The sequence below is a fragment of the Pantherophis guttatus genome, chromosome 1 (genome assembly GCF_059756535.1).
Source record: "Pantherophis guttatus breed Tessera chromosome 1, ASM5975653v1, whole genome shotgun sequence".
NCBI classification, from domain to species: Eukaryota; Metazoa; Chordata; class Lepidosauria; order Squamata; family Colubridae; genus Pantherophis; species Pantherophis guttatus.
This window is the reverse complement of record NC_142063.1, coordinates 266223806-266367984: the sequence shown is the minus strand read 5'-3', so window position 1 is coordinate 266367984 and position 144179 is coordinate 266223806. Positions and strand designations below refer to the sequence as shown.

General features: G+C 39.2%; 1 protein-coding gene and 1 long non-coding RNA gene across 6 annotated transcripts; one reads left to right on the top strand and one right to left on the bottom strand.

Annotated features, from left to right (window-relative positions):
• Positions 1-55277: 55277 nt before the first annotated feature.
• Positions 55278-70688, bottom strand: LOC117672121 (uncharacterized). The gene is made up of 3 exons (XR_004593126.3): positions 70375-70688; positions 64641-64814; positions 55278-60597 (listed from the first exon to the last, which is right to left on the bottom strand). It is a non-coding gene; the product is annotated as an uncharacterized LOC117672121 (long non-coding RNA).
• On the top strand, positions 70670-139224 carry RGS17 (regulator of G protein signaling 17). Of its 5 annotated transcripts, none has more exons than XM_034428604.3 (5): positions 70670-70971; positions 107887-108024; positions 129663-129752; positions 136036-136270; positions 137725-139224. In XM_034428604.3, the coding sequence occupies exons 2-5, from the start codon at positions 107906-107908 to the stop codon at positions 137911-137913; spliced, it is 633 nt and encodes a 210-aa protein (XP_034284495.1). In that variant the 5' UTR covers positions 70670-70971; positions 107887-107905; the 3' UTR covers positions 137914-139224. The 5 variants fall into 5 exon arrangements, with proteins under 5 accessions (XP_034284495.1, XP_034284496.1, XP_034284493.1 ...); XM_034428605.3 differs by having other exon boundaries at positions 107881-108024; positions 129675-129752; XM_034428602.3 differs by having other exon boundaries at positions 107881-108024.
• The last annotated feature ends 4955 nt before the right edge of the window (positions 139225-144179 follow it).

The following is a 144179-nucleotide window of genomic DNA, read 5'->3' as shown; positions in this document are numbered from 1 at the left end:
TGTGTTTTATGTACATGATACAATAACTCCACATGCCAAAGGACAGAAAGGTTTGATTTACACAGCAACATCCAGAAGACAGGTTTCTATGAACTCTGTTATCTATCTGCCATATGTTACTCTTGGAATCCTCCAGATATTTCTAACAATTTCTGGGAAATTGTGTAGCAGAAACCAGTAGAAGGAAAGCTGTTCTTTCAAGGCTTCAGTATTTCAGAAGAACATGTTTTCTTTTTATTGGAGGAAAAAAATGTGAGCTGCCTAGATTATTACAATAGCAAGCAAACTTTGATCTGAAAGTGCTATTCTAACCTGAATAGCTAGAGGTGGGTTGAACTGATTAAGTAGTTAGGCAGATACAAAAACCACTGAACATCAACATTTATAGTATGATTCAATTAACTAGCTCAGTCTTGCAGCGATGTAATTCTTCTGCTGTCTTTTTCTCTCCCTCATAACTAAAGAATCCAAAGTATACCTATTAAGGTTAGATTTGTATTCCAGGATAGCATCCCATGCGCTATTAGTTTATTGTTCTACATACATTATGATGCCTTAATATTCTGGGGAATTCCAGTACTGTATCTATTTCAGAGTTAGATGGATTGAATTTCTTTTGGGATGGATCAGCTGCACAGAATAAGTTACTGGGTTTTTGGGTTTTTTTAGCCACAATGATTTGCAAAAGCTTGTCCCAGAGACTAAGCATATCATACCCAAAGTCCTGAAGCATCATTCAAATAAAAGACACTTAAAGGAGACAAATACCTTCTCTGTAGAGCAGACTTCAGGACTAAAAACTACAAAGTCCCAATTATTCTCCCTCATAAATATAACAATGCCTTTTAAAATGTCTAACGTGATGGACTGTTGGTATTTACAATTTCTATGAATCAAAGCTAAAATCTGTACGTTTGTCAGTTTCTGTGAGTTTGCAGGCTTATAGCATTCAAGAAAAATAATATTGAAAGAGGGGAAAGAACCCAGAAACCATACTAACCAATCAAATCGATAGAAATCATAAAACTGAAAGATAATGATACAATGGGCTAAAATGTTTGATAAATAAACAACTTTAGCCAACAGGAGAAAGATATCAGTGCTCATTTTAATAAATTATCCCTGGGAATGGATTCCATTTATCATCTATCATCTGTCTATTCTTGATGTTGATCTTGAAGAAGCAGTTCTAAACATATTCAGAATTGTTGCTGCTGCTGTCACTATCCTTACAATTCAGTAAATATCTATCCTACCCTTTCACTCCACCAAGATGAAATACAAGCCAGTAAGTATAAACAAAATATATAATATTAAACTCAAATAACAATAACAAACACCCAAAATGACAGCAACATGTAAATCTATTTTTACTGCAGTACAATGATTCAATGGCAGTCTGGAATTAGAGAAAAAGAGAGAGAGAGGGAAAACTTGATATTGTTCAGTCATTCAGCTGCTTCCAGTGCTTTGTAACCTGATGGATACCATTGTCTTTCATTCTGTTGAGGTTTGTTTTTAAATGCTACTTTTAGAATTGAGATATATTTGCTGTTTACTAATTTATTATATTAATGAATTTTCATTATTTCCATAAGTTGCTTATTGTGGGTTGTGTCCACTTTTTGAGCAGATTCATCAAGCCAGAAATTGCATTGACTTCTGTAAGTGAGTATTCCCTTAGAGCAGGGTTGGGTAACTATGGCCCTTTTATGACCTGTGGACTTCAACTCCCAGAATTCTTGAGCCAGCCCAGCATGGCTGGCTCAAGAATTCTGGGAGTTGAAGTCTACAAGTCATAAATGGACGGTAGTTCCCCACCTCTACCTTAGAGGCAAAGTGAGAAGGGGAAGGGGAAGCAAAATTTTAGTCCAATCAGCATTTAGCATTTTCCCTGAGATGCTTCTAGGTAGAAAGTTTCTCATATTTACCAAAGATAGTGTGCAATTATTCCACTTTTCTTCCACCCTATTTCTTCTTTCTTGGAAATTGGAAAGAAAAAAGTAAACGAGGATGTGAAACCATACAGTGCCATCTGGACCCTGAAAGCAATTGCTTTAATAAGCCACTTGAACAATAATGGGATGATGGCCCATTTCCCAAGACAAAATGACTCAGCTTCATCATTATCCTTTCCCAATAAATGCCGTACTACTGTACATCAGCAATATCTATTGCAGTTGCTTTTTGTAGATTTCCAAGAAACTGCAGTTTGAGGACCTGTTATTTGCTGTCCAGCTTCTTTTCTTTTCCCTAAGATACTTTAAAATAAATAAATAAATAAATATCTGGGGTGTATTTTTGGAGATATGCTATCCAGATCAAATCCAGGGAGTTCTTGTTACTTCTTTTTGCTTATTCTTGTATTTTATATACTACTTAAAGCAGAAAAAGGGTATTGTAAGAGGCCTTTTTATGGCCTCTTGAAGGTCTCTTAATGTTAGGAGAGGTAAAGTGTTAGATAATCCCAGTGGAAAAAATCTGTGACATTATGAAAGATTAAGCATGGTTAGGGCTAATCTAACTTCCTCAGATTAGTTGACTGTGTCAATTATCCCTTCTTTGGAAAATCCAATAACATGTCTTATTGATTCATTGAAGTTTATTTATTTAGCATATGGCACGTGTTGGCCAGGGATCACCAAAGTGGCTGGCTGCCTCTGTGAAAGGAAATTTTTTGGGCGGTGTTATCTTACCCATGGGACACCTGAATGCCAGTAGGCAATTGGGGGAGGCTCCTTTTCTGTCTCTACATGGTTTATTCGCTCATGGGAATCGAGCTGCCGAGCTGCTGACCTCAGTGGAGAGCTGGCTCAGCATCTTACCATGTGAGCCACCGCAGCCCCTATTCATTGAAGTATGTCACAAGAAAAGGCTAATAAAAAGTCTGGAAGCTTTCCATGTTTTTTCAGTCTACCTCTGTCTCTAAAGCAATTTTTGATATATATATATTTTCTGTAGATGCATTACACATAGTACTAAAGTGCAACTTTCTTCCAAAAGAGTTCAACATTTCTGGTGCAGATAAAATTCACTCTACTGTAGAACATCTAAAATGTGAAGGGTATTTCATACACTTTTCAGTTTTTGGTTTACTAGAGCAAGAGTCTGAGATTGGACCTGTTTTGTTATGTGGTTAGAAGAATCACTGTGAAATTCCTCATAATTCTTTGAAAGGTCAAAGCTAGCAACTGATACTAAATATAAGAAAATATAGCCCAAATCATAGTTTCATTTTTTTAAAAAATTAATAGCCATTGGGAAAGAATTCTTGGAAAATCATTGGTATTCATCCTGCAGGCTGCCTGACTTACTACTCTTTTCCAAGGTTTACTTTCTTATAGATTACAATTCTCTTCTATAGGGTGCCATTGTATTTCACCGAGTTCAGGGGTGCTATACTGGTAGTGGAAATTTTGAGCAGTTCAGAGAACCGGTAGCGGAAATTTTCAGTAGTTTGGAGAACCGGCAAATACCACCTCTGCAATGGAAATTTTGCAGTATCCTTCCCCTGGAGTGGGGTGGGAATGGAGATTTTGCAGTATCCTTCCCCTGGAGTGGGTGGGAATGGAGTTTTTGCAGTATCCTTGCCCCAGGAGTGGGATGGGAATGGAGATTTTGCAGTATCCTTTCTCTGCCATGCCCACCAAGCCACGCCCACAGAACCGGTAGTAAAAAAAATTGAGTGCCAGAGTTCTATACGTATGTATCTGTGTGCATCTCACAAAAGCATTATAACAATTTTTGCTTTAAATACTGCAATACCTATTTACAAAAATGGGAATCCAATAATTATTCACAGCTTGTTCTTCCCAGCATATTTTGGACGATCTCCTGGGATAATCCAACAACACTGTATCTGATTAAATATCCAATGTGCATATCTGGAAATTTGCATTATTCTCTAAGTATATAACCTGCTACAGACATAGGTCAGCCAACACACAATTATCTTTCTCTTTTTAAAATGAATTTACATATATGTTCAAACAGCTCACACGTTTGGTGACTCTTTCCTCAATCACCCTCCCATCCATTTTAAAAATCAACAACTCCTAATCATTCTATGCAATCTGGAAATGTGAAAATCTGCGCCTAGTTTGTTAACCTTGAGCTGGACAAATACTGATGTTGCCTCTATTAATTTTAGATTGCTCTCCTCCCCTCCTTCAATCAATATGACCCCAATTTGCTTTTATTGCTTTAAATTGTTACTCAAAATTCAACATCCAGAAGGATGACAGAAAATGAAATATTGGAATAAATTTACATTAGCCAGATAGAAATGCTGTTAGAAATTAGCATTAAATAGAAATGTCATTCAGACTCTGGACAAAAGTATAGCATCAACTGACTGTATCAGACACAGTATAGAAGAGAACCCCTATTTTACTTGTCTAATTAATTGATGGCATTTAATCCCTATAAGATTAAACAAGATTTTTCAGATGAATGCTTTCAAATGATGACCATGCATATTGATGTCATAATTAACTAGAACAACTTTATATCCAAGAAAATTGATTTCCTAATTACAAGTGTAAATTGTCTTAAATGTGAGTTTATATAACGAGTAGATTTTTTACATAAAATCTTTTTGCCACCAGAGGAAAAAAAACGGCATCATTTATTTAGAAGCAAGTCCTATCAAGCCAAGTAGGATTTATATTTTAATATGGTGGCCAAGGCTAAATGAGATGTTATAGAATTAAGAGCAAAATATCTTTGAAACAAGGAAGTTTCAGTCTGCTTTGAGCAGAACCATGACTTCTTTTCCTTATATCAGGAATAGCCTGCCGTCGCCCAATGATGCTCCTGGATAATTTCAAATTCTGAATTGAATCATCTTAAATCTACTCATTACTCAGCTAACTGCAAAATATTAGTCTACTGCATTTGATAATACTCATATTTTGCCAAAGATCTGAAGGAAACGGTAGGGCATGTCAAATTTTTCAACTTTCAATTTCCAAACATTAGAGGTGCTCAAAAGTTGTGACACTCCTTGGAGATTGTATAGATATTTTGGTTACTTTAATATAATTTTAGATGTGCTTGGTAAGTAACTACATAAATATAACTTTTTAACATTTTGTTTGTTTCCTTTGGTGCAAGACAGAGGGGCATGGACAGTGATGATGCATAGAATGTCTGAATGTCAGAGATGACAATGAATAGCTGACAACGATGCCTAGTTACATAAATAATATGTAAATAAACATGCAGCAGTAGAAAATATTTCAGAAGCATGGATCCAAATGTTACCATAAAGAATAAGCATTCTTAGGCATTCCAATTAAGGACCTGCAGGAATTGATGCAGGAATTGATGCAAGAATTGATGCATAGAGTATTTTTGTCATGTCCTGTGGTTCCAGCAGAATAAGACAGCCTGTGAGGACATATGGAATGTCCACTGTCATATTCCCTGTCTTCTTCCTCAAGGCAGGTTTGTAAAAAAGTGTTATATGTGGATGTTCCATATCATCATTCCGGTCTGGAAAACCCAACCAACTCTAAAAGTTTCAGTGCTGAAGATATTTATTAATCCCTATCCTGTTTCTCCCAAATAAGACCCAACCGGAAAATAAGTGCTAGCATGATTTTTCAGGATGCTCGTAATATAAGCCCTATCCCCCAAATAAGCCCCAGTTAAGATTGTCAGCCAGATGGGTGCATTTAATACCGTATTTTCCCCAAAATAAGACCTAACTAGAAAATAAGCTCTAATGCGTCTTTTAGAGAAAAAATTAATATAAGACCCGGTCTTATTTTCAGGGAAACACGGTAATAGATGTCATTCCATCTCTCTAAAAATTCTACAAAAGTATTTGAGTTCTGGATACACAAAAGTGGTTAATTTAGTCTTGTGCCCCTTCCTCCATCACTCCAGCTTGTCAAGGTTGTCTACTGGCCTTGGTAGATAAAGTCTAAGTAAATTGGTTCTTAAAGGGGAGAATAATTTTGGAGAGGGGACAGTTATTGTTAAGGAATATGCACAGAGTAACCCTTGAGTAGCAAGTTTGTGCACATGAGAAACGGCTGAGGGTGATTACGAATAAGCACTGTCAATACACAGACATACAGAGTTGTGATATTTTTTACTTTTAGGAAAAAGCAAAGCAAAGTCCAATAAACAATCCAGGTCATACACAGATAAAGATAGTTAAATTGTCAATCCAGGGATATTCCAAGAACAAAGTCTTCTTACCAGTTGTTGTAGTCATATGCAATAAAACAGTTCTTTTTGGAGTTGCAAACAGGAACAAGTACAGCAGTAAAACAATCAGTAAAACAATAGAAAACAACAAGTAGCAATGATCAATCAGTGATCATGCAGAGAGAACAGGCAGAGAGGAGCAGAGGTAGCAATAATAATGTAATAAGAAAAATAAGCCATGATTCAAGCTTCCTCTTAAGTACATTGGCTACAGAGCTAGCCAATCAGAATACAGTATGATGCAATACAGCATTACAGTCTTAAAGCTATACATTACATTTTGACTGCAAACATGCATTGATGGTATATATATATATATTGCCAACCCAACCAGTTAGGCAATAGCCATTCCCTAACAGTTATCATTAGGGAAATTTTGTAGAGGAAAGGATTTAAGTATTGCCCTGCTATCCATGCTCAGTCCAAATCTGATTTATAGATGCTGTTCTTGCGGGGTTATAGATGAGAATCGTGTCTATTCTGTCTGCATCTCCCTGGGTAGAACAGAAATTTTCTGCTCAAAGATAATCTCTGTTTTCAACTCTGCAGACAACCTTTAGCAAGCTTTATCTTAACCTTAATCATTTGTTGAATCAATTACTATGGGCGTTCCTTAGAATTTTACAGCTTTAAGGCTGCAGAATATTTTGAGTTCTTTGATGTAGAAAAGTGAACCTGTAAAATTCTTATAAAACTCCTTTCTCCTATTTCTATCAACTGCTTGCTGGTTTATACTAATACGAAAGATAGGGAGACTTGAGAAATGATGGAGGAATATGTGAAGCCAATTGACACAAGACAATAATTACCTATCTTAATTGGTAGTATTAGTATAATACCAACTGACAATGAATGTTTGCTAAGCAACAGCCCAAAGCCAAAGCCAACATTACAGTAGTCATTACAGAAGTTCCAAAGAGATTACTGAGTGATTATCTTGACTAAAGCATTCATTTATTGAGCAGATATGACCAACAAATGTATTACTCTTGCTTTATTAGGATAATTAAGAGGTGGGATTTTGTCCTCCTGGGCTCCAATCATCAATGATGAAGAAAAAGTCAGGATAGAAGAAATTTGGCATGAAAGCACAGACAGCTCTGCCTACAGGAGGGAATTCATGTACTCCCCCTACCCCACTTCCTCATATTTATTTAAACATAAATATGAAACTGCTTGTGATCACTGACTGATTACTGCCTAATCCCTAATGCTCAGAAAGAATTACCATGATTCAAAACAATCCAGAACCAGATATAATCTTTACTATTGTATTCATGTATACATGCAATGAGTCAAGACAGCAAATATTGGTTCCTCAAAACACAAACATCTGAGTATATCAGTAGACTGTCTGTCTGTACCATCTGCCTTAAATTGGTATCCTCCAGTATTTTGGGATCACAACTCCAGAATCCCTGCCATGTCTAGAAGACACTGGATAAGGCCTAAGCTACAAAGCATCGATTTCAATGCTTGGAAGATATGCATAATCTATACATATCCCATTAAAATGAATTCAGTGTAGAGAAACTGTTCCTACATTCACACATTCAGAGTTGAATTCTTTATGAAAAGATCGTCTCCTTTGTAAGCAGATAATTCTCTCCCCTTCTGCTCCAGCATTTCGATATAGCCAAAGATACTTTCTTGTCTTGCACCCCAGTAAGAGATATTCAGCAGAGATAAGAAACTGAAATGAAATTCAGATGAGAAAGGTGTGAGAAATTATTCTTTTCAACATGCAAATGGGAAAGATGGAAGGAAGAAGAAAAGGGTGACCAGCAACAAATTCAATTACAATGAATGAATCATTGGAAAAATCTGAAAAGCAGGGTAGGGACAGATTGTCATTGAGAAAATATATCTATTGGTCACTAAGAGTTGATAATCACATCAATCAATCAAACACATAATAAAACAGTAGCAATTGATAGCATCAGTAACAAATTGCAATGGTGTCAAAATAACGACACTTATGTGATAAGATTAACATGCCACAATTATGCATTTGCAATACATCTGATGCAAACAAGTCATTTGTGTGATGATGTCACTCCTGTATCCTCTATTTGCTGACACCCCTGATATTTGTGATAGTAGTTCTTTAAATGGTAGCTTTCCTTATGTGGTTCCAGTGTCAGAAAATGGTTACATTCTGGTTACATCTTCTCTGCCCATTATTGTTCATGGATTAAAAGGCTGAACATCTGAAGTGATTTTTTCTTGTGAAAAAATCCACAAGAATCCTTGTGTTGCCTTAATGTTCTTAAAGGTCTGCCTGAAAGTTGCAGAAAGCAATGACCAGATATGACTTAGAATTCTGTTAAGAGAACTCTGTTTTAAGGTTTTTCAGCCTAAACTCAAAACTTCCAGGCATCTCAACATAAATTCTTAAGAGCAGAAAAAGTACATCGCCATTTATTACGAACAGCAGACTGAGTAAGTACACAACTCACTTAGATAGTCTTCCATTCTTGGGATCATGTCATATTTTATACTGGAGAACACATTTCCTGCAAAGCCTTATTTTTTAAAAAATGAACCAAACGTAGTATGATGTGCAAATGTAGCTTTTTGAATTTGCTGAAAATGTTTTGTGGAAATAACTATTAAGCCCCCCAATGATAAAATCCACTAAAATTGCACTAGTCTAGTATCGATGCATCAACACTTTAATCCCATTGACAGAATGATATAGTTCTACCCTTCTAGAACTTCGCCCAACCACCCATTTGATTGGATGATGCCATCTGTTTGCAATTCTTCACTCAGGATTTCAATCTGGTGTCTCTGCAAGGCGAGACAATTTTCTTGCTTTTCCTTAGGTTGATCATTCCCTTTAACAACTTTTGAAAAATGAAACCATTTTTGCTGCAATGCACCAAATTCAAACCTAAAAAAGTAGAAGTGATGTATTTGTCTTGGTATTTGTTTATGATGCTGTAACTGTGCGGTTAATGAGGTAATGGATTGACATTTACCTGTGTTAGTCTAAAAAGTAAAAAAAAAAAACCTTCAATATTTATGATCCATAGAGAAGCTGGCGTATCCTTCTTTGCTGCCTGAAGCTGCGTTAGAATGTAAGCAGAATGCATTTCAAGGACTACTGCAATTTCATCTGACTCAAACGTGGCTCTTCTCTCAACTTTGAGGTGGGAAAAACATTAAGGTCATATGATAATCTTTAGAAGCACATTCCATATCTCTGATGAACTCAGAACCTTGATCCATTTCATACAGTCATTAGCTGGCAATCCTGTGTGGGTGGACTTTCAGTGCAGATAAAAAATGATGGACTATCACTTTATATGCATAGATATAGCCAGGGATGGGTTCTACTTACCTTTACTACCAGTTCACAGCGGGGCCGCACTTTTCCATTGTTGGAAAAAAGATTTTTTTAAAAAAAAAATTCTCTCTCATTTCACTTTCCCAAGTCTTACTAAGCTCTCCTACAGCTGCCATCTGCATTTATTAAAATGTTTTCCAAAATTAAGAGACATATTAAGCATGCGGTGTGGTTTGGTGCAAATAGGAATAGCAACATTTTCTGCTTATTTCAACACTGCAGTTTAATCTTCCGGATTTTTGTTGCAAGGTTCACATGATTTAATCATTTCTCTTTTAGCTATAATAGATCTAACCTGTAGCATATGGTGCAATGATTTGTCTCTCGTTTACCATGCGACATAGCCTCCAAAACCAATGAGCCTTTCACCGTCATGTAGAGACTTAGATCCCAGCTCTCAAGGGCAATTCCACAGTCAAAAAGAGAGAAAGAGATACATTTATTGCATTTGGATGAAAAAAGCATTCTAACTTTTAATATCTCTTTTTTCCTAGAAACAATAACTTGAAAGTAGCTGACTATTGTATGAAAATGTTGTCTTGTTGGTTAAATGGTTCTTCTGTGCTGTATTAACCCTAAAACTTTCAGATTATGCTATGTTTTATAAGAATATAGACAAAACTATTAATCTTAAGTAGGTTTGGTTCTACTCTTTCTTCATTCAAATATAAAAAAAATAGGCTGTGTTTTCAGAAAAGTATTTTTCTATATGGAAATCTGAGCTATAGAACTGGTGTGTAAACAATTTCAGTGAACAATATAAACACCCTACAGATAATAATTTATACAGTCCTTCCTACCCTTTAATATCAAAATGCTCATTCGATTCTAGGAACCATCCTATCCAGAGGTGGGTTTCAGCAGGTTCTGACCAATTCTGGAGAACCGGTAGCAGAAATTTTGAGTAGTTCAGAGAACTGGTAGTAAAAATTCTGACTGGCCCCACCCCCATCTATTCTCTGCCTCCCAAGTCCCAGCTGAGGAAATGTGGATTTTGCAGCAACCTTCCCCTGGATTGGGGATGGAATGGAGATTTTACAGTATTCTTCCCCTGGAGTGGGGTGGGAATGGAGATTTTACAGTATCCTTCCCCTGCCACGCCCACCAAGCCACACCCACAGAACCGGTAGTAAAACAATTTGAAACCCACCACTGATCCTATCTGAAAAAAAACAGATTTTTTTTAAAAAAATACGATATATTTATTTTTTTGCCAGGTGTACTCTAAACTCCCTTGAGGAGCACCCGGAGGCTCCAGCTGGTCCAGAATGCGGCCGCGCGGGTGGTTATGGGAGCGACGTGGCGCTCCCATGTGACCCCCCTCCTGCGCGAGCTGCACTGGCTCCCGGTGGTCTTCCGGGTGCGCTTCAAGGTTTTGGTTACCACCTTTAGAGCGCTCCATGGCATCGGACCGGGGTATCTACGAGACCGCCTTCTGCTACCAATAGCCTCTCACCGACCAGTACGCTCCCATAGAGAGGGGCTCCTCAGGGTGCCGTCGGCCAAACAGTGTCGACTGGCGGCCCCCAGGGGGAGAGCCTTCTCTGTGGGGGCACCTACCATCTGGAACGAGCTCCCCCCAGAGATACGGAAGATCCCGGACCTGCGCACGTTTCGCCGTGCTCTCAAAACTTTTCTATTTCAACAAGCTGACCTGGCCTAACTCCCCTCTTTTAAATTCTTAAATTTTAAATTTTTTAATTCGTGATTTTATAAATTGGGTGTTTTAATCTGTGTTTCGGCCGAAATATTTAATAATTTTAAGGGATTTTTAATATTTGTATTGTCTGTATTTTATCTTGGCTGTTCACCGCCCTGAGTCCTTCGGGAGTAGGGCGGTATAGAAATTTGATTAATAAATAAATAAATAAATAAATAAAGAAGTAAATTTTTCCATGACTTGACTTATGATAATTATGTGACTATGCCATGCTGTTTTCTTGGTAATAATGTCAAAATAATTTGCCACTGCTATCTTCTATAATACTTGCTTTTACTTTCCTGCTTATTAGAATTGTTGTGATGGTTTCGTAACCAGGAGGTAAGCAAGTCATAGTCGGCTTATTATTTTCAAGGTCAGGTACGTGCTGTTATCTCTGTGTATTTCCCATCAGCTCATCAGTTTATTGGTTTCCTTTCTTCAAAATTTCCTTTATAAATAATCAAAATTGGATCACCATGGACTTTTGCAAACCAACTATATATAAACAGCACACTCAGCGACCATATTAACAGAGAGAAATAGTTTAGCTGATGGAGATAATATTGCTGTATTTTATTTCATTAGAATTTGGCATCCACAGAATCAGCAGATCTTCTCAAGTTTGATAACAAGGCAGAAGGGTTCCTTGGTTAGCCAGATAAACATAAAGCAAATCCTTTACTTTCTCTCTTATCTAGCCTTGGTTTAATTTTATGAATATTTGCTCAAATTTCTCCTCTAAAGTACATTTTCAAAATACTCAACGATAATTTAAAATAGATTGAAATAATTTTAAATCTTTCATGGTTCCGGATTTTCTTCTTTTCAAGGACTCCAGTCACAGAGAGGTCTGATAAGGATCAGAGAACTGCCTTGTATGCATTTAGATTATTATTGTATTTTTTCTCATAGTTGCATCTGAAGTTGATGGTTTTGCAGTTTCATCCTGGACCAACTGAGTAGCAGTGGGGAGGCTACTCATTTTCAACAGGTTAATGGAGGGAAATAATCAATTTACCCCTTTCCTCGGGAACCATGTAATGATACTTGATCAAGCTCGCTATGGCTGCCAGTTTTAAAAAGATAAACAATACAGTATCTGAAATGAAATCCTGCATTTCAAGTACTTTGTTGTTTCTCCATAAGGCCAGAGAAATAATGATGCATGCTCATTCAACCTTCCTCCAGTCATGCGGTGACCACAGTTCCCAGAATTCTCACCAAACTTTGGTCTTGCTGGTTGAGGAACTGAAGGCTCACATTCCCAAAACTTTAATCAATATCAGGGCAAAAAAGGCTGCCTTAATCATGTTAAGCAATACAAGTCGAGTAAGAGATCTCATAGCCTGAGCTCAGAATAGAGCTGGTTGATTCCGTCCATGCATACTGTTCTATATACATCCAGTACCACTACTCGTTCTCAAGTTGGTCAACTGAATGACATCATTTTAAGCAGTGGTGGGATTCAAATAATTTAACAACCGGTTCTCTGCCCTAATATCTGACTGGGTAGGCGTGGCCATGGTAGGCATGGCCAGGGAGTGTGACAGGCAGCACTCGGCCTCCTGCACCCCCTGGGAGCAAAAATGAGATGCGAGGGGATGCGGCCCCCCCCACACCCCATTTTGGGCCTAGGGGGACTCCTTGCAGCCTCCTGGAGCAAAAATGGGGCCAGGGTGGGTGCCTCTCTGCAGCCTCCCGGGAGCAAAAACAGGCCACGGAGGGGGCACGCTGCACCCCTTCGCAGCCCATTTTGGGCCTAGGAGGCCTCCCTGCAGCCTCCTGGGAGTGAAAACGGGCTGCAGAGGGGTGCACCGCACCCCCTGCACTCCATTTTGGGCCTAGTAGGCCTCCCTTCACTTATCTGTGAGCCAAATTGGGGCATGTGGGGACTCCTGGAAGAGGCGGGGTGGGGAGGGGAGGGGCCATCCAGCAATTTAACTACTGGTTCACCTGAACCGGCCCAAACCAGCTGAATCCCACCACTGATTTTAAGAGATCCTCAAAGCAAAGCTGCATTCCAGTAACTTCATTTGTAGACAAATGTCACACAGCCACATCATCAAGTGTCCTTCTCATTCATACAGAATAAGCAGCCAGAGTGCTATTCACTTCAGATGCAAACTGTGCCACCAGCAAGTATGGTCACAGTGTACCACCCAAAATCGTTGTTGCACTGTGCCTAATGGTGTGACCAATATTACCAAACAAAAATTGACATTGCACCAAATTTCATTTGGGCTAGTAGTTTTTTTTTTTTTTCCCCAAATGAAGAAGTTTCTTGTCATTATTAAGAGAAAATGGAAATTAATTCAGCATAACTAGTTTCCTAACTACTAGAATGTTTGCTTTCTGCTAAGAAATTGTTGACAAAGCAAAAACTATGCGTTCTTATGTATCTAGGACGTGGCAATGATAAAAGACGGAGCATAGCAGCATTTTTATGTACTCATTGCTACCTGCAGTCTCTCTTTCTCTCTTTGAGAAGATTGATATGGTGCTATAGTGAATTAAGAGATTAGCTTTTGTCTTTTAACTCTTATCTAAATTCATGAGGTGAAGTTTTATTGGTATCTAATGCAATGATTTTTAAAAGGAATGTTACCATTTCAGTACAAAATGCTAAAAAAAAGTTCTAGGATTTAAGCCAGTTGGAATTGATGTGCTTAGTATAATGCACTAATAAATAAGGTTAAAATCTATCATTCTACCTATCAGTGTGGAACATCACATTTCGCAGGATATTAGCTTATAGAAAACGAATTCTCTGATTGCTGAATAGAATTAGGCACTTTTAATTCTACAGCATTATTTATAGCAACTATTTCATGCACCGAAACAGCCTTTTATTCCTTGGGGAATCTTTTCAGTTTATTATTTTATTACTTTATTTTCATTTTGGATAATTTTAGCTTGTCAACTCAAATGTGTATTTAAAACAAACAAAATAAAATTAATTACATGTGGCATAAAATGACAGCTTAAAGTGAAAACTCTGAAAACCGGAAGTTCTAAACAGCTTGGACTATTAAAATATTCAACTCGTGACCAAAGGCATCATGTTTAGTATCTGAGAAGAATATTCAGATGTTGCACTGCCACTACCTGAAAGTTTCTCATCTGAACCTCCACAGACTGACTCCCTACAAACTCCTATTTTTTCAAAGTAGCCATGACTGCAGTAGCCATTATGAAGGTATCTGACTCTGATGCCCTCTGGTCAGATTGATTTATCTTCGAAGGAAGGAAGGAAAGACTTTTTCTACTAACCTCTATGCCAGAACTCTCCAACCTTGGCAACTTTAAGACTTGCGGACTTCAATTGAACTCTGGGAGTTGAAGTCCACAAGTCTTAAAGTTGCCAAGGTTGGAGACCTCTGCTCTACACTATGTGAACAGGAGGGAACTTTATTGAAATTGCTTCCATGTTTTTAGTTTTTGACATTTTAATTGCCCGATAGATGGCACAGGTTGTAGGAGCCCTATTTCTCTCTCATATCAAGTTACGGGGTTGAAATGTTTTAGAGTTGGTTGGGTTTTCCAGACCGGAATGATGATATGGAATATCAAGTTCAAGTGTGGTACTCTCTAAAACAGGGGTCTCCAACCCCCGTTCCATGACACAGTGCCGGACTGCAGCTTGTTTGGAACCCGCCACAGAAGTGGCAGGTGAGCGAGCGCAATGCTGTATCTCAGTGGTGGAATGCTGCCGGTTTAACAACCAATTCGGTGAGCATGCACTTCGCACTGAAAATAAAGCTGAACATAGAGCATTTAGAAGCTCAGCTGCTTACCTTCCAAGTCAGCAACAGTGAATAGAACAGCAGGGGGAGGGGAATCAGCTGTACAGTGTGATTGATATGAGCTAGAAAGCAGGAAATAAAGGACAGGATAGGGCGGGGGCAGGTGGGTGGGACCAGCCGGTCATCGGAGCTACCAGTTCACCTGAACCGATCTGAACCGGCTGAATTCCACCTCTGCTGTATTTGTGAAAACGGTGCCCACCTGAAATCATCCCCTCTCCCTCTCGCTGCCACTTCTGCCACCTCCACCGGTCTGCTGAGCTGTAGATGTTGGAGACCACTGCTCTAAAAAAAAAAAGTGGGGGCAACTGAAACTACTATATAGTTTCATATAGACAGGGCCAAGATGTGAAGATCAAAAGGGCTTCTAAGAGAAGAGTTCTGAGATTTAGCTGTTCTTCTACATATACTGGTCCATTTTTTAATTTTTTTCCTGTCAACTCCAATTCTCAGAAACTATCTGGACAAGTCTCTGCGGTTTTCTTGGCAAGGTTTCTCAGAAGTGGCTTGCCATTGTCTCCTTCCTAGGGTTGAGAGAAAGTGAAAGGCCCAAGGTCACCTATGCCTAAGGCGAGACTAGAACTCACAGTCTCCTGATTCCTTACTAATAGTTGTTCTCAGAGCACATTTTCAAAGTCCAAGGGTGGCTGCTAGTGTTTTCTTTTACACATGGATTTTTGCATATAAAGTTTATATTCAGATGTATGTGATATCCTATTCTCTCTCTTCCTCCATCAGACAGTTCTGATAGGGACTATCCCTTCTTACACTCAGAAGCATTATGACATTACTACTTTATATTATAAAGCGTTATGACATTAGAACATTACTTTCTAGAAGGGATAAATATATACCTTTTCTTTTGATTTATGCATTGCATTATTCAGACCTATACAGTATATTGGCATTTAATGAGTAGAACAGAGTCAAAATGGACATGCAAATATTTTTCTCTTTCATCCATACGTTCCTTCTCTCTCTTCCTTACAACCACTAATAGTAACCCATACATACCAATTGTGATACAATGTTCCCAACTACCCTGTGTTGATCCTGTAATGAACCCATTGTATTAATGGAAACCCTGACAAAATAAGTTTAATGGCCACATGTCTCTGAATCATTTGCTGGCTCCTTGTTCCTTCATGGTCATCAGCTCTATAAAAAGCTGATTTTAGGTCCACCATTGCTCCCCCAGAAGTCCTCCAAAGAGAATAAATTCTTGATGAATGGTTCTGGGTGATCTTTAAGAGGAAATTTGGAACATTATGAACTATGAACAGACATGGCGGTCTGCTGCAACAAAACCCACACAGTCTAGTGGTTCAAGATCTGGAAGAACAAGAGCTAAAGAAGCTTCTTGGATGAGAAGTGAAACATTTTCAAAGAAAAACCAGAAAGTCCAGTTGCCTCTTGAAAAAGCACCATTGGGACAACCATGACCTGGATGACTGAGAATCTCCATAGATAGTTAGCCATGCCCTGAGTCCTATCAACAAACAATACCATCTTGGGGAAAACATGGGAGACATGTCCCTGCTTCTGCATTAGGGAATAGTTTTCCCTTCCCTCCCAGCCCATATGATGCCAACCCAGCTGACTCTTAAGAAGGCATTACAAACCTGGCTTTTCTGGGGGATCTATAAGGCAGGAGAATTTGTGAATGGATTGGTATGGAAGATTAGTTACCTTTTTCTTATATTCCTCAATGCACAGCTATTATTTCCGATTTCTACACTGCCCTGAATTACTTCTGTGAGATGGGCAGCTTTATAAATTGTTTAAATGAATAAATATTGTACCTGTTTCTGTATTGTTTTACTATTATGTTTTTTACCCGATGCATGCCACCTTTAATCAATTCGATTAGGGGGTCTTGTTAAATAAATTCAATAGTAGCAGTTGTATTTTAAAAATTAATAGACTTTTTGTGAACTTAATTTGTATTGATTATACTTCCAAAAAAGGCATTCCATTACTTTGTGTCTCCCCAAGGTAAAATATGTCTCTGTATTGTTTTAACCCATCATAATGAGGTATTCAGAAAAGGATGTGCTGGTCACCATAAGCAACTCATTATTTATAAAATGGAGAGAGAGAGAGAGGGGGGGGAGGGAGAGGGAGGGAGGGAGGGAGAGAGAGAGAGAGACGGAAAGAGAGAGACCATTCTAAAGTAAAAACATGAATTTAGAATCAAACATTTGAAAAACATGAACCATTTATTACTTAAACTTGTCTTAAAAACTTGAAATTAGCCTGAATGTTTGCCTGTCCGATTTTGCATTTCCTTACTTTCTCTCTAATTCCTGATATTCTTATTCTATTAGTTGAGGGACAATTGTTTACTTTGAGCTACCTTCTTTCATTGACCAAGTTTTTCTTCTATTCAAGAGTTGTATTGATATAATATTTATCTCCCTTTCCATTTAAGGAATGATAAAGGGGAATATTTACTAACTAATTATGAAAAATTGCCTTTTTATTATTCACAGAGCTTTATTAGGAAAGCCTTTTTCTTTTGTTTATAGCAAAACCAGGGGGGAAAAAGAAACACAGCACAAAAACTGTGACTCTCTCATCTGTAGGTTGCTCAAAGATGTCTCTGTTTTCTAATGGCAGGTGAGTAATTACAGTGCTTTAGCGCCTTCTTGTGTTGAGCTCTAGAAATGCAAAGTAAAAAAGAACTCGTTACCTGTGCTTGGCCAGATGAAAAGACAGCATGCTTCAAGGTCTTTGTTATTCTTATTAATGCTGAAGTTCAGAGAAGAGGGTTTTTTTTCCCCTCCTATATCAGAAATATAGAAGTTTTTGGAAATAAAGTTGCCTAATTTTATGTATATTGACTATATATGTGCTTATATTTTCCAATGCTGAATGGCAAAAGCTTCCCAGGATTTTAGATCAATATGCATCACCCTAGTCAGACCTGATCACATTGGGAGTGGGTGATTCAATTTTAGCCATATAAATCACCGCAAAGCCCTATTGCTGAACCGAGAAAGAAAATAATAAAACTTCCACCTGCCAGGAGCAGTCAAGGCATTAAATGCCACTCAGCATTCACTACGTTTTCAGCAAGCAAACAGACAACAGTTCTGCTACACAAAGGAGATAGAGAATAGAAAAAAATACTTCATGGAGAAATGTTTAGAGAAAGACTCATATTGTTTATAATGTATGAGAACATAGGAACTTTGTTCTCATATAAACATATGAGAACAAAGCCATAGTTACACATACAATGCATCTACTCCTTCAAAATATACAGAATTGATATTGTATATCTGTTGCAAGGATTTTATGTGTCTTTTATATAAAAAAATCTTGATCCACTCTTTGAATGAATGACTAACCAAACTCTGAGGCAATGCTTCAATTTCTAGGATAACTTCATATTTAAAAAGTAAATCTAATGTAGAATTCAATTATATTTGGAAACAATTTCAGACTATAATTTTATACGTAGAGTTGTGCCACATTCAAAATTCAGATGTTAAAGTTTAAATCTTGACATATAATTGATACATAATTTACAATATTGTCTTAATGTTTATTATCTATAGTTTCATTTCATTTTTTTAAACATGATTTGAATTGTGTCTGGCAAGTGCCTTTAAAATTTAATAGATATTGTATGAACTTTCCAATTTGTTGATTATCCATCCATGTTTTACTGTTTATAATTTTTATCTTTATTATCTATTTTTAAATTCTTTTACACTTTGACTTATATTTATATTACCTAATTTCTTTAAAATATTTAATAATAAATACAATGTGAAGACTCCTTTCTCTTATATAGGAAGATGTACAATCAGCCCTATACTTACAATTTTGCACAAAAATAATATGAATTCAGTGGATTTTACTCCTAAATTATTTAACATAGAATTGTCCTTGTCAAGAAATAAATTTGGTTTTCAAGAATTTATCACCTTTTTCTAATGCCTCATACATTATAAATTATAATGTTCTCATACATTATAAACAATGTGAGTCTTTCTCTAAACATTTCATAAAGTTATTTTGAAATAACTTTATGAAAATAACAAAATTTCATAAAGCAGCCACAACAATAAATGCCATTAAAACTCAGAGTCATGGAGTCAGTAAGCAATGACACAGCCAATATTAAGACCAGAGGTGGGTTTCAGCAGGTTCTGACCAGTTCTGGAGAACCGGTAGTGGAAATTTTGAGTAGTTCAGAGAACCGGTAAATACCACCTCTGACTGCCCTGCCCCCATCAATTCTCTGCCTCCCAAGTCCCAGCTGATCGGGAGGAAATGTGCATTTTTCAGAAACCTTCCCCTGGAATGGGGAGGGTATGGAGATTTTACAATATCCTTCCCCTGCCACGCCCACCAAGCCACACCCACAGAACCAGTAGTAAAAAAATTTGAAACCCACCACTGATTAAAACCAATTTAAATGATACATCACCACCAAGTTTATCTAAAGGTACCCACCACCAGAACCTTGGATATCAAGTCCATAGACCAGAACCTACTGCTGTGTGGCTCTAAGTTAATGGAAAGTACTCTCAATCCATTTGGTTTCCCATTCTGTATTTAGGTAAATTGTCACAACACATCTGTTTTGTCGAGCTTTTATTTTAAGGCCTATTTTGACTTTTTAGCTTTAATGTAATTGTTTCAATTTTTCTAATGCTTTCTAATCTGTATTGTTTTAATTGTCACAAACTGGATTGTAGAGATCAATAAACAGATAAGTGGAATATTAATTTATAAGTTATGAATTAAATACTTAAAGAAAGTCAGCTTAAGATGATGGGAGAGCTTCTTTCTAAATATTATGTGAAGATGGCAAAGGAAAATCAGCTTTTTACATGAGATGAATTTTCATCCAATTGAGCTAATAGCCTAGTTGAATATGTTATTTTATCTGCTTCTTTGTTCTCACTTTCTCTTAACTATCCAAGCCAATATCTGTGGGATTCATTTCAAATTTAAACTCAAGCCCACATTTCCCCAAGACTTATTTATTTAATTTATATACCTCCCATCTTACTATTGAGAAACTCTGGACAACTAGAAGACCAAGCGCAGGGATTTCTGAAAATTGATAACAGAATGGGAAGCAATTGTTAAACAAAAATGACTTCTTTCCAATAGGGATGGATAAATATTTCCTTTCCTTACAAGAAATCACACATGAGAGAATAATAAGACCGATTACTCCATTGAAGTATATGGCTTTGAATGTGTAATTATTAGAAGTTTGGCTTTGAATTCTTGCATTACATTTGCATTTCTTTTCCCGAAATAATTCCTCTTTTCCAACAGCCAAATAGCAGCCAGGTATGACAAACAGCCCTTTGCTTTAGATGATTTGGCTACAGCTGATTGGAAACATTTCCTTCAGCTCAATGGTGGAGTTGATGATTGAAAATAGAAGTTTAGTTTGCTGGTGTGTGTTAAGGAATTCACAGAGCAACCCTTGAGTAGCAAGGGTATGTACATGAAAAGCGATTGAGAGTAGTTACAAAATAACACAACCAACACAGAGATACACTGAGTTGTGTTTACTTTCAGGAAATAGTAAGGCACAGTCCAATACACAGTCCAGGTCATATACAGATAAAGCAGTAGATAGTAAAACAATACTCCAGGGATAATCCAATAACAAAGTCTTCTTACCAGTCGTTGTAGTCATACACAATAAACAGTTGCAAACAGTAGCAAACACAGCAAAGAGCAGTAAAGAGCACACAGCAAACACCAAAGATATCAGCAAAGAGAGACAAACCATGTTTCTAGCTCCCTCTTAAGGACATTGGCTACAGAGCTAACCAATCAGGACACAGTATGATGCAATACAGCAGTCTTAAAGCTATATTGATGATTTATATATTGCCAACCCAACAAGTTAGGGTAATAATAATTTCCTAACAGTGTGAACTCATCAGGCATAGTTCATGGACACGTTTATTTGGAAATTCTTCTTGTAGCTCATATGTTTGGGTGTTTGATTCAATCATCTCTCCGGGGTCAGGTGATACTTTCTAGTATTAAAATAACCAGAACCTTTACCCATCAAGCTCCAGTCTTCTGGAATCATGTTCCATTCAGCTGGAATATGAATAAATCAAAATTGACATTTATGACAAGAACATGTTTTCTTTTCTTGAGGTCTTGGTGAAGGCGGCTGGAGTAGTAATTCTTTATTCAGAAAGATATTGTTTAAATATAGGTGCTGATTATTGTTCTCAGTGTTAAATATTTAGGTTATCAAAGCTTTCTATTTTAGTTGTGATCTTAAATGGGACAGTGCTAATGTATTGCATTAATCTATTTGTTATATTTTATTATTTTGTAATGTGCCTAATTGCAGCGCTGGGCATGAAATATAAGCTACTGGTAGATTATCAGTATTAGCCTTACATGTATAAGAAACTAAGAATCTGAAGTTTTGAAAACTGCTGGAAAAAAAATGAAACTGGCAACAATAATTTAATCCCTAGAATAAAAGAATACCCTGGATCTTTATTTTGGGAAAATTGCTGGGAATTAACCCAGAGGTAGCACATCCAAGATAGTCTTTCAACTTTCAATTCCCAGGCCTGGGGTTAACGTATTTGTGGGCCTCCTGTTGTGTTTTATTGTTATTATTGTGACTGTTTATAGTCTGAACTGTCCATTTTGTTTTATACTTTTTAACTGTTTTAACTGCTTATTTAGATTTTATAAACTGCCCAGAGACTACTGGAGTGGGCGGTCATAATAAAATTTAAATAATAAATACATGTCCTTCAGAATCTAAATTAGATTTGGCCAGTTAAAACATAGTGCTAAGGGAATAATCATAGCTGACTGACAGCCTACAGAAAGTTGCCATTTTAATTTGAATAGAGTTACTGCCGTTTAGAGAAATGAGTTAATTTTGTTTAGTTTATTATACTGTCCAAACCACTAGAATTCTGGGTGGAACAGTCCGCACAAGACGGCTTTGTAGGTTTCTGTGCAACACAGCATACAAATGGAGCATTTCTATCAATGTGTAGGTTCTTAAGAACCTCTTGTTGGTGGGACTCCCCACTGCAGCCCTTCACTAAGCTGAGGTGGGATAGTTGCTTGTCATGCACCCTTTAAAATACAAAACAACTATGTCCTCTAGAAGGAGATACTTTTCCAAGACAGTAAAATGAGGCCTACTCTTACCTTTTGCAGAAGGTAATTTACAATACAAAGCATGAAGTTATTGTGGAGATCTCCTTCACCTTAATTAAAAACAAATTAAATCATGAGACAGGTTAACTCTACTTCCTTCACATTCTGAGCACCTCTTTAAACTATGACCAACCATGTTTCAATAATCACATATTCTATGACTCAGTGCTCAATCAGAAAGCTGGAATATAGCTATTTCAGCAATACTGGAGTATTATGTTCACCAGTCTGCCAACATGGCATACTCAAAGTATTACAGGTAGTAGCTATGCAACCAAGCCTTGCATTTATGATTGTTGCAGCATCCCATCAAATAATTACCACTTGTGTACTTTGCAACTGGCAGAGTTAATGTGTTCACATGATGTTTTGCATAGGACTTGGTGATGGAGTTGCTGGCCCCAATTGTGGTTGCTAAGCATGGACTACCTGTATTTGTTGAGGATGGTTCGTTATTTCTATGCTTGCTCTTAAATTTAACCAATGAGTGTATCAGCCAATAGTGAACTTCAAACAAAGCAGAATAATCAGACAGAGATGTAACAATGGCCCACAGATTTATTTTATTTATTTATTTATTTTGTCATGCATGTATTTGATAACAGATACAAGTGTAAACATAATTATGAATACATGAAATGGGTATGAATAAAGGAAACATTAGGACAAGGATGGTAGGCACGCTCGTGTGCTTAAGCACGCCCCTTAAAGACCTATTCTTCAACGCACCAGAGGGCAGGACAAGAAATAATGGATGGAAACTAATCAAGGAGAGAAATAACCTGGAATTAAGGGGAAACTTCGTAAGGAGAAACAATGTGGACAAATAACCAGTGGAACTCCAGAAGTTGTGATTGCTCTAACACTGCAAGTTCTTAAGAAGGACAACCCTTTGTCTGGAATAGCATAGGCTTTCCTGCCTGATAGATGGTTGGACTAGAAAACTTCCAAGGTCCCTTCCAACTCTGTTCTGTTAAGAAATGTCAGGTTTTGCCCCAAAAAGGCTTTTTTTTTTTGTTTCATTCTTATTTACCTATTTCTGCAAATATTTATGGAAAACAATTTGGAAAAAAAAAACAATTTTTGGATGAGATGTGATATCAGGCTCCAACTTTACAAATAGAAAATTCTGAGTGGATGAGTAGGGAACCACTGAAAAATGAAGCTGTTTTATATTGGTCAAGCTCACTCAAGATCCTCTGTGTTGTTTTTCCTAGCTAACTTAAATTGTCTATTAATCTCAGTAAAGCCCTACAACCTATTTGTCGCTCCATGAAACTAAGTTGATAAAAACTAAACTAAATCGACATGCAGATTACTATCATCTTCCCCAGGATACATAAAACAAATTAGAACAAATGCTGAAGTTCCATAGGGAACTGCCATTATATTCGTCAGTTCATTCAATATATTTTAAAAGCAACTATTTTCCTATAATTATCTCTGTTTCTCCCTTACTCCTACAGATCCATCTCTCAAGAGCTTCTCAAGAGTCAGCAAAACAACCACTCAATCAAATGGTCAAGGGAATACTTAATTAGAGAGAATCACAGCCAGTTCTAGGATCATTAAGGAGCTAAACCTTAGTGTGGGTGTCATCAGTTTTCAATGCTAGCTGGGTGAGTTTCACAAAGTACATTCATACTGTTCTATTTTTTGCATCAATCTCTCTTTAATGCTCTGCATGAAAATTCACATATCAATGGGCATTTACACACACACACATTTAATGCACATTTCCCCTAAAATTTATCTGATTTTTTTTTCCAATAAAAACATTGCTATCTTATGTCCCTTTCTAAAACAGAGATGGTCAAATAGGTTTTTGAAATTTATAAAAACAGTAAAGATCAATAACTATGCGTTAATCAGTCTAATATTTAAAAGACAACAACCACAGTAAGAAAATTTGAAAAAAAAAATTATCCTCAGATAAATATAGGTAGTCCTCAACTACGATTGAGCCCACAATTTTTGGTGCTAAGCAAGGCAGTTGTGCCCATTTTATGACCTTTTTTGCTACAGTTGTTAAACGAATCACAATTATTGCAGTTGTTAAGTGAACTATGCAGTCATTAAGCGAACCTGGCTTCCCCCTTTGACTTTGCTTGCTGAAAGCCAGTTGGGAAGGTTATAAAATGGTGATCGCATGATCCTGGGGACACTGCAAATGGCATAAACACATGGCAGCCATCAAATGGTCAGATTTTGATCATGGGGATTATGCAACAATTGTAAGCATTGAAAACCCATCATAAGTCACTTTTTTCAGCGCCATTGTAATTTTGAATGGTCACTAAATGAATGGTTGTAAATTGAGGGCTACCAATATATATATAGAAATCATACTGTCAGAGTTCCAAGTAATACACCCATAGCAAACAAAACTCCGAGGCAGGTAGATTCCTCGAAGAATAGTTTTATTGGTTATATCATATTGGCACAGTTCTGGTGAAAACCGACTCTGAAGGGTTCCAGCGGTTTTCACCTAATTAAAAGTAAACATTTTTCACCTTCCCCAAACAATCAGTCACATGGTCCAATCAAGGTTCCATCCGGTTGCCTGGTAACATCACTCCTCCTCTCCCTCCCTCCCTCTCTCTCTCTCAGACCAGGTGTGGGAATGTCCTTGGTTCCCAGGAGAAAGTATTTTGTTTTGGCTACAAAACCCCAGCTATCTCTATTCCCCCCCTCTCTATCCCTCAGCTCCAGTGTAGTAACTCTGAAGCTTCAAAATGGCTTCGGTCAGATCAGCTTGAGGGTTGACACATACATTCCAATCTAAAGATATTTCCCTTCAATCAATAATACATCATTAAATTCAGAATAATATAAACTCTGGTAAATGTAATCTGATTGTTACATTAATTCACAAACAGGATATTTTACGTAGACATGAAAAAATGACATTTTCAAGCACAACATTGTTAGCATTGACATTGCCAGCTGATGTTTTCATATGCCTTCCAGTCTGATCTTTTCTGATTGATATAACTAAACCAGAAATGATTGGACAGGTAAAATGAAAGTCCTGGCTTCCATTATTCCAGTGTACAGCATCAGCATCTTAAATTATTATTATTATTATTATTATTATTATTATTATTATTATTATTATTATTATTATTATTATTGATGTTTGTGGGATTCCTTTCATCTCAAAAATGCAAATTTACTGGTTTCCATAGCATTTCATCTTGTTCACAGGATCTGTGATGCTTAATATTTTCAAGGGAGTCCAGTTTATTTGGTTTGCATAGTTTTAGAAAGAAATAAGTTGTAGGAATTGTTAAAGAAAATTGTTTGTGTGCCCCTCACACTTGTGTGCTCTGTTAGATAATTAAACAAGCAATGGAAGTTCCTTGCATTTACTCGTACATAAATGCATAGTAACTAATGGCAAGTACAAGGAAATTTTTCTCTTTCCCCATATTTTAGGCAATATATTCTTGTGAAGTGCATAATTTGTGTTTTTGAATGTTTTGTTGTATTCGTGTCTTATTTTTACAAAGTTTCCAAAAAAAAGTAAGTGGACTTTTTTTTTTTTTTTTTTAAAGTGAAATATACACTCATTCCTTAGACTGGGAACTCTCTGGAGACAATGATCTTTGAAAGCCTTTGTAGACAAGATGGGACAACTGCTAGCACCACATGAAGACCTTCCATTTTTTCCCCCCTATGGTCTTTAGCCTGATTTCAAGAGACTTTTGTGGGCAAGTAATGGTTGACTAATTCTTTTCACTTTGTGAGCAAAGGGCAAGAAGGAGGAGGATAGCAAAAATGAAATTCTAGGAAAGAGAGAGAGAGAGAGAGAGAGAGAGAGAGAGAGAGAGAGAGAGAGAGAGAGAGGGAATAGAGATTTTGCAGTATCCTTCCCCTGCCACACCCACCAAGCCACACCATGCCCATCAAGCCACGCCCACAGAACCAGTAGTAAAAAAAATTGAATTCCATCACTGTCAACTTTGCTTTTTTTCCCTCTGTTAAGGACCATATAATGTTAAAAACCATGAAGTTAGGGTTACAGTTAGGTTCAGGTTTTAATATTACTTTTATTTTTTTTAAAAAAAATGTGTATGTATTTCAACCCAAATGAGCTCAGAACAAAAAGAACAGTGACAGGACCTTTGTTCTGGTTATCCACAACTTTGGAGCTCCCAAGAATTCTGCATAAGATTCCTTTTTTATTATCTTCAAAATAATTGCTTTTATATATATATATATCAATCTACTTTTAATTAAAATGCTCTATTTTCTATACATTTTAATTTAAATTCTGTTGTATTAAAGCACTGCCTAATTACAGTTTCACCATAGCTTACAATTAGTGCTGTGTAGTTACAAATTTTGCATTTATTACCCAACTGCATCTATAAAATGGTTTAGATTATTATCACAATGTGTTAATTGCATTTATACCATTCTCTTTTTCTGTCTATAATTTTATCCCCACAACAATCATGTAAGATAGATTGGACTGTGATAATATGACTGACCTAAAGTTACCCAGTATCAAAAGAGAACAAATTAGTGTTTTCGAGTATTTGAACCAAATCAAATCATTATGTTTGTTTGTTTATGTTTATGTTTTATTAGATTTATATACCGCCTTACTCCCGAAGGACTCAGGGCGATGAACAGGCACAAAATAAAATACATAGATACAAAAGTTAAGAACATAATTAAAATCAGATTAAATAATTTAGCCCGAGACAATTAAAAATCCCAATAATTTAAAACAGATTAAAATTTCGATTTAAAAGAATTTTAAAACAGGGGTGAAGATTAGGCCAGGCTTGCTTGCTGGAATGGGAGAGTCTTAAGAGCACGGCGGAAAGTGCGCAGATCTGGGATCTTCCGTATCTCTGGGGGGAGCTCGTTCCAGATAGTGGGTGTCCCCACAGAGAAGGCCGGTGGGAGGCTGCTTGTGGTAGTAGGCGGTCCCGTAAATAACCAGGTCCTAAGCCATGGAGCGCTCTAAAGATGGTAACCAAAACCTTGAAGCATACCCGGAAGACCACCGGGAGCTACTCTTTGTCCCTAAATAAAATAATTGCATTATTATCAAGAGTTGAATAAAAAAAAGAGAGATTTCAGCTGCCATTATACCCAACTATCGTGCATGAGTTTGATGATGATGGTTTGAGACATCTAGAACACAATTGGGTTAGGGAAAAATCTGTTGGAAACTTACCTAAATAAATTAAATTTATTGGCATGCTGATGCCTCAACAAAACTTCAGATCATATATACAAATCATTTTCACAAAATTCAAAATAACATTTTAAAAACTGATTAAAATTGATCATTGGTGCCCCAAAAAATAAAGGTATGAATAAAATAGTAGGGGATTCTGTTGTAATAGTATCATTAGATGAATAGCATTTTATGACACATTACTTGAGTTAAGTTGATATTTGGTGAATGGCCATTAATATGTTATTAGTTGAAGAATATTAAGAACATTGGACCCTGGCTTCACTGCTGGGTCTTTATAAATTAATACCTAATGGACCCACAGTGCTCTGGTAAACAATCTCTAATTGAAAACCTAGCAAATTCTGGTAATTGTATATAAAACAAAATGACTGCTCTTGGGCACACTGAAAGTTTGACATTTGTCAGTTTTTTTCCTGGGACTTATATGCAGAAAGGCTTTTCTAAAACAAATTTAAACATTCTTATAATGTTTCTTATATTCTTATAATTGAGAATTAATGTCTGAGGGGTGCACAGCATCACAACTGGCCAGTTAAAAGAAGCAAATAATATATTTTCAAAAGCATTGCCAATAGTTCATAGGGACTCCATATTTTTTCAGCATTGTGGCATATTATGATGATGTCCTGGTTATGAGATCAACAGAGGAGAAACTTGCTGTTATAATTCAGGAAATTCTGTACCGTGCTGACAAATCAGATATTCAGTTTAAAAAAGAAATGTATCCGACCCAAGATAAAGAACAGGAAGTCCATGATGGACCTACTCCAAAAACAAAACAGAAATTCTAGAGTTCCTCAGTTTTTAGCACATCTTCTTTCCTCAAAAAGTTGATCAAATGGTTGAGCCATTGTATGGTTTACTGGGCAAAGGATGTTTTCCAGAAAATTACATTGACTTCTGATGCAATGTGTGTACGTTACGATGAAAAATAATGCTGCAGGTCACTGATATTTTTCTTTATACTGTGGAGCTTTCTCTAATTATAGATTGGCCGATGGCAAAGAGGTATCAATTACTTACTATTCTAGGACCATATCTTCTACTGAATGGAACAGGCTGACAAATAGGCCCTTGATATTATCCCAGGAGTCAAGAAGTTCCACAACTATCTCTATTGACTAAAAAAAATATTTTGGGAATCTTTCCAAATACCAAGCTCATCTTGTATGCAGCGCTGGATCCTTGTGCTTATGGTTACACATTTGTGTATAAGCCAGGATAAATAATGGTCACTGCAGATGTTTTCTACTGTATCAAATGCCAGATTTTGTAATGCCACCATCGTTGGAAGTCTTGATCTGGAAGTCCTCCCAGACCTACCACTTCAGGCTGATTAAACTGCAAGATTTACTCTTTAGGATCCAAATTAGCTGAAATGGCTATAGAAGATTGGCCAGCTTACAAAGAATTTAACCATCCCAAAACCACCAGCATGAGATGTCTGCCATAAAGGATGTTTCCTGTGAGAGAACCATGTTGCCATTCTGGAAGGAAAGACAGTCATAAACCATTCTAACCAGATAGCATGTAGCACATCCTTGAATAATTCACACAAAAGCTTCAACTAGAAGTTGTCTGGTGGCCAGGATTTGACTCAGACACTGAAAATATTGTACATATATGCAGCATATGCCAGTCTGTTCAACATATACCCCAGCAGGCATTTTTTTTTCCTTGGGATTTAACCAAGGCATCTTAGTCAAAACTTAATATAGCTTGCAGAATCATATCAGGGAAAGAAATTCCTAATTGTATTGCACTCTAAAACAAAATGATTGGAATTGATTTTAGTGTTATCACAAACACTGAGTACAATAGTACTCAGCACTGCACTTTTTATTTGCAACCTATGGATTGTCTGACAGTGTCATCTCAGCAATCAGTCTGCATTTATTTCAAAGTTGAAGGATTCTGTGGGTGGTAACTTTATCTGAGTCATCATTATTGTCCTTCATCAACTGCAAGGGCATAGTAAGGCTTAAGCAAATGGTGAAACAACAAGGACTTTGTTGGAGAGTGGCCAATATAGTTGGCCAGATTCCTGCTTGTATGATATTGCTTCTTCCTGACTCTGAGCAAGAGTCAGTTCTGGTGGCTTACTTATAAACTTGCCTTGACCATTTCTATTCGCATCTGACCAGGGGTGAAATCCAGCAGGTTCTGACAGGTTCTGGAGAACTGGTAGCAGAAATTTTGTGTAGTTTGGAGAACCAGCTAATACCACCTCTGGCTGGCCCCAGAGTGGGGTGGGAATGGAGATTTTGCAGTATCCTTCCACTGCCATGCCCACCAAGCCACGCCCACAGAACCGGTAGTAAAAAAAAATGGATTTCACCACTGCATCTGACTAAGCAAAATCTGACTATTTACGAAACAAAAAGGAACTTATTTTGGATGCTACTTTGTCAGGTACAACTCTTCATTTGTTTATGATAAGTGGACAGATTTTTGTGAGGAGCTACTGTATGGAGCCAGGCCCAAAGAGTTCCTTCCATGCTTCTTGAGATCATAAACTCATTATCCTACAAAGTTTAATCTGGGTTAGTATGACCCAGGGGTGAAATGCTACTAGTTCGGGTGAACTGGTAGTTTAAAAAGTACCAGTTCAGGTGAACTGGTAGTTTAAGAAAGCTACTGGTCGTCCGAACTGGTATTTCCGACGGTCAGCTGTGCCACACGGTTTATGTTTGCTAGAAAGCAGGAAATCCTGCTTTCTAGCAAATCTAAATCGTGCGGCACAGCTGTTCCCCCACCTCACTGTTCTACTTATCTTCTTAAGCCTCCTTTTTCCGCGTGCAGCATGTGTTTGGTGCGTATTGTGCATGCACGTGCATGCTTTTGGCCCACACCGCGCATGTGAGGACAGTGAATTGATGGCAAACCACGGAGGATTTCACCACTGGTATGACCTCATTGCATTGATAAACTGAATGATTTCCCATAATGATTTCATAGCAATACTAGAAGCACTCTTTCCAAAACATTTGGGAACTGGTGTGTCAGATGCCATTCCTGAAGAATCACAGGCCCAGTTCAGGGTAACAGTGATTTTTACATTTTGTCTTCAAAAGTTGCTGAAGAAAATTTCAGTAAATGTTTTACATACATCAATCAAATCCGGAGACCAGTCTATGAAAATGTTTCCCTTACTGGATGCTATATGTTTATTAATAATATCTTGTGGCCTACTTCAGCTCACAGTATTGTCAAGCAGAGGTTTTCAGCATTCTTTTGAATGGATTGATTAAAAAATATATGCAGTACTGTGTAACATTATAGTAGAAATAAGAGATTATAGTAAGGTCTCAATTTAACAAACAAATAGAAGGGAAGGGGTTTGTGTTAAAACAAAATGCCCATTAAATATGAATGAGACTTTAGGCATGTGTAAAATGGCAAATGGGATTTTATGCATGCATATTTCATGTATTTTATGAACGTACAACATGGAGAATGGGATTTTCTGGGATTTGCAAAAATATACATTGTGCTCACTGCATCCAAAGTCTGCTACACCTAGATCTATCAAATTGGGGGATTACTGGCCTGCTCATTCACTTCCCTGGCCAACACTTATCAGTTAGCAAGTTAACTTGACAGTGGTGGCTGATCAGCATGAACTTCTAACTATCAGGTTCTTTCAGAATCCTGACATAGCCTCAACCTAGGTCCTAGGATCATAGATCTTATGCTTCATGACTTAGCTCAACCAGTCAGTTTGATTTAGCTAAAAACTCTCAGATGTGGTACAGGTAGATTAGAATCTTTACTGCACACAAGAATGAAATTATATAGAGGAGATGATTACAGAGACATAAAAGTGTTTGAAGCCATCTCAAGTGTTTAAATTGAAACCTTCTCCCTATTATCCTTCTAAGTAAAGAGATGCTTGCATGGCTTTGAAGTCAAGTAGTTGTACATTTACATAACAACATGTCTGATCTGAGAACCACTAGTTCCTATATGACCTGTTTCAACCTGTTTATAGTTCCTAGCTATCAATGTCTCACACATGCAATACAGCAATCCCAGCTTTGTGGACATTGTGGGGAATTAAAATAGATGTTTAAAACATTTATATCCCACCAATCCTCAGCATAGTTTAAACTGGCTCATTGCATCAATAAAAACAGAGAGCAGTACAACAATCACATAGCAGAGAACCATACAGTGGTACCAAATAACTCAGTTGTAAGATCCGGTGGGCAGACAGACACTGAGGCTAGGCTGCAAGTAACATCAACTTTATTAAGAACAACTCAAGCCACACAAACCACATAGCGGCAACCGGCACAACTTCGTCTGACAGCTGCTTAAATACCAAGTTGTCAGACAGCGCGAACCAATAAGCGAGCAGCGATTTCCCGCTAACTAAGCTGCTCGCGTCGGAACCAATAGGAGGCGGCTAGTAACAAGGGCCGGGCGAGTGGAGTCACAGCTGCGAGGACTCAACACCAGTAAAACAAGAGTTTCATCAGAACGACAGTTGACTTATGTACAGTATGATAGGCCATCTAAATTTGGAAGAAATATGGACTAAACCAGGCAGGGTATGTCTTTCAATTCCCAGAAGAAAATATGAATGAAAACTAAATATATCCAGTTTAGTCTAGTGCAGTGATGGTTAACCTTTTTGGCACCAAGTGCTGAAACTGGACCATATGCATGCACCGGAGCACTGGAACCGATCAGCTGGCTGGTGCCCATGTGGGTGGAAGCCCGCTGTTCTTCCAGGTTCTCTCACGCACACATGTGACGGACAGCTGGTCCAGCGCACTTGCATACCAACCAGCTGCTTTCTTCTGTGTTCCGGCTTTTGCATGCACCCTGACCACCTGGTCTTCCTGTTTCTGGCATGCATGCATGCACAAAGACCAGCTGGCCAGTGCACATGTGTATGCCGGAAACCGGAAGCGTGTCAATGAAGCAACCCCCCCAGCCCACCACCGAGAACAAGCCAGCACAGCCCCCCACCACTTCTACCAAGGGATCATGACAACTTCCTGGCTGGCGCACCTCTTACCCCGGCACTGGACCGATGTTCCTCCTGTCTGGACTCAGCTCCTGCGCAGCCCCGCCACCCCAAAAGAGCTGCAGCAGCAGCTTCAGCCACCGGGCAAAGGGCAAGAGTGACCAGACAGCTCCCATAGCCATTCCCCTGCCAGCAAGCCAGGTCCTCAGCGGTGTCTCCATGCGTGAGGAACTGCGCTCTCTGGCCCTCCTGGGACAGCTCGCCTCCCTGACAGCGGCTCTTCCTCTTCCAGCATCCCAGCCAGAAGCAACAGCATGAGAACCACCGCTTCCCCTTCGCCCCTTGCTCCCGGCAACAGCAGGAGCAGTGTATGAAATTGTTGTGGGCAAAATTAGAGGAGGAAGGTGTGTAGGATATGTTTGCCAACTTGAGTTATTTGTAAAAATAATAAAAGCGGGATACAAGTAAGTAAGTAAGCAAGCAAGTAAAAGATCGTACCTTTGACATTTGCTCAACTATGCAAGGTTGTAGTGCTGGAATTACCCTCCCAGTTCCCCACTGAAAGAGGTCTTGTTACCTGACATGATCAGTGGTACAGAAGATTTAATCCAATACTTTTACCCTCTTGCATTACAGCAAGATAGACGTTGATCTATCTGCTATATTTGGAGCAAGAACAAAAGCAATAAAGACTTGGTCTTGACCATTGAAATGAGTTATTTGCATTTATAAACAGCAGAGGTGAATGAAAGACAAGATAAAGAAAGAGTAATAATCAGAATCACTTCAATGAGGTTAGGATTAGCAGAGCACTTTGAGGATAAATTGGCCCTTCATTCCTATCACTCAACTGAAGCTGTTGACATCAAATGGTGTGTGCCTGAATGAGAACTGATGAAGGATCAAACCAGGGCTTTCAAACTGAGCTTTTGAATTCTGATTTAATAGGCACTTACCATGCACAGACTCTGAAGAATACTTAGCTTTTTCTCTACAAAATGGAATTAGAGACCTGGAATGAGATTTGGTCATATTTTGAAAAATTAATGAACATTAAGGATGCCAGGCATATGATGAGACACAGACAAGGCCACTATTTCAAGTGTTAGTATTAAGCTGGATGGATCTTCTGTTTTATTAAAGTTGTACATATTAATGTGAGGCCCAGGCTCTTGAATTCTGCATTGGTCTATGGATATTGTCAGTTATATAATACAGTTAACATCAAAGTCTGTCTTTGAGGAAGAACTGTGGATAACTAACTGATGAAATACATTTTCAGCATGCAGAGAGATTGTATTCTGGGATATTATGATGGGGAAATCCTCAATATGGAACCCTGGGGAGCTGAGGCAATTTGATGTAGACAAGACTAAGCTATGTGAACCATTGCTCTGCTTTCCTCTCTTGGCAACAGGTGGTATATTTGTAACAAACAAATACATGAGGAAAAACAATTGTTTAGATCTTGATGGTCTGCATCAATCTGGATGACCAATACATGGCAGGATAGAGATATAGAACTATGATTTTGCTGCCATGTGACCAGGGTTTTTTCAACTTGGCAACTTTAAGATGTATGAACTCCCAGAATTCCCCAGTCAGCCATGCCAGCTAGGGAATTCTGGGAAATAAAATCTACTCATGTAGTGAAGTAGTGAACTCACTCATGTAGTGTTGATGCAGTGAATGTCTGGAATTTTACAGTTTACAGACATTTTACAGACATTTATTTTTCTGAAGGAGAGAACTGTCTTAAGGGATAAAATTGAAATACTGTACCGATTATCTTCTATTCTTTGCATAAGATTCAAAAAATCTTTAGTTTGACTCTAGAGGTTGGAGAGAGAGACACACAGAGAGAGACAGAGAGAGCGACAGAGGCAGAGACAGAGACAGAGAGACAGAGACAGAGACAGAGACAGAGAGACAGAGACAGAGACAGAGACAGTGACAGAGACAGAGAGACAGAGACAGAGACAGAGACAGTGACAGAGACAAAGACAGACAGACAGCCATGGCATGCCATGCTATGCCATGCCATGCCATGCCATGCCATGCCATGCCATATCTTCTACATCTCTGCATGGACCAAGGATCACTGAAATATGTGTGCTTTTCCCAGGAGTGCACCTGAGAAGGACATTTCTATTGGGTCTATGACAATTTGCGACAGCCAACTCCCCATGGCCAACTCCCCATGGCCAACTTGCCACTACCAACTCACTGCAGGACAACTCACTAAGGTCAACTTGCCACAGGACAACTCCCTGCAAGACAAGAGTTACACTAATATCAAAGAAATGTTGAAATAGAATCATTAATGAAAGGATGCAAAAGGAGGGACAAAATGAAATGTGAATGGCACAAATTATTTTTCTATATCTATTTTAAATAATTAAATATAACTGTTAAAATTGTCCTGCAGTTGAGTTGTCACATGGCGAGTTGGCCGGTGGCGAGTTGGCCATGATGTGTTGGCTCTGGCAAATTGGCAAGTTGTCCCTTTCCGATTTCAATCCCCACTTAATCATCTCCAACTCGGAGATCTGCAAAGTAGGATTCCATCCAAAATATAAAATCAGTACACAGGTTTTAATAATCCTAAAATATACCAAGTGCTATAATCCTAACAATCAGGAAATATGTAGTTTTGCTATTTATTCATTGGAAAAATAATGGTAAGTATGCAAAAGATAGTTTAGAATGTCAAACATTGAAATGCAATACAGATATTATAGGTGGCTATAAGGCAGCAACATAAAAGCTTCTATCTGAAATTAATTTCAAAATACGTATCAATGACAACTCCCTCCACAGAAAATTCCTACTTGATCTGTAGCTTAAATAGGAATTACTGTACATATAATAAACAAGTTGTATTACGATAAAAGATGAGAAATATAAATCAGATCCCCTTTTGTGTTTCATTTTTATGAGTTTATACTGCACCTAAGCAAATATTATTCTTTTGCTTCGAGAGATCTGCTACGATTCGGTCTGAAACAGTAAAATCTGGTGATGGAACAATAGCAAGAAAGCTATGGTAAGAGATGCTTTTAAATATGCCATTTGGCTCCCATGCTTAAATTGGGGTCTTGGGCTGCCAAACTTTGTTGCAATTAAAAAAAAAAAGCACAAGCATTTTGCACATCTACAGAGCTGCAAATTAAAAGCAAAATTTACAGGAGAAAGTTAGACAGGCTTTGGCTTGCTAATAATTTACAGGTCATGTTAGCTATGTAACACAATGAAAAAGATGCATATAAATATGGAATGTATGTTTCTGGTATTTGCATGTACTCTTTCCATTTCTCTCAAATTTTCTATCACATTATAATTTTGCAAGAATGTAATAGTTCATGGACTATTTTTAGCAATCAAGTACCTCAGAATTTGTATGGGTCGGCAATTTCTCATGTAAGTAATTGGATTTTTAATTAGTTCTTTCAAGTTTCTTATTCTGGAATTTCCAGCAAATAAGCCCCTTGTAATGCAGGCATTGTGATTGAAGAAAGCAAGTGATAATTATGAACATTTCTGACCCTCCTCGCTAGGATCATGGTTCACTTCCTAGCCTCTTTATTCACCTTTGGAGAGGACATAAATAATGCAGGTCATAATGTTCAACCAGTATAAAGACTTTGTTAATTAAATATTCAAAGCCTTCTGTTTGAAAAGAGAGGAGCCACTATTTAGGGCCATCTTCATTGCGCCATTTCTTTTGGTTATGTATGAGGGACACACATCCCCAAATAATGATGGGTGAACATGCATTGTATGTATGTAGTAAACTAACGAACAGAAACAACACAAACTGAGAAGATAATTATGGGCCTGCTTTCTCCACTGCCCAGCTTTTCATACCTGATGGACAATCTCAAAGCCCTGACTTTTTTTAGGATTCTCCAGGTTTAGCATTGTTAGACATGACTACTCTTCAAGATGAGATCTTTCCTCTTTAAAGTTCAGCATATGGATCCCCAAACGCAGACACAAAGGTCTGTGAAACAATACTGCAGTATATTCTGACCTCTACTTAATTAGCATCTGATTAGTGATAATTAAATTACATTTAATTTTTTAAAATGTCATTATACTATGGAAGAATACAAGAATATTAGTGTACACTGTAAGAATGTTCAAGTAACACACCAATCTTTAATCTCTTTGAAGGATGATAGTGTTTCAAGCTTGTCTCTTTTTTCTCCCTTTCTTCTAGAGTTCTAGATGAACCAATCTAAAGGTTTCTTCATAATTTTACTAGATGGTACTGTGGAAATCAGACAGGCATTGCCACTTTCTGGCTTCTGAGGTTTATCTAGCAGCAACTTCATCTCTATCCAATTAATGAAGAAATCAAATTTCGCTTCTTAATGCAATCACAGTAGGGAATGCTCAAACAATACAGTTCTTGTTCTATAGCTTTCCTCCAATGCATTGTTGCTAGTTGTCCCTCACCTTTGGCTGTTCCTTCCTGAATTAAGGTCTGGAGCCAGAGTCCATTGATCATTTAAGGCAAAAATTCTCATAGAATATAGGACAAGGGAATTCCTCTGTTATATAATACCTGCCAATGCGGCTTGCAAGCCCCATACTTTTTAGACACCACAATTCTCCATGCTCCAAATGGAAAGAAGGAAACACTTGTGCTGATAATTTATCTGAATATTAAATGTTTTCTAATATTAATTGTAGTTATAGCTTCACTTAATTGAGAAGAAACACAGATGATTACTTATTAAAAAGTCACAATCTGCCATAATTAAGCTCTTTTGCAAAGGGGTCTCAATATCATCAAACAATATATACACTGCATATTTTAACTCATCCGATTCAATCTATTTTACAGCTTACCCAATCAATATGCCAATTACGCGGTTCCTTCCATAGAAAGGTAAAACTAATTTGTTATTGTGGATTTGTTTAACTTGCCTTCCCATAATGTAAAGAATAAGGGTGCTGAGCTGTTCTACCCAGAAAAAGCTAAAGAATGTAATCTAAAATTGGTTCCCCCCCCCCCTTGATAACCCATAGGGAGGCCAGCAAAGTTTACCAGGAAATAAATAGCTCCATACTGCATAAACCAGAAATCAGACTAGGCAGCAGGTCAGCATTTCAAAAAAGTTTAATCGCAGAAACTGATTAAGATGGCCTTGTTCTATCATAAAAGATTATATTAACCCAGCCTTATTTGAGTTTTCAGAAATTAGGATTACAATCCTTTCTTTAACCTCAGGCAGGAATTATCTGAACATTTATAAAAAGGGGGAAATGCTATGGAATATGGAATTCTATTAAGCGCCATTTAAAAAGAGTTAATTGTGTTCATATTTTTTTAACATATAACAAAATAATTTGAAATAGTTTAATAAGGAACATCAGTGTGGCTATCTTCCCACAACTGACCAAAACAATTGTTTTATTGTTATCGCCGACCCACAAGCTTTATGCTCTGCAAGAAAACAAAAAACAAACAAGTACAATGCAATGTTATTTCAGGAGGAAGAAACTCGGAAACCACAGCAAAAAGGAAAATAAACACTGAAAGCCTCTGAGTAACTGAACAAAAATGCTAAACATGGAAACAGAAAAAAGATGTGCCAGAAGAAGCTGAAAGGTTTTTTTTAAAAAATGTGGTTATTATATTCTGACAAACTTGATCATCCACAATGGGACACTTGAAGGGCCTGTGCTTACACAGTTGTTATTTTATTATCATTCATATATTGTCCATCACTGCATGTTACTTTTGCAACTCAGTGTATGTTATATGGCAAGAATGAGCAGCCTAAGGCAGTGATGGGTAACCTTTTCCGGACAGAATTCCCAAAGTGTGTCTGAATCCCTAAAATGCAATGTGCTTGCACTCCCACCACATGCACCCTGCCCCCCACCACATACACATGTGGGCCCCCCCACATGCCCCCTGCTGCATGCACATGAACCCCCTGCATGTGCCCTGCCCCCCTGCGCATGTGCACGCAGCCCTCCCACACACCACGCCCCCCACACATGTGTGGCAGAGGCCCAACGACCAGCTGGCTGGTGAGAGGTGCACACACATGCACGGCGGAGCTGAACTGGGGCGATAGCTCACATGCTCACAGAGAGGGCACTGCATGCCACTTGTGCCATAGGTTCGCCATCACGGGCCTAAGGCCCCAGGGTGAATCGTAGCCTCTGAAGGTGCTTCTTGCAATCCTTGATGCCCCCTGATCAAAACTGATAGAAATTGGTAGTCTGATTAGGGCAACGCAGGATACCCCAAAGTGATCATTATCAACTCTCAAGAGTCAATGGGACTATGTAAGAGGTTTTGTTAAATGGTTGAGGGATGAAAAGAGATCAGTAGGTGGTTGATAACTGATGGAAGGTTGATGGGAATTAATTTATCTTTTGAAGTTTGCGTGGAGCTCCATGGCAGTTCCTAGTTCTGAAGATGAGGTGGTTAACAGAAAGACAAGTGTTACCCAAGGTTGGATGGTTAGACACAAGTGAGAGCAGCCATGACTCACCTCTATTTTTATGGTTGGTTGCACAGTCAGCCAGATGCTTAGGCTGGATTCTGTGTTTTGGACCACCGATCAAGTAGTATTTATTAAATTATGTTCATATAATAAATGTTTGGGAGGGTCACTGAACATCCACAGCTTCATGAAGGCATAAATGAGTTTGGGGACCCTTGGTTTAAGATCTAAAATTGATTTAACATGATTTATTAAAGAAAAATAAAATTTTAGACCTGCCCCCAGAGGTGGGTTTCAGCAGGTTCTGACCAGTTCTGGAGAACTGGTAGTGGAAATTTTGAGTAGTTCGGAGAACCGGTAAATGCCACCTCTGATTGGCCCCAACCCCATTTATTCTCTGCCTCCAGAGTCCCAGCTAATTGGGAGGGAATGGGGATTTTGCAGTAACCTTCCCCTGCCACGCCCACCAAGCCACGCCCACCAAGCCATACCCACAGAACCAGTAGTAAAAATTTTTGAAACCCACCACTGCCTGCCCCTAAAACTGCAGATGGGGAAAAAATGGAAATAGTGACTCCACCTATTAATATTGTTTTACAAAATCCCTTTTACTACACCAATACTGAGCCGTGGTGGTGCAAGTGGTTAGAATGCAATATTGCAGGCTAATTTTGCTGACTGCCAGCAGTTCGATCCTGACTGGCTCAAGGTTGACTCAGCCTTCTATCTTTCTGAGTTCAGTAAAATGAGGACCTAGATGGGGAAAATATGCTAATTCTGTAAGCCACCTAGAGACGGCTGTAAAGTACTATGAAGCAGTATATAACTCTAAGTGCTATTGCTGCATTCCTCCTCCTCCTCAAAAAATATTCAGGATTCATATCTGGGAATCAAAAGGCTGCTTACTTCTTCTAGTAATATATTAACATGGGAGAAAAGGGAACACAATCTGTAATTTGCTCTTTTATCCCAGTGCTGGACAACCTGGAAGAAATCGAGGAATACATTCATTTATTTGTTTCATAGTAATGGTTGGTAAACCCAAAAGTGAGAAAAATTCTGATGCAATAACCTTGGCATGGCCAGGAAAACATGATAAAATCTTTAAACACCTGCTTCAAAATTCTGAACAGGTAAAACTTCTAAAAAAAAACTTTCAACAAAAAGAAGCCATTAAAATATTACTACAGATATTTAAAAAGCCACTCTGTCTTTTAATTCTAGCAGTACAAAGGATGAGCTGGAGGAGAAGGAAGGGATTTGGGGGGCTACCCTCAAGACTTCATGAGATCCAGGAGCTACATATAATCTAAGAACCACAGATCACCGAACGTCTCTCTTGTTCCCTTCTGCTCTCATAATCCCATCTATTAATAAAAATAACATGGAAAATTAGGAGGCAACGTTATTTTTAGAATTCAAGATTTACTTACCATACTCAGTTCTTAATCAAGAACTTGTAGTCTGTAATGTCTGGGTGCGATTTCATTACCTAAACAAACTTCAACAGCTGAAGCCATGTACCATGAATTCCTTCATCAAAACAAAAAAATTGGCAAGTGCTATGTACGCAAATAGACAAAATGCTAACTGTACAATAAACAGAAAATCTAGATGGATATACAGGAGTATGGGAAACAGATCATTGGTTTTAAAAAAAAACCCACAGAGATTTTAAGCAGCAGTGAAACATGTGGAATAAAGAACAATTAAAATTTAAACTGGTCAAAATAAGAGAAAATAAAAAATAATGCTCGAGTAGTAAGTACTGTACCTCTCTCCTTTAGACATCAATCACATCTACAATAACTCTGGTGTGCTGCCAAGAAGGAGGATGGTAGGGAAAGTGGACCCTTATAAAATGACACAGAAATGGGAGATTATTAAAGTACTAAAATGGATTAGAGAATAGCAAGGTAATGGTATCCCCAAAATTGCACTCTTGAGTTTGATTAGCAAAACAAATGCACTCCTGTTAAAAAAAAATGGGCACAAAAGATCTGACTTTTACAGAACACCAGAACAGGCACTTCTGGAACATTTCGCAAGAGAAAATAAATGACTGGTAAATTTTGTAAGATAAATTGCAGCCTTATTACACGTAGAAATGAAGATAACGTAGAACAACAAGTAAAGAACATTAGGACAAAGAATCAGGTACCTAGTCTCCAGGGCAATCATGCATGAGCATCACATGATTCCAATCACATCATAGAATTAAAACTCTCGCATGCGAAACTGATTTCTGACAACTGCTTACATGCTGTACAGGCAGTCCTCGACTTACAACAGTTCACTTAGTGACCATTCAAAGTTACAACATCAAAAGTGACTTATGACTGTTTTTCACACTTACGACCATTGCAAGCATCCCTATGGTCATGCAATCAAAATCTGGACACTTGGCAACTGGTTCCTATTTATGACGGTTCCCAGAATCAAGTGATCCCCTTTTGCAACCTTCAGACAAGCAAAGCCAATGGGGGAAGCCAGATTTACTTAACAACTGGGTTACTAACTTAACAACTGCAGTGATTCACTTAACAACTGTGGCAAGGAAGGTGGTAAAATGGAGCAAAACTCACTTAACAAATGTCTCATTCAGCAACATAAATTTTGGGCTCAACTGTGGCCATAAATTGAGGACTACCTGTATTATAGATTGCTACCGTACTTTCATTGAGTGTTTCAAGGGTTCAAAATACATATTATAGATTATACTAAGATTTGGATGACATCCAATGAAACATCAGCAGACTTCTGCTCACATCATGGGGCTTTCCCCTGCTCCCCTCCTGCTTGCCCACCACCACATGGGTAATGATGCCGTTTCATCAGCAGTCGGTGCTAGATAAAACACGCAGGGTTAGCTCATGCCTAGACAAACATCCCTTGTTGTTTCATCATGGCTTTGAAAGACAATGTGTTCCAGATGACTTTAAGAGATACAGGCAGTTTATCTGTGGAAAAGAATCAGGAGTGGTTTGCTACCCAGATAGGAATTGTTCCTTGATTCTGCCACCCATTCTGAGGAAGATGCTTACAAACTGAGCCCAGTCTAGCTGAACAGATTCAAAACCGGTTCAAAGACTAGATCTCTCTAGGCATTTTTTTCTTCAACTGTAATAATTTGGGCAGTGCATCAGAGGCAGGTTTCAAAACGCATTGCTACCGGTTCGCTCATGGGTGCATGCGCTTGCATGCACGTGCAACGCTTCTGCACATGCGCAGAAGCATCCGGGTGGGTGGGCAGAGCCTCCCGCCGCTACCGCTACCGGTTCGCCCGATCTGGGGCAAACCAGTAGCAACCCATCACTGCAGTGCATCAGAGGTTGGCAAATTGAAGCCACTTTTGAAATTCAAAAATATTGATAGCAAGAAAAGCAACTGATTGTTGGATCTCTTTTAATTCTTAGAGAGGAGAAGCAACTGAAAATAGCAATAGTGGCAATAGCACTTAGACTTATATATCGCTTCACGATGCTTTACAGCCCTCTCTAAGCGGTTTACAGAGTCAGCATGTTGCCCCCAACAATCTGGGTCCTCATTTTATCCACCTCGGAAGGATGGAAGGCTGAGTCAACCTGGTGATATTCGAGCTGCCAAACTGCTGGCAGCCAGTGATCAGCAGAAGTAGCCTGTAGTACTGCACTCTAACCACTGCGGCTCTAATTAAAACTAATTAATAAATGTAATTATCTAGATTCCAAAAGGGGAAAGTGTTGTTATTTGGTGCAAGAAAAAGAACTGTATCTTAAAGTATGCATTTAATTCTACTCCCTGTAGGTTAAAGTGAATAATCCATGGTATTTTTACTGTGGAGGTCTGGCTATTATCATGGCTAATTCCTTTAAATATTCTAGCTTTCATTAGTTTTTCCAAAGTAATTTTGACCAAAGGAATAGACCGTTGTTGCTTTGCCCTTGACATATTGTCTGAAATAAAAACAAAACAAAATTGCTTACCATCTGCAAAAAGAAAAAGCAGGTTGAGGTTTCCTTTGCTTTTGTTTAAATAAAACTGTTCCCATTTTAAGCGAATAAAGTATAAAACCAGACTTCATTCCTAGGGTTAAAATTAATGAACCACAGAATGTGGTGATAGGGAATAAATTTACCAAGACTTGACCTAGAGTACTAGCAATCTCTGATTATTAAAGGTTCTCATTAGCTTCCTGGACAGAATGCCTGAAGCAAAACTATCTCTAACATTTGCCCTAGGAGCACAATTACTCCATGCTGCTCCATTGAGCACTGTTTGCTCTGGGGCTGAAATCCATTAAGCCTAAACCCTTTCTATTATTGTGATTACTTTTTATGCAAAAGACTCTTAAGCCCTCCCGAGAACATTTGTTTGTGCTTTTAAATAGCAGGAAAAAATGAGTACAAGTATTTAAAATATATAGATAGAAAGATAGCGTGTTTCCCCGAAAATAAGACCCAACCGGAAAATAAGCCATAGCATGATTTTTTTACAGGATGCTCGTAATATAAACCCTCCCCCCCAAAAAATAAGCCCCAGTTAAGCTTGTCAGCCAGAAAGATGCATTTAGTACCATATTTCCCCCAAAATAAGGCCTAGCATGATTCTTTTCAGGATGCTTGTAATATAAGCCCTACCCCAAATATAAGCCCCAGTTAAGATCATCAGCCAGATGGACGCATTTAGTACCCTATTTCCCCAAAAATAATCTCTAATGCATCTTTTAGAGCAAAAATTAATATAAGTCCTGGTCTTATTTTCAGGGAAACACAGTATGACAACCATTCGTGTTTGTTGATGAGGAGGCTCTACACCTTGGCCAGACTAGAGCTTCAGGGTTTTGGAGGACAGGTCCCCACTCCCCTAGGTCCTGCTTTTAGCACTCCACAAGGTTGCATCCTCTCATCTTTATGTTCAGTGTGTGTATGCAGCTACTAAGGGATCTTTCTAAATATAGTGGGTTGAAAAATATGTATGCTGATGAGACCCAGCTATATATTATGTGATGTAGTAGTCAGTGTTGTTTACAGAAATTAAAGAAGACAACCTAATTGAATCTGATTGATTTAGAAGTGGCAAAATATGCCAATTGAGATTTTTTTTCGTGGTAGTTTTTGATGTCTTAGATTTCCTAGACAAGTGGGATTGGTGCCAGCTTGGGTCATGGCAAGTCCTTTTCTGGACTTAGAGATTTGAATAAATTCCTGAACATCCCACTAAAAAATATATATAAAGTCCAAATCATACGGCCAGGTCTTAAAACTCTCAACACTCTTTTGGAAGACCAGAAGAACGGGGCTCCATCTCATTTTAGGGGGGAAGGGGTAAGATGCTCCAGATGGCAGAGAAGGCTCTCTTCCTGGATCCTGCCACTCGAAATTCTTTAAATTCTTCCTGGATCCTGCCACTCGAAATTCTTTAACTGATGGGGTCTGCAACACACCCTCCCTTCCTGACCATGTGGGATGGGCAGATCTGATTAAATTTAGACAGTTCTTCAGGTAATCTGGTCCCATGCCATGAAGGTCTTTAAAGGTGATAACCAACACCTCTTACTTCATACATACTGTAAATTGGCACTTTAGGTCAGCAGTGCCGCTGAGATATTTGCCCAGCATCTTAACTACAAACCAGCCACTTCGGGTTGGGGCTCTTATTTTTCACATGAAACTTCCATCTTTTTGGCAATGCCCAGATTAATTATTGTTGACACACCAGAATTTTTATGGTTATTCTACTGTGTTTCTCCGAATATAAGACCCTGTCTTATTTTTTTTTTAAGCGCTTGGCCTTATTGCCATGCGCTCAAAAGCCCGATTGGACTTATTATCAGGGGATGTCTTATTTTGGGGAAAACAAGGTACATACTGTGGTCAACTGCATATTCTGCATTCTGTTGTCAGGCAATGGTTCTCTTTTCTGTCTCTGTTTGAAAGTTAGCCCTACAGAAGTGCACTGAATGAACTAGCCTTGCCCATAAAAATCTGTAATTTTCTTTTTCTCATTGAAAATATAACTACTTCCTCATCGGTATTTTCATCAGTACTCCATGATCACAAGCGATTTTACTAAATTGTTTCACTTCTACTTCCTTGTTCAAGTATCCCACAATCTCTACTACCTTGCTTTTTTATACCAAATTATTAAATTATCAACACAATGTGTTATTTTTAAACCTTGAATATAGAGAAAATTATGCCTTGCTGAAGCCACTCTTTAAGCAACATTTGATCTAGCTTTTCATCCCACATTCTGGTTGACTTTTTTTAAAATCCCTAAAGACTTTTCTGTACTTGACCCAGATTTGTCAGCTTCAATGAACCCAGATGGCTGTTCCATGTGAATGTCTTCCTCTAAAAAGGAAGACAGTAGTTGTTACCATCAGATGGCCAGTTTTCCCACCTCCTCCTCCTGCTTTGGTTAAGACAGTTACTATGGGGCAAAGGTTTCTCAAATTTCTGGGAGAATCCCTTACTAACAGCTTTATAGCATCTGCATGGTTTCATTATCTGCATCAGAGATGGGTTTCAGCAGGTTCTGACCAGTTCTGGAGAACCGGTAAATACCACCTCTGCCTGGCCCTGCCCCCATCTATTCTCTGCCTCCCGAGTCCCAGCTGATCATGAGGAAATGGGGATTTTGTGGTAACCTTCCCCTGGAGTGGGGAGGGAATGGAGATTTTACAGTATCCTTCCCCTGCCACACTCACCAAGCCATGCCCACCAAGCCATGCCATGCCACACCCACCAAGCCACGCCCACAGAACCTGTAGTAAAAAAATTTGAAACCCATCACTGATCTGCATGGTTTTTGGCCTTGAAGATCCCTCCATTTCTTATAGGAAATTATTACATAAATTGCCAAGTCTTTTTTTTTTTTAATTATCTCTCCATATGTTGTTTCTTTCCATTTCTCAGCTCCATGAACCTGCACCTCCTTGTGACTCTGGCTCTTTTCCTCTCAGCTATGAATGAGAGTCCAGCCTGGTAGGTGGACTCTTCCTTAGGTCTATCTCTTCCTTAGGTCTTTATGGTTTTAACTGTGGCTCAGGCTCAGCTACAGTTTGTTGCAAATTTCCTTTTACAATCTGCCCCATCTCAACTGTTATTAGCCATTTCTAAAACTGGCTGTGATATTGATTTAAAACCAGAGATAGTTTCTCTTCATCACTTTTGTTTCTGCTTCACACATATCCAACAAGGGATGATTGTCTCTTTCCCCTAATTTATTTTCTTTTGGTGTAAAGGGAATAGATTTCTTATGCATAATCTCCTTTACTCTAAATAATCCAAAATCTGCCCATTGAAAAAAAAAATCCTGTTCAATTGTCAGAGTGTAAAATTGGTGGCTTTCTTCCAGCTTGATTCTTTACATAAGCAACAAACCATGAGATTTGTCTGACCACTTCATTCCTGCATCTTATCTAGTGGTGAAATCTAAAATTTGTTACTACCGGTTCTGTGGGCGTGGCTTGATGGGGGGGTAATGTGACTGGGTGGACGTGGCCATTTTTTTTTTTTTTTACTTTTAAAACCATTTTTTCTATAACCTCTTCGGTGAAGAGGTTGTAAAAGAATGCTTTCAGAGGACTCTGACAATCCCAGCTGAGTTGCCTGATCGGCGGAGTCTTTTTTTCTTTTAAATGCCTCTGAGATCAGGCAACTCAGCTTGGATCGTCAGAGGCATTTAAAGAAAAAAAAGCCCCTGCCGATCAGATAACTCAGCTGGGATCGTCAGAGGCTTTTTTTTTTTTTTACTTTTTAGAAGCATTTTTTCAGCCGAAGAAGTTGTAGAAAAAATGCTTTTAAAAGTAAAATAAAAGCCTCTGATGGTTGTGCAGCTCAGCTGGATGGGGGGGGGCAGGGATTTTTGCTACCGGTTCTCCGAACCACCCGCCTCCATCGCTACCGGATCGGGCGATCTGGTCCAAACTGGGAGCATTTCACCCCTGATCTTATCAGATATAAATTTTAAAAATAAGAAATTGGCTCTGAATAACTTATAGAAAGTCTTCCCATTTGATTCAACAGGGAGGCATCAGAAGTCAGTGTGGATATTTTTTTTAACCCCATAGATATTGCTGTTATACTGTGCTTTTTACATTTTCCATGCTTCTGATAATTTTTATTCTGTGTGTTACTCTTGAGCACATTTCTCATATAAACACACAAAACTGGCACTGACTGGAACATTTGCATTTGCAGTCAGTGCCAACTATACATTTGCAATTCTGAAATTTATAGTGAATTCTCTTTCTTTTGCATTTGCTAAATTTTGCTCTATGATTCAATGGCCTAATTTCCTGTGCCAAGTTTCAGTGCAATTTCTCTCTTTACATTTATTTGCTAGCTCTTACAAACTCATCTGATTTTCTTTTATGGGAGAATTCACAACCCATGTGGAGAATCTACTCTGAAAAGTCTGGATTCTCCATCCTTGTTACTGAGCAACTTCCATCAGTAACCACCTTACGTCTCCTTTTTTTACTAATTGCATGAGTAACACTTGGCAAGTTGAGAATTTAAAACTGGAGAGTACAGAGTACAGTATATTTTTCACATGCAAAGTAATTGTTTCTTATTCATTTCAGATTGCATGTTATTATAACGTCTTCAATCCTTTGGAAGATTATTTGCTTTTCACTTGCAATTATGATCTGCCCTTTGTAAGTGGAATTAAGTTTAAGAGAGGAATATTTACTTTTACATATTAGAGCTGTTGTCCAACTGTCCAAATACTGTAGTGTGAACGTAGGTTGCCATCTTTGGTACTCTCACAATACAACATCTTTCCGATATTTCCTTTTCTTTCCCAGAATGCATTATTTTCTCCTTTTTAGATTTAGTTCCATTTCTTCTTTAGCCTTGTCCTACTTTATTTTCTCATGGTTCTTTTCTCATCAGTCTGGATATGGTCTGGAGAACCCTTCAAGTTGAAAAATGGCCTTTTATGCCGAAATCCTGTTCAGGCTTCTGGCCAACCAGGAAGCCTTGTCATAACTCTTGCAGTATCCTATCCCATTTTTCTCCTTCGGTTCTGTGGCTGCAAAACATGTTCAGTCTTCCTTGGGTGGGTCGCTTGTATTTTTATAACCTTAGCTTTTGCTTTTTAAAGGTAGCTTTTCTACTTCAACCACTGTTGGAAGTTCCTCTTTTTTCTTTTTCAGCGTCTAGCATTTCATTTATAAATTTACTAGTGTTGGTCTCCTAAAGCAGCGGTCACCAACTGATGGTCCGTGGACCACTGGTGGTCCACGAGAAATTTGTGGTGGTCCCCAGAAAAATTATTTGCATTTTTTATATTGCACTAAATCAGGGGTCCTCAAACTATGGCCCCTGTGCTGGATACATGCAATGAACATTTGTGTTGCTGCAGAGTCTCCCCCTTCGGGGTCTTTTTGTGTGGGTTGGAGGGGGGCAGAAATTCCGACTTGGGGTCTGCTTCAGCCTCCTGGTGTGGGGCTTTGGGTGAAGGCTGGAGGGAAGCGCTGCTGATGGTGAAGAGCCAGAGGGCCTTGTTCCAGTGAGACTGCATCATGGCCTGGAGCTGGCTGACCATCTGAGCCCGCTGAGCCTCCAGGCACCCGTATCTGGCCTTGCACTTCCGCAGGTCTTCCCTCAGTGAGGTGCTTCTGCTGAGCCTCCTTCTTGGCCAGATCCCATTTGAACTGAGCTGTTTTGCCAACTCTTTCTCATGGTGGCTGCTTAGCTCCAGCAATTGCTTCCTGTTGGGGCCCTAAGGAGCCTGGGCAGGCAGGCGAGGAGTAGTGAGTAGAGGCTGGCAAGGTGCCCCTCAACGTGAGTGACATTGAGTTGGCCATGCCCACCCAGTCACATGACCACCTTGCCACGCCCACCCATCTGGTCATTAGGTAGATTATATTAGTGGTCCGTGGAATTTAAAATTATGGATTTAGTGGTCCCTGAGGACTGAAAGGTTGGTGACCCTGTCCTAAAGTATTTAACAAGAAAACCATTTAACCAAGAATGAGCCTTCCTTCCCATTAACAGAGAGTTTTGAAGACTAGTTTTGTTTTTGGGGTTAGCTGTTCACTTTTTATTTTAAGTGAATAGGTGGACTACTGATTTCCTCATTGGTGACTTTTTTTTTTTTTGTAACAAAGTAAACATAGTTTTTTAATAAACATAGATGGGGAAATAATAATAGTTGTAGACCTGTTATTGCAAGGGGAGAGGCAATGTATCCGATATTTGAGATCTATTTTCCAGCATTCAATCAGGGTGGACATTTTATATTGATGGTTAATGTTCATGGTATATTTGTTATTTATTATTGTTTTTTTTTATTTCATTGGTGTTTTCTTTCTACTTGATGTCTTCTTTTTTCTTTTTATTCTGTATTTTAACCTTGGAGATGAATTTTTTAAAAAAATATTGCAGGATCCAATTTGGATCAGTCACTGGAACTAGAGGGTTACTCTTTCAAACTTTTGGACTCATGCTCAGGGAATTTCTGTCTACAGAAATGTGTGCATTAGGTTATTCTATGCATCGTATTTATGTAGTGCCTGGTTGGGTGTGGCTTCCTATTGATTGATTGATGTTTTGATGGCCCACTAGTGGATGTTATTTCCTTCTGCTACCAAATCCTCAAGGCCTAAGTACCTGATAAGTCAATGTAAATCAACACTCCTATTGATTGACAAGGGGCTTCAATAATTTCTCTGCTATCTTTGCACCTGCTCAACCAACAATCTTAGTAGCTGCAAAAATGAATGTATGTCCTTGTTTACTGCAATGTGAGGCTATAATTTTTTTAAAAAAAAAGATTGATCCATCTTTCCTCAAATCTTCAGTGCTTATTCTCCTTGCAAATCCCCATAATGTTATTTCAGTCTTCTTTGAGGTGGCATTTACTTTTTACATTTTTCCCAGATTCATCCATATTTCTCTTCCCCCTACTTGCATCTTGCTTTTCTATTCATTTGCAGCAATCATTGTGGTTTATAAAGGTTTCTTTGTGAGGTAAAATTCACCCCCCCCACACACACATAACTTTTTAACATTCAGAATATTTCAAATGAATGAAATTTAAAAAAAGATGATAACTGGCCCAGTGGTGGGTTGCTCCCGGTTCGGTCCGGTTCTATAGAACCGGTAGTAAAACAGGTGGGAGGCTCTGCCCACCCGCCACGATGTCATCACGGGTGATCTGTGCACGCACGCTCCCATTGCGAACTGGTAGTAAAGATAAGTAGAACCCACCCATGAACTGGCCTACTTGGCCTATTGGCTCTACCAACTTTAATTAATGTAAAAGATTTTTAAAATTGTTTGTAATGCTACATATAAAAAGCAGATCTCTGGATGGGTCTCATAAATTTTTGATTGTCTTCTCCAGCCCAGGTCCTTATTTATATGACCTGTACTTGATTATATATTTCAGGGGCCATCCAAGCACAATGACTCCGAGTAGCTTAAAAATATAAGAAATAAAACAGAATAGCTTCTGACAACATAAAGAATCTCCATATACATAAGATCATTTCAGTAATAATGATCTCTTGTGTTCCCCCAACAGCATGGAATAGAAATAAGGGGGTTCAGAAAGTATAGCAAAATAATAAATATCCAGCACCCCAAATTTCATTGCTACTGAATCATCTCCCCATCAAATTATTCTTGAGGGATTGTGGCCCTTGATAAATAAATAGTTGCATAGCCATGATTTATTTCTGTGTATTCCTTTGATGAATATAATTATTTGTGAAGAAAGAAGATAATTCCTCTTTTGAGCTAAGTGTCTGAAAATGGACAGGCCCTTGAGAATATCAAAATTCTCAGCATGGTAGAACCCCAAAGCCATAAATCATGAGTTCACTGTAGGTTTCTATCAACATGGTGGGTTGAAATGTTTTTTTCAGATTGGATGCAATCCAACTGAGAGCTAAATAATCTTCCTGCCTCTTCTTATACATAACTTTTCTCCGTGTATCAGTAGATGAGCTCATTGCTTGCATCTTCCCCTGTTGACCCCTGCTTGATTTCTACCAAGTGCAGCAAGTTTCAGTTTTGGGCACAGTATTACAAAAATCGAAATTTACAATTCCTATGTAATAACCTACAATTGGTCTCAGAATGACAAGCGAAAACATTTTTTTTAAAAAAGCAGAAGATAAAAGCAATATTATTTATTAGCTCATAAAATGGATGGATGTGAATGCACCAGTGAAGAATTGTCATTAGAGATCTTTTAAAGTAGGCAGGTGGGAAAATAGATTTGGTTTTATATAGGTTTTTAACCTATTCTTTAAGCAAATTCACAAACACAAGGAAGAATTGGAACAATAACTTTCCAGACATGGCTGATCTCAAGAACTAACTGAAGACTATGGGTTAAACTGGGGATTTAACTAAAACTCTCTTGGTTACACATAGATTTTTAACTTTACTAGATAGGGATGCTGAATCCAAATTTGTACCATGTATCTGAATCTATCACTTAATATTCCAAACACACAATTAAGATATTAGGAACTTTTGTACATTAAGTTGACCCTCTCATTCATTCCCACCACCACCAAGGCTCCTGTCCATTTGACAGCTGCCCACCAAGATCTCTTGTCCAGTCCTGCTACTTCATCCCTTTTATAGAGAATTGTAATAGATTTAAACTGGGAAAGTCTGTGTTCTACCAACAAGAATATTTTGCCTGTAATGTAAAGTGACATCTAATCTAGTCATAAGCATGATTAACACCTAACTTCTCTTGGGCATAATTTGCAGTGCAACATTTGTTTAAGTGGTCTATCCAACATGTAAATTTTTGGAGCATACAAGTAGTGCCCTGAGTCTTAACAGTCTTAACAGACAAATGGAGGCTATAATTCATAGCGATTGTTCACCACCAATGCATAATGCTACAAAGTTTGCATAAGAAAGACTATATCCCATTGCTTTCCCTGGAGCTCTACATTAGTTGGTCAAATATTATGGTCTCATGGCTACTTAAACACAATCAGCCCATCAGACTTCTGAAAAACATCTCATAGGATTAAAAGGTCAATGTGTCACAATGTGTTCCAGTAGAAAACTATGGTGCAGGTTTGAACTGTGGGGTCCTTGGTGCTTAAGCAACCATTTCTTCGCCTACTCTCTGCAATATATCTGCAAATCCAGCTGCATCACCAGTCTGGCACTGCATTATCATTCTTTCTTGCCTGCCAGATTCAATGAAAGAAGATGAATAGCTTAATTTACTATTATGAAGTGCATTTTTTGGAATGCAATTTCTACTATAAATCATTTTCTTGATAGATCAGATCCTGATATTGCATGGTAAGTTTTGTTAGATACGTTGCCCAACTCGAACAAAATTCTGGACAAAAAGTATACTTGCTTATGACGATTTGAATTTGGTGTTTGTTAATTCATAGCTGTTAGGGACGCGGTGACTCAGTGGCTTGTCGATCGAAAGGTCGGCAGTTCAGCAGTTCGAATCCCTAGTGCCGCGTAATGGGGTGAGCTCCCGTTACTTGTCCCAACTTCTGCCAACCTAGCAGTTCAAAAGCACATAAAAAATGCAAAAATAGGGACCACCTTTGGTGGGAAGGTAACAGCATTCCGTGCGCCTTTGGCATTTAGTCATGCCAACCACATGACCACGGAGATGTCTTCGGACTGCGCTGGCTCTTCGGCTTTGAAACGGAGATGAGCACTGTCCCCTAGAGTCAGGAAAGACTAGCACATATGTGCAAGGGGAACCTTTACCTTTACCTTAATTCATAGCTGCATTATTTGTCAATGTCTTGCATAATGTTACACTCTTCTTTTTATTTAGTTAGATGGGGTCTTGTATTTTTGTTTTTTATTGTAGTTGCCATGACATTCTGGCTAAGACAATAAAAATATATATTCTGGTAACTGAATCACAATCTGTTGAATCTGTGCTTTGGTGTGAGACAGGAAACATAGTTTTATTATTTGTAGACTGACGCTTCAAAAATTAAAATGGATTTTTTCTATTGGAAATACTGCTTTGGGATTTTCAGACCAAAACTTGTGTAATTAACTGTCTGCCACCCTACCTCCTGACAGATTGTAGCTTTCTTTTAGATTGGTTGGGATTTCTTTCTCCAACAATCCAAGGGAGATTTAATAAACAAGTAGGAGACGTGTAAAGATGACTACACATTCTTCTGTTTTCCTGCTTTTTGCATAATCCTTTGAAAATGTTTGCAGGGTTTTTTTTGTGCTTTTCCCTACAGATGGTATGATCCTACACCAGTACTCTTAGAGAACTTCAATTATCTTTACAAATTTGAACTGAATCATTTCTTAGCAAAATAAGGATTAGTCTCTCTTTAGGAGATCCCACCTCTGTAGAACCAACTAGAGGTAAATGAGGGTTACTCTGTTCTTTATAGTGAAATTGGGGGGAATTTTCCAAGCCTTGAGAGAGAAGGAGATAGTTCCCATAATTCTGTATTTTTTTCACACAAGGGCCCAAAACAATATGTAGGTAGTCCTCAACCTACGTCCATTGGTTTAGCAATTATTCAAAGTTATGACAAAAGTGACTTACAACCAGTCTTTGCACTTACAACCATTGAAGCTTCCCCACGGCCAAGTGAATAAAATTCAGGCTCTTGGAAACCGGCATGTATTTACGAGAGTTGCTGCACCCCAAGATCACACGATCACCCTTTGCCAGGGGGCTTCCCATAAGCAAAGTCAATGAGGGAAACCAGACTGGCTTAACTATTGCATGACTTGCTTAATGACCATGATGATTTCCTTAACAACTTTGGCAAAAACGACTGTAAAATTGAGAATGGCTTATTCACACCAAATTTGTGAGGCATTCCAAAGTATGGGGAACAAATTTACAATAATTATTTCTAGCAATAGCCATTGAAGAATAACAAATACAAAAAGCCATGAATAGCCAATTAAGAGCAATAAATACCTTGAGATGCAAAGGTGGGATTCTTGAATTTAGATGCATTTAAGTTCATGTTTCCAGGCCCTTTCTAGAAGGTTAAGGTATTCATACTCTCTAGAGAAGTGAGGAGAGAGGAATGGAAAAGAAAGAGTCCAAGTAATCTGCAAGGCAATCCTTGATTCACAACCACAATTGGGACTGGAACTTGATAATGTGGTTGTTAAGTGAGTCATTTTTTGTATGATAATATATTGAGTAAGCTGGATACTTACTTTTCTACACACAGGGCATACAACTTTTGATTTTGGTATTATTATCTGAATTTACATCATAATGCAAAAACATTTTAAAATTTATTACCACAAAAAAGGCAATTCCCTTCTGAACTTCCCTTTGTCATGGGAAATCCACAAAGAACTGTGCTTTCAATTCATTTCTTTTTGTTTTTATTTCTTAATAGAGTTGGGTAAAATTTGGAAGCCAATCTAAGAGAAGAAAGCAGAGGATCTTCTGAAATGTAAATATGCAGCTGGGTAATAGCCTCCTTTAAATGTGGATGAAATAATTAACTTTTATAAATTTGAGACAGACTGATTTGCATGTTTGCTCTTTTTTATGGCTATTCTGTCTGTGTAAGGGAACTTTTTATGGTTTGGAGATGAATAAATCTATTTATCTGAAAACAGCTAACATTGCAGATGTGTCTTATGATTGAAAAATATGCCAAATAACAGAAAGAGAAATGCAGAAGCTTTTTTTGTCAGCTGCCAGTGAACTTGGTTTGGGCTGAGAGGGATGGCACAAAAAAATTAACTTCTCCCACTCTCGAATTGAAGTGATATGAGCTGCTAGTTAACTGCAGCTAGCAAGCTGTTTCATAGACTGTCACAGCAAGAAAAAATATCTGGAATTTGAACTGGAAAGCTATTACAAAGGAAAAGTCCCAAGCAGGGTTGTCCACAAACATCAGTTTCATTTATGTCCATGGTTTTAAGTTTGGTGAGAGCCAAGAGAGAATACCAAACCTTGTGTCAAGCACAAAAAAAGAGACACTTAACTGAATATGGACTTTTTCATGAGAAATGGACATAAAGGAAGACTGGCAAACATAAACAACCTGATGCAAACTTTAAACTTCTTCAGGTTTCCAAGCATAATTTCCCTCATACTCCACCAAATGTTCAGAACCCAATAAGGGAGCACCATTGAGTATGAGGGTTCTATACCCTCAACTAAGCAAACTAGACATCTATTTTTCAAAATGCTAATCAGGACTGTCCAGCAAAGGAATTAATTCACAAATCCAGAGTTAATCTCCTCACCCGTGATAGGCCCAGCAATAAACTTTCATGGGCAAGACCACTTTCCCAGTTAATAAATTTTGAAGATTGGGAGATGGTTTGATGATGTTGTCAAGGATCCAAGTAACGCCCCCAATGAAAGAAGACTCCGAGGCTTGAATTTCCTCAAAGTTCCATTTTATTAGAGATGTCATATTGCAAATTTGGGAAAACCCGAATCTGAAAGTTTCCAGGTTTTCCCCACCCAAAAGAAAGTTCAAGTCCCTGCCCAGCACCCACATGTCCATCAATGGTCCAATCAGGCACCACCCAAAACTGGAGATGCCTCCCAGCCACCTCATTGCAGCTGCAGGGCAAGGTGGCCTTGACTCTCTGAGAAAAGAATGTTATTTTGACTATATATCACCCATGCTCTATGCAATCCCCCCCTCTCATTTTTCCACAGTAGAAAATGTGGCAGACCTAAAGGCCCAAATGTAAAAGATGGCTTCCAGGTCTGACAGACATCTAAACCAAATTGTGTGGTCTAGAAAAAAGGTTAAAATTACAAGACATCTGTTCCAAATGTTGCCCTTTGCAAGAGGGAGCAGGGGAACACTCTGTTCATGATGTCATGTAAATGCTGTGACTTACATCTTTGTACAAGAACTCAGAATGCTAATAATAATAGTGAAATCTGTATGAAGACACGATTGCATGCATCATTCATTCAGTCAGTTAGTGCTGTGGACCCTGCTGACTGGAGTGAGATTACTTGCTCTGAGCAGATGCAAAACAATCCAAATAAGAACATATAAACATGAAAAAACATAGCAACAGCATATAACAAAGCAAGGATGGCACTCATTCTGTTTCCAGGTTTATCCTGGGATTCGGCAGGAGTTGAGATTTACTTTCAAGAACACCAGCTGGTCCACCAGGTCCTAGGGAGATGGATTCAAATCACACATTCTGCTGCATAACTTTTCACCTGCAATACTGGCTGATGGACATGTGTCAACAGTGATTAGTAAAGGATTTGTGATAAGATTTAAATAACAAATTCTTGCAAGTCTGAAAGTACCTCTTACGTTTATTCTCCCAAAAATGAAGGAGGGTCCCTTCTGAGATATTTTCTCCACTCCTACCCAGGGTGAAATCTACTTACCTTCCCTACTGGTTCAGAAATGCACACTCTGCGTGCGCTCTACTCATGTGCGCGTGTCACATGTGATTTTGGACCCTCTGCACATGTTAAAACCAGGAAGTAACGATGTCTGGGCGGGTGGGCAGCGCTTTGTGCTGCCGCCACTACCAGTTCGCTGAACCACACATTGCTGCCACCAGTTCGCATGAACCGATGCAAACCAGTAGCATTTCACCCCAGCTCCTATCCCTCTTTCAGGCTCAGGTTTTGTTTATCAGATCATTGCCCAGGTGACTCTTTCTCCTGTCCTTCAGTGTCATTCCCTCCTACCATTACAACATGATAGGTGTTTCTGGGCAGTTCTTTCAGCAGATTCAGCACTTTAAGGGAGTTCCCCAGAGACTTTTATGCTTCTTCTCATAAGTAGGTGGCATGAGATATCTCAGCATTATTAACCATCCTTGGTTGCCTACACTAAACCCCCACCAAGGATTACAACCCCTTCTACCTTCAGTGAGGACTCTGGGAAAGGAGGTTGTCAGCTGCTATTACTAAAGAACTCTGCAGCCTTTGGCTACTACTAGAAATTGCTACTAGGAATCTGCTGAGGACTTGCTATTAGGACCCTTCTATCCTTGTGTGCTGCCAACTCTGTATATTCTAAGCTGACCTGATCAACTTATCCTTCCATTGTCTTGGCATACTGTTGCCATATAAGCTCCTTATATACATGGCATTAATTTATCCTGTCATATTGCATTACTGTCTGGTTTGGAAGCATTACTGCTTCAGCCAGGAAGGTGGTGAAGAGTAGTGGTGAAATCCTCCCTGGTTTGCCACCGGGTTGCTGCCCGCACATGTGTGGTACGCGCCAAATGTGTGCTGTGTACATTCAAGTTTAAAGTTTAAAGTTTATTAGATTTCTATACCGCCCTTCTCCCAAAGGACTCAGGGCAGTGTACAGCCATATTAAAACACATAGATTTATAAAATTTAAAACCAATTAAAATCGAATATAAAATTTGGCCAGTGAATTAAAACACACATACACCCATTTTAAAATTCGTACTAGGCCAGTTCGGCTTGCTGGAATAGAAAGTTCTTAAGGGCGTGGCGAAAAGTACGCAGGTCGGGGCTAAGACGACGCTCTAGGGGCAGCTCATTCCAGAGAGCTGGTGCCCCCACAGAGAAGGCTCTCCCTCTGGGTGTCGCCAGTTGGCATTGTTTGGCCGACAGCACCCTGAGGAGCCCCTTTCTGTGGGAGCGTATTGGCCGGTGGGAGGTTGTTGATGGCAGAAGGCGGTCTCGTATATACCCCAGTCCTAAGCCATGGAGCGCTTTAAAGGTGGTGACCAACACCTTGAATCGCACCTGGAAGACCACCGGGAGCCAGTGCAGCTCGCGCAGGAAGGGTGTTTTGTGGGTGCGCCGAGTCGCACCCATAACCACCCACGTGGCCGCATTCTGGACCAGTTGGAGCCTCCGAGCGCTCTTCAAGGGGAGCCCCATGTAAAGAGCGTTGCAGTAGTCCAGACGGGACGTGATGAGGGCATGAGTGACCATGCACAAGGCATCCTGGTCCAGAAAGGGACGCAACTGGTGCATCAGGTGAACCCGATAGAAAGCTCCCCTGGCCACGGCCGTCATGTGATCTTCCAAAGACAGACATGCATCCAGGAGAACACCCAAATTGCGAGCCCTCTCTGAGGGGGCCAAGGTCTCGCCCCCAATAGTCAGCAATGGAAGCAGCTGACTATACCGGGACACCGGGAGCCACAGCCACTCAGTCTTGGAGGGGTTGAGTTTGAGCTTGTTTCTCCCCATCCAGATCCACACGGCCTCCAGGCACTGGGACATCACGTCAAGGGCATCATTGGGGTGGTCCGGGGTGGAGATGTACAGCTGAGTATTGTCAGCATACTGGTGGAACCTCACCCCGAAACCACGGATGATCTCGCTCAGCGGCTTCACTTAAATGTTGAACAGAAGAGGTGAGAGGACTGACCCTTGCGGCACCCCACATACAAGGCACCTCGAGGTTGACCTCTGCCCCCTGCCAACACAAACTGTGTTGCCAAACAGTGCATGCCAAACGCACGCTGTGCGCATATGCATAATACATACCGAACATGCACTTCATGTGGAAAAAGGAGGCTTGGGAAGGTAAGTAGAACAGTGAGGAGGGGCTATGCAATTTAGATTCGCTAGAAAGCAGGATTTCCTCCTTTTTTAGCTAATTTAAATTGTGCAGCACAGCTGATCATCAGAAATACCAGTTCAGATGAACCGGTAGCTTTTTCTACTACCGGTTCGCCCAAATCAGTAGCTTTTATCACTATCGGTTCGCCAGAACTGGTGTGAACCGGTAGCATTTCACCATTGGTGCAGACGGTGGTAAGGACTGCAGAAAAGATTGTTTTGTTTTGTTTTGTTCCATATAGCATCAACCTTGTGAACTCTCAAGTTTCCTTTTTCGCTACATATTCAAAATGGACAGTGATTTAGTATCTCTGTGTGTGCGTGCACAAACATACATACACATGTAGTATATGTATGTATGTATTGTTCAGGTATATATTTATGTATGTATATAGCATGTGTATATGTATGTGTTTGGGTATTTATACACTTTCTCTAGAGAGCAGGCAACATTAAGAATTTTATTTTTAATGTGGGCCAGTATGCTCGCAGTAAAAAAGACAATAAAGTTGTCTGTCTGTCTGTTAGTCCGTCCATCCATCCATCTATCTATCATCTATCTATCTATCTATCTATCTATCTATCTATCTATCTATCTATCTATCTATCCATCCATCCATATGGTAGTCAAACCTTAAATCCCTTCTCAGATACAATCATTCAATAGAGATAGTTACTGTATACAGTAGACAAAAGGACTTTTGCTGGGAGTGCGAAGAACTAAAGGAAAGATGAAAGACCAAGATGAAGGAACTGAAAGAATTGTGATTAGACAGACATAAGCAAAACCTGGGGATTAGGTCAGAGTGAGATGGGATTTTAATAAGATGTAGATTTGTAAAAAGATACAATCGCACATAAGACAAACCAAGAAAGTAAAAGCTACAGAGGATTATAGTTCTTCTCTGTTCCCTTCCCCACCACTCCAGGCTGAATAAAATGCAGAGAAAGGAAATCCTAGTAGGTAGAATGAAAAAAGATAAGGGAGAAGAGAGACAAACCAAGGGGGGAAAATTCTGATAGGCAGGAACTCAACAAAGTGATAAACCTTATTGGCCAGCTACTCAAGAGAATGATGGAATGCATATTACACCACTCAGCTTGCTCCTAGCCTTCTCTATCTGGGTATCAGAGCTGCAATACAGTATCTTGTCTAGCAAAATCTAGCAAGAAGCAACATAATGGCACTGAATCCCCAAAGCACTTCTGAGCCACCTGATTTAATGTGTTGCTTTGAAGCAGCACCTGCTTTAATTGAGAAATCTAGTTTGAAAGGATCAATTCATTTAAGCTTTATTGACCTAGATTAGCCATATAAAGTTAGCATAGTCCATGTAGGCAGGAAGGACCATGAAAAGAAGATATGGACTATCTTCGTGACTATTTCAATATTAAAGAGGTGAATTGGATAATTCATAATCTTGTTCACTTACCATATTCTTTCCAAAGGCTTACCATATACTTTGTTTATGGTTGAAAGCCAAAGTTATACAAATACATATAACAAAGAATACGATTAAAACTGAGTAATTTATGTTAATTTATGTTACAGCACTGATAAAAAAAATACTAATTCTGGCACTAGATCCAGATCTTCCTTATGATAGTTACCACCAAGCAAAACTTGGCAACCTTCCGAGATATTTCAAGAGAGTCATGTGCTTACAAGAAACAAACTTCTTCCTTATTCTGCTAACTAACCAAATCAGCCAGCCAAGGGCTTCCACATCAGTGTAGAGCAGGGCTGTCTGTTGTGGTCCGCCAGCAGCCTGCGGAGCTGGCAGCGGAGTCGGACAGCGATGAGGCTGAGGAAGAACAAGGGCCAGTCCTGGAGGCTGGGGAAGGCCCGGATGAGGGCTACTGAACTGTTTAGACAAGGATGCTTCCTTACCCAGATGCAGCTTCATTTTGTTTTGACCATATGAAGGACCAGAGTTACAGTGGGGTATCCTAAAGTTCACTTTGCAGTGAAAGGATGAGCCTACAGAGTAACAGGCTGGAGACTACAAACCTCCTCTCACCGAGTTTGCCTTGATCTATGCATCCTGATCTGCTTCCCAATTTGGTTTCATTGTTGGTAATTACTGCTGCCACCAACTATTTTTCAGATGGTCCTTCATTTAACAGAGATAGGGCTCCCGTACCTTGTCCTGTCCTTTGGACAAATGAAAGAAGTTATATAAAAGGAGTTAAATGAATGGAGAAAAACAAAATTAAACTTTGAAAAAAAAAACAACCTTAAACTATAAGATATATGAAATTTGATATGCAAAGGTAAATGCACAAGTTTTGGCAGACCATAATATAATGCTGGCCCTCTATAATTAATGAGCTAGGCAGGATCTCTGCTTCCAAATTAAATTCCAGAGCACAAGAATTTAATAAAAAACACAATAAAATATATTTGCCATGTCCAAACATTACTCAGAATATTCTTACCTGTGCAGAGAAAAAACAAAACAAAACCAAGGTACAGTAAGATATAACTAGCACCTGTACACAAAGAAAGATTAAAATGTCCTGGCTAGACATAATTACTTCCTAAACAGGACCCTTTCATAGCAAATGGTTTCTTCTTGTTCTTCTGATAGATAGATGTAGGCTTTATTGATTAGCCTATGGGCCATATCAAAGCACAAAGTTCAAACTAAAATCCTATACAAATAATTTAAAATAAGAGTAGAGTAAAATACAATAGTTATAGGATAAGATACAATATAATTTAATACATAAATATATAAAATAGAATAAAATGACGTAAAATTATATTTTGGTATCACCCTTACAATCTACCCCAGTGTTTCCCAAACTTTTGACATATGTGTACCCCTTCTATAATTTTCGTAACGCTGAGTACCCCTCATAAAAAACATATGGTACCCCTGGGGGTACGCGTACCACACTTTGGGAAACACTTAGATAACACTGCAATTCTCCTGCGTTTAAACAGCTCCGCGGCTCAACATCAACTGTTAATGTTCCCACAGTTTAAAAATGGCCGAACCCGAGCTGTGCGAAGGATACACAGAAGTTCCCGCCATAATGAGTTGCGATACGATGTACGATGGCCCCAGTTCCCGTGTAAAAACTGCGACACGCGCCTATTTCTTTCCTTGTTCTGTGGGCGCAGCTAAGCATGGTGCAGTGGATATTCCCACGTGATCCCCACCAAACTCCGGTGCAACGCGTACCCCCACCAAACTCTTCCCGTACCCCTGGGGGTACGCGTACCACACTTTAGGAAACACTGATCTACCCCAATCAGTTCCACGTATGCAGATCTCAACTGAACCATTTTGTTTAAGTACTGTGCTGTGTTAAATGTTATTTTCAGGTTCTGGCCACACATAAAGTAAGTTGTTTTGATATGAGGATCCCAACGGGTCATTCGTTTGGTATTATGCACCAAGTTACCTGTCTCTCACCCCCTTATACAAGCAACAATCAAATAGGATGTGAGCCAGGTCTTCTACCTCTGCCGCTCCGCAAATGCAGAGATGCTCATTGTAGGGTATAGAATGGAATTTCCCATATCTGACCATTCTTGTTCTTCTGGATCTTCTTACGCTTCTTGAGGAAACTCCAGCCATTAGTCAGAGCTATGAGGGCATGGTAGACCCCACTCACTTTCCCATTTCAGGCACAGCAATGTGTTGCTCTATTTCTCTTCAGGTTCTTAAAAGAATACTTTTTTTAAATCCAGGAGAGGGAGTTAGGATGATATCTAACTAGGCCTACATGCCAGCACCATCTCTCCTGCCTAAGGGACAAAGGACAAATTTCCTTCTTAAATGTGTATTGCAGTTCAAATGTTGGCTGCTGGCCAACCAACCCATCAATAAAAGTAGGGTTGCAACATGTGCATATGTAACATGTGTGTTACATATAGATATTGAACCCACACATAGGTGACAAATTGGCGTTTCTCAATCATGGTCACTTTAAGATGTATGCACTCATTCCCAAAGAGTTGAACACCACACATCTCAGAGAAGCCAAGTTTAAGAAATACTAATTTAAAGAAAGGTGTTTCATTTATTGCCATCTAAGCCTTTCAAATTCAACAAAAATAGTTCTTATATTTACATCGTGTCCTTTCCTTTGGAGCTCTAGGGTGGCATACGTGATCTCTGCTAAATTTTATCCATATTGTTCTCTGAGGGAGTTTAGATGGAAAGAAAGTGTCTTGAGCAAAGTCATCCAGTGATGAAGGTGAACTTAGATTTCTTATGTCAAGGTCCAAAGCTACAACCACTACTTGATGCCGGTGGTGTATATTACAGGTATCTTTCCAAATATATTTAAAAGATATGCGAACAGTGATGAATGATGCTCTTGTATGCAATTAGTTTTCTGCAGCAAGGGCCTTTGGAAAAAAAAAAAAGACTGACCTTCAGGGAAGAAATGGAAAGCTGAATAAAGCTCTACTAGAAGCAATGCAGCAGTTTCCAATGGATTTAGAGTAATGGGGAGACATCAATCTTGCTCAAACCATAGTTGGCACCTTTGAAAGGCCACTGGGTTCATATACTTCCTTTTCTAAACTCTTGTGATTGGTCCAGAAAGTTTAGCAGTGGACTCTGGGTCCATATAAATTTGAAATAGGATTTTGGAATTAACTATAAAGAATCCTCCCCATGGGAAAATGCTTTTGTTTTGAATTCTTAATAAGAATTTAAAAATTGAACACTAGAGGGAACTATTGCTGAGCACACTGTAAGCCGCCCTGAGTCTTCGGAGAAGGGCGGCATATAAATCAAATTAAAAAAACAAACAAACAAACTAGAAGGGTTCAGGGTTACAATTAAAGAAGAAAAACATTCAATCTTAACTTACAAATACAGAATTTAATTAATTAAATTTAATTAATTAAATTTATATGCCGACCCTCTCCGAAGACTCAGAATGAAGAAAAATATTTCAAGCATGTTGAAGAATATGTTTAAACAATGGGCCCAGAAGTTAATTTTAAGAGTGTCTGCCTCTATAGATCACCCTGTATTTAAAAGATATTAAGGAAAAGGAACAAGTTTTACCTGACAAGATTTAGACTGATTTGAAAGTGGATTTAAAAGTATCAGGCTAGAAGAATGACCTGGAAAAAGATGTTATACTGGACAAACAAAGGAAATTGACTGATATTTTAATAATTAAAATGGATATATAAATAACAAAAGAAGAATATAACCTGGATAACTTTCCTATATTGGATTTACCAAAGCTTACTTATTTAAAGCTTTGAAGAATTTTCCCTAAATTCCACTGAAGATGTTACCTAGCCTGGTAATGAAACATTTGGAAGCCAACCCACAAGCTTGGAGAATGAACCTTTACCCCTAAGAAATCCAATTCTAGAAAATTATTTGAGATAATTTGAGATAAAATCAAGATTAGAAGAAGTAAAATGAAAGAATACAAAGTTGGCTTATTTGATCAAGGGTAAAACAGATCTGTTGTTATCGCTAGTAATCAATGGACTTTTGCTGACATCAGGACTAATGATGAGGCTTTAAGGATTTGTTTATAAATAAGAGTTGGGACATGGGGAAAAAGAGACCATTTGTTGAATTTTAAGACAAGATATAACTTACTAAAATTGTTTGTTTGTTATGATGAACAAGGCGGAAGTCATTTCTTTATATATTTCTTTTTTTCTTTACTATATTTTTAGTTTTTCTTTCTTTTCTATTTTTTCTATTGTTTTCCTTTTTATCTTTTCTGCATCTTTGATTTTTTGTTTGTATTACTTTTAATAATATTATTATAAAAACAACTCACCAACATGTGTCTAGGAGGAAATTTCCATTTCAGATTATTAACATTACTTTTTATTCCATCCTTCCTATGCAGATCTCATAGTAATATCTTTACTCTGCACAACAACACTTGAATGGCTGAACTAAGGTTTGAACTCAAGAGGAACTAAATTTCTTTTCATGTTGACATTAATAGTTATACTACAGGACTCAGAATTAGTAATATAAAATTATTCTACATGAAAAACATTGTAACAAAGTGTTTTTCACATTTTAAAAAAATCTTGAATCTCAGATGCATTTTAAGGCACATTAGTCTATTGATCTTTGCTCCATTTGAAATTCTGTAAGTATGATGAAGCTGATGGAGAGTTAAATACTAGAGGGAAAAAGGAAAGCTGGAGAAGCAACTTCAGAAAACAGGACAGTAGAATCCAATTACCTTCACTGTTTTGTCCTTTCACTCTGAGAAGCAACGATTTGTTTACAGCCATCTTTGATTGCTAAGATCCAATATCTTTCCAAATGATGTTGTTATTTATAACTCAGAAAATAAGTGGGTACGCCTGGAAGATTGAATGCTCATTTTCCCACTCAGTAGACTCACTGTTTGGTTCTGAAACAACAGTAAACATTCGTTATTCCTTCTTGCTGGATTTAAATCTTTGTACCACAAATACAACAGCAGATAAGCACATGACTGATATATGCAGATGACCAGAAATCTTGGAGTTGATCATGATTCTGTGGGATATTTATTTATCTTCTTGTTTACTTACTTATCGTGTTTCAAGACCGCCCATTTCCCTCAAAAAGAGAGCTCTTCATTTCCATAAGAATCCACTTCTTCTTAGTGGAAGGGACTACATTTGAACCAGTCATAACAATAGTGCAGGCTAATATTACAAGAGATATTGTCTTTGAGGGAAAAAACCTGAATGATGTTCCTTTATATAATACAGCAACACTACCTAGCCTAGCATTTTCCCGATAAACCACACTATCATCCCCCCTTTTATCCAATTACCCCACCTCACAGGCAATTAGCAATCTTCATTCATAGAAAACTTCAGTCTAGGCTTTCAACCTGTCCTTATGTCATGGCTGTATAATGGACATCAGTTGTCCATGCTATGGCCATAGCAGCCTCAGGACTTTGCCTAGGGCAGTGATGGCTAATCTTTTTCGGATCGAGTACCCAAAACGTGCAAGTGTGTACGCGAATGTGAACACGTGCACCCAAACCCCAAAATACAATGTGCGCATGGGCCCCGTGCACGCGCCTTGCCCGTGCATGCACTTGCCCCCCCTGCATGTGCCCCCATATGCCCCCCATGCATGCACACCTTCCCACACGCGCCCCCCATGTATGCATGGCAGAGACCCAACGACCAGTTGTCCAGTGGGAGGCGCACATTCATGCGCGGCAGAGCTGAACTGGGGCGACGGCTTGCGTGCCCACAGAGAGGGCGCTGCGTGCCACCTGTGGCACACGTGCCAGAGGTTCACCATCATGGGCCTAAGGCAAGAGGAATTAATGTTTGCTTCTTTTCTCTTTATACAAGTTAGATTAAGAGATCTGCCCCAAACACTAGGCAGAATGGATCCAGTAGGGAGGTGGGGTGAGAGTGGAATGTGTTCCTTCTTGATGAATGAGACTGCAGCAGTCTAGGATGGAGTTAAAATATTATGTTAAACCATTTTAGTTTGGGGCTAGTGAACCCTATAGAAGCACTATGGTTTATAAACCATGGCTCTTGGCTTAACAATAAACCAGCGGTAATCAAACCATGTGTCAATCTTGTCTAGGAAAGAGTAAAAGCGCAAACACAAGGCAGAGCTTCAAAACAAAAACTACTGAATTCTTGAAGACATTCTAAAGCCTGCCTTAGTCATTTTCCTTAGCCTGCACACAATCATTTTAAATGTGATTGTGAAAATGTTATGGTTAGAGTTACAGGCACATATAACTAGTTGCTTGACTGTATCCCTTTGTGCTTGCAAATAAAGCATCAGAGGGTGTGTTAAATTCATCTTCACACTCAGGTATTTTCTAATTTTAAAGTCAATTCACATATCAGAACAGTAATTGATTTGTAATTTCATTTGGTTTCCTGTGCTCCTGATAATTTGGGTCAAATGGACAATAAATTAATTACCTTGGAAATGAAAAATTAAGTTAGATCTTGGAGAAGTATTCTTAATCTTAATGTGCAAGTTAATTCTTTTAGAATGTAAGGCCACACTACTATCGGTATTAAAATTACATGATTATTGCCTTCAGAAGTTGTAGGTGCTTCATCACTGGAGGATTTTAAGAAAAGACTGGACAGCTACCGGTCTGAAATGGTATAGGGCCGTGATGGCGAACCTATTGCACGTGTGCCCAAAGTGGCACACGGATCCATGTCACCTGGCACGCACGGTGTTGCTCCTTCCTCTTCCGAGTTTCTGGTTGCACATGCGCACGCAATAATCAGCTGGACTTTGTGCGTGTGGCAGTGCTGGAAACCAGAAGAGCTGGTCTTCCGTTTTCTGGGGTAAGCATGCGTGCCGGCTAGCTAACCAGCACATGTGCATGCGTGGCAGTAACTGGAAGACTTGCTTACCAGCACATGCATGACCCCTGGGCAGCTCCTCTTCCTGGTTGCGGCCCTGAGTTATAAAACTCAGCTTGGATCGTCAGAGTAATTTAAAAGAAAAAAACCCTTTTTTTCTTTTAAATGCCTCTGACAATCCCAGCTGAGTTGCCTGATGGGCAGAGGCTTTTTTAAAAAGCCTCTGCCGATCAGGCAACTCAGCTGGGATGGTCAGAACCTTTTGAAAGCATTTTTTTACAACCTCTTTGCCGAAGAGGTTATAGAAAAAATGCTTTTAAAAGTAAAAAAAAAAAAAATTAGCCACGCCCACTGTCACATTACCCCCCTTCCACCAAGCCACGCCCACAGAACTGGTGGTAACGAATTTTAGATTTCACCACTGCTACAAGGTTCCTTCCAGCTCAATTCTGATTGTTTGATTGATTGGTATTTTATGTGATGATGTATATATGGTTATTTACCATATAAGATTTAATTTATAAGATTTAAAAATGATCAAGCAGGTTGTCAGGTAAAACGTTCTCAACTTTATGTATACTACAGTTCTTATGGTTCAGTTCTGAATAAAGCATGTCAGATCAAGACTCATTTTTTATCTTAAAAAAAAGTCTTAGAATGTGAGTCTTAGAATCCCATTTAATCCTTGATTAAGAAGTTTTTAAATCAAAGTTGTATTGATTTTGCATTTAAAATTTACACACGACAAGCACTTTTTTTAATGTTTTTAATTAAAATTTATTTTATGTACATTTCCCAAACCTAAGTCACTCACAACATTGAACTTGACATATTCACCAATCCTTTTGTGAAATAAGCTTAATGTTGCATTCATAACATTATAAAAAGAAAGGAGCAGAATTAGCTGTCACATCAAACAAAAATACAAAGGATACAATGTGTGGGGGAAATGTGATTAACCACATTATATTTCTGGCTTCCAAGAAGCTGCCTTCATCTACCGATATCCATATGTTCAATACGTGATCTGCATTTTATTTAATTAATTACCGTATTTTTCAGAGCATAACATGCTCCAGACTATAAGACGCACCTACCTTTTTTGGTGAGGAAAACAAGAAAAAGAAATCTGCCTCTGCCTCCCAGCAATTTTGCCTCGTTGCAGCAAATAGCAAACAACCTGCTTTACTTTCATTTTCGTTTTCAGCATAGCTTGATTAGCACAAGAAAAAAAAATCTGCTCCCCACAATTTACCTCCCTGCAGCAAGCAGCAGAGGCGCGCCGCGCAAAACAGCTGAGAGCAAAACAGCTGAGTCAGGAGGCCGATCCAATCAACTTGTGCTAATTAGGCTGTGCTGAAGCTGAAACGAGCTCTTTCTTCTTGCTGCACGGAGGTAAACTGCTGGGAAGCAGAGGCCAAAGCAGGGGCCAGTGGATGGGCGGGGCTACATTTGGTGCATAAGACATACCTAAATTTTCGCCCCCTTTTAGGGGGAAAAAGGTGTGTCTTATACTCCAAAAAATATGGTAGTTGCCCATCTCGGTATACATTCTTAAAAGTTGCACACTCTTTGAGGATCAACCAGGAAAGAGGAAAGCAGTAAGAACTTGCTTACACAGGTTGAAAAATATCTTACTTACTATTCTGGAGAGCTGTACCAGGGAGAACATCTCTGATTTGTCCCCAGGATTTTTTTTCCTTCCTGGTCAGATTGTTCCAAGTCTCTTCTCTACCGAAAAATAACCCTTTCTCCCTGAACAGAACAACAATCTGACAATGAAGGAAAGTCTCTTCCTTCTTTTTTTGTGGGATGTGGACTACAATCTGGATATCAATCAATCTTATTATCAATCTTGATAATAAGAGGAAATTGATACTAATAACCCTAGACCCATGATGGCGAACCTATGGCATGCGTGCCACAGGTGGCACACATAATCATATAGGTGGGCATGCGAGCTCAGCTCCGGTGCACATGCACGCACCAGCCACTTGATTTTCCGGACTTTTGTGCCCACCGGAAGTTGGCAAACAGGCCATTTCCAGCCTATGGAGGCCTGTGGGGGGTGGGGAAGGCCATTTTCACCCTCCCCAGGCTCTTAGAAAGACTCTGGAGGCTGGGGAGAGCAAAAAACGGGCCTTCTGCTCCCACCGGAAGTTGGCAAATGGGCCATTTCCAGACTCTGGAGGGCCTCTGGGGGAGTGGGGAAGGCTGTTTTTGCCCTCCCCAAGCTCCTAGAAAGGCTCTGAAGCCTGGGGAGAAAGAAAAACGGGCCTACCGGGCCCACCGCGTGCCTGGAGTGGGGGAGAGGGGGACAAATGGGCAGCGTGGGGTGCATAGAATTATAGGTGTAGGCGTGTATGCACGCGACTCCCCCTTCTTCCCACGCTCCTGGCACGCGATGGCAAAAAGGTTAGCCATCACTGGCCTAGGCCAGTGGTCTGATTCAGTAAAGGCAATGTTGAACACAGAACCAAGGACTTCATGGACCCCACAACCTAGCAGTCATATACTGTTCCTTTCAGGATGCTTGTTCAACTTTCCAGTTTAGCCTGAACTTAGACTTAAAATAACTTTATGGTCGCTTTGAATGTACACTAATCGGCATACATTAAAATGAAATTTCGTTGCATACAGCTCCTCAAAGGGCATCCACCTCTAATATACACTACATAAACATGACAAAATAAATAAACACAAAATTATGCATATATTATATGCACATATGTTATATGACACGGAGAAACAACACAGTCTAGTTCAGATGTACACATGTACATGGCGAGAGAAACAAATCTTGCAAGTTTATCAGACGGATGGCATAGGGAACAAAGCTGTTACAGAATCCTGCTAGAAATACTTCCGAAACCTCCTCCCAGAGGGTTGGAAGACTGGATTATATCCCTGCAGAGCACTAACCGGGCCTGATCCTGCTTAGCTTCTCAGCACAGAGAAAACACCCCTGAGCAAGCCACCTATCTCAACTTCCACCTTCCCCATCCCTTCTCTTTCCCGGGATAAAAGGGCATTCAGCTTTCTCTGGAGTCAAAACAAGCTTGTGGTGGCTCTGTTCTACGGGGCTGTGCTAGTTTCTCTCCAAATCTCCCTGGGTGGACACATCCCATTCTAAAAACCTGTAGTACAGTGGACTAAGCACTGTTATTAACAACTGCTGCTTGCAATTACTGCAAGTTCGAATCTCCCCACGCTCAAGGTTGACTCAGCCTTCCATCCTTTCTAAGGTAGGTGAAATGAGGACCCAGATTGGGGGGGGCAATAAGCTGACTTTGTATAAATATACAAAAGAATGAAGGCTATTGCTTAACGCACTGTAAGCCGCCCTGAGTCTCCGGAGAAGGGCGGCATATAAATTAAAGCAAAAAAACAAAAAAACAAAAACAAACTCAAGTCTGTTGCAAGCATTGATTAGATCGCGCTCCATTAGTTTTAAACATTTTTTTTTAAAGGCCCTCTGTTAGTGTGGGCGGCATCACGCTCAGATTCCCTGCCTCTCCGCTGTCCAACCTAAAGTCCCGTGGAAACCCTGTTGGCCTCTATGGCAGCGTTGGGTTCCCTTCCGCAGCATCTGCCTGCCGCTTGTCACCCGCCGCTCACCTGTACGCGAGAGCCCGCATCCCACTAAAAACACGTGGCCAGGCGCCCCGCCACGCAGAGGCTTGCTAGAGAGAGCCGGAGATCTGCCAGCTCCTTCCCCCCACGTCTCCTCCCCGCGGATCCTGAGGGCCGGCTGCCCTCCTTCGCCGAATTTTGCCTAGATCGCTCCCGCTTGCCTTCGCCCCCCACTTCCTCCGTGGAATCTCCGGGGGCAAGGAAGAAGCCGAGGGAAAGCGGGGGGGGGGGGACGCGGAATGAGTCACGCTTGAGCGAAGCAGGGAAACTCCAGCTCCTCCGCCGAGGCCAACGCTATTAAAGAGCGCATGCGCGCCCGGAGCCTCTGCTCTGCTCTGCTCCCCACCCTCTCTTCCTCGCTTTCCCCTCTCCCTCCTTTCCTTCCTCCCTCCCTCCTTCCTTCCCTCCCTCCCTCCCTCTCTCTCTCTCTCTCTCTCTCTTTTTCTCTCGCTCTCTCTGTCTTTCCCTGCCGGCTGGGTGCTGAAGTTGGGCGGATGGCAGCAAACCAGCTCCGCTAGGGACCAGCTGCACCAGCCTTTTCCCCGGGATCGTTCAGTGCCAAGCACACACCACCAGGCGGGGGTGGGTAAGATGGACCGCTCTTTTTTTTTTTTCTTTCCTCCTTCTCTCTCTCTCTCTCTCTCTCTCTTTCTCTCTCTCCTTTCAACCCTCCGCCTTGGACAAATCGCTGGCACCAAAATGTCTGCTTTATAGACCGGTGCTTGGAGATAGACCTCGATCTCGACCAGGCGAACCGCGAGGGAGGCGAGGGGCAGGGAGGGAGGGGCTGCCTGCCTGCCTATCTGCCTATCTGCGTGGAGTGCGAAAGCCAGAAACTGGTGGGGCTGAGGGCGGCCAGAGGTGCACGCCTGGGTTTCTTGGGTGCCCTCAGTGGGTGCGTGTGTGAGTGAGTGTGTAAGTGAGTGAGTGCGCGCGCGCGCGCGCGTTAGTGTGTTCGGGGTGTGTGTGTGTGTGGTGGGGGAAATGTTGTTTCTCTCCGGCGATGCAGAAAGGGGTGGGAGGGAGGGGAGAGGCTCGGCGTGGTGGCTTCCCTGGACCTGCCCTCCTCACGCTCAGGGCTGCCGGCGGGAAGATGCTGAGGGGCTGGAGCGAAGGATTTGAACCTGACCGAGGCAGAATGGCAGAAGAGATTGGAAGCGTTAAAAGAGGACCTTAGGAAAGGAAAAACTGAGGGGGGGGAGAGAAAGGTGGGGAAGTAGGAGAGCAGGGGAAGCTCCGTAGAAGTACAAACGTCCTTTTGCAGATGTAAAAAGAGACATTTCCCCCCTTCTTACCAAGAAATAATACAATGTTTGGAACTTGCTTTGCCTTCCCCAATCTCTTTGGCGGCTATGAAATCATCTTCTCTTCTCTTTTCTCCTCTCCTTACTTCCTTTCCAAATTTTATCTCCTCCACCACTCTCCTTTCCACCACTCTCTGTAAGGAATTGGCATTCTTTCCTTAAAACAACCCTCTTTAAAAGCATCATAGAATTGGTCAGAAGGAGAAGGGAAAGAAATGAATCCTAAAGTAGCAGTTTTGATGTGAAGAGGATACCCCCGCCCACATATCACACACACACACACACACACACACTTATAACTGAGGAGGTGGGGGTGCAGAGCTTTTCCTTGTCATTCCTAAGGTTAGCCAAGAAAACATTTCCTGCCCTTGCCAGTCCATTGGAGTTTCTTCTGCTTGGCTGAGATCTATCTAGCTCCTTCTCCCCGACTGCTCTTCTGAGAATGCATGAAGTTGGAGGAAAGGCTTGGATCCACTTAGGAACCCAGAGATGTCAAATGTGGGGGGACAGTGGCTGCTGTAGAGACAGACAACCAACCTGATGGTTGTTTCTGATTAGGCAAGAGCGACAGGAAGGGTCTAGCGAGGTGGAGTCAAAACCTGCCACCACCCTTACCACTCATTGGAAGTGGCAACGGAAATTTTGGCTGCTTCATAGCTTGTCTTAGCAGGATTTCTGACCACCCTGCTGGTATCAAAATGCAAAGGAAGGAAGAAAGGGCCTGGTCTTTGATCATAGCTTTTTTCCTTTCAGAATCTCCATTTTCCCCTTCAGGATATAGCAGAGTCTGATGAATCAACACGCTTTATTTGCAACTATCTACTCTGCTTCTGTTATTCCTTTTGTAGTTTCAGATTGCTGTAATCTCCAGCAGGTTTAGACAGAGGTGGCTCAAAATCTTTTCTTTCAAACTAACTTTTAAAAGACGGGATCAAAAGCTACTACTTTTACGTATAGTTTCCTTATAATCTGTTGTGTTACAGATCACTCCAGAATTGCTGATACAGTACTGTTTTAAATGCATACATCAGGGATCATGTTCAGACTTAATATGGGCCAGTGGGTGTGTTTCCCCCCCCCCAAAAAAGCCTATTAAGCATTCAGTTACAATATATTTTGTAAATGTCCGTCACAGAATTGTACTTTCTATTAACGATTCTTGTTATTCTAGTGTTCATAGAGGCACGTATACTCAGGGTAGCCCCTAGCAAGTCTCCAACCTGTTCTGAATTTGTTCATTTATTTTAATAGATGTTCCTATAAACAGAAAGCATTTGAGCCTTGATTCATCATGGTTTGGTTATCGTTTGATTTGGTTAATTTAATCTTATCTGTGGTTTTCATTAATTTGTGGACTTTTGCCAGGATGTTCTTTTTTCTCTTATGTATCTTTTCTTATTCTTGCGGTAGTTTTGGCATTTAACATCAAGCCCTCCTGCACTGGATGCTTCAGCATCAAGGATGGGTCAATGTTGATACCCCGGTTTCAGTGTGGTTTTGGTTTCTACTTGCTGCTTCTATAGCAGTCAGGTTTTTATAGGGTAGGGTTACTAGCCCTATGCCTAACTCTCTTCCTTTATCCAGACTTGGGACCAGCAACAACAGCTGCTGAACTACTCAATCCATCCAGTGCCCACCGCAGGTGGAGTTATCTTCTCTTATAGAGAGTCCTTAGGGATTCAGGAGTCTATAAATGTAAATCGTCATCATCATAATATTCTATCATGTGTTTTGGTAGATAATATACTCAGAAATGGTAACATGGCATTTATTGGGCAGTTAATATCGGTGTGGTTATTTCATTTCATTTTGTGTTATCTGAAATTTGCCTTCTGCTTCCTGTCTCCCTTCTCTTGCATATTTATTCAAATGAGCCACGCTGAGTTCAGTGAGGGTTATTTCCAGATGGATGTTCATAGGACTGCAATTTTAGATTGAAATTAGAAAAGTAGATTCCTTTATGATCCCTTTAGACAAAACAGATTAGCTAAGATGAAGCATCCATGGAAGAGTTCTCCAACGAATTGTGTTTTATATGAGTGAAAAGTATGAATAAATTTCAGTGGGTAATAGAATTTGATCGGTGTATGATCAGAAATGTTCTGTTCATGAGGGTTGGGATAGCAAAGCTTCACACAACTGTTCCTCAATTTGGCAGTCGCTTCAGCATGACTCATTGTTAAGATCTTCCTAGGTTCCACATTTTGTGTTTCTCATGCCTGTGTGACAACGTGTCACTTTTAACTACTTTGGAAATTTTGTTGAAAGGTAGTAGGTAAAATATTTATAAAAATAATATAAAATATTTTTGAAGCTATGTGAGATATGTGGAAGTTTTCACGTTGTCCCTGCATAAATCAGACCTATTTATGATACGTGTGGATGTCATCAGTGTCACAAAGGCGAATTTTACTTTTGAGACACCAACAAAGTTAGATTTTGCCTAATTGATACTTTATCCCATTCCACTTTTTGCTAAAAGTTGGAGATTCACTTGAGTTACAATTTCACTAGGTTTACTATAGAAGTTTCATTTTTATTTTCCCCATAATTCCCATATCAAAAATGCAGAATATAGTTACAGAACATAATGCTTCTTCTAAACATAGGCAATGCCACAAAGGAAAACATTAGATATAAAAACATCAGCCTTGCCTGTCTTGCTCAATACATTTGCTCTTAGTTGGAAAAATCCAATACTTCCATTTAATTCCCTATCAGGCCGTTGACTGGGATTCTTAAATTTAAGAGATTATAAGCAAGTTGCTATTGACCCTTTGTACTAATATTCTTCTAGGTTATATTCTACTTTGAGTTTAATCAATAAAGAGAGCTTTTCTCTAAGCGCTGCTACTTACAAAGGAGCCAAATGGACTTATAGACAACTCTTGGTACTGTTCTAGGAATATGAGTGTGAATTTGAACAAACAGGATAGAAAGGTGATGCTAGACAACAATAGCAATAGCATTTAGACTTATATACCATTTCACAGTGCTCTATAGCACTCTCTAAGCAGTTTACAGAGTCAGCATATTGCCCCCAGCAATCTGGGTCCCCATTTTACTGACCTCAGAAGGATGGAAGGATGAGCCAACCTTGAGCCAGTGAGGATTGAACCCCCGGCAGTCAGCAGAATTAGTCTGCAATTCTAACCCCTGCATGACCATGGCTCCTAGGATAGTATCTCTAGAAAGGATGCAGGAATTGTATCTCCCATACAACAGGAAAAAAGCATTGATATTCTGCTTATTATTTTCATTGTCTGCATTTTTGATTGGAGTATTTTAAAGCAATAACTTCCAACCTGTATTGTCGAAACTAGAGGCAATTCATGAAAATATTGCAAGTGGCCCCTGGAAGGATACACAATGAAATTTTATGAAAAAATTAAATGGCCAAAATGTCAGAAAATTACCAAATCTTTTGAGAGGTTGAAGCATTTTGCAAAATTTCACATAGGAAACCTATTTTGAGATTTGGCAATCTCATGATATTTCAGCCTTAAAAAAATAATATGGGGCTATGGACACTGCTGAGATGGATCCTTGTGCTATGGTGCCTATAGGCATTATACTGCAATTTCTTTGGGTTATGCAATTGTCTTCAAATAATAATGGAAGGAATGGAAACATTTAGAAATTATTGTTATGGAGTCCATAACTTTTAAAGACAGTGCAGACCTCTTTCCACTTTCTTTTTTTTTCTATTATCTGAATGTGATTACATTATTTCAAAAATTTCTTTGGAACTCTGCTATTTGACATATTTATCTGAGCCACTGGACTGTTTATCTAAACTTCTCAAAACATTTCTCAGGTTTTCTGATATCTGGTATCTCTGGGTACTACTACATTTCTTAGGGATGTCTCCCACAAGTTTAGCAGAACCGTAGCACTCCTTCCTCCATTTTTGCCACGTAACAACAATGTGAGTTAAGTTACGCTGAGAGAGGATGACTGTTGAAACTCACCAAGTGAATTTGTGTAGTTGAGGTGAACTAAACCACAGTCCTAATCCTTACCCACGATGCTACAATGGTTCTCTTTAGCTGCTTCTGTAGAAGGAATTTCTGCTGCATAATTATGCTATATAATTACATAATTATGCCATATAAAATTGTTCTCCCTAAAAGAGATTAGGAAGACAGGGCATTAGTGTTCTTGAAACATTATGTTTCAATGACATCAAAATAGATGAAGATGAAATATACTGTATTTATAAGTGCACAGTATAAATATATTCTCTGAAAAAGAAGTGTTCTTATTTTCTGTTGGGGCATTTTACCAGCAGATTCTCAAATCAGATACTTCTTTAAAGTGGGTGTAGGAAAAGTTTTTTTTTTTTTTAAACTCAGCAGGCAAAAGAACCACAGGAAATTGTATTGCAGCCCATTTCTTAAAGGTGCAGTAACAAACATCACATCTGCCTTTTTTCAATTCTGAAGTGTATCTGTTTTTCTTGACTTCAACAGTGTTATCAGTGCACAGTAGGTAGTTACTAAATACTTGACTCTTGGTGAAGTTCAGTCTTTACAGTTGACTCATATCGTAGCTTTTATACTTGTTAGGTAATCATATATACTCATCTTTCCAAGGCTGTTGTTTGCCACAATGGACACATGAGGCAGTTCCTCCTGAGCCTTAGTTAAGAGTGGGAAAAATGAATCTTGCATCTGATGTTTTCTAACGATTATGCTGGACTCTCAGATGTACCCATATCTGGTAAAGGTAAAGGTTCCCCTCGCACAAATGTGCTAGTTGTTCCCGACTCTAGGGGGTGGTGCTTATCTCCATTTCAAAGCCAAAGAGCCAGCGCTGTCCGAAGACGCCTCCGTGGTCATGTGGCTGGCATGACTAAATGCCAAAAATGCACAGAGTGTTGTTTCCTTCCCACCAAAGGTGGTTCCTATTTTTCTACTTGCATTTTTTTACGTGCTTTCGAACTGCTAGGTTGGCAGAAGCTGGGACAAGTAACAGGAGCTCACTCCGTTACGCGGCCCTAGGGATTCAAACTGCTGAACTGCTGACCTTTTGATTGACAAGCTCAGCATCTTAGCCACTGAGTCACCGCGTACCGTGATGTACTCACAGCAGCGGCCAAATCTCTTGTTGAATACCTTGTTTTTTTCCTAAATGAGTTCTATTTGGGATAAAATCCCCTATGAATAGGATTCACAATTCATATCTTTGGAGTTTATGATCTCTGGACACCCTGAGTGGGCTGCATCTCTTTTTGTCTTCAAATGCTGATTATTATCTTGATTATGGCCTCCACTTAGTTCCTACCCAGTTTCACATTACTTTAGCGATGATATGTCTCGTGTAACTCACTTCATTGATGATAGCAGTAGCACTTAGACTTATATATTGCTTCACAGTGCTTTACAGCACTCTCTTTTTTAATGATAAACTATATTTTGTCTTTGTTGAAATACCCATTGCCAGAGGACTTTCCATCACCTTCTTTAGAAGGTCATCATGCTCTGCTTTGTAGAAGCAGCAGTTATCAGATCATCATGTGCAATTCTTCGATATTTTCAAAACATTCATGGTTCTTTCCTTAAAATATTTCACTATGTTGATTTGATGACAAAAAGATAATGTAATTAAACTATGCTGTCTCAATGGGGAGTTCAGCGTGCATAGCTATGTTCATGTTACATCTAGGGATGTTTATTAATCATAATCTTTCTCATCTGGAGATGGTGAAGATATGGTGGGATGGTTTTTATTATTGGCTCCTCTGATATTCTTTTCTGCTAGTGTGGGGAATTGTTTCCCTTTGAATGCTTTGTTGAAATCATTTGGACACACCCAAGAGTTGCATACCATTTACCCATGCTAGACACCTTGTCACTCCATGCACTTCTATGCACTTCTATGTTTTTTCCATAACCCTTTAAGCTACCAACGATATCAAAAGGAATTTTCCTGTATACAAATCTGTATTACATCTGTGGTTGTAATATTTTCCTAGAAAACAACCCAGTCTTAGTACACCTGAATTAAATCCCCTTTATATGCTGGCTTTGGGGTGAATTCTGGCTATATGTATCATGTGTATGACATTTATGGCAATGTGAATCATGCCGATTAAGTAGCAGTGGCTGATAGTCAATGATTATGAGGAACCTGAGGTTGGTGTCTTTTGACTTCACATGAGATATCGCAATGGCAGATGATAGTGTTTTGATAGCCCACCCTAGTTGTCAGCAGCCCCCCTGTAGCATGGTGTTTGCCTTAGAATCAATGAAGATTTGAAGCTGATCTCCAATTTTGTCTGTGTACTATACCTCACTTCACCATAAACAGTTTTGGTTTATGGTACTCTTGGTTCAGGTTAAGAACTTAGTACTGCACACTTGGGTGAAATGATTTGAACCTTTACACTTCCGACATAAAACATTACAAGCATGTTCTAGGTTGATGCATTGGTTCACAACTACAGGTGATTTGACTTGTCACTAGCAGAACATCCTATTCATTTGATGGTCGACTTAGCAGAAGGATTCCCTTTATCCATGTGATAGATATCTCTTGACATGCCTTTTAGCTGAGTCCAAATTAATGGCATAGGTTCTGCAAATATCCACTGCCTGTGAATTTGGGACAATGGCATCCTCAGGTCAGAAGAGAGGGTATCAAACAGGTCAGTCTAATTAAAAAGGCATGTCTCAATTGTGATATGAGCACATCTCTTTTGTGCATAAACTGGAGAATGTTGAATGTACGTCCAAAATGGGCAGTTGATAGTGTGACACTTTTATCATTTTGACAAAAGTAGCAGGAGCTTGAGGATGTGCATGTCCAAGGACAAACATAGTGATATCAGATGCAAGAAAAACCAATTTAGACATAGGTTTGGCCAGAGAGCTGATTAGTGGAATCCCATAATAAAATTTTATAGGAAGGAGGCTCAGCCATTGTTTCTAGCTGAATTTGTATCTTTCCCATACTATCAAACTATCTTATGCCTGTTTAGCAGAATCTGGGCTTTGTTGAATGATGGCAGTGATGCATACATTAGGATTCTGGACATTTCTAATGAATCATCCAAGCATCTTGTCTGTGCCATACAAGCAATAAGAACAGTGTGAAAGGATTGAATGCTAAGATTTGTGGTTTCTAATTTTGTTTGCACTTTGCCAAAAGTAAGTAAAGCTTCTTCAGGTTGAACACATGTCTTGGTACCTTCATGTACAATTCTGACATTCCCTAGAGCACGAGTCCCCAACTCCTGGTCCGTAGACTGGCACTGGTCCCCAGCATTCCAGAAACCAGGCCATGCAAACAAGCGAAGCCCCATCCACAGGATGCAGGCAGCACGTGAAACCACACCCCCTCCGGTCCACAGAATCAGTCCCTGGTGGCCAAAAGGTTGGGGGCCACTGCCCTAGAGGTACGGTAAGCTTCTCAGCCCAGACAGAATTGGTCAGGTTCCATTACGGCAGCACAAACATTTGTGATAAATACTGAATTCAACATTTCACCTTTTTTTTTTTAAATGAGAAGAACATTTTTATCTGTTGCTACTCATTAACCTAGAGGAAATAAATCATACAAAATATCCCGAATAAATACAAAAAGGATGCAGGTTGGAGAATTCTGCTTTTATTGAAAAAGTGCCAAAGTTTGTTTTTTATATAATACTATGGAAATCGTAAAAGAAAAATATGGTTTTACATGCAATTGTCTGCATCGATGGACCTATCATGGCCCAAACAAGCAGCAGCAGCATGAAATCGCAGCTGTACCTTCTGTGGAGTGCATTAGTCTCCTTTTTCCACTTTTCTCAATTCCCAGGAGAAAAATGGTCCACACTTATCTGCCTTTTCTTGTTATGTTTGACTTAAAGCAGGCCTTTCCAGGTTGTGACTTGCCAAGCTAAGGATATTGCACTTAGACTTGGTTTACTTCTTCTTTTTCCTACCTATTTGAGCTAAATGGTAAAAGCAGGAGGTTATCAAGAACGAAAAGCTAGTAACAAGGATATTTTTTTTTGCCCTGACCTTGAAAACCATTAATATTTTCTAGGAAGTGAAACAGAAGCATGCTTCCAAGCCTATGAGACAATTAGTAGCTCCCACTCAAGATACATACCCTTTCTCAGAATCAATGTCAGTGGCTGAAGGACTTAATGAGAAGGATGCTACTGCAGTCATGTCCTGCTTGTAGATTTCCCTCTGTCACTGGTTGGCCTTTATGGGAAAGAAAATAATGGAATAAATATGCCTTGCCTGGCCTTTTTATGTTTTTACCGCTAATTAAATGGAAAATGTTATTGTTTCTTTTCTTTTTCAATCGTTATGCATTGTGCTACAAAGACATTTAGATGTCCTGAACCACAGTTTAGAAATGGTCCTCTAACAGTTTTTCGAGGACACATTCTCGTGACGCAGCCTTTGTCTCATCTCAGTCCATTCTTAATTCTTAGCTGTATCCAGTTTTAAAACACTGTTTTCTGTCTTTCCCAGTACAATTCTGGGTGTGTCTACAATCTTCAAAATCTTGGCCACCTACCGATTTCTGTGGGTAGGTGAGTATGAGTGAGTGTGGACGTGCCTCTTCCATTCTGGCTACTAGCACCAACATCCATGATCTTTTTGCTTTGGATCGCAGGATATAACATCACCTACTCATTAAAGTTCCGTTCAGGTATTATGCGGGCTTCATCTATACAGGTAGTCCTTGACTTACAACAGTTCATTTAGTGACCATTCAAAGTTACAACGGCGGTGAAAGAAGTGACCTTATGACTGTTTTTCACAGTTACAATCTTTACAGCATCCCCATGATCATGCGATCAAAATTCAAATGCTTGGCAACTGGTTCATATTTATGACCGCTGCTGTGTCACAGGGTCATGTGATCACCTTTTGGGACCTTCTGATAAGCAAAGTCAATGTGGAAATCAGATTTACTTAACAACTGTGTTACTAAGTTAACAAGTGCAGCAATTCACTTAACTGGAAAGAAAGGTTGTAAAATGGAGCAAAACAAATGTCTAATTTAACAAAGAGAAATTTTGGGCTCCATTGTGGTCATAAATTAAGGACTACCTGTACTTACTGTATATGTTCTGGAAAACTGTCAGCATTGATATTGAGGACATATTCTGTGGTTAAAAAAAGATTGTTTTAAAAGATCAAGCCATTTACACTAAGAAATGGATACATTCCTGGCCCCATCCTATTTGCATTTCATTCTGCCAAGAAGTTTTGCATAGCAATGCTTTCTGTTATTATTTTGGGAAAGGAGCAGTGTCATTTTGCCGACTCTACCATCATTTGAAATACATTATCTTTGTGAGATACATCCGGTTTTGTCAAATGCTGTTGTCAAATGCAGCCACTCATTGCTAATTCTGACATTCACTTGTAGCGTTCTTGCCAGTTTATTTATTTAGGAGCTGGGATGAAATTGTTGTGGTTTGGGGCCAGTTCCCTTTTCTAGCCCAGGTGACAGAAAGTCAGTAAACCTGTCTACCTGGGATGCTGGCAAGCCTCAGACCAAGATTAGCCCAATTACTGTAATGGTCTGTAATGGAAGATGAATTGGGACAAAATGAAAGAAATCTTACCTTACTGATCTTCCAGAACACTGGCAGAGCACACATCAATTGAGTGCTGACACTCATCAATTCTGACCCATGTTCAGCCTAAGTCATGGGCCTCCAACCTTTTGGACACCAGGGACCAGTTCTTTGAATAAGGTTTTTCTGCGGACTGGAGGGGCCGTGATTTCATGCACTGCCTTCATCTCACGGATGGGGCTTTCCTTGTTTGCACGGCCCGGTTTCTGGGATACCATGGACCGGTGCCACTCCATGGACCGGGGGTTGGGCACCCGCTGGCCTAAGTGACCAGGGGTTTGGCACCCCCTGTCCTAAGTGTTGTAGTGCATTTCTATGCTGGCAATCTGTCATAACATGAATGGTGGCTAAAGCTTGAATCCCAGGGATCTGTCCACATTCACCAAATCTCACCCACCACACTTTAGAGAAAGCAACCAACAGTTATTTTCCACAATAGCTGGGAATGCTGGGTGGGAGAGGAAACATAGCCTGAGGAATCTGCTCTGAAATTGTGTCACAGCAAAGTTGCAAAAACAGCACCCTTGAGTAGCCTCACTAGTAAAACAGAGCAGATCACATCTGTCAACTCCCTGCAAATTGTGTTGGTGAATTTTTCGTGGACTGAAGGAACAGACTTGAATTTCCTGTGAGGAAGAGCCTTTAGATTGTATCCTTTTAATTCTTGTTCTAAGGAGATGTCCCTAAGGAAGAAATTTCCAAATGTTTCTTCTAGTTTTTTTGAGGGGGGGATACTTACAAAGTATTCATTTTGTAAAATTTAATAGTAATTAAGTTATGAATTGATAAAGGATAAGACAAATTTAGCAGCTGGAAATTACCGTATGTTCTTCTAGAGAAATCTAGAATTTCAAAACACTTTCTAGAGAAAGTAAGTTTTTCAGATATTCTAAAATCAAAAGAATGTTAGTTTCCTTTTTATTTTTCATTCTTAATATTTATTTTCAAAGAAAAATATTTCCTCCTGAGTCAGGCTTTCAAACAGTTTCAAAGTGAAAATCTGAATTTATTTGATTTTAGCTTGAAGTCCCACTAAGCATTTTCATATTTTTTCCTTACCAAACATTTTAGTTGAATTATTTATTCAGTTGAAAGTTATTTAAAATAATTTTCTAAGCATTTGCTTAGAATGCAAAATTGAATACACTTTACTAAGTTTAATTCAAATAAACTAAAGAAATTAGAAGATGTCCAGCTATATACCAGCAGATGTTTAAATTATTTTTTAAAATGCTATTGTTTTTAGTGATTCTTCTTTAATTGCTTTTTTTGCTGTAGCTTTTCTTGGAATTATATAATAATGGGCTGGAAATTCAGCTGAGAAATCTGCCACTTAGAAGTTCTTAATATTGTTCACCAGAGTGTCATATCTTTCAAGGTCTTTATGCAATTTTTTGGATATACAGTATATGTATTAATGCTCAGATCCCTATCACAAAGCAGAATATACAAACCATCTCATGCAGGGCAGCATATGTCATAGCCCTTCTACTGTTCCCCTTAGCTAAATAAGTTTCATAACTAAGCTGGACTACTTAGTTCTAGTAAGTATTCAGCTGCCAATCCAATTGCTTTTATATGTAAGCACACAGTAGATAAAGGCAGCATCTTGCTGAGGCAGAAAAATGATGACCTGGTTTAACTCAGAAATTACAAACCCAAGTTATGATGCTATCTTTAAAACAATCTTCTATACCTTTCAATGGGGAATCCAAAACATCAACCATAAAGTAACAGAATGATAGAGTTGGAAGGGACCTTGGAGATCTTCTAGTCCAACCCCCTGTTTAAGCAGGAAACCCTATACATTTCCAGACAAATGGTTGACCAATCTCTTCTTAAAAATCTCCAGTGTTGGAATACCTACAATCCTGGAGGCAAGTCATTCCACTGATTAATTGTTCTAACTGTTAGGAAATTTCTCCTTAGTTTTAAGTTAGTTCTCTCCTTGATTAATTTCCCTCCATTGCTTCTATGTTGGAACAGATTTTCCTTAGCATCTGCCTAAGATTTAGACTGCAGGGCTCTTGAACATGCATTGATACAATCAGGATGAGATTGACAGTTCAGAGTGAATGAAAAATTCAGGGTTGAGAGGCTTTTACAGTAAAAATGCCTTTTGAACTTGGAGCTGTTCATCTACTGCAGATTTTTCTTTGTCTAAAGATTATAAAGGCTTCACACTGCAGACATTGGACTGATGCTGACCTCCTTCGTTCACTGCCTAGTACTGTTCTCCACTAATTACCATCTGCAAGGTGGTATATTTAGTTCCATTCATTTAGTTCTCATGTTATATAGTCCCTGGGGGGGGGGAGAAATCAGTTGTTTCGTTTCATCAATTCAATAACAGGATAATTTCAGGCAGATATAATAGAATTCTGTATGAGTTGAGAATTGCTTGCAGGGAACATTATTTTAAAGCTTCTGTTTAACATGATTTTGATTATCCATTTTGTAAGTGGTTTCAAATCCTTGTGATCATACTTAGTATTATATATAACTGTAGAATATTCAGAGCAGTTCATATACACAGTATTTGGTAGATATTCAGTATCAACATAAATAGCAGCTTTATACAAGAAAATACTTCTTTGGGTTATAGGGGACATCACTATATGCTCAATTGAACCCACCACACATATAATAAGGGAGAGGAAGTGATCAAAAAGCAAAGCTCCCTGCAAAGAGACAAAAGGTTTAAAAATTAAAGCTACTATTTTTATTGTGAAAGTTTGGAACTGATGTAACTGAAAAATCCTTCCTTCCTTCCTTCCTTCCTTCCTTCCTTCCTTCCTTCCTTCCTTCCTTCCTTCCTTCCTTCCTTCCTTCCTTCCTTCCTTCCTTCCTTCCTTCCTTCCCTCCCTCCCTCCCTCCCTCCCTCCCTCCCTTTTGTGGGATAATTATGAACTCAATTCTAATATCAGAAATATAGGCAACCTTTCATATTTATTGGGTGTATTAATTTGATGAGCACATCTCTTTAGCCCTGAGTTCAAATCATCAATGAAATTGATGAGCAGTCCCAAACTGGGACAGTTACTTCTTGGACCTTATTGACAATAATTACTTGATAAGTACTCCATTGATAACTCCACTTTCAAAACAGCTTGTCATCACATTATATACATAAGTGATAATGGCTTCCTTCTGCCATAATACTTTCTTTTGAATTATAAAGCTGCCATATAGGAATTGATGGTGGGTATCTTAGGCTACCTTACTGCACATCATCAAGATACAACACTCCAACATAATTAAATACTTCATCCTTTCCAATCTGGTATGTCAGCTTTCAATTTACATAAATATTAGCCAGTACTTTCAACATGTCTGGATAGATGATTTGCAGATGGCTTTCTTTTTCCATTGCTCCTTCTTTTCTGAATCCCACCCTCTCTCTTTTTCCTTCCTTTCATTGCCTTCAGACAGCTTCCTTCCTCTTTCCTTTAGCTCAGTCTTTGCTTTTTTTGGAATCTCAAGCCTATGTAATTTTTTTTTCCTCTTCCACCTTTCTCTCAATTTGGGATCCCTCAACCTTCATAAATTAGGCTGAAGACCACATGCCTAGATTGCCCCGGTTGTCTCGGGACTGAAGTGCAGATCAATGAGAACATAAGATGTGTTTGATCACGTTGCCAGCAACCTTGACCCCTTCTGTATTCAGTGATGTCATAACTCTTTTCAATAAATGTACTTAACTTTGGTGCCAGGAAACTAAATTTGGACACCATCCCTACGTCCACTGATGCGACTTAATTCAGTGGCACTTATTACTGAATAGATGTTATTCATACTTTTATAATGATGGTTTTCTCTTTAATTGCATATTTAGCCCACCTATCCCATTTCTTTTCATTGTCTTGTCTCTGTCTCACAAAACTCTTTTGTAATGCATTTCCTGAATGTAAGTGCTTCCACTCCCAAAATTTCAATCTTAGCTGTTATATTTTGGCTACATGTTTTAAAATGCTTCATTTTCATAACTGTATCTATGTGTAATCAACAACTGCTGAGGGGGATATGTGTTTAAGACAAGGATAGTTAGCAGTAGTGGTATTCACTTACCTTCGCTACTGGTTCGGAAATGTGAGCGCGTGCGCTTTGCTCGCTCACACCACCTCTGCACATGTGCAGAGCCTTTGCGCATGTGCAGAGCATCCGTGATGATGGGCAGGTGGGTGGAGCCTCCCACCGTTGCCGCTACCAGTTTGCCCAAACCAGGTAGAACCGGTAGAATCCCACCACTGATAGTGAATATTACAAAGTATCCAAGTTTAGTTTCTTTTACAATAAAGAATTACCTTGCCTAAATAATATTAAAAATAAAATCTAGTATTAAAAACAGATCCAGTGAACAAGTCATATCTTGCTATATTTGAATGTTTCCCACAACCTGCATAGAAACTTGCTGACTGACAATATTTGTTTCCTTTTTTATCTTAATCCACAAACCGGAAGGATATACTAGCATACTTCCTGAGCCTCGGGGGTGGGGGTGGGGGGCTTGAGCTTCCTTCTGAAATTTTATCATTTTGTGATATTGCAGTTATTACCATTCTTTGATGTGTAATTTGTTCCCACATTTATCAGTAGGAATGGACAATTGGCAACATACTTGATAAGCCTTGAAAGCTGTTTTGTCATGTCCTTGATCCTTGGTCTTGTGGACAACTCATCTTCTGAATTGATGAGTGCAGCTGATATATGTTTGCTTCAATTCCTCATGGTAATGAATCCCCAATTACCATGATTCCTTTTTAATTTTCTTATGGTGTACAGCAGTGTTACTCAATTTCAGCATCTTGAAGATAGGTAGACTTCAACTCAAGGTTGAAGCTCACCCATCTTAAAGTTGGCAAAGTTGAGAAACATAGGGTACAGCACAGGGGGCAGGTTTCAAAACCCATCACTACCAGTTTGCTCATGGGCACACGCTCGTGCACGCATCCGGGCAGGTTGGCGGAGCCTCCCGCCGCCACTACCGGTTCGCCCGATCCGGAGCAAACCGATAGCAACCCACCACTGGTACAGCATCATTCTCTTTGGGATGCCCTAGAGCTCTGCCATCAGTCTTCCTATTCTGCGGTGCCTATTCTCTGAACGCTCAAAGCCAGTTCAATCTGCAAAGCCTGTCTCTGAGTTCTAACAATGCAAAATAACTTCTATACCTCCTATGTCTGGTGGTTATTTATTTATTTAGAAGTTTATGCAGCACTCACTCACTTTCAGTGGCTTTAGGTGGCTTTCAAACAATAAAAAATTACAATATAAAAAGAGTAAAAACAATAACAATGGTGACAACAAGCAGTGAAACAAGCCATTTGATGGGCTCCATCCCACTCTGGGTTCCCCAGGCCTCAGCCTTGCGAAAAGATGTCAAAGTGGGGTCTGGTCTAATCTCTGCAGGAATGCTTTCCAAAGGGAGGGAGCCACTACAGGGAAGGCCCTTCTTCTGGGTCCCACCTGGTCCCTCCTTAGGGGAGGGGATGCACAACATTCCCCACCTCCCTGCTGTGTTGGCTTGGGTGGAGGTAATTGGGAAGACTGTCTTTCAGATAACACTGTTTGGCTGAGCCTCTATTTATCTTGCTTCCTTATGGAGGGCCGCTTCCATTTCTCTGGTTGAAACTCCTTTTGTTGAATATGTTACCCTTTCTGATCAACTGATGTGTGGTCCGCTCACTGTTCCAGTCATTTTATATTTACCTGAAGGGCTGCAATGGCAAACCTATTTCGAGCATTTGCAGGACACAGTTTTCTATGTCTATCCCTTCGGGTTTTTTTCTTCTTAAGAAGCTACCAACAGGAAAAAAAAATATTCTTCTTATTGTACTTTCTCAGGATCTTGTGTTAGTCAGCTATTTGACCCCAGGCAAACTGCTGTTAGCTCTCCTTGTTTGCTGGTTCAGTGAACCCACGTCCTACCGCCAGACCTGCTTATATTCCACTTCCCATCTGTGGGCTCATCTTTTAATCCTGTTTACATTAATACAGAGGCACGTCAGTAACTGATTTAAGTGACATATCCTCCATCTCCTCTTCAAATCACCATAGAAGCAGACTAAAGCTTTTTAAACTTTAAAGTTTTGTTTTCCTTTTCTCCTGATTGAAACCTTGCAATTTGACAGTTTATGATGCTTCACTGATGATAGGATCGGTGACAACGTTTATTTTATTTTATTTTATTTTTGCTTTAATTTATATGCCGCCCTTCTCCGGAGACTCAGGGCAGCTTACAATGCATTAAGCAATAGCCTTCATACTTTTGTATATTTATACAAAGTCAGCTTATTACCCCCACAATCTGGGTCCTCATTTCACCTACCTTTGAAAGGATGGAAGGCTGAGTCAGCCTTGAGCCTGGTGAGATTTGAACTTGCAGTAATTGCAAGCAGCAGATGTTAATAACAGTGTTTAGTCCACTGTACTACCGGCTCTTTTGCCTGGGATCTGCTCCACAAACCATTAGATGCTTTAGTCTGCTGTCTTTTTAATCACTGAGCATTGCTTTTTGTGTCCATTTTGTTTTGGGGTGCAAAAAAGACCAGAATCCTGAGTTAGTAGACCTGCTAGCAAGGATGGATGGATAGGTGGGTGGATGGATGGATACATATAGAGGTGGACATGACAAAGATTATTGATCTCCTAGGAAATAAAAAAAAAGGTTAATTTGATTGGTGAGGTGTAAGAGAAACACAGGATAAAGCAGAAGACTGGCACGACAACTCTTTTTAACTACTCAGTTAAGATACGAGTTTCCAATACAGTTCCAATAAGATAGTCTTTCCAATACAAAACTATTTGCATGGTTGAGATATGAAGCAGAGAATTAAGGAAAAAAACAGAGGGGCAACAGAGCTGGGGAGGAGCATAAAACATTTACCTAAAGAGAAAAGATTCTGTCAAGTTGCTCCCAAAGTTGCAATATTTGGTGTCAATCCTTTGCAAGGCTATAAACTCTGAGACTTGCATCCAAGAAGATGTTGCTAAATTTTTCTTTTAATAAAATTTGTTACTGAAAAGGTGATAACCAAATCCCTGCTGATTATCAGTGAACTATTTACTTTCTGACATAAAGAATTAGAATTGATTTCTGATTATTAAGGAAGAGGGGGCATTTTGTTTGGGTTGGATTTTATTCTCAGGAGATTGGTAGTCCTATGAGAAGGGAAGGGAAGGGACCCATCTGCCTGATCAGTAAGGCATGCAATGTGCCAAAAAATACCCAGAGTTCCCCAGCATTAATCTATCATAAATTCTAGAAAATGATTGATACTTGTTTTTATTATCTGTAGGTATTTGAGAATGGGGGAGGGGAGAAATGGGGAAATCCCTGTCCTCGGGCAGTCTCACATTAAAACTGCCTGCCTCCATTCCAACATTCTCTGTCCGCTTGGGTTTTAGTTGTGATTTAATTTTTCTTAAGTTCTAATTGTTTTCTATTATTCTTTTTATTATGCTGTAAATCACCCAGAGTCTCTGTGATAGTAAGATGGATGGCATATAAATTTAATTAAAATAAATGAATAAAAACTTCAAGAATCTCATCCTTGATAGGCCTCATTGGTGAGGCATAATAAGGTTCAGCCATGAGGTCAGTGTAATATGTGTTGGCATACCTTTTTGTTGACTCGAGGACTAACCTGTTCATAGGAAGTATCTAGATCAGTGATGGCTCATCTTTTCGGCACCGAGTGCCCAAAGCGTGTGCACAAGTGTGAATGCGAACACGTGCGCGCAACCCCCCAAAATGCAATGTGTGCACGCCCCCTCGCATGTACCCCATGTATGCATGCACATCCCCGCACATGCGCCCCACTCATGAGCCGCCACTCAAAGGATCCCCCGCATGCACCCCGCCCCCCGTGCATGCGCAGCAGAGACCCAAAGACCAGCTGGCCAGCGGGAGGCGTGCATGCATGCATGGCAGAGCTGAGCTGGGGCGAAGGCTCACATGCCCGCAGAGAGGGCTCTGCATGCCACTTCTGGCACGCATGCCATAGGTTCGCCATCACAGATCTAGATTATTCAATAGGAAGTATTCATCTAACCAAACACAGTGCACAAACAGAAAGTATCCCGTGTGTGGTCCTTGGTGCTCTCTGAGCTTGCTTGTTTCCTTGCAGACATTTCATTACCTGAACCAGGTAACATTATCAAGATATTACCTAGTTTGGGTAATGAAACATCTGCATTAAAACAAGCAAGCTCAGAGAGCACCAAGAACCCTCATGTCAATCCTGAGCTACAAATATTCTCCTTTATTAGTATCGGGTGAAATGGTCCCAGTTCGGACTGGCTCGGGCAAGTAGGTAGCGATGGCGGCGGGCAGTTCAGAGAACCGGTAGCAAAAATCCCTGCCCCCGCCCCCCATGCCCAGCTGAGCCGCGCGATCATCAGAGGCTTTTTTTCTTTTAAATGCCTCTGACGATCCAAGCTCTGACGATCCCAGCTGAGTTGCCTGCTAATCAGGCAACTCAGCTTGGATCATCAGAGCCATTTAAAAGAAAAAAAGTTTTTTTAAAAAACGCTCTGACGATCAGACAACTCAGCCGGGATCGTCAGAGCCTTTTGAAAGCATTTTTTTACATGGTTTTACATGTAAAAAATGGTTTTAAAAGTAAAAAAAAAAAAAAGGCCACGCCCACCCAGTCACATTACCCCTCCAAGCCACACCCACAGAACCGGTAGTAACAAATTTTAGATTTCACCACTGATTAGTATCCCTTGTAGAGATAGTCCTCGACTTTCGACCACAATTGAGCCCAACATTTATGTTGTTGAGTGAGAATTCATTAAGTGAATTTTGCCCCCTTTTGTGACCTTTCTTGACACAATTGTTAAGTGAATCACAGCAGTTGATAAATTAGTAATCTGGTTGTTAACTGAATTAGGCTTCCCCATTGACTTTGCTTGTCAGAAGATTGCAAAAAGTGATCCCATGACCCTGGAATGCTGCAAGGATCATAAATATGAACCAGCTGCCAAGCATCTGAATTTTGATCACATGATCATGGAGATGCTGCAAAGGTTGTAACTGTGTAAAGCGGTCACAAGTCACTATTTTCGGTGCTGTTGTAACTTTGAACGGTCACTAAATGAACTGCCAGAAGTCGAGGACTACCTGTATTGAGCAGCCATTCAAGAAGATTAACTTTTCACCTTTCCCAACTCCGTGAAATGGCAGAATTCTCAAAATACAGAACTTTTCCTGTATGTTTTTCTCTTTCCATTCTGCTAAGTTTAGTGTTCTCAACAATGGGGGAGCCAATTGGACATCAGCTCAGATAGTTGAAGACTAGAATCTAAGCTCATCACTTTTTTCTCTTCTGGTCATGTGACCCAGAGCAAAGCAACTGCAGCCCACTCACTCTGTGCTTCCCAGTTCACTCAAAAACATGCACACCACACAAGGGGAAAACAATAACAGACCCATCACATTCCTTTGTTCCAAGAAGATCCTTGCTTGGCCATTGCTGATAAAGCAACCTGGGAAGAATTCCAGCCTCTATATTGTGCATGCTTTCCTCACGTTGTTTATTCTTTCCAAGCCAACAGAATGTAGGAATGAAACTATGTAAAGGGGGGGGGGGGATCAGATCTCTGTCACCACAAAAATACTCTGAAAGCTTAACAAATGTGGCATAAGGAGGAATGGTGGGGAAAGAACAATTGAATTCAAAAATGGGGGTAACAGAGGAAAAACAAATCCAGAAATACCCCCCATGCCTTCCAGTGGGAAAGGCACTTCGGCAGCACAATGAAACAATGCTGATTCCTCCATTCGAAGCCCCTTCTGTCTTCCCCATCAAATGACCTAGAACCAAGCTATTATTAAAGGACTGGAAAGAAGTCCAGAAGCCGTGATATGCACGTGTTCCCTGACTTATTATTAACTTCCTCTGTTTCTATTCAGTAAGGCTGGGAAAAGATGCTGCACAAAGCGTGTCATTGCAAATAATGCCCCTCTTTTAGAAGGGAGAGAGTAGTTAGTTGCATGCTTGCTTCGAAAGCCGTTTCGTGGGGTTGCACACAAGCGCTTTGTTTTGCCAGCAGTCCAGTGGAAATAGTGTCTCTGCATGCACCCCCATGTTCAGGCACTGCAGACAAGCTTTCAAAGCAGCTGGTGAGCTTTGCAAAGGACATGCCTGCTTTAATGCTTCAACAAGAAGTGCTTTTTCACCCTGAAGTGCCTTACAAACCATCTCTTTTATATTCTGCGCAGAGCCCAACCATTCAGTCCATTTGAGAACGTTCTCAATTAAGTCTGAATATGGAATAATGGCAAGATAGGATTGCAGTAAATGCTATAATTCATAGCACTGACTAAAACCTATTTACATCTGATTTGAAAGGTACTTTGGCAAAAAGACACTTTATACTTTAAAAATGAATCCCCTATGCTATTATGCAATATAATTATTCCATTTAATTTCACAGTTTTTACACCTAATAGTCTGCCATCTTTTTCCCTATGTTTTGCTAAGTCTTCTTGGCCATATTCTGTTGCGTATTGTCCACTCTTGCAGTGGGACTGACCAGTCTTGTTAGGTACCACTCAGAGTTGTGTAGGAGATCAAAATAGGAAAAGCATTCTGCTCATATCATCATGAATCAACCCTATTGCAATGACATTTCCTTTTTATAATAGTTGACAGATAGTTGGTTGATAGGTACTGTAGAGATGATAGATAGATAGATAGATAGATAGATAGATAGACAGACAGACAGACAGACAGACAGACAGACAGACAGACAGACAGACAGACAGACAGACAGAAAGTAATGGTGGGTTTCCCCCGGTTCAGACCAGTTCTATAGAACCGGTAGTAAAACCGGCAGGAGACTCCACCCACTGACCCTGACATCATCAGGACACTTCTGCGCGCGCATGGCCCCATTGCAAACTGGTACTAAAGGTAAGTAGATCCCACCCAGATAGATAGATAGATAGATAGATAGATAGATAGATAGATAGATAGATGATAGGTAGGTAGGTAGGTAGGTAGGTAGGTAGGTAGGTAGGTAGGTAGATAGATAGATAGATAGATAGATGATAGATAGATAGATAGATAGATAGATAGATAGACAGACAGAGACAGACATTGATTGATAATGCAGTACACTGAAAGCCTATCTTTCATTTATCCTTTGAACGTTTTCTAAAGACTACATTTGTACTGGGCATTGAATTTCACTGAACTGGATTTCAGTTCATATAGAAAAAATGCTGGGAAAGCTATTAATAATCAAGTTTGTATATTATTAGATATCCCCTGGGATTTGGTATTATGTTACAAGTTGTCTGTTGCTTAGGGAGTGTAAGTCCCAAGAATATTTAAAGTAACCTAAATTCCAGTAAGATACAACAGTCCAATGTTTTTAGTAGCCCAAAGAATGACTTGTATAATCTATGTTTGCGTTTTCAGTCTGAACTTTCCGGGGGAGGTGTTTTGAAAATCATAGGCTAGTTTTTCTAGGCAAAATTGTCCCATCTTACAAATCTACATAGAATATGAAGATATGCTAGTGCAGGTCTCTGAATTTCACTTTCTAATAAACCTCCTGATATGTCTAGAGATAATGGAAAAATACTTGTTGTGAGCATTTACCCCTAGCACATCAATATATCCTGACTTTTGAAGAGAGAGAGAAAAGTTAATATCTATATTGAAATCCACAGATAGAAAAGTAAATTTCCAACGTAACTGTACTTTCAATGGAAGCTAAGATCAAACCATAGTAACAAAATCAAAATAGGAATTTGGGAATCTCTATTCTGGAAAGAACTTACCTTCCTTCCTTCCTTCCTTCCTTCCTGTTTTTCCTTGAAAATATATAATGTTTACTTAATTCCATAAAGTAAAAATGATAATTCTACAGCTTTAGTCTCCTATAGCCAAGAAATAAAGCTCAGTTTATTCCTTATACGGTATATCTGAGTTTACCTTTTAAGTATTTTAAGAATGCTTGGAAAATGCAAATATTTTTAGCATTTGCTAGTGTGTTTCTAGAAGGATTACTTCTAACATGCTAGATTAATTTTATGTTTAAACATAATCCAAATTGGAATATAAATCCTTTCACTGAGAATTTCATTGCATTCTTCAATATTAATAGAATGAACTGCGCTACCTTACAAAGAGAAAGCAATATATGCTTGAAAAAGTATCTTGAAACATATTATTCAAAACCAGACACTGTTTGAAGTAGGGGGAAAAATTCACCAACTACATTCCTTCATGTCAGTAGAGTGTACACAAGCATATAGATGTGGTCAAAAAATGCCAGTTCTTCATTGTTGTTTTCTTTTCTGTCTTATGCATCGGATCATTTTCCATTTCTTTAGACTCAACGGCACTTTCTGGTGTTTGTGGACAAGAAGAAAGTTGCAGCACATGATTTATATTACCTGGGGAACAGGTTCTAGTTCTAATCTTCTACAAAGTTAGCATCACCCTAATCCACAGCGGACCTTCTTCTTCTTCTTCTTCTTCTTCTTCTTCTTCTTCTTCTTCTTCTTCTTCTTCTTCTTCTTCTTCTTCTTCTTCTTCTTCTTCTTCTTCTTCTTCTTCTTCTTCTTCTTCTTCTTCTTCTTCTTCTTCTTCTTCTTCTTCTCCTTCTTCTTCTTCTTCTTCTCCTCCTCCTCCTCCTCCTCCTCCTCCTTCTCTTTCTCCTCCTCCTCCTCCTCCTCTTCCTCCTCCTCCTCCTCCTCCTCCTCCTCCTTCTGATTATCAACTTTCTGCAGATGATAATTAAGTCATGAAGAGCTGGGGAAATAATGTTTTCAGATTCCTAAACTATGGCTAGGCAAAGAAGGGAGGAACAATGTCTTCCCCCACCCCAAACATATTTACCTCCCCACAAACTCCCTTCCACTCTCCTTTCTTCATGGATTTCCCTTCCCCCCCCCAATTTGTTTGGAAAAACCTGTGAAAACTATTTGCACAGGGATGAACTTCAGAGAGGAGAGGGAGTGCATCTCTGAGGTCCTTAGTATTAGAATGTTGAATCGAGGCAGGATTCCGCTTGGAATGCACATGCCACTGAAAAGAATGTGGCGCAGATAGAGAAATGAGAGCCCCATACTGGAGTGTGGATCATGTTTCACAACAGAAAGCAGTTATTACTCATCCACAGCACATAATTTTCATTAAGTATGTGAGCAGATATGCACCCAACTTGACATTCTTGTCTGCCTGGCATGCAGATGATCATGAAGCTTGATTTTAGACAAAAGCAAAATGGCCATTATTTTGGAACCATTGAACAGTGAACACAGTAGATCAGTGTTTCTCAACCTTTTAAGATGTGTGGACTTCAACTCCCAGAATTCCCTGGCTAGCCTTGCTGGCTGGGGAATTCTGGGAGTTGAAGTCCACACATTTTAAAGTTGCCATTTAGTGAATGTCCAATCAGCTAACTCTCATTCCTTGTCTTGTCCATTTCTCTAATGCAGTGTTTCTCAACCTTGGCAACATTAAAATGTGTGGACTTCAACTCCCAGAATTCCCAGGCCAGCAAGGCCAACTGGGGAATTCTGGGAGTTGAAGTTCACACATCTTAAAAGCTGCTAAAGTTGAGAAAACACTACATTAGAGAAATGAACAAGACAAGGAATGACAACTGATTGGACCCAGTTATCTTCCCCATTTTGTTTCATCAAAATGAGGACAACTGTCCCATGAAGTTGTTACCAAGCTAAATTGTGTTCATTACATGATCTCAGTTTGCATCGCATCCAAAAAAAGATTGAAAAAAAAAGAGAAATTGCATAAACAGGTGTATTTGTATATCACTGCTCTTTCAATGTGGATATCAAAATCAGAAAAATTTAGCACTATTTCCAACAGTTAAATTTGGCAGTGAAATATCAACTGTTTTTTTAAAATATCAGTTATATCAAACTTGGAAACATTACATTTCTGTGATGAATGTTAAAATTGGCTCAGCCTATATAAAACAGTAGCAAATTAAACAGGAAAAAATTGTACACATAATCTATCACACCATTACCTTTTGGGAATAAGCAATATATTTTTTGCAAAGTGCAAAAAAGAGAAGTGGTAGTCAAAAGGTAGGGGGTGAAAAAAGAAGAAAGGAAATTAACCAGGTCCAGTTTACAATCAAGTCACTTTTTCATCACCGCTGAAATTGTAAACAGTCACTAAATGAGTTGCTAAAAGAAAGACTATTTATACTTCTTTTGGACTATTATTCCGTCCTCATTCATTTATCTTCTAGCCGTTCCTGATTGTATCAATTTTTGTTTTAGCACATATATTTTCTACGCAAATCGTCATCACTGCATTTTTTGAGTTTTCATATACTGGAGTCACCCTAGATGAGCCTATACCAGGGGTGAAATCTACCTACCTTCCTTGCCAGTTTGGAAGTGCACGCACCGCGTGCATGCATCACGTATGCGCATACACCTGCGCATGTGCAAAACCTTCTGCGCATGTGCATAAGGTAAAAAAAATTACTTCCTGGTTAAAACCAGGAAGTAATGACACCCGGGCAGCGATCACTACTGGATCGCTGAACCACAGGGAAAAATCACTACCGGATCGGGCGATCTGGTCCGATCCAGGAGCATTTCACCCCTGGCCTATACTTATTATTTATTTATTTTTTTTATTTTATATTGGATTTCTATACCGCCCTTCTCCCTAAGGACTCAGGGCGGTGTACAGCCAGATTAAAAAACATGCAGAACAAATATTAAAAACAATTAAAAGATATATAAATTTGGCCCAATTAAAACTCATTTACCAATTAAAAACGTTTAAAACATTTAAAAACAGTTAAAAATTTTTATTAACATTTATTGCTCATCATGAGCAAAGTGTTTTTCAGTAAGATGGAGAAAGAAGAAATAAACTAACTTCCTACCTTAGCCACAGCAATACCATATGCAGCATTTCTGTCAAGCGCAGGGAAAATCAGCAGATTATACTCAAATGAGTATAAAGATTTATTGCAAGTTTAAGGTCTCTACAAGAATCTGATCAACTAGTGATCAAGGGAAATGAGCGGGAGATAAGGCAGAGATTCAAGATGGGCTAGACTTAGATCTCTTGTGGTCACGCAGGGACTCATGTCTTATGATGCATTTGGCCCCTCCCTCGGGTTCAGCCTGTTCATCTCCTACAATTTCCTGCTGTTGATAGCTGGTAGCTTTTGGCAAAAGGTAGCCAGTAAATCATAAGCACAACCACAGCTTATTTGTCTCCAAGCATGCTCACATCATTCTACACAAGCTAGGATTTCTAATTTAGAGGTTATTTTTCCATCATCATTCAGTCATTTGCATTAGCCAACCAGGAAACATAGAGTATCTTGACAAATACTTGGAACTGTAGGATAAACCTATGAAATCAGAAGCTTTCCATTAAACTCACTTAAAAGAAAAAAAAGATATTATAATCATTAGCTATTATTAGCTATATTTTTTCTCCCTTCTTCTTGACTTAGTTTGATACCTCTTGTGCCTACTCTTCTCTGGCCATAATCCAAATTCATGCTAGCTGTTTAAATCTCAATCCACACACTAATGCTCCTCAATCTTTTCTCCAACTGACATTCCAAAAGGATACTTTTTGTTGGTGGAACTTGCTTGACAGTCTACCTTCCTTGAACCCAAACTACGAGCAGATCCACAAACAGGGCACACAGTGGAAGGCAGAACACACCGTACGTTTTATCTCTTACAAGTAACATGTCAATACAGAATGCTTTATCTCCTATCTTCCTTTTTATCTTCTTAAGCTGTCCGATTTATGAGTAATCTTTCTTTCACTGTAAAGCTTTGCCCCCTTTCTCTTGAGTAATTTTCCTGTGTTTTATTTTTAAGAAAAACAGAGTCTTCTTTGTTAAATTAGCTACTTCCTTTTCTTTTCCCAACCAGTCTTCCTGGCTTGATCAGGCACGGTTAGATCAGACCCCTTGGTCTATGTGCTTTCCATGTACCTAGGTCTGCATGCATGCTTTTGCACCTACAACTCCATATCTTTTGTATCTTTTGTATCTTTTTTTAAACTCTGAATTTCAACTTTGCTCCTTCCTCAGTTTCCTTCAGTCTCCTGGAATACTGGCCATCCACTTCCTTAATAATGTGAAGAGGGCTCCACAGTCCTCCTTTCAAAGGTGGGTTTCAGCAGGTTCTGATTGGTTCTGGAGAACCGGTAGCAGAAATTTTGAGTAGTTCGGAGAACCGGTAATAAAAATTCTGACTGGCCCCGGCCCCATCTATTCTCTGCCTCCCAAGTCCCAGCTGATCGGGAGGAAATGGGGATTTTGCAGTAACCTTCCCCCAGGAGTGGGGGTGGGAATGGAGATTTTGCAGTATCATTCCCCTGGAGTGGGGGTGGGAATGGAGATTTTGCAGTATCCTTCCCCTGCCATGCCCACCAAGCCACGCCTGCCAAGCCATGCCATGCCACGCCCACCAAGCCACACCCACAGAAACGGTAGTAAAAAAATTTGAAACCCACCACTGTCTCCTTTGTTTAAGTTTTAACAGATCTAGACCAGGGGTGGCATTCACTTATCTTTGCTACCTGTTCGTAAATGTGAGCATGCACGCACGGCCTTCCGCGCATACGTAGAGCATCAAAAACAGGACGTGATGATGTCCGGGTGTATGGGTGGAGCCTCCCGCAGCCGCCGCTACCGGTTTGCCCGAACCGGATAGAACCAGCTGAATACCACCACTGATCTAGACCTGATCTCCTGTTACCTTGCTCTTCTTGCCTCCCCTAGTCTTTACTGTAAGACAGACATTAGTAGAAAAAGAAAACTAACCTGGAAAGCAGATTGGAAAATTTGGCCCAATCCTAAAGATAGCATTTCCAAACCAGAAATTAACTCTTTTTTTTTTAAAAAAAAAATCAGTTTGGAAATGTCAAGTGTGTAGTTATTCCCAATAATCTTTTTATGAAACAAAATGCTTTATAAGAAAAGCAGGTGCACCATTATTCAAAAAGATCTTGCACTTCAAAAAGACAGGTTGTTTTTGTGGAATGTACGTCAAACAACTAATCAAAGGGTTTGCAACCATGGACCCTGGGAAAAAAATGGCCAGAGCTTTGATTTGAAGAAAATTATAGATAGCTCTGCCTCTTGTCACAATGAAAGGTATCACCTGATTATTAGTAAGACAAATAAATTATCAGTCAACTTCCCTCTGTAATTGCAGCAAATTCTTCATTTCTTTTAGAGTGCTAGAATGATATTTTCCCCTGTCTTTCTAGCCATTTGCTTCCCTGATCTAATGGTACTTATATTGCCCCTGCTATCAGGGTTGGTTGGAGCTTCATTTATAGCTCAGTTAGATTTTCTAGGACTTTAAGTGTAGGTTAAAAACAAAAGTTTCTCTTCCTCATTGTATTTATGCCCAGCCTAGTTTCTCACAAAGGTGCAACACAGTCAGTTCAGTTCAGTAAGTATTAATTTAGCTAGCTCAGTTTGATCTGCCACTTATTACTCAATATTTTATTACTTGATGCTTTATAAGTTGAAATGCCAGGGACTGAACCTGAGGCCTTTTCACTGAATTATACTCTCTTTCTAAGCAATGGATTTACACTACGTTTCTTACAATTGGATGTGGCTGCATTTTGGTTGTTGTTGTTACGATCGATCAAGTCAGTTCTGACTCCTGGCGACCATAGGGACGAGTTCCTGCCGTTTTCTTAGTAAATAGTTTACCAGTATCTTTTTAGGACATAGAGAGAGACTGGCACATAGTCACCCAGTGGGCTTTTATGCCAAAGGCAGAACTAAAATTCACAGTCTCCCAGGTTCTAATCCATCACTTTAACCAGTAGATCAAACTGGCTTCCTCTGACTCTACAGTTATTCTTTATGTTAATCTTCAACAGGCTTCTACGTAGGTCTGCAAAAATACCTGAAAGTTTTAGGAAATTCCAGTACACTCTTCAGAGATGGACAGTGTTGAAGCATCCTCAAGCATTTGCCAAAAATTGGAAATAATTATAAAAGACATACTGTAATTTCTAGAATCATCAGAGTGTCCAGATGTGAAAGGGAGATGGAAGCTGAGCACTGAGCTCTAGTGAGGACACAATCCTAGCAATCATACACCAAGTTGATGGCATTTGAAACAAACCTGGGACTGCTTGCTTCTACTTGCTTCAGTGGTGGATTTCAAATTTTTTTACTATCAGTTCTGTGGGTGTGGCTTGGTGGGCGTGGCATGGCTTGGTGGGCATGGCAGGGGAAGGATACTTTAAAATCTCCATTCTCACTACACTCCAGGGGAAGGTTACTGCAAAATCCCAATTTCCTCCCGATCAGCTGGGACTCGGGAAGCAGAGAATAGATGGGGGCGGGGCCAGTCAGAGGTGTTATTTACCGGTTCTCCAAACTACTCAAAATTTCCGCTACCGGTTCTCCAGAACTGGTCAGAACCTGCTGAAGCCCACCTCTGACTTGCTTCTACTGTATAACTTTGACTCACTATGCCCTTTGGGGCTATTTACTATCTTACTATGTTTTCTTGACTTGAAAAATCTTTCTGCCATGTGTCTTTTGATGAATATAAATCACTGAGCCTAAAGATTGATGTTAAGATGCTGAATTCTGATAGCCCTAGCTGCTTTTGGAGCTAATTTCCTCATTTCAGATTTGAAGCCTGCCTTTGGTTCAGCTGCAAACAGCTCAAATATGTTGATTTCCCATTGAGACTGATTTATTGGAAAATCTCTGAGATAATTGGTATCCTTGTCATACTGTAGTTTATTCAGCAGTCAATGAAGGAAAGCATTCTAAAAGTATCTTGATCTTCTTTCTCCAAGTTGAATGGATTCACTGTTTCTAACAGTATTTATAATTGGAGGAAGTTCTTAATAGTTTACATAGTAATAATGCAGCTAGGGAGTTATAAATTTGTGCTAATATTCAGTATAATATCAGAGAACTGGGGATCTGACAAAATATAATATTTATGTGGTAGAATCTGAATGCATTAATAGGATTTAAAGCATGAAGCTGGGTATATATATACAACTAACTTCAACCGATTTCTAATTTTGCACCATTTCAAGAAAAAAAATCAAGCATTACATAAATTATATAAAAAATTCTTTCTTAATATGAAATTACTCACCAGTGGTGCAATAATTAGAAATAAGTTAGAGTTAGTCTTTGAATTAAATCACTGGAAAACAACTTCAAGGTCCATCATTTTCTTAAATGTTTTAGCAAAGGTAGTCTTGCATATTTTAAAACTGATTTATAAAGAAATTTGAAAGAATTCTACTGTAAATTTCTGGAACAGTAAACTGGTGGATACTGATTTTTCCTGGGCTACAAAGGATTTTACTAATTTCAGCATTGTATTCATAAAATAATTAAGGAAATAAAGTATTTTCTTCGGAGTTAACCCCAATGAATTCACAAAAATGTTGATGTAGATGTGGGTATGATTAGGGCTGGCTTTAGCCAAAGAGTGCGTAGGCACTAGCCTGGAGTGCCAAAGTTGATAGGCTACCCATTCTTCAGAAATACTAAAAATTCAGATTTTTAGACCCACAGGTGTTCCATCAATGTGGCTAGGTATACCCTTATTTTACTGTGAAGCATATCACTAAATTATATACACACAGAGAGTATATATATATATATAATTAGGTGTGTGTGTACGTATATATATATATATATATATGTTTTCTGTGGTTTTCACGGGTGTTTGTATGTAGGTCTTTGGTTATTCGGGTTTTCTCCCGCGTAAAATTAGAAGTGTCTTGGTGACATTTCGACGAAGTCTCATTCGTCATCGTCAGGCTGGTGTTTTCGGCTTCGTGCTTCTAGGAGCAAGCACAAAGTCGAAAACACCAGCCTGAAGATGACGAATGAGACTTCGTCGAAACGTCGCCAAGACACTTCTAATTTTACGTGGGAGAAAACCCGAATAACCAAAGACCTACATATGTGTGTGTATGTGTATACACACATACATACACACTGTAGGTAAATGGTAAATTGTTATTTTGAAATAAGTATCAATGTGTGTAGAGGAGTTCATACTCTTCAATTTCAAAAATGGATTCATTTTTGAAGTGGGGAATATAAGGAGAGCAGATATCATCAGGTGTCATGGCTGTCAAGGTAGCTCTTATTTCCTAACATAAGAAAACCTGTTTGCTGTAGTTATTCCAGTTTGGTACAGTATGACATCTGGGTAGCATTATTATTATTTTTTTTTGATAGTGTTAAAAGTAAGCTGAGATCACTCACAGTGACAAGCATGTAACTTGATCAGAGCCATCTGCGATGCTTTCTTTTGATATATTGTTTTCTGTTTTCTGAAAACTTTGTGCTGAAAAGATCATAGAACTTTAGTCTGTGAACAATTATACAAATCCTATTCTCCTTCACATACATTAGTTCAAAGGATGAGGAAATCAGAGTCCCTTCTTGTTTGCAGCATTCATCTCAATGTTTAAATTATTTTCCAAATGAGAAAAAGCAGCAAATAAATGTACACTTGAATATGTCAACTAATTTAAGATAAAGAGTGTCCATAACTAATGAGAATGATGTGCCATTTTTATTCTAATGTGCACTTGACCATGAATGTAGGTAAAAGATAGAGTGAAAGATGCCCATTAATCAAAGGCACTGAATAGTATAACAGTCAAATTTTGGATGAATTTAGAAAATTCAGTAAATTAAAGTGAAGCTCAGGAAAGAAATAGTTGAAACATTATATATGAGGGTTTCTCAAACATACATGCAGTTTTACATAGATATTTCAATAAAGGATGACTATATTTCATTGCAATGTCTATATATAATCAACATTTATAAACCACATCAGCTCTTCAGTCCATTAACTAACTGGGCTATGCATTTGTCTGTCCAACATTGAAAGATTAGTCTCTTAACAATAAGAAGATAACAATAAGAAGATACCAAGAATCCATTTCCATTGTCCGGCTGTCAGTAGGAATGTCATTCAAAAAGAATGTAAGCATCTAAATATTAAACTTTGCCTCAAAGTCAAGAAATACAATTACTTCATCCCAGAGCATACGGTAATTAGAATTGCATACAGATATTACAAAAACATATTTTAATGAAGTTATTCAAATAAGCCATAATTTCAGAACTGTTGAGATTTTTGGTACTGAGGGTAACAGGTTTTTTTACAGGAACCGGGCATGGCTAGTCTAGAGAAGAGAAGGACCAGGGGAGACATGATAGCAGTGTTCCAATATTTGAGGGGCTGCCACAGAAAGGAGGGTGGTCAAGCTATTTTCCAAGGCACCCGAAGGCCAGACAAGGAATAATGGATGGAAACTGATCAAGGAGAGATTCAACCTAGAAATAAGGAGAACAATCAACCATTGGAACAGCTTGCCTTCGGAGGGTGTGGGAGCTTCATCACTGGAGGCTTTCAAGAAAAGATTGGACTGCCATTTGTCATAAATGGTGTAGGGTGTCCTACTTGGACTAGATGACCTATAAGGTCCCTTCCAACTCTGTTAATCTGTAAAAATAAGTTTTCATGTATTAGTTAAAATAGAGATCTCCTATTTCTATTTGCATATCAAATTGATTTAACAGATATTTATAGAGATTAACCAGGGGCTTTTTTCTTGTAGTATTTAGTGATCCTTTCTAACAACTATCCTAATGTTAGGCTGGCACAGATGACAGTATTGTTTCTCTTCTTATCCTTTAGGGCTCCAAATGATTGACACTGGAGTATATCTTCCTCTTCCATGGAATATCATCCCAAGGCTTAAGAAGCCCAAGACTTCTTAAGGATACCAAGATATATTTTTTTTTAAAAAAATAAATCTATATCCTTGATTTAATAAAAGTGATATTGGCACTTCTGTAGAGAAATGCAAATGTTGAGAGGAGGATTAATTCAAGGAGGAGTGAAAAGAATCACACATGGTATAGAAAAAAAATCAATAAATATCTTTCCTCTCTTATTCTACTATCCGGATTACCCACAAAAACATATATGAGGCTCTTTAGAGTTTTTCTGTTTAAATCCATTTCTAGTTTCTGTGCCCACTTGCTTTCCTTGTATTTTTCTTTATAACAAATCCATTCTTTCTCGAGTATTTTTTCCCCATAGCACTTTTTCTCTCCACTACAGTAGTATTGATTTTGGGAAAGGATATGGCAATTTTAGTCAAAAACACATACATTGTTCTTTCTATTACTAAGAGGTGGTCTTGTCACTCTAGGAATGTTGTACTGGGTTTTGTTCTTCAAAAGAGGAGAATACAAAAGTAGAAAAGAAGAATATTTGCTTCAATACTTGACTACTACTAGACAACTTTCATGATGATATTTGAACTGTTCACTTTGTAGAAAGTTAGGGTCAAAGTGGGATTCAAGGGGACAAAAAAATATTCCAGGTATATAATATTGAATTAAAAGTGTTATTAAATGAACAGTGGAGAGAAATATAAAAACTAAGGGAAGCAGAAGCAAAAACAGAAAACCCAACAGATTTTAAAGGCTATTTTCTGTCAAGGAAAAGTTTTGTGTGTATATGTGGCATAACTTCAAAAAAGAAGTCTTCTTGTTTGCCAGATGGTGCATATTTAATATTGACAAGCTTTGCTAATGGTTCTTTAGAATCTAATTGACAAAAGAGGAGAGAACTTGATTTAAAATGGTCAGAGAACAATGGCTACCCTACTGAAGTTAAATAAGTTGAGTAGGAATACTACATTTGATTGTAATCCTGGACACATTCATTAGAATTGGACTGAAGTAACTGGGATTAATCTGGAGTTAAAATAATATTGCACTACCGGTCTTTGACTTCTTTGGAAAATGAATGTAATAAGGGTTGAATAGAAGATAAATGCTAAGGCTATATCCTAATGTAGATTGGTTTAGATATTCAAGTCAAAGGTCCAATCAAATCTTCAAATCAAACCAGCTTTCTGAATTGAATTGGATAGTTGATCTGAATCATCAAATAAGATTCTATAGAATCAATTCAGATAATTTTGTATATGCAACAACAATGGCTTTTTCTAGATTAGTTTGGAAATCTTAACTAAATCAATCTAAGCTGATGGTTTGGAATGAATCAAATCAGTATTCACGTTGAATTTTCTCTGGTTTTTTTGCCTTTATTCGTGATTTTTTTTTTCTGTTTGCATGCGGTAATTGATGCTGTTTCTGGTAAAATGATGCTATAATCAAAATACAGGTCAGGTTATATCACAGTTTTCTACAAAAGGAATTATGGGCACTGGCTGTAGAAAATAGAAGTGCATAGATCAGGATGTTTTAGATGCCACTTGCATAGTTCCTGACTATTGGAATTTATAACAGTTGTAATTCAAATCACCTGAAGTAAGTTGTCTATCCTCATACAGAAAATCATAGAATCATAGAATTTATGAAGGTGTGGAGCAGTGCAAGAGCCACGGCGGTGGCACAGTAGTTAGAATGCAGTATTGCAAGCTAACTCACTGTTCACTGTCAGAGTTTGATTCTAACTGTCTCAAGGTTGTGTCAGCCTTCCATCTTTCCAAGGTCAGTAAAATGAGGACCCAGATTGTTGGGGGCAATATGCTGACTCTGTAAACTGCTTAGAGGAGGCTGTAAAGCATTGTGAAGCGATATATAAGCCTACTGATATTTAGTCCAATACCTGCTCATTGGAGGAACCCACTAAATAAATTTTAAAATCTTCAGAGGAACGAACCACAACTCTTCTTCTCTGCTCTGTTGGGAAATATATCCTAATATCCATCCTAAATTGCCTTGCTTTCAATTTTAACCTGTTGGCCATTGTCCTGTTTTCAGTTTTAATAAAAAATTAAATCAATGATGCATCAGAACCAGATTTTTCAGCCGAAATCATGATCATCTCAAGACATTTTGCTGCTTCAGACAGAGAAATCAGCAGCTTTAGCAATAAAAAGCATCTTCCCTTGCCCCCAGAGGCAATAACTTATTTGTGTAATGGAATGGACAAGAGGGACTTTCTGGCATGCACAATTTCTCACCCTTTCGGTGAGAAAGGGTTTATGCAGTAGTGGGATTCAAGTAATTTAACAACCAGTTCTCTGCCCTAATAATTTCTTCCAACAACCCATTCACCAAACTGCTCAGAAAGTTAACAACTGGTTCTCCCAAAGTGGTGTGAACTGGCTGAATCCCACCACTGGGTTTATGGCTTCTCAGCAACTGTTATCTGAAACAATTGCTACACTCTGTCCAATTGTAGAACTGGCCCTGGCTACGGTCTTTACACTTTACACTTAGTCATAGAATTGTGAGTGTTAATGAGGAGGGTGGAGCATGCGTGAATATATAGGTTAACAGTGCTGGTGGCAGTCCTATAACTGTCAAGATTCCATTTCATGACATTGTTTCAAGGCCACAGGGATCGTTCCATGCTAATTACTTTTACGGGCAGAATGCAGTATGTGGAAATTAATTATTCCTAAATATGGCAGCAGGCGTCTGTGCAGCTTCTATGCAGTTTACAGTGAACTATGCTTCGTAGGGCAGCTTGCTGTTTAATTATAAAGGACCACAAAACAATCTTGGTCTATAAATGAAATTAATAATAACGTTTTCTCTAACTTGCTTCTGCTTAATGGTGTCCATCAGTGGTTCAGCTGATTGATTGCTCCTCTAAGTAGAAATGACAATACCAATATTAGTGTCAACTAATAGAGGATGTTGCTGGAATAAATGATATGTGCAGTTGTGCTCTGAGAAATAGAAATTCTTGGTTGTTTCACTATCAATATGTTGCCCATAAACACTCGATCTATTCTTTGGACCCATCTAAAGTAGAAGTCATATAAAGATTTAGACTACTGAAATAAGTAGGGTATAATTTGGGGCATAAGTACACATGGATACAAACTGTAGGAAATTGTTTTATCTATTCATCCATCTATCCTTGATGGGTTTTTTAAATCATTCATAAATTTGCATAGGCTCCAGACAGCAAGTAATATATTGGATCTTCTAAATATGGTCTTCCTGTTTCCTTAAATATTGAAGACATATATTGGACCAGACAGAAAGGAACATATGATAACATGATATACTGAATATGGTTATTGACAAATTTCTACTGAAACCAATTAAGAGAACACTTAATTGGTTTTAACCTAGTTTAACTATTATGGATATCTCTAAAGGATACCCAAAAAAATGCAGATTTTTTTCTTTCAGACAGGAGAATCCTGCTTCATAATTTGGCGATGAGGGAGGCAGCAGGGATACTCAGAATTAAACAATGTTACCTTCATTATATAGACCTATGCATCATTCATCTGATTCATGTATAGACCACCAGAATCTGAACAAATATCATATTCTGCCTGTAGTAATAGTAACAATGACATAGCCAAGGATTTGGCAGAACAGAGTTCCTAGATCAGGGCTGTCAAACTCTTGGCCCACGGTCCGGATGCATCACGTGCTGGCCATGCCCACACCCAGTTTAGCAAAGGGGGGGGGGAAGTCCTGATACATCACATGATGCTGCCGTGATGACATGAATTTGACACCCCTGTCCTAGATAGTAGCATACATCTCATTTCACATGTTATAAAGGTGAATTGTACAATGCCATAATCTCCTATATTACCTAGATATTAGATATACTCTTCTGTTGCTCATTGTCACGTTTCATGTAAACAATGCCTACATCTGGGTATCTCCAGTACAATTCTTTTTCTGAACAGAAAATGCAAAATGCTACAACAGTTTTATCACTTTGTCTTAAATATTACCTAGTGTTACATAAACTGTGAGATGCACTTCAGAAATTATGAATAAGAAAAAGAGCTCCTGAAGCTAAATGAATATTGAATAATAAGAAAGAACCTGTGAAGGATTTTAGTTAAATTCTGCAGTCTGAATCTCAAAGCCTAATAATCTCACTGTCTCTGGGCCAACAATAGGCATTTGGCTCTTTTTGTTCTCACAGTTGATTGCCATTGGGTGGGCTGATTAGAATTGAAGTCCAAGATCTCTGTGGAAGATCACCTTGCCTATCCCAGCCCTGCTCTTCAAAAACATCTGGGCAGGCAAGGAAGTTTGCCATGTCACCCTTTTGCTTCACCCAATCCCAATATCCACACAAAGTAATTATTTTGGGGAAGGAAGGAACCATCTTCCAAGCATCTCATGGATGGATAGAATGTCCTTAAACCTGAATTCTTGCTCTCTCGGTCTGAAGGGCAAAACTTGAATTAGGAGAAAGGTAAAACTGTCCAGTGGGTAGATAAATGCTGCCAAGCCTTATTCCCCACAGACATGAAAGTATTTGAAGAGAAAGGAAAATCTTTTGGTTCCTGGAACATTTCCTTCAAGGATAGAGGTCCTTTATGATTACTACACTGCAATTTTCCCTCCTTTTTTCTGCCAAAGGAAATCCTACTTTATTAATTAGGGACAGCAAAACTACAGAGATTAAATTTGGCCTCTGTTAAATCTCTTAAACCCTGCTGTGGTTGATGGCATCTGTAGTTTTGAGCTTGAAGGTGGGTCTGAGCTATTGGGATGTGTTTAGCTGCATTCCCTTGATTTTCTCTTATGTCTACATTCTTGTAGCCACAGGGGTGCTGAAGTAGCTGAGATGAGAAAAAGGCAACAGTCCCAAAATGAAGGAACATCGGCTGTGTCTCAAGCTCCTGGAAACCAAAGGGCCAACAACACGTGTTGCTTCTGCTGGTGCTGTTGTTGCAGCTGTTCATGGTATGTCATGCCATCTCTTTTGTACTCTTTCCATAGGTTATATGGCAGCTCCAAACCATCAGTTGTCTGATGCAGAAACTAGTTGGGGGGAGGGGACAGGGATGTTCTCCATATAAAAGACATTGCACAACAAGTGCTCATTTGGTGCTGAATTGTGAAAAACCCCTGTGTTTTCCTTAAGTTTTTGTTCATTGTGACTTTTGTGTGATTTCAAAAATGTGATTAGTTGGCAGTCCAGATACAGTAAGAACATTGCTACCTCCAAGAATACATACATATCTGAGAAAGGAGGCTTCATTTGATGTTTTCACACTTTGTATATAACTTGGCTTTATTAATTGTTATTGTGTTAAAAATTAGATCACTTGTAAGGTGCCTTAAAACCTGAGGAATTTGATCAGTCTTCCTTCTATGATCTTCTTAATATTGCCATGTTGTCATAAAATAATTATCTGATAACTCCCACTGAGTTCTCACAAAGAAGGGGAGAAAGTTTGGGTCTAGCTTAGCAAACATATGCTAAGTTTTCTGACTTTTGAAGGGATTCCAATTGTTGGAGTGCAGGTGGGGTTATGTGAGGGAATGAGGAGGAACAGAGGGAAAGCCAGTGCGTGTTGAATGAAAGGCAAATATGAGAAGGATCATCCTGTTTATTACTATTTGATAATTTGATGAATAACCTACAAAATATATTTATAGTCTGGAAACATTCAAATTCCACCGAGATTCTTCAACTGGCAAAAAGCCATCATTTTAATGGGGACGGGGCCAGGAAAATTGTTGCTACTCAGCTCTTCCTAAAAGAATCACCAGCTCAGGAAATCTGAGGCTGAAATCAGTGTTTATTTTCTGTTTTTAAAATAACCTCAGATAATCATGTGATATTTCCAGTATGTCCAGGGTGCCTGTCACTAAAGCATATAAAACTTTAATGTAACAAGATTTATATGCGTGTGAAACAGTCTAACAACATCAACAAGGCTGCATGAATTTATACAGCTACTTCACTTGCTGAGGGGTTCCATACAGCTGACATAACCTTCTCTCTCTTTCTGTGAAATTCCATTTCCAAAATTTCTTTGCACTGGGGCTGGTAAGCTGCAGCTTCCAGCATAATTTTATACAGCTCTCAGCCCAGTTTTGAAAGACCTCTGCCAAAAATCAGCTCAGAGCCCTGGCAGGAGCAATTTGTTCCTTCTCCAGCAGTTTTCTTGGTTGGGGAGGGAGGGAGTGAAGGGATTGTCAGAGAAGGGAAAAGAGAGTAAAAACTGAAGTTGGAAAATGAGAGAAAGAGAGTCAGTATGGAGTAATGGTTAAGGCCCCAAGCTGGAAATTGTGTGAATTTTAGTCTCTCCTTAGGCATGAAGTTAACTGGGTGACCTTTAGCCAGTCATTCTCCCTCAGTTCCAGGAAGGAGGCAATGGCAAACCACTACTGAAAAATCTTGCAAGGACAGCCACCAAAAAGTCACCAGGCATCAACACTCACTTGAGAAAAGAGAGAGAGAGGGAGAGGTGGGGGGGGGGGAATCCCAATAGTTTCTAGTTCTTCCATCTTTGCTATAAAAGAAACAAAGCACTAGATATGTGCCTAGATGAAAGAGCAAGACTGTGTAAATAGGTTTCATTCTCCATGTCTGAGGACATCAGGTCCAAAAGTATCCCAAAATATAAGTGAGTTCAACCTTCTATTTTCTCCTGACTAAATAGGAATGGAATATTTTCCTCATGGGAAACTATGGCAGTCTTCCCCAATCTGGTGCCCTCTAGATCAGGGGTGGGTTCTCTTTACCTTTACTACCGACTCGCATCGTGCCCGCGCATGCGCAAATCACTTCTGATGACATCCGGGTCAGTGGGCAGAGCCTCCCGCCGGTTTTACTACCAGTTCTTGCGAACCAGTCCGAACAGGAGGCAACTCACCACTGATGAGGATCCCAGAACCTCCCCAATTGTGTGCCCTCCAGCTCCCAGAACCTCCGTGAAAGAGACTTGAGTCAGGAGTAGCCCAAAGCACATTCTTTTCTTTTCTACTGTCTGTGAGAGTTCTGCTTCCCATTAATAAGAAACCTTTTGGAATATACATCTACTGTATATACTCGCTGTTAGAACACATTATGGGCTCCCCTTCTATAATTTTTGCTACTCAAAATACCAGTTACGTAAAAAAAAAAGAAGAATCTACTATGAGTGAAAGTTTACTTTCACATCGGTAATATTCCGTTGTTTCGTCCCTCTTCCTTGCTTGTTCTTCATGTGAAAGGTGCAAATTAAGACACAGAGATGGGGTGAGGTGGGAATGGTAATTTAAGTTGCACAGTTTTTTTCCCCCTTTGGATTCAGAGGATATCAAATCCACTCTCCACATCCACATTCAGAGAATAGTGACAGTAGGTACGACCTATGGAGATTAGGCTGTCACTCTTCCGCTTAATAAAATCTCAGGTGTGAGCTGAAACACAAGATTTTGCAACGAGAACCGAACTTTGGTGCGGCAGCTGTACTCTGTGATTGCCTAGACATGACCAGTTTATCAGCATAGGCTGTTCACGGACCATCCCACTTCTGATCAGCATTCCCCAAAGCTTTTCAAAATATGACTCCCTCCCATAAGTCTTTGGATGCAGCGGGCAGATTTCTTGTAGATGATAAATGGGGATGTAGTGCCTGATAATTGTTATGCACATGTTTTACAAGGTTTCTTCCCAGAGTTGCTTTTTTAACAATGGACTGCCTTTCTGGAAAACTGGACTTCCTATCTGACTGCATTTCAGAAGCTTCTCTAAATATGTGAATTAAGCCGTAATCTGTTTCACCACAAAGCCAAACCTGATCTGGGTACCATCTCCAATACATCAACACATTGTATATCACTTATCCAAGATCGTATCAATTGTTTCTCGGAAAGGGAGTCGGGGCATAGATCATCACCTTTAAATGACAGCGAGTGAATTTTTTTTTATTTAAATGCAAGTTAAGTTGGGAACAAGTCCTTGACTTATGACTACAATTGAGTCCAAAATGTATGTTGGTAAGTGAGACATTTGTTAAGTGAGTTTTGCCCGATTGTGTGACCTTTCTTGCCACAGTGAATCATTGCAATTGTTAAATTAATAACACAGTTGTTGAGTGAATCTGGCTTCCCCATTGACTTTGCTTGTCAGAAGGTTACAAATGATACTGGAACACTGCAACCGTCATAAATGTGAATCAGCTGCCAAGCATCTGAATTTTGATTATGTGACTGTGCGGATGCTGCAATGGTCGTAAATCACTTTTTTCAGTGCCTTTGTAACTATGAAGAGTCACTAAACAAACAGTTGTAACTGGAGCATACCTGTGTATTCTCTTTATACTATATGATATAAGAACTGCCAAGGATTAATGGCTTAATTAAATTATATTTCCACTACTCTTTAAAAGCAGACTTAATTTATTTATGTTAATAATTCTTGACTGGGACTTTTGAAGCATGGAGTTCTTAAAGAGCTATATTGGCAAGGTTCCAAAATACCACATGTCTGTCTATATACAAACTTGCAAATATTCAGAGCTCACATACCATCATTCTTTACTTTCCTAATGCTCCAGTGTGTGTGTTTTTTGTCAACACTAATACTGTGTACATTTATACAAAATTCTTTTCAGGATTCAGACAATCTCCCAGTGAAATTCCATGCTCTAGAAAATCAGTAGGGTAGATTCAAGGTTGTGATAGAAATACCACTGCTGACAATTCTTGGAACCAAATTGGACAAAACAGTAAAAAAAGGAAAAAAAAAGAATTTAAGGACAAATACCTTGGAAAACCTAAAACAAGTAGTCCTCAACTTACAACAATTTGCTTAGTGACCGTTCAAAGTTACGACGACACTGAAAAAAATTAACTTATGACCATTTTCCACACTTATTGCCATTGCAGCATCCCCATGGCCATGCGATTTACATTCAGATAGTTGACAATTGACTCACATTTATGACGGGTACAGTGTCCCGGAGTCACGTGATCCTCTTTTGAGACCTTCCGACAAGCAAAGTCAATGGGGAAACCAGATTCATTTAACAACGGTGTTACTACTTTAACAACCGCAGTGATTCATTTAACAAACGTAGAAAAGGAATGACACAAAATGGGGCAAAACTCACTTAACAAATTTTTCACTTAGCAACATACATTTTGGGCTCGATTGTGGTCATACGTCGAGGACTACCTGTAATGTTATCTTTCATCCCTAATGTTTGAGATGCAGTATTTTTTTTTAGCTAAGGGATACGGTAGATTGAGAATGATACAACACAGACCTGCGAACTAAGTCCAAACATGAAAACTCAGTCTAGTTCTAAAGGCTGCTATATTTATTATGACATATACATGGCAAATTGGAAGAATAATGTATCTATAGAAACGTACAGATCTAACCCAGTTGACATTTACCAGATTGGGGAAGGCTAGTCTGATCTGTTTTAACTCTCCAACTCTGGGCTGTCCAGCTCCAGCAAAAAGGCAGCTGCTCGGGTTATTTCTGATTGGTGCAGGTGCCTACAGACCTAGGGGAAAGAATGCAGAGTTTCTGTAGCACATACAATGCTCTTGATGTACTAGAAAGACAAGGATGCCTGCAGAGTTTAGTAAAAAAAAAAAGTTTTAACATGGATTAAAAATCAGATGATCACACCCTCCTAGCCACCACGGTTGCTTTTGGGGCCCCACCCCACGGACACCTGTGTAGAGATTGTCCCAAATATGCTTTTTCAAGAGGCAACTTGAAAAACCTGAAAGAGAAAATTTTCTGCTTTTTCTTTGAAGATGTTTCGCTTCTCATCCAAGAAGCTTCTTGAGCACTGACTGGGTGGTTGGGGTGACACAGAGAAACCTCCAGGTAACCTCAATGACTCTCTAAAAGGATGCAAATGACCAGCTGACTGCAAAGAATATAAATCCTTCCATTCCCCACCATCCAGTCAGAGCTGAAGAAGCTTCTTGCATGAGAAGCAAAATGTCTTCAAAGAAAAAATGGAAAGTCCAGTTGCCTCTCGAAAAAGCACCTTTGGGACAACCATGACCTGGATGACTGAGAATCTCCATAGATTGTGTAGAGATTGTATTGCACAAATAAAGGTTAGTCACTGATATCAGTCCTAATACCTTGTCGTTGGAATCTGTAGACTCCTAGCATGATTAGATCTAAAGCTGGTTTCTTGGTCTGTTGTTTTGTTGTTTTAAAACCAGATGTGCCTATACTTTTTATTTTTAATTCATGTTGTTTCAGCTAAGAATATGATGATGCCAATTGAAGACCATGCTTGAGTAGTCAGTCCTTCTAAGTTGGGAACTGAAGAATTAAAATAAAGGAATTCCTTTTCCTTGGTAAAGGAATTCAGGAGAGCCAATTTGGTGGAGTAATTAAAGCCATGAAGCTAGAAAGTGGGAGACTTGGAATTCTAGTTCTGCATTAGACATGAAGTCAGATGGGGGCCAAGAGGAAAAGAGAGATGAGGAAAGGGTGAAATCTTACTGGTAGAGGAAATGGAGCAGCTTTTTCTCTCCCCTTATCGTCTATCTTCAAAAAAGTTGAATAGGACTCTCTGGGATGCAAAAATCCAGTTATCAACTAAATGGCAGCAGAGATTTTGTTTTTTTCATCTCTGTTGCCATCCAATGGGCATCCAGATATTTATATCAGGGGTGAAATCCAGCAGGTTCTGGAAGCGGAAATTTTGAGTAGTTCGGAGAACCGGCAAATACCAGGGGAGGGAATGGAGATTTTGAAGTATCCTTCCTCTGGAGGGGGGTGGAAATGGAGATTTTGCAGTATCCTTTCCCTGCCATGCCCACCAAGCCATGCCCACCGAGCCACACCACGCCCACCAAGCCACGCCCACAGAACCGGTAGTAAAAAAAATTGAATTTCACCACTGATTTATATCCTCATCAGGGTGTGTGAAATTAAGCACCAGATCTGTCCTGCCATTGGGAGGGCTTACCTGTGTATCCAAAAAGCAAGCCAATCTGGATGGTTTAAGGATGTTCACGGAAGATAGTTCTGATGGGTTAAGACACATAGATTCAATGACCAAGAAAGCAAGAAAAGATAAAAGCAACTTGTTGTTGGAGCAGAATTCAAATCACCTTTCTCCATCTGGATACCCCATAAACCCCACAATTGACACAATAACTTTGAATACATCTAGAAAGTGCCAGCTTGGAGAAGTTATTTCTTTGGAGCACTTCCTCCTGTCTTAATCAGTGGCAGTGGGAATTTGCAAGTTCATGTTTATTAAGGAATTGGAAAATACATTGCTAATCAGAAGACAGACTTTAATAGCTACATTTCTAGGGAGCAATACAAATGAGCCAAGGGTATGCTGAATGCTTGAGCGATATTATTGATTCAGCCTAATGCTGTATCTCTGCAGTAAACTTTTGATTGAGAGTTGGATTGGCAGAATAGAAAGAATAGTTTCACTCCAGCCACAGTTTCAGTCAGAATGAGAATGAACTGTTCTATCTTTATAGTTAAATAATTCACACCTTCTTTAGTGGATGGTACCTTGATGCCATGAATAGAAATACTAGGTATGTGTGGACAGAGTTTTGCCATTTAAGGAAGCCTCTGTTTTATTCTATCTTTTAAATTGTTTTGATATTAGGAAACTATTAGACTATTTATGCAGTAAGGTACACTGAGTCATGGAAGCTAAGAACAAAGCAAAAAGATGGTTTCATTTTTTAAAAAAGGCAAATAATCCTTCTTATTCATCTTCTACTGGCTGGAAAACATTCATTATTGAATCAAGGTTCTTCAGCATTTTTGTGGATTTAACCAACTAAGGAAGTATTACGTCTTTTGTATTTGTATTCCGTCTATATATTACCTGTACCCTCCCAACTACCAATTCACTTGGTACAATTAACTTAGAGATTTGAGGCTGAAAGTGAGAGAATGTTATGATTGACCACTTCTATATGTGTCTAACATTTCCTGACTCTGGAAAGGCAGTATATGTAGAATGAACAATGGTTCTTTTATTTCCTGTGCTGATTTGCATGTTTGACATTGTTCAATTATTCAGTCACTAAACTGGATGATGAAGTTATATCTTCATTTCCTTACCAGCTATCAGAGTATACTTTTCATACGGAGGGGTCTATCCCTAAAAATGAGGCAGAAATAATAAAAATATAAGACTTTAGTAACAGAGAAATGGTGAGGAGGTGGAGAGGGTGGGTAGTTTTAAATTTCTGGGCATTTATATCTCGGAGGACCAATCATGGACTATGAATGCTAACATGCTTGTGAAGAAGGCACAGAAGAGGCTGTACTTCTTGAATATGCTCAGGAAGATAAATCTATCTCAGCATCTACTTCTGTCCTACTATCGCAGCACCATTGAGAGTGTCCTGACATATAGCATTCTTGAAAGGTATGGGAGCAGCTCTGTAGCGGACAAAAAAGCTCTACAGATAATCATTAAAACTGCCCAGAGTATCATCAGACTCCAGCTACCAGCCCTGGATGACATCTTCGAATCTCGCTGTTTGAGAAAGTTGCATAACATTCTCAGAGACTCTTCCCATCCTGCTTACAATCTTTTTGGACTGTTGTCTTCTGGTAGAAGATACAGAACAATGAAAACTCGGACCACACGTTTTCTGAATAGTTTTTTATCCCAGAGCTATAATTGCACTCAACAATGAACTAAAGGGCCACCATCAGTGAGCTGTTGGACAGTATTACTTGGTCTGTTGTGTGAATGTTTGGGTGGTTTAGGGGTGGGGAATTGTGGTGGGTGGGAGTGTGTTTGGGGATTATTATGTGTGTTGGACCTGGTCTTTGGGTGGTAAGTGAATTTTGTTGTATGGGTATACTGTGTATACACGTACAATGACAATAAAGTTATTTATTTTTGCTGGCAGAGGGTTGCAGGAGACCATGGCAGCTGAAAATGGAGCTTAGGAACCCATTTTCACTGGCAGAGTTCTCGGGCCACCATAGGCACCCCCAACACAAGTGATGTTGAGCTGTCTACACCCACCATGGCCACACTCACCCCGGCTCACTGAGGTCAAACACAACCCTAATGTAGCCCTCAATGGAATCGAGTTTGACACCCCTGAGTTAGGATGACAGCTTTAGTAGCAATTTTTTCCTCAAGGGAAGCAAGAACCTCTAAAGCAACCGCTAAAGTTGTAGCCACTCAATCAGCAACAGTATGTGGGAATGGCCTTGGGAGACAGGAGGAAAATCTACAGCTTAGACAAGTCTGATAAACAAAATCTGAAATGGAAAGAGGGATGGGGTCAGAGAAAATGTCTCAGAAAGAACCCTCCCTGGTTTTGGGAGAGTAAACTCAAGAGAGGGGGAGGAGTCCCCTCTGTTCTGATTACTGTTACTATAACCTTATAGGAAAGGTAGTTTCACCAACTCATGCTTGGTGCTTTTTGTCTGGAGTACCTCAAAGGACTGACAGTTTTGCAAGTCTGAAGGTACCCCACCCCTCCCTTGTCTTTGTTCTCCCCAAAACTAAGGAGGGTCCCTTCTGAGATGATTTCTCCAACACATTCATCCTTTGGACTCAGATTTTGTTTATCACACCATTATCTAGGCTTCCTCCTGGTCATTCCCATATACAATTACATAACCTGTCATTCTGTCTGGTAATACTGCACTCATTCCTAGCTGGGGTGATGCTTAAAATCAAGAGGGAGCAAATGAGGATGTGTTTGTCTTCCGCTTTCTTCCTGACACCGCACTAAAAAGTACAGAACAAAATGGTTCAGCCCATATTCTACAGGTAGCCACAGGCATTAGTTGTATCATAGCTATTCCCCAACAATAACTAACTTTGGCTTAAACAACTAGATGGACAGTCCCAGGGGTGAAATCCAGCAGGTTCTGACAGGTTCTGGAGAACCGGTATCGGAAATTTTGAGCAGTTCGGAGAACCATCAAATACCACCTCTGGCTGGCCCCAGAGTGGGGTGGGAATGGAGATTATACAATATCCTTCCCCCAGGAGTGGGGAGGGAATGGGGATTTTGCCGTATCCTTCCCCTGCCACACCCACCAAGCCACACCACACCCACAGAACCGGTAGTAAAAAAAATTGGATTTCACCACTGAACAGGCCATCTTCATTTCATCTTGATTAGAAAGACTCAGCTTCTTATTCCTACTGTGTGAGAAGATGTACAGCACTCCCTATTTCTCTAATGGCAAGCAGCCAACCAATGAGAAAAAGAAAGAAAAAGAAAAAGAAAAAGAAAGGCTCAAGGTTGACTCAGCCTTCCATCCTTTCTAAGGTAGGTAAAATGAGGACCCAGATTATGGGGGCAATAAGCTGACTTTGTGTAAATATACAAAAGTATGAAAGCTATTGCTTAACGCATTGTAAGCCACCCTGAGTCTCCGGAGACGGGCGGCATATAAATCAAATTAAAAAAGGGGGGAGGGGGAGTCCAAGATGGTAAATATCTTCTTGTATTTTTGGCCTATGGCTGGGCCTCCTTCCTCAGCTGATGCCTTTCTTTCGCTATTCATATTGCGTTGGCCTTCCTGAACCCATGCCAACATCTAATAACCATTTTGCCTGCTCCAGGAAGAAATGACTGTGTTTCTTTGAATGAAGAGAGGAACCACTCTCAGGTAGCAAATAAGAGTTTTTGCATAAAGGTTTTGCATAAATTTTTCTCACATAATGTTTGTAGAGCTTTGCTATGATCAAAACAAAGTATTATTCAAAATCCTGAAAGGAAAAAAAACTGAAAGAAGGAGAGAGGTTGACATTTAGCTGTACGATGTGAAATTGCAGTTTTTCTAAATTTGTTGAGGATCCCTAGCTTTCCAAATGACTTTTTTTTTTTTAGCCAGCTTCCGGAATGGATGTTTTTGGGCCTATAACGGTAGCATACCAGTGTTGGAACTCGGGATCCCAACAGCTTCCAGGAGTGAACTAAGAATTTGGAATCAGCAGCTGCCATAAAACCCAAAAATAAAAATTGATTTCTTTCCCTCACATCACTTTGGTAATCTGAAAGCACTTCTTCCTGACCTCGTTACACAAATATAAGTATTTTATTAAAAGGAGTAATTTCCCTTTTATGGGTTTAACTGCGAATAAAAGCAATTTTGGGACATGTTTGACAATTATACCCAATTTTTTAAAGTTTCAGAATTTTTTTTTAAAAACGAAAAGAAAAGAATAGAGGAAGGGAGGGAGGGAGGGAGGGAGGAAGGAAGGAAGGAAGGAAACTGTGGCTTCCTCACTATTTTCTTGTATTGAAATTTCACTATCTATATTAATTTTCAGGCTCCAGTATTTTATTATACTGCATGTATATGTTACATATAACTGCTGAAACCTTTGAGTTCCTTCCATATAGGTTTCATTATGATATTTTTTTAAATCAAGTGAACAGGCTTTTCCAAAGCAACATAATTCAGTTGGTGCTGGTTTCCCTCAGAAACTCAAGTGTTTGTACTTCCTTGATAATGTATATTTGCACAGATAGCCTTTATTATACAATCGCCCCAATTCAGGCATCACATTTTATTTGGGTTGAGACGTATACAGAGGTGTCACTGATATATCTATACATACAGGTTACAACACTGATGATGTCATGATGCATGTGATGTCACTTACTTCCTCAGTTTTCCATTTGGAACCCTCCCATACTTTCTCACAGCTTCTTTTAATCCGATCTGTCTCAAGGCATCCAGTGATTTAGGCCTCTTCCTCTGGCAAGAGCACGCAGTTGTGCGAATCATAAAGCAGCAGCCTGACTGGCAATTTGATAGAGAAGATGAGAAAATGCTGCTGTGATGTTGGCTGACATTTATGACTGGACATGGTGAACTGACTGCTTAGTACTTTGATATAGTATCCTTGGATTTCATTCAGCAAAGTTGTTAAGTGTTACCAGTTGCAAAATGAGGATGTGAATCAGGATTTGCAGCATATGTATTTACTATTCTGTAGAAACGCCTGAGGTGCAAACACATTGTACATCCCCCTACCTTTCTCTCTCTCTCACACACACACACAGAGGCCAGGTTTGCTACACCCATTAAAACTAAGAACCCAACCTATTGAGCACAAACCTACTTTGAGTGAAGCAAGATTTTAGAAGAACTGAAGGAGCAATCCTTATGAATCCATTGTCAGGTGTTCACTGAACAATCATTTCCAAGGAATTTTTTCTGGTTGTAGGAGAATCACATTGTTGGTCTCACTTTTTAAAAAAACAGGTCAAGAAGCTATAAGATATGGCAGGGAACATGTTCCCTGCCTATAAAAAACAAAACCCAAACAGAGCTCCTTAAGAATTCTTTTGGTATGTTGCCATCTATAGCTTCTTTAAAGATAGAATATATTTCCAGAAACAATTGCTACTTTTCAATTATTTTCATTCGTGTGCCATTCCTAGAATCAATCAACTTAATGTGACCAAAATATTTATTTATGATTTCCTAATAAATTGAACCCATCAAACATACTGGTGGTGTTTTCTTAGGCATGAATCAGAATGATTACATTCAGAGCCAAATTTGATCTTTCTACTGAGAAACTCTCCACAACTTGGGTGCGGTGTCCAAGGTTGATAGCCTATAAGTCATCCAACCTGTCAAATATTTACTCAGCAAATATACAATAAGTCCTGATGGAGGAACTGTTTTCTGGAAGGCATTTTTAAAATGGAGAAATCGGGCTTGGCGATAATGATTAAAATGTTAAATTATTTTGTCTGATGTGAATGATTAGTTTTTAATTTTTTGTCTTTCATGGGCACTTTTCACAATAAGACTGAAGAAATTGCATGCTGTGGTTTAATATCTCTGAGGCATTTTTGTAAAACCAGTTATTCCAGGGGTGTCAAACTCTCATCGTCATGACGTTGTCACATGACGTATCACGACTTTTCCCCCTTTGCTAAATTGGGGGTGGGCGTGGCCAGCATGTGACGCATCCAGCCCATGGGCTGCGAGTTTTACACCCTGAGCTATTCAAAAACATTTTGTTAGGAATCCCCAAGCAGACAGCTGTATTTGTGCTTTCTAAGCAATGTGATCTGCATCAATTCAGAGGCCCAATCCAAAAATCCATTAGGTGCCAATTTTGCTGAAGAACCATGATTCTTGATTATCACCACAATGGATGGTTGTGTGGGAATTCTGCATGTAATTGCTTAAATTCTGCAGGAATATGGAAAGTCATAACACTTGATTAATTAAATGTTATGTCTTTTTTTGGATAGTATTATGGGATCATTTTTGCAGACCATTTATTTACTTTATTTCTATTTCATTTATATTGTTTCCAATGCCCAGAACATCCAGAAGCTTTGTCTAGAATCATAGGGCTGGAAGGCAACTCAGAGGTCTTCTAGTCCAACCCCCTGATCAAGGCAAGAGCTTTATGCCATCCTGGTCAAATAGTTGTCCAGTCTATTTTTGAAAACTTCCAGTGATAGAGCACCCACAACCAGGAATCAAGCTAGTCCATTGATTAATTGCTCTCACTGTCAGAAAATTTTCTTTTACTTCTAGGTTTAGTTTTTAATTTAAAAAAAAAAAGTTTTTAGATTTAGTATTTTAAAACTAATTACGATATAGTAATATAATACTACCAACATTAAAAATCTAATGTAAACATCTTTAAATGAGAAATAGAGGGATATACTCACAAAGCATGTGTGAATAGCATAATCCAGCCCTAATTCTTAGGATGTTAGATGCTAATAAATGCCTTAGATTCTGGTTTGTAGTTTCAGAAAGACAGCCAATGCTCAACTTACAACCATTCGTTTAGTGACTGTTTGAAGTTACAACAGTACTGAAAAAAGTGACTTATAATCGTTTTTCACACTTACAATTTTCAATTTAAATTTTCACACAAATTGAAATGCTTGATGAATGGCGTGTATTTATGATGGTTGCAATGTCCCAGGATCATATGATCACCTTTTGCAACCTTCTGATCAGCAAATTCAATGGGGAAGACAAATTCACTTAACAACTGTGTTACTAATTTAATAACTGCAGTGATTCACTTAACAACTATGGTAAGAAAGGTCATAAAATGGGGCAAAACTCTCTTTACCACCATCTTGCTTAGCAATGGACATTTTTGGCTCAGTTGTGGCCATAAATCGAGGACTATCTGTAATAATCTAGCATAGGGATCTGCAACCTTAAATACTCAAAGACCGGTTTCCCACAGAAAAGAAAACACCGGGAGTCACAAAACCTGGGTGGGCGTGGCCAACTCAATGTCACTCACTTCCACCAGTCACATGACCCCCCCTAGCCACGCCTACCTAGCCAGTCATTAAGACAGAGAACCCATTGTTAAAAAACACCGGGAACCACAAAATCCTTTTGACATCTCTCTCTCTCCCCTCCCTTCCTCCCTCCCTCTCTCCCTCCCTCCCTCCCTCTCTCCCCCTCTCTGTATCTCTCTATGTCTCTCTCTCTCCTCCTCTCTCTGTATCTCCCTGCCCTGGCTGCTTCTCCATCCCCCACCGTCGCCCTTATCTTCTCAGGCCAGGTGAGGAGTGACTGGGAGGGGAGGGCGAGGGGTGGGGCCAGCCAGTGGTGGGATCACCTGACAGGGAGCCACAGCAGAGGGCCCAAAGAGCCACATGTGGCTCCGGAGCCGCAAGTTGCTGACCCCTGACCTAACACATTTAATTCAGAAACCTGACCATGGTATTCTGTTTCTGATTACCATCTGCTTTTAAACATTTAGAGTTAAATCAGACCAGATTATCTGGTTAATATTTATTCACTGGTTTGGATTTCTACTTATGACACTGTTTTTAAGAATTGCTTATAAAGGAGTATAAATAACAATTCAATATTTTTAAACACTTGGAACTAGGGCACTAAATATCTGGAAGCAGGGAAGCTAGAAATCACTACTTAATAAAATAAAAGTCTTGAGTTTCATAGGGACGCACATCTGGTTTTATTGAATGGCTGAGCAGAATTTAGTGCTTAGTGCGTTATGACCAGATAAAGAAAAATTACCATCCAACCCCCTGCAGTGTAAGGTGAAATATGAAACTTTTGACTAATTTATTATCTCACAGCCCAATTTCCGACTTGCAGAAGGTTTATTGTCTAACCACATATCATTCTGAATCAGCTTAATATGTCAGTTACAGCAGAAATAACAGTCTTGAATTTTGGAACTAAAGTACTATTTTGGGAAACAGTAGAATTAGGCAAGTCTTTCATGACTGCCTCTTTTCTTATACTCCAAGACACTTATGAAATCTCTCCGTTAAAAAAAAGCAATGCTGTCAGATTTTGCCCTTCTTAGAAATCTGGTAGAATATAAATAACTCCTTTAAGGCACAGACTCAACGAGTCTGCTTAAAGAAACTTTGTCTCATATAATGTATGTTTATTTTCATTTAAGCTCCTCAGTGGCCCAGGGTTTTTTTTCTTTTTCTTTTTTTCCTTCACAGTTGCATTTGTTTCATTCATTCATTCAGTTGAATGAGTATTGGAAAGAAATTGTGTAAGAGCATCTGTCAGTAGGAGACAATTGCAACCAGCCTCCAAAAAACATGTATTTCAACCTGTACTTACATCCCTACAATAAACACATGTCTCAGGTTCGCTGCCCCGTTGCTGGGTGGGCGTGGCCATGGTGGGTATGGCCTAGTCAGATGCGTGCACCGTGGGGGAGGGCATTTTTCACCCTCCCCAGGCTCCAGAGGTTTTTTTCGAGCCTCCGGGAGGGCGAAAACTGCTTCCGCCGGGGTCTGGAGGCCAGAAACAGGCCCATTTCCGGACTTCCAGAAGGCTTGTTTTTCACCCTCCCCAGGCTCCGGAGGCTTTTCTCAAGCCTCTAGGAGGGTGAAAACAGCTTCCCCCAATGTCCAGAGGCTCTCCGGAGTCCGGAAACAGGCCCGTTTCTGGACTTCCAGAACCTCCGGTGGGCCTGGTTTTTTTCTTCCCAGAACCTCTGTGCAGCCCCTGCACTTACCTGGAATGATGAACGGGCCGTGTGGGGACTCCTGGGAGGGGCATGGTGGGGTGGGCAGGATGGGGCAGGGCAGGGTGGGCATGGCCAGTCAGGGATGGCATTTGGGGGTTCGCTGAACCCCAGCGATCCTTGGCTAGAGGATTGCCTGAACCCTGCCAAACCCCCAGGAGCCCACCCCTATGGATAGGGAAGGACAATGGGACTCCTCGTTACCTTTCTTACTGCTCAAGTACTTTCCTCATGGCCAACCTGCCAGGTTTCACAGCAGTTCCATCCCTTTCCCTTCAGCCTATGCTCCTGCTCCAAGCTTTCAAGGCTGATAAAATTAATCAATTAAGGCAATCTCTTTAATTTTACAACACATGGACAGACTTTGACATAGTTTCATCTGGGGAACTGTGACCATTCTAGACTAAGCCAAGTCCAAAAATGGTACAGAAGCCTGGTACACTGACAAATTGGCCATCAATGGGCACATAGACATAAACTTTATCTATCATTCAAAAAAGACAATCAACAAGCCAAAAAAGGGGGAGAGGAGATCAAAACAACCTCCCATCAGTAATCAACACCCAGATAAGCAGAGATTAATGCCATGTTTAACATCAGACCAATAAATGGGAAATAAATAATATCCCAATCAAAGAACTATCGAATAAGCTAACAGTAAACAGACCAATAAAAAAAAACCCAAGACTGTCCTCCTAATAGGGCAATAGGACCGATAGGGCAAGCCACTAAAATATAAAACAAGAGCAGACTCCACTCTCTTCCAGCACTGATGATGTTATCTAGTTTGGGTAATGAAAAGAAAACAATCTAGGCATCGTCTTTAAGGCTCAGTGGTTGGAATTGAAACTTGGGAGACTGGCAAGCCAAAATTGATCACAATTCTTGTTTCCTTTAAGCAGACCATGACTTTTCTACTACACTCTGGAAATATGTCTATTTGCCAGTCTCCTGGGAGAAGTTCAGCTAGGCCCTATCCTGTCTGGTTGTCAAAGAACAGCTTAAGATCCTGTTCAACTAGGCAGGATAACAACCGCTCCCAAACCCACCTGCCTTTTAATTGAATTTTGTTTTAAATATTTAAACAGCTAAACAGCATACTTTTTTTTTAAACTGTAGATTATTTTATTGAATTGTTTCCGGTTTTTGCTTTTGTATACTGTTCTGGGACGTTCCCCGTTCTTCATGGGAGAAAGAGCCATAGACTAATAAAATAAACAAAAGTATTTACCTAAGATATTACCTTCTGACAAGAAAAAGCATGGAAACACACACACACACATTCACAAAGTGTTAACATTTAGTGTACCTGTGCATTAGTGCTCAATATCTTAATCCCCCAGAAGGCAATTTTCTCAGGGAATGCCAATAGTCACAAGGTACAAGCTTCACCCAGGAAGCAGTTTTTTTACATTTTATTTATTTATTTATTTATTTATTTATTTATTTATTTATTTATTTATTTATTTATTTATTTATTTATTTATTTATTTATTTAAATTTGTATACCGCCCTTCTCCTAGTGGACTCAGGGCGGTGAACAGCCAGAACTAAAACACATGCAGATACAAAATTTAAAATTGTTAAAAGAATTATATAACTGGCCTAATTTAAAACAGTTCAATTTAAAACCCCATGACAATTTAAAACTAAAAACTAAAAAGACTAAAAAAGGGGGAGGGGGTTCACACCAGCCCTGCTTGATGGAAAAGAAAAGTTTTCAGGGCACGGCGAAAGACCCGGAGATCCGATATCCTTCGTATCTCCGGGGGCAAATCGTTCCAGAGGGCAGGAACTGCCACAGAGAAGGCCCTCCCCCTGGGGGTCACCAGCTGACATTGCCTGGCTGACGGCACCCTGAGGAGTCCCTCTCTGTGGGCGCGTACTGGTCGGTGGGAGGCTATCGGCGGCAGAAGGATGGATTTTAACATCCATCTGCTTACAAAACAAGCATATTCAGCCCTTTTTCTAAGTCAGGGGTGTCAAATTGGCGGTCCGCAGGCTGGATGCGTCATGTACAGGCCACACCCACCTCAGCTTTGCAAATGGGAAAAACATAGTGAAACGTCACGTGACGGCAAAGAGACGTCACGAGTTTGACATCCATATTCTAAGTACTTTATTTTTTCTACCTATCCCCTGTTGTTCTCAATCACTACTGCTACTTTTCACACCAATGCATCCACATCCACTTATATTTTTTAAAAATTGGCCACAATGATAGTAGTAATCCAGACCAAGAAACATGACCAGATCAACAAACCTCAGAAGGTTGCAAACAGAGCTGAATATATTGCTATTAAATATTTTGACATATGATGCCAATTATCTGAGTTGCTTATTATAGTCCACAAATTTGGATTTTTATTCTTTCTCTTGTAATACACAGGGTGTATTATATTATTATATTATATAATATAATTGTACTTACATTATGATATAATTGTATATTATTGTATTTAGAAGTTTTCAAAGAATTCAAAGGAAAAAGCAAGTGCTTAGAAGAAAATGATAACCAATTTGAGCAGTTCATGTAGTGTTTATAACACACAGTCTATAGGGTCTTTTTTATACTCCTTGTACATATGAAGGTATCAGCATTCAATAAGCACTTTTCATACCATATTTCTTTATGATTAACTTATGATTTGGGCTCCAATATGTTGCCATGCTAACTATTTATTGAAGTTACAATTCTAAAAACAGATTTTTAATTTGTTTGTTCAACAACAAAATCACTCTAAATCAGGGGTCAGCAACCTGCAGCTCCGGAGCCGCATGCGGCTCTTTGGGCCCTCTGCTGTGGCTCTCTGTCAGGTGATCCCACCACTGGCTGGCCCCACCCCTTGCCCTCCCCTCCCAGTCACTCCTCACCTGGCTTGAGAAGGTAAGGGGATGGAGAAGCGGCCAGGGCAGAGACAGAGAGATACAGAGAGAGAGGAGGGAGTGGGGGGGAGAGAGAGGGAGTGGAGAAAGAGATATGTCAAAAGGATTTTGTGGTTCCTGGTGTTTTTTAACAACTGGTTCTCTGCCCTAATGACCGGCTGGGTAGGTGTGGCTAGTGGGAGTCATGTGACTGGTGGAAGTGAGTGACATCAAGTTGGCCACACCCACCAAGGTTCTGTGGCTCCTGGTGTTTTCTTTTCTGTGGGAAATGGCTCTTTGAGTATTTAAGGTTGCAGACCCCTGCTCTAAATGAATGAAACCAATTGTAATGTGTGCATTTCCCCACAGTCAAATGCATATTACCTAACATGAATGGTTGATTTCTTGAATTTGCACTATTAATCACATTATTAAAATTCTAGACCTGGAAGAAAGGGATCCATTGTGATCATCAATTCTAAACCTCTAACCAGCATAAGAATACAACTTAAAGCATTCCTATTGGGGAAGCTGTCCAACCTGCCTGAAGACATCTAATAATGTTGTCATCTCACAGTTCAAGCATCCAGTATCTATGCTCTGAATCAGTAGTGGGTTCCTCTTACCTTTGCTACCGGTTCAGATCTGGGAGCATGCGCGGCGCTTCTGCACATGCGCCGAGCGTCCATGATGATGTCTGGGCGGGTGGGCGGAGCCTCCTGCTGCCGCCACTACCGGTTCACTCAAACCGGTAGAAACCCACTACTGCTGTGAATTATTTTTAACTTGAAATTACCACTATTTCTCCATTTTAGCTACTGCCAAGCTACACTGGTTCTCTGAGGCTGTCATGAAACCACCTTCTTTACCACATATCCTCAAAAAGGAAAGGTGGATGAAAATTGTCTAATATGGTGGGACCCAGGGATGGCTTCTTAAGAAGGGGTGAATCAAAGCCTCCTTTAGAGATGAAGGAAAAAAGTCCCTCATTAAAAGAATTACACTAGAACCCACTCAGGCGACACACACACACACACACACACACCCCGCTTTAACAAGCCAGGAGGGGCATGGATCTAGAGAATCAGTGGCTGAGCTCACAGTCCTATGTTTATTGCTGAATTACTGCCAAATCTCCATTACTGTCCAAAGGCCATGGCATTATGGTGTACCAACATTATGGTGCCTGGAAGGACGGAACGTGTTCAGAAAATTCATGGAACAGTAGATTCTAGCACACACAGCTCAATCACAGCATAGCACGGGTTAAAGAAAAGTTAAGAATCTTGGAATTACAGTTTACTGCGTGCACTAGACCATGATTATAATCCTCTCCAATGCATAACCTCCTCATTAGAAAATAAAAAGTGTTGTTCATTTTCAGTTACTCTAAAGGTATTAACATGCCATCCATACATCCTGTTTGACTGTGATTTTATCCATTTGTGGAGGGCAACGTTTCCTTTGAGTTGAACTCAACTCTTTGTAACACAAAAAATGTTTCACGAGAGCTATGTTGACTCTTGGTTTTTATTAGAAATCACTTATAACAAAGAATTAGGCTTTTGGACAAAGACATTATCGTGTGAATAATATGCCCTCATATAGATATGGACCACACCACTTCCATGTTTAGCTTCTGAGAAATAAATATCTTGCTCTGGTAGACAACATTGAGGACATGTTAAGTTTTGGATCGGTTCCTTTTGGATGGTAACATTATGTTTTGTTGTTCTCATGCTTATTTTTGCTCAAATCTGTTTGGAGTGAAGTAATATAGAAATATCAATAATAAAAATATGAATATATTCAAATTATCAAGATCTAATAATGGGAAGTAGTTTATTATTAAAATAAACAAATGTGTATTGGCAAAGTTTCTGAATCAAAATGTATTCATCATTTTCATAGTATATATTGAGTACATTCTGCCAAGGAATCCTCTCATCTTAATATATACAGTATATATATCTATCTAAAAATAATTGCAGGCACCTAGAGGCATATGTTTTATTCATTTAAAATGATATATAACTTGATTAATTCCCAGGACAATGTCATTAATCATTCTCTGACAAGCTCCTCATACTGCTGAGGAAATGCTATTGTACTTTTTCCCCTTGTTTTTACTTTTTTGGAGAATAATTTAACTCCTTACAGATATACATTGAACACAATTTTAGCATTTGACACAGAGGGGATAAGTTTAGACTGGGAATGGTTTTTCTTGTCCTCAAGTCTTAACAGCTGAACCCCAATACATGTTTACATTATGTGTGGCTGGCTATTCTGTGATCTCAGTTGGTTTGTTCTTCACTTTATCCTTCTGCAACATGAGTTTTTTGCTCTGGTCTCGACCTATTATGGGGATGCCACACATGGCATTTGTGTCAGTAGGGAATCTCTTCAGCAAATTTTCAACACGGAAACACTTTAACTTTCAGTTCCACCGTAGCATTAATTAAAACACTGAAGATAATTTTTCAAGATTAACACTACATCTTGAGGCAGCTGTTTCCCATCCTGCCTCCAGGATCCTCGTCTCTCCCCTCTTCTCTGGATTATGAGGTTTCCAGAACATATAAGACAGGGGTGTCAAACCCAAGGCCCACAGGCCGAATCTGGCATGCAGGGTGCTTAGATTTGCCCAGTGGGCCCGCCCTAGAAACAGCAAAGGACCGGCCCGTGGTGCCTTTGCCAGCGAAAATGGAGCTCAGGAGGGCCATATGCCGGCCTCCTGGGCTCCGTTTCCAGCCATGACGGCCTCCTGCAGTCCTCTGCCAATGAAAACGGAGCTTGGGAAGGCCACATGCAGCTCTCCCAGGCTCAGTTTTCACTGGCAGAGACCTGCAGGAAGCCGTTGTGGTCGGAAACGGAGCCTCAATGAGTGACGTTGAGCTGGCCACACCCACCCTGGCCATGCCCACCCGGTCCCCTGAGGTCAAACATAACCCTGATGCAGCCCTCAATGAAATTGAGTTTGACACACCCCTGGTATAAGATAACTAATGGCACAGCACAGGGACAGTGACTCGTGTCTTAAATTGTGTTTGTCATTTCCTTATGTTATACATGCATGCCATATAAAATACAAATTAGGCAATGTATTGTGCATAAAGGATTGGAGTTATTCAGAAGCTCGGATCAGCTCTGAATAAAAAAAAAAAAATCCAAGCCCCTTTCATAAGAAAAGGAAGGAAAATGTTATGACTTCAAATTTTGGAAATTATAGACCAGTGCCACTGCAACGGAAGTGCTATGAACTGACTAATAGCACTGCTAAATTAGAGCTATTAAAATATGCAAAAGATAAATAAATGCCTCAGTTAGAATTTATGGAATGGTTTTTAATTCTTCTACTCAGTCTTGAATTAGAGCATAATAAAACACCTATACCTTTTCCTTCTCAGCATGTTTCTATGCATGTGATTTTACTTAAGGCAGATAGAAAGATGTATTGGAGAGATTTAATTACCCTATTGAATGAAATGTTATGGAAATTGTACATTTTTTTTTTATTTTAAAAACGGCATATTCTCCTTCTCTTGATCTTATGACAGTTGAGGAAATACTCTAAGTGGGAGCCTTCCAAGACCAGAGAACCCTCTTATGGGGGAGTCAACCATTAGTTTGCACTTGCTCACAGAAAAGTCTCGCATTAATTCTGCCATTTCTCTTAAAGCTCTGGCTTGTCTTATATGTTTTACATTCATTACTTTACATTAATTTTCTCTAGACAAAATAAAGTGTTGTACTACATTGCAGCCTCACTGTTAGGAATGAAGACAGAGGGGACAGCACAGGAAGACCGACACACACAAGCAAACTGGAGAGCATCCAGGTCATCGAAGAGTGGTGAGTTTTTCATTTGTATTGTCTGAGGCAGGGGTCAGCAACCTGCGGCTCTGGAGCCGCATGTGGCTCTTTCACCCCTCTGCTGCGGCTCCCTGTCACTCAAAATATGCGTCACAACCGCCAATGTGCGACACCCGCTGGCATGCGATTTATTGAGCATTTCAACCCCTGGCAGGCCAACCATGGATAAATCCAAGAAAAGAAAAGTTTCGGAAGGAAACAGAATGTTTAATTCAACTACATATGCTAGTTTTGTGGCTGTGCAGGAAATAAGGCACGGGAAGGATTTTGTGGCTCTCAGTGTTTTCTTTTCTGTGGGAAACGGGTCCAAATGGCTCTTTGAGTGTTTAAGGTTGCAGACCCCTGATCTGGGGAAAGTGCTGAGGTTCATTCTTACTTACTCTCTCCTTGTTTAGCGACTATATTCCAATTCAGTTTTTAAGTAAAATGGTCATAAGTGAACATATGACAGAGAGAGAGAGAGAGCTGGGGAGAAGGAGGATGAAGAGAGGAAGGGAGTGGGGGAGAGAGAAAGAGAGAGATGCTGGGGAGATCCCAGGTTGCTATTGTCTCATTCAGATAAAGTTCTCTCAACTTCTTTTATTTATTTATTTATTTATTTATTCAATTTGTATGCCGCCCCTCTCCGAAGACTCAGGGCGGCTCACAATGCATTTAAAATCATTATAAAAAAACATTTAAAAATTAAAAACATGAAAAACATTAAAACTCATTCACACCATTCATGGGCGGATCTCGCCTGATTGCAAGAGCGAGATCAATGGTCCCAGGCCTGCCGAAAAAGCCAGGTCTCCACCGCTTTTCGGAAGGCCAATAGGGTGGGGATGGTCCGGACCCTAGGAGGTAACTGGTTCCAGAGAGCTGGGGCAGCCACAGAGGAGGCCCTCCCCCGTGGGCCCGCCAGCCGGCATTGTTTAGCTGATGGGCCCGCGGGGGAAGGCCTTTATCTAAAGGAGACAAAAGCAACTTGGGATCATATCCTGTGGCTGACCTGTTTATTCACCATTTCTGTCCCCTCAAAAGGGGGAGAGCTTGCTTATATCAACTGCAGTGTCTCTTCCTGAGCTACTTTTCTCCATGGCAAAGTGTTTTCTTAAGAAATACTAATGGGAAGTTAACAAGTTGAGCTCTGTGACCTTAATTAGTCGATTAGAACATTCCTGCCTCCCACTACTGTCTGAAACTGATCAGGCCTTAATCAGTTTCACACTGAAGGCTCTTGTTGTCATTAATGGGCACACTGGTTAGAAAATGATTTTTTTATTACTCTTTGCAAATAGCCACTATCTAAAGTAGTTGTAAATGAGGAGTGGCTCTATGCCTTACCTGATCTTAAATCCACAGAGATTTTACTATGTATGTGCATACATAAGAAAAAGTCATAAAATTGCCTTATGTAACTGAAATGTCCCAAACCAGAATGAGCTTTTCTTTCATAACAATAAAAGAGCAATTAAGGCATAGAAGAGGACATAGGTACTGTACCAGGAGTGAAATCCAGCAGGTTCTGATAGGTTCTGGAGAACCGGTAGCAGAAATTTTGAGCAGTTTGGAGAACCGGCAAATACCACCTCTGGCTGGTCCCAGAGTTGGGTGGGAATGGAGATTTTGCAATATCCTTCCCCCCCGGGGTGGGTTCTAAATTTTTTTATTACCAGTTCTGTGGGCATGACTTATTTTGTGGGCGTGGCTTGATGGTCATGTGACAATTCTTTAGGATTTAGCAGAGGTACTACCAGGCTTTTAACTGCTTGCAGAGCTGTACCGGTCTACTCATTTGTTTTTGGAGGCATTGTTTTACCCATTTATTTTTGCAGGCACCAGTCTACTCATTTGTTTTTGGAGGCACTGGTCTACCCATTTATTTTTGCAGGCACCAGTCTACTCATTTGCTTTTGGAGGCACTGGTCTACCCATTTATTTTTGCAGGCACCAGTCTACTCATTTGTTTTTGGAGGCACTGGTTTACCCATTTATTTTTGCAGGCACCAGTCTACTCATTTGTTTTTGGAGGCACTGGTCTACCCATTTATTTTTGCAGGCACCGGTCTACTCATTTGTTTTCTTTTAACACTGATCAGCTGTAGGGCAGCCCTTTGAAGCCCTGCGGCAAGTGTTTAAACAGTTTTTTTTCCTCTAAACGATCAGCTGGGACTCAGGAGGCAGCAATAGATTGGGGGTGGGGCCAAATAAAAGGTAAGAATAATGGAGGGGCAGGGGGACAGAACCACTTTGGTGATGTCATATCGTCACCGCTACCAGCTTGGCGGAACCGGGCAGAACCGGGAGGAACCCACCACTGCTTCCCCCAGGAGTGGGGAGGGAATGGGGATTTTGCAGTATCCTTTCCCTGCCACGCCCACCAAGCCACACCACGCCCACCAAGCCATGCCCACAGAACCAGTAGTAAAAGAATTTAGATTTCACCACTGTACTGTACATACATACAACCACATACAATGGTTTGTTAAATAGCTTACTTTAAAATATGCCCATAAGAATGGAGGAAGTATCTACAATTCACAGAGATTTTATTTAAACGATGTTATAAGTTTTTCAGGTGAGATTTTGGGAAGGCAGGAAGCATTTATATCACTCTTGTAGCATTAAAAGTCTCAACATTTCTTCCTCAGACAGAGAATTGCTCATCATTCACTCCATTAAATTATAACAATTCTCATTTTGGTGCATTCACTTCTAATTTGTGTTTATGGGCATAATTCTGCAATATTCAGCAATATTAATATCCCTGTGATACATTTTCCAATTGTAGCTGCTTTTTTAAAGCCACTTGTCTTGAAGTGAAATTGTTGTGTGTTTACAATTTTCATTCCTAGTTTTCTCTGGCTTTGCACTCTATCACAGTGCCATCTTGTGGTCAAAGTATGTTTCTGTAATACTGTGTCTAATTTCAAAGAAGTTCCCTATTATCTACTGATTCATTTTTTTGATCCTTTATTGGATAATGTATTTCTCCACACAAATAGATGATATACATTTTCAAATGCATTCATACATATAACAGAAGTCCTGATGTAAGTGTGTGTGTGCGCGCGTGCACACGCGCATGTGTAAAGCCTCAAATCAAGCTTGACTGTAAAGACACATCCTTGCTATTTTCTTGACAGCAATAAGAAACTGATTCTCCCATGCCTCTTTTCAGGTTATTCTAACTTCTCAGTTTAAGTTACATGCCTGGAATTCCATTGTAACCTCTCATCCAAGTATGAACGAGAGTCAACTGTGTTTAGTTTCTAAATCCAAACAAATGTTAGGCAATTATTGCCACCTACTACTGTGAGACATTTTTTATAGACTGCATACTACAGCATAAATTACTAACTAAAGGAGAAGGGGATGTCAGAGGAAGAGACAGTTATATAATATCATCAACACAATGAGCATGAATTTAGGCAAATTCTGGGAGACAGTGGAGGACACAGGGAGGGGGACTGGCATGCTATGGTCCATGGTATCAAAGAGTTGGACACGACTTAGCAACTGAACAACAGTTCTGTCTTCTTTGTTGCCAGTTTATCATGAGAGTATTTGTGCTTCAGGTTTTTTTCTTAGAATGTTTTAAATGTTAAAATAAAAAGATTTGCATCTTCTTATATAGAGATTTTGCACAGTTTTCCTAGTGTATATAAATATCCATTTCTGAAGAATTTTTTATTTAAAAAAACACAAAATGTCCCGCTTGTCCTTTGACACTTCAATTCCGCAAATAAAGACTTTAAAAATATAAATGCCCTCCAATTTAAACTATTTATAAAAGGTATATCTGCAGCTGTTTGCACACAGCCTTCATTATCATACTTTTGAAAAGATTTTTTGAACTGATTTTTGATCTGGGAACCATAAACAACAGCAAAGTCTGATGTATAAAAGCATCCAAATTCAGAAACTCATCACACTATAAATAATATGATGTCAGTATGCCATTATAAAGTCTGATAGGAACAAAGCATACAAATTTGCTCCCAATTGAATAAATAATGATTGTTTTATGTATCTTTAAGTTCTCCTGTCCCTATCAATTGATCTGTGATTTTTTTTTATCCCGATAATTCCACTGCTAACCAACGATAGCAATAATTGGCCAGTAGGTGCCAATAAACAGAAGAAACAAAGATCAATGTGCCAAAGAAACCATAAATTATTTATTTAAAGATTTGCAATCCATATTTGGATTATAAAATTGATTTTAAAAACACGAACAACTGTAAGTATATAAAAATATATAATGAATGTTATCAAACATACATAAAGTAAATATATTGCACATCATCAATCTTTCCACTTCTTTTAATTATAAAATATATATTTTCTCCCTAAATAAAAGGAAGATGTTTTATTTTTCATTAAAAGCCAAGATAAACAGATCAAAGCAGAGGGACACATTAAAAGATATTTGTTACAAAAACAATGTCTGAAGCATTTAGCATTAAGGAATTTCTCATCATTCCATCATGAATTCAATCGGGAATTAATCCAGGATGTTCTTGGTCACAGTAGTATATCTCTCTCAGGACAAATGGTAGCCGGAAAGGATCAGTGAGTCTATAAACTACACAATATGAACTAAGCCATAAGTTGCATAGATATGATTTATAGGCTGGGTACAATTTTTCAAGTCGTCTTGAGGCATGCATTGGTTGGTTCTCACTGTTTCCAATATGGGTGTTAAAGCTAATCTGAATAGGGTTCCAGGTGCACAACAATGTTTTAAATTAGCATTCCAAGCATAGCCCAAGATGAAGGAAGGGTGCTTAATTTGAGGATGAAGTGGTGGCTCTCTAAATAAAGAGAACCATGGGGATATTGGGTCAATATGAAAAAGAAACAGCTGCATGTTAAATATTCATTATCTAACAAGTGTTTTTGGTAGCTTACTGGGATTTCTCTTTCCATTGTTATCTATCTTTCTTTCTTTCTTTCTTTCTTTCTTTCTTTCTATCTCTTTCTTTCCTTCCTTGTTTCCTTCCTTCCTCTGCTGTTTCTACCACGTATTCTTGCTGAAAAGAAGTAAAAGGCAACCCATGAGGCCAAAAATTCCAAACAGCCTTATAATGTTTCATTGGTGCATTCTTGAAAGAGAATTTGTGATTAGACTTGAACTTTGAGGCTGATGCAGGAGCAATTTCACTGATTTGATGCAAATGTATTTTGGTGGGCTTTGACTCATAATTCACAGTGCTTGGAGCATGTTTCCTGCACAGTCTATTATTTTTTAATCCAGTTGGAAGAAAGAGAAATCACTTTCAGAGCCTCTTCAAAGGAAAGTTAGAAGGTGGTTCAGGTACGAGTTCATGTCCTGCATTTCGCTATAAAGTCTTCCAGTGCTGTTTTTTGACTTCCCGTGCCCATTAAATCCCAAAGAAATATATTAGCAGGCAGCCCTTCTAATGTCTTGTGTTTTTGGCAGTCAGGCAAGTTGCGAAGTAGTGGAAAAATAGCTAATAAGAAGTAAAAAAAAAAAAAAAACCCACTACCAACATACTCTACTGCCTCACAACAATAAAGTAAACTCAAAAATACAACTAAAAGAAATTGAAGGATAGTGAGGGATAGTGGTGAAGACATTGGACTGGCAACAGGGAAATCTAGAGTCTAGTGCAGGAGAATGATGGCCCTTTTATGACTTGTGGTCTCCAACTCCCAGAATTCCTGAGCCAGCAACACAAGTCATGAAGCAACACAAGTCATGAAGTCCACAAGTCATAAAAAGGCCATCATTCTCCACCTCTGGTCTAGTGCATCCTCAGCCACAGAAATTCTCTGAATGACTTTGGGCCAGCCACCATCTCACTCAGCCCAATCTACCTCTCACAGGGTGATTCTTGTGGGGGAAAAATAGGAAGGAGGAGTGCTTGGAAGGCCCTGAGTTCCTGAACAAGAGGCAGAGGGATGTTTCACAAATAAATGTTTGGTAGGGGGAAATACTTTGGAGAAATTTGAAGACATTTCAATCTAGTATTATTATTATTAAACAAAATCAAATGGAAAATAAACAGCATTCAGTGAAGTTGTAGACTACACAGAGTGGCCCAGAAGATATGAATTCTAGAGAAACAAGTGAGTTGTAACTGGCTTAAACAATATGGCTACTTCAGGTCTCAGGTTTCAACCTTATGTCTACTTCATTGGGATAAATCCCATTAAACAATATAAGACCAGCTGCAAATCAAACCACTGTGTAACAATATTTGTATTGGTCTGACACTTTGGGTATTGTCTTTGTGATTGCTATTTTTTGCAGCCAAAATCCCACCCCTGATGAAATTCTATCTTGGGCTCAGAATTTTGACAAGATGATGAAAACAGCAGCCGGTAGGAATATTTTCAGAGAATTTCTTCGAACAGAGTATAGCGAAGAGAACCTCCTATTCTGGTTAGCATGTGAAGACCTGAAAAAAGAACAGAACAAGGATGCTATTGAAGAAAAATCCAGACTTATATACGAAGACTACATCTCTATACTATCGCCAAAAGAGGTAGTCTTTTAAAACCCACCAAAGAATATTGGATGTGCATAATGCTCTGTTTGCATGTACAGTGTGATACGTTTAGAATATTTCTTGCCACCAGAAATCTCTGTCAGAAAACATTACCATAGGATGGATAGTAGGATTGGGATAATGGTTGGGATAATCCTAGATGTTAAGCTAAATTCTAAACTATCTTCAGCCATGGAAACATGTTTGTGTGTGTGTGTGTGTGTGTGTGTGTGTGTGTGTGTGTGTGTGTGTGTGTGTTTAATATGTGTATAGTAGGATCTTTGCAATGGATCCAGAATTTCCATGAGCAAAACTCTGAAGTAAGGATAAACAACTTTCAGCTAATCCTTCCTCCATCTGCCTTTAAGATAAAGGTAAAGGTTCCTCTCACACATATGTACTAGTCGTTCCCAACTCTAGGGGGTGGTGTTCCCAAAAACCTCTTTTATTGCAATAGCTGTGAATTACTTTCATTCACAGCTGAGTCCCAATTAGTTGCAAAAAGTCCTTCAGGAGAAGTCCTTCGGGATAATCACCCACCTTTATCTCCCTTGACACGCTGCCAAAGACCTACTTGGCAAAGCCACACGGAGTCCAGAATCAAACAGAGATGCCGACTGGGAACAGAATTAACAACATTGCTTTCCTGCAAAGGGCCCACGTGCCTTTGCTCCTCTTTTAAGCCTTATGGGAGGGGCCAATCATCTCCAGGCCTTACTCCCGAATCGTCCCTTTTGTTTTAACTGTTCTTGCCTTTTGGCAGCTCTGCGCATGCACGCACTAGGAACAGGCTCCTCCTGTTCCTCTGCCTTTCTGATATCTGACTCAGGAGGCTCCGGAGTCTGCGCATAACTCCCAGATGGCCCGGGCCCCATCTCTGCCTCCAACGCAGAGCCCTCGTCCGAGCCTTCCCCAAACTCCAGGACTGGCCCATGTTCCTCCCCAGCCTCCTCACTGTCTAACTCCTCTGCCAGCTCCACAGGCTGCTGGCGGACCACAACGGAATCCTTGTCTTCAAATGAATATTAGTGTCTTGTTTCAGTTATGATTTCACTGAATTTTTTAAAACCTAAAGTATGGTATTTGGTACCAATGCAAATATAAACATTTTCCCAATTAAAGATTCAATGGTAATTTGATTTTTGTGCCAATATAGTTTCTACACGTGTCCTGGACCTAAAGAATATTATATTTAACATCAGTGTTGTAATGACATTACACTAAGGCAAATATCTCTCTAGTCCAGACAAATTAAATTTATAGACTTAATTTTGGTTTCACTGATTTGAAGACGCCCTGGAGAATACATATGGCATACCAGTTGTAATTGGGTTTATGAAGATAATTCTTTATAGGTAAAGTCCCATTAAGTCCAGTTGTACTTAATCTAAAAATATACTGATTGATCTTCATAAGGTGAACATTTCATTGTCTTTTCCTCTCTTCCTTAGGTTAGCTTAGATTCACGGGTGCGAGAAGTGATCAACAGAAATTTGTTGGACCCCAACTCTCATATGTATGAAGATGCTCAACTTCAAATCTACACATTAATGCACAGAGACTCTTTCCCTAGGTTTTTGAACTCTCAGATCTATAAATCTCTTCTCGAAAGTACAAGGAGCTCTACTTCTGAGACTTAAAAATAATTTGGGGGTTTGAAATCTTGATTTAGCTTTTGGGGAATGGGTGGGGTAAGGACTATTAGGATGAAGACAGACGTAAAATTTTTAAAGCAACAGGGCTGCTCTGGAAGCACCTTCACTGCATTTAGTCCAAAATGTACCCTTCCCCTCCAGAGTCAAGCTCTGGAAAAACCGGTCCTGCCCCTTGAAGCAGAATCCGGCTGTGCATGGTGCTGATTTGTGAAGCCCCACCCCCATGATGTCACCAAGAAACCTCCCCTGCAATAGCTGGAACCATTTTGCACTTTAAGAAGAGTTTCCTTTTTAAATGAAGAAGGCAGGAAATGGACAGATAAATAGTCTAATGTTCATCCGTCCTTTTGTTTTGGGTGGACAGGGGTAGGGAAAGAGACAAGACTGGAAAGCGAGCCAGTTTTTCAATTCATTGTTCTTCATGGCTGCCATTTCAGCTGCCAATTCTGATGGGAAGATGGGCTCAACCAGAGCTGAGGGATGAACCAAAAGCTCACTTTTTATATTACATCTGTCTTCACCTTAGTAGTTCAATAACACCTGGAACTGAGTTCCTGGAGAACTACAGTTTGGCACGACTCTGGCTACTGTGAAGCAAACAAATACACACAAAGGTATTTGTCTACATTTATCAATGTCTATCATTCTTGATTTTGGAAGGGAGGGAAAGTAGATTTGCCAAATCACACTTATTCAAATACTTTTACACCTGCAGTTAAGACTACAATGATGTTCTTGTCGTTTTAATGAAGACTTTCCTTGTGTATCCTCACACTGCATGTGCAAAGCAAAACTGCTTCACTTTATCACTTAGTTGTTGCAATATTTAATCCAACAACATAAATTATATCTATATTTAAGAACATTGTGTGCAATATGATCTTATGGTACACACATAGGGATTATTGGAGTGAACCAGAAAACAATCTGACTTGGGTTTAGCAATGTTATTCCCCTTGTTCTGTGGAGAAAAATCCATTGCTATATAAGACAGACAACATTTCTATGTAAGAAAACGAGCAAGAAGTGAATGTTATTTATCATCATTTATTTAAAATTCAAAACAGAGGATTCCTCTGGTTATTGACTGCCAGAATTGTGGTACTTTCATTACAGAAATGTCAAAACTAACAACAAACATCAAAGCACAAGCTACATGAAAGAAATCAAATGGAGAGACACAGTCTATAAGCTGACATTGTTTATAATTGTTACAAAAACAGATAATCAATGTACATTTCAGATGTCAGATACTGTAATGGATTTATTAAAGACTGGCTATCCAGTTATCTAAAATTGTTGTGTAATGTTATGTAATTCACAAAAGGAAAGAAGCAAAACAAAACAAAAATCTTCCATTCATAGAATCAAGTCTAGAAAAATTTATGGTTTTAATTTAAAAGATAATTTTTGAAAAATGCATAAATGTAGCATTTTGGTCAGCATTGGAGACTAGCATTTGTCTATACATTTGCTTTTCTTAAAAGTTCTGTCCTCTGAAAAAGAAAATGTCCATTTTTAAAGGAAAAGCTAAGGAAGAATGTCTTCTGGCGTTCCTAATTTGAAAGGGTTCATTTATGGGCCAGTATTGTGGAGATTTAATAAATATTAAATTCAAACTTACTGGCCCAAAAATAGTGGCAACAGTTGTTCTTTTTTTCTTTTTAAAATAAACATCTTTCTAAGCACTAGTAAAAATGAAGACAGTACGGAGTCCTCTGTTTACCTTGAGTTGAATTTGCCAGGGTCAATCTTTTGCACAAGCCATCCTATAATGAATGCGGATTTAGCCAAGAGATGTTTTTCTCTTGTGAAATTCCCATTTGCTTCAAATGTGCAATTGAAAAGTCCCTTGGAGATCCTTTCCTTTGCTGCTAGTTCAGTTTTGTAAGTAGCTACCTGATTTTTTTTCTAAAAAAATAAAATAAATAAATACTAATTTCCCTAAGTGCTTGCTTGCATCTTTAAAAAGAAATAGCAAATTTCTAAAACAACCAAAAAAAAAAAAAAAACCCCTTGTCTTAGAACCTGTTCATTTTAATATTCAGTCTTGAGATTTTCTTTGAAGAATTGTTTAAGGTGCCACAAAACAGATACATATTGAAGGTATTATTATGAACTCTAGATTTGATGATTGGGGACATTCTATAAACCGATTCTTCTCCCTGAAGTTACCGTAACTTCTTGTGCTGTCCATGATGAAGATATGGGGTTAAACAAATAGAATCAAGTTATTTAATGTTAGCTGTTTGCCTGCATGTTATTCCCGAGTTCATCTACATCTTAATGTGGATGCATTCGCTAAGCATGCCGAGTCTCATTCATTAAAGGGGAATTTTTGCTGGAGCAAAGTTGTGAATTTTGCCCTTTGAGGTTGCAGTGGCCAAAAGAACATAATGTATAGATGACATTAAGCACTGGATTGTTCATTCTAGTCCTAAACATCTGTGCCCCCCCCCCACATGCTTGCATAATACTGGAATCCCTTGATCATCTAGTGTCCTTGAGAGCTATATTTCCCCAGTGTAAGTCCTCCGTTGCTAGTAATTATGCCATTCATTTATTTTGGAAGGGACTCAGTTCTTTTTCTCTTTCACTACCTCTTCACATTTAATTTATTGAACATGTGTCAAAGGGCAGAAGTATGTGCGGTTGGGAATATACCTATTACTTTACTTACAATACTTGAAATCTGTAAGCTTAAGAAGCGTGATAGGGAGACGTGGACAATTTAGCTAACCATTTCTTAAGATCTTTTGGTTTTGTAATTTATACAGAATTCAGGAGACAAGACTTTTGTAAAAATAATTTTTTTAAAAAAGGGCTATTCTTTATTCCCTATGCAACTCTTTTAACTGTTGTAGTGTTTGACAAAATGGGATTTTAAAAAAAAGGCAAAAAAAGCAAGAGAAAATTCTGCAAAGCAGAAAAAAAATAAAAGGTCTGTTTACACTGGCGTTTGCTGACTATCCTACCATACTCAGCACTTTTAAATATTGTTGTGTATGAAAATGTAGTTTAAAATGCAAGACAAATTATTTATAAAGGACATTCTTTTAATAAATACCTGTTTTATCTGAAAAGTGTTATTGTGTTATAATATACTTTATTCATGTTGGTTATTAATTTACCATTATGAATAAATTTTAAAGGTATATTGATAGAATTATATCTTCGAAGATGTTTACAGAAACAACCTTTTTTTCTAAAGGAGAAGGTAGCAAGAAAATAAAAAAGCAAACAACTGCCTCCTCCTACTGTGAATTTCTCATAATGAAATAATTTAAGGCTCATTATCTGAAATAACTGTGGAATTACATATTTATAACACCGCAGTAAAAGTTTCATTTCCTATGGTACTCTGCATATATATACATATATATATCTGTCTGTACATATTTATATGACGTGGATTCTGGTTTGTTATGGTGTTTGAGATACAAGTATCTCTGGTGCACACAACTAGGTCTATGTAATTAGAAAATATTGCATGTATTCAATAATGAGACTTCATATTTTCAATGTTACTATTTGATGGTGACCTGTTAACCAGAAGCTATCTTTATAAGATACTTTTACTATAGTAAGGGAGATGTCAGTTTGAAAGGCACCTTTCCTGAGGAACCTTAACCAAATAAAAATTGTGAGGGTCTGCCAATAGCCCCTAGAATTATGGTACTAGACTTCCTTTTATGAGTATTTTGGTCATGATATGGGAGGGGAAATAAAATGTCACATTTGAACTGTTTCCAAAATTACTAAGTTTGTTGTTGCAGTGAGACTATGTTACCATAAGAGCCTAAATCCTGAATTTTACTGGATTTATAGGTTGGCCTATTGAGCACTCTGTATTTTATATATATTTCCTAGGAATGAATGTATATTTTAAATCCATCTGGCAAATAGATATAGACACCCACACCACGTAATCCTTGTGTCATTTAAAGAGATACAAAAAACAAAGGTGGTTGTTGATGTCAACTTTCTGCAACTAAGAGAAATAGCCAAATTTATCTCATTCTACTTTTGCATACCTCAGTTTTCAGTTCTCTGAAAGGAATATTGACAGTGTTTTAAATGACAACATAATCTCATTGCTCTCAGTCAATTTGCAACATATGAGCAGTCAATGATTACACTTCTAAAATGATTATTGTGCATGTACTATACAATACTTTTAATATAAATGAATTGCTTAATTATACTTACCACAGGCAGAAATAGACTGAAGATGTATTTACTTCTTGTTTTGGGATTTTAACGAGATCACAAATATATAAAATAAATATAATGCTTTTGATTAACAGATCATTGTGACTAAGTTGTATGTACAAGTGGTCATGAAAATATCATTCAGGTCTCTCATTCATCCAAGTGCAGTTGGTGTGTCTACAAGCTATAACCCCATTGTCTTTTCCCATGTCTTCCTGGTGGGCCCTCAACCCACAAACAAGGATTTTCATGGACATCCCTTCATGGAGAAGGGAGAATTATGGTCAGTAAAATTGAGGTCTAAGTTGTAGTTACTCCCTCCCTCCATACTGACGCCGCTTCATATCATATTTCTTCTCTTCCTAAATAATCATTCTGTTGTTACTAGATAAATAAAAGTCCCATCAACTTTTCTATGGATGTGGAGCAGGAATTGTTTAATTGAAGGTTTCCAATTGTTTAATTGAAGGTTTCCAATCTACCCCAATTATAAAAGAAGGGGGAAAAAATGCCCAGTGTTAGTATCTGAATGATTCCAACATAAATATAGTTGCCATATGACAAAAAGGCAGCAACAAACCTATTTGTTTCTTATCCAACAGTTAAAGTATAGATTGTGAACCCTTTCATGAATTCATGCTTTCAGGAAAGTTTTCAGTTTAGGGGGGGGAATTTAAATCTTTGCAAGATTTAAAGGAGGGTATGGTTTAATAGGAACTGGAATGATGTGTGACTGAGTAATTGTTAAGTAAATAGGTTCTATATTGTTGTCATGAAAAGTCCAGGGTATGTCCAGGAAGTTACCAGGAATCATATTCTATCTGGGTTCTGAAAATGAATGAACTCCTTTTAGAATGCATTCTTCCTTTGAACTACAATATCTATAGCAGCGATGCAGTATTGCAAGATAAGAGGTTACACTTTTTCTGGAATATTTTCTGGAGAGTTGGGGGTGGGTGACTTTTTTCGTTTTTTTTTTTAGTTTCGTGTGTCATCTGCATTCTCATAGAAGGGCTACAATTGAGGAGGGCTGCCCAATTACAAGGCCAGTCACAAAAGTCTTTAAAATAAGAGGGTCCACCCTTGGAAACTTTTAAGACCTGTGGACTTCAACTCATGCTGGCTAGGGATTTCTGGAAATTGAAGTCTACAGGTCTTAAAGTTGCCAAGGTTGAACACCCCTGCTTTAGAAGGCAAACTAATGAAGCTGCTCTCTGCCACCTCTTCTTGTATAGCTTTACTTTTTTTTTCTGGACAAACATATACGTCCAAAAGAATGCACTGGGCTGTAGCCACAAAACATTTTTATCTTTTAAGATCTCACAGGCCTCCCATATGCCAGGTGCTTTGCTGTGCCCATCCCAGATTTCTAATCCTTCACTGATTTTTTTTTCAATTAAAAGAATCTTATAACAATGAAATCAGGTGGATGAGGGAGTCTGAGGAATGTCAAGACAAGTCTCTGCTGGCAATTTAATTTAATGGAACAGAAGGGGGAAAATTCTGAACGCATGGTCAAGTACCTTTTGAGACAAGCTCAATTCCTTGTTACTTCACAGTCAGACCAAGATCGTTTTCTTGGCAGTTTTCTTCTGTCCCATTCAAATAAGTTGAAGTACCAACATTTCGTCTTGTTAGGAAGGAATACAAAAGGGGTTTCCCCTCTTTTCTTTCTGGGACAATTCTCACTGCCCATATTATGCAACGAAATTTCATTTTAATGCATGCCAATTATTGTACATTCAAAGTGACAATAAAGTTATTCTAAGTGTATTGTCTCACACTAAAACTCCTAAGAGGTCTCTCATCCAAGTACTAACTGGAATCCACCCTGTTTAGTTTCCAAGAACAAACTAAACCAGTATCTATCTATCTATCTATCTATCTATCTATCTATCTATCTATCTATCTATCTATCTATCTATCTATCTATCTATCTATCTTCTATCTTCTATTTATTATCTAGCTATCTATCATCATCTATCATATCTATCTATCTATCTATCTATCTATCTATCTATCTATCTATCTATCTATCT

Coding starts and splice junctions, on each gene's coding strand:
- RGS17 (XM_034428604.3), top strand. CDS start 107,906: ATGAGAAAAAGGCAACAGTCCCAAAATGAAGGAACATCGGCTGTGTCT. Junction 108,025..129,662: donor TGTTGTTGCAGCTGTTCATG/GTATGTCATGCC, acceptor ACTACATTGCAG/CCTCACTGTTAGGAATGAAG. Junction 136,271..137,724: donor CTATACTATCGCCAAAAGAG/GTAGTCTTTTAA, acceptor TCTCTTCCTTAG/GTTAGCTTAGATTCACGGGT.